Consider the following 142,921-nt stretch of genomic DNA (forward strand, 5'->3'; position numbering starts at 1 on the left):
TATATTTCCCCTTTTCCTAACCAGCTGTAGCCCAGACTGAGCTGCGATTGGGTGTGTGTTCTGATTTAATAGCTCTATCACATTGCCCCATGAGTGAGCATTGTGTTCAGTACGGCACAGCCAGAACAAAAAGAAGATCCTTAACCCAAAGAGCTCAATTCAGGGGTGGCCAGCCTGTGGCTCCCGAGCCGCATGCAACTCTTCAGAGGTTAATATGTGGCTCCTTGTACAGGCACCGACTGGGGCTGGAGCTACAAGCCCCAACTTTCCAATGTGCCAGGAGGTACTCACTGCTCACCCCTGCTCTGCCCCAGGCCCTGCCCCCATTCCACCCCTTCCCGCCCCCTCCCCTGAGTCTGCTGTGCCTTCGCTCCTCCCCTTCTTCCCCCCCAGAACCCCCTGCATGCCACAGCTGATCGGGAGATGAGGCACTGATCGAAGGGGCTGCCAGTGAGTGGGAGGCTCTGGGAGTGGAGTTGGGGGAGCTGCTGGGGGGGCTGCTGACGTATCACTGTGGCTCTTTGGCAATGTACATTAGTAAATTCTGGCTCCTTCTCAGGCTCAGGTTGGCCACCTCAGCTTAGTTAATGTAAACAGCGCCATCTGCTGGTGCAGAGTGTTCAACATTATTCATAAATTTGTTGGCCCAATAAAGTTCTCTCAGTTTTGGAGCACTGCAAATGGTGTCCTGATCACACTGCACTGAACAGATAGTAAAGTGCTTTGAAATACGTGATGGGAAAGCTGGTCCAAGAGACACATGAAGGAACTAGTCATGGCCAGGGATATGTCAGGAGATTCAGCATTTGTTAGGCCTGAGCTGCTAACAGTGATTCCTGCAGCGGTCCTGACTTCCTGGGATGAGAGCAGTTCTTGTGTCCCAGGTACAGCCAGGGCCGGTGCAAGGATATTTTGCGCCCTAGGCAAAACTTCTATCTTGTGCCCTCCTCCCACGCGCCCCCGCCCTGAGGCGCCCCCTCCCCCATGGCAGTTCCCCACCCCCACCCTCCACCCTGAGGCACCCCCCCGCCCCAGCTCACTCCAGCTCCATGCATGAGCACGAGCACCCCGTCACTGTTTCACTTCTCCCGCCTCCCAGGCTTGTGGCACCTAAGCTGATTGGTGCCATAAGCCTGGGAGGTGAGAGAAGTGAAGCAGCCACAGAGTGCTTGGGAAGGAGGCGGAGCAGGGGTGAGCTAGGTCGGGGAGTTCCCCTGTGTGCCGCCCCCCCCCCTTACTTACTACAGGCGGCCCTCCCCGCGCTCCTCTACCCCAGCTCCCTCCACCTAAATGCTGGCAGCGACCAAGGTGGCCGAAGATCTGGCCGCCGCGGTCACTGCCGAAGAAAATGGTGCCCCCCCAAATCCTAACGCCCTAGGCAACCGCCTAGGTTGCCTGAATGGTTGCACCGGCCCTGGGTACAGCGATTCTGTTCCTTAACGTCAACAGAGAGCAATGCTGGACATGAAGAACCTGTTTCCAGAGGAAACGACCTAAAAAGGAGGTCATGAACTCTACCCACTGGGAGAGAAGTCAACACAGCCTATCTACTGGATCAACCCAACTGGGTCCCCTGCCAGTATGTCTGAGAAAAGGGTCGCCATCGACGACCCCAAATTGCATTCCACTGCCTGACATCATGCTGGAGTGATTGTCCTGCCAGCATGCACAGACACACACACCTCTCTAGTTCTGGGGCCAGAGCAGCTGAGCTGAAGAAAGAGGCTGGAGGAGTTACATTATGGCCTTAGAACAAACCAGGTGTCACCAAAGTGAAACAAATTGATTCTTACTCAAGGGAAGGGTGATGAGTTCAGAGTCTTCTTTGGAAGTAATAATTTAGATGAGATATTTGCACCTTATCCCAGCATGCAGTCCACAGATAGAGCTGTATAGACCGTAGAGAAACTGACCTTGCAGTTAGCAAAGTTACTGTTGCAGGCAGCTTCATGCAGAGTGAAAAATGATGTAGGACATTTTTAGGACAATCGTTATCCCTGTTTGGTTTGATCATTTACCCTTTGCAACTACCCATTTTGCGCACACTCTTGTGGTAATTGTGCATTTTGGATGCACTGATGCTCACCTGAAGTGTTTGAAAACCTGGTGCACAAAGTGTTACTGTTAAGCTTAAGAATTAGCACCCTAATCAAGCTGAAAGAGGAAAGTGTGTATTTCTCTAAGCTCTTGCTTCAGGCTGTCGGCCCACATCACTGTATCTGTTACACTTGGCTTCCGTTTGCATTGAAATGTAGCTGGGGGGGTTTAAGCGAAAGTGTGCATTCTGCAGAAGCTGGATGCGTCTTGGGGCTAGATCAAGACCTTAAGCCAGCCAGACCCAGTCCGTGGGAGGGGCCTCAACACCATGCCTCAAGCAAATGTGGTTCCTGGCTAGAGAGCCTGTGGAAACAGCTCGTTTTAAAAAAACAACAACAAGGAGTCCTTGTGGCATCTTAGAGACTAACAAATTTATTTGGGCATAAGCTTTTGTGGGCTAGAAGCCACTTCATCAGATGCATGGCGTGGAAAATACAGGAACAGGTATAAATACATGAAAGGATGGAAGTTGCCTTACCAAGTGCGAGGTCAGTCTAATTAGATAATTCAATTAACAGCAGGATACCAAGGGAGGAAAAATAACTTCTGTACTGGTAATGAGAATGCCCCATTTCAAACAGTTGACAAGAAGGTGTGAGTAACAGTAGGGGGAAATTACTATTGGGGAAATTAGGTTTAGGGTTTGTAATGACCCAACCACTCCCAGTCTTTATTCAGGCCTAATCTGATTGTGTCCAGTATGCAACTTAATTCCAGTTCTTCAGTTTCACGTTGGAGTCTGTTTTTGAAGGTTTTTGTTGAAGAACTGCCACTTTTAGGTCTATTATTGAGTGACCAGGGAGGTTGAAGTGTTCTACTGGTTTTTGAATGTTATGATTCCTGATGTCAGATTTGTGTCCATTTATTCTTTTGCATAGAGATGGTCCGCTTTGGCCAATGCACATGGCAGAAGGGCCTGGCTGGTCCTGGGTTGCTGTATCAGCCTTTTGCAGACATTGGCAGCTGGAGCACGGATCTGACACAGCCAGCCAGCTCAACAGCAAAGCCTCTCCTGCCACTTTGCATCCCCCTGCCAAGCTGTGTTAGGTCGCTTCTGACTGCAGCCACAGCAATAGCCATGTGTGTCTGTGCTGCACTTGGCTGGCCGCTGGAACCACCCTTTTCTCTTATCTGTAAGGGCTTTCAAGGACTTCTTTGGAATCCTGAATATTTGGTTTCTTTCTGAGCCCCTCTCCTCGCCAGGCTGAAGCGGTTTCAAGGAGGGCCCAAGGCAGTGTCCCCAGAGGGCACTGGACCACTTGCTATGAAACACGCACAAAATACCTCTTCTGTATAAACAAGTACAAACATTCCTAACCGAGCAGCACAGCACAAACACCCCCGATCCTCTGGGGTGGAGGAACTTCTCCCAGAATCACTTCTCGCTGGTCGCATACTCTCCCCTGCTGCTACCACCATCAGTCACACCTTAAGAGCCAGCACAGTTACCTGTGGCCAGAGGTTTGGGAGCAATGCTACAAGACACCTTGAGCCGGATTTTAAAAAGCATGGAGAAACCCTGGATCCAGTTGTGGTCACTGAGCACGGGGTTGCATAGTACTTCTGCAAGTCACACCCCCCGCCCCCAGAATTGATGCACCCACAAATCACTGGGCATGATTGAAACTTTGTGTGTAAACCTTTTGCAGCTGGAGCTAGGCCTGGCCTGCCCCCACTAGCCTCATTTCAGTTGGGTCTCAGGCTGGACAGTTTGCCTAGTGGTAAGAACTCTGCCTTCAGTACCCTCACCTGGCCCCTCCCACCCACCTGTGCCAAGGCAGCTGGCTCCGCCCTTGCAGTGATGGGGTCTTTCAAGTCACCCTAGCATCAGCCACCAGCAACTTCAGCCTCATAAGCACTCAGCTAGCAGATTCCTGGGGAAATCGCCCCCCAACCCACCTCTGGGGATGTTACGTGGCACTGAGGGGGGCTGGGAGGGGGATGCTGAAACCAACCCAACACTTGAGTGGCAAAGTGATGCACAGAAGTGTTGTCTAGTGGGCTAGAGATAACAATGCATCCCAGGTAGCCAGTGCTGCGTATGAGGTTAAAGATCTGTCATAGTCCCCCATAGTGGACTACTGAATGTTGCAAGTTATTGTTTAATCTGTGAAGTGCTTTGAGATCCACTGATGAAAAGCTCTTAAAGAGGGGCAAAAATGATCACTAATTAGCCCACTGTTGGGCACAGGGATCAAAAGCATTTAAAAGAAGCTGCCCAATTCATAGGATATTTATGGCAAAAACTTCTGCAACATTCAGACTGTTTGGTCCCTTCTGTGCTGAGACAGAGCTGTGGGAGCAGGACTGGGGTTGTGTTTCCCCTCCCATAGCCAGAGCACATGGGACTGAATTGTTTAGAATCTCAGACTGTCAGAAGGGATCATCATGATCATCTAATCTGACCTCTTGCACACTGCAGGCCACAGAACCTCCCACTCCTGGAATAGATCCCTAACCTCTGGCTGAGTTACCGAAGTCCTCAGATCAGGGTTTAAAGACTTCAAGTTACAGAGAATCCACCATTCACTCTAGTTTAAACCCGCAAGAGACCCCTGTCCCATGCTGCAGAGGAAAGCGAACCCCTCCCCCCATTCCAGGTCGCTGCCAAGCTGACCTGAGGGACAATTCCAAATATGGCGATCAGTTTGACCCTGAGCACGTGGGCAAGGCCCACCAGACAGCCACCTGAGAAAGAATTCTCTGTAGTAACTCAGAGCCTTCCCCATAAAATGTCCCATTCCCAGCTGTTGGAGTTCTTTGCTACTGGCAGTCACAGATGGGCTACATGCCATTGTAAGTAGTCTAGTCCTACCATCCCCTCCATAAACTTACCACACTCAGTCCTGAAGCCAGTTAGTTCAACCCCTTCCCCCCCCCCCCCCCCGCTTCTTGGCATGCTGTTCTGGACCTTCACGCCTCTGATACTTTGTTTAGCCTGTGCTCGACAGGCACAGGCCAAAGCCTGGTTTGATGGGGCTTGGCCTAACCCACATCTAAATACAGAGGGGGGCTCTTGAATTCAAAGTTCATCACATTCAGATCTAGGCTTTGAGGGTCCAGGCCTATCTCAGCTTTCAAGCTAATTCTGCCAAACTGGGTTTCATCCCCAGAGCATATGGGATGGGACATGCCTAGTGAAAACAGGTGCCCTGGACTCAGGGCTCGGCCGTAAGGAAGGGAGAGAGAAATGGATCTGCAGAGAGTGGGACTAGACGTATTGATCATTTTTAGGCTGCATATTTCTCTCCATCTGGCTTGGTTAACGGGAGAGGAGATTGGAAAACAACTGGCTCCACTTCTGTTACAATCGGTGATATCCCCTGCCCCCTTTCATAGCATAGAGGGGATATTATTCATGTCCCCACATGATGGCCTGTCTGAAGTTCAAAGACACTTTCGCCTTGCCTACTCGTAGATTCCCCCCCACCCTCCAAGTTTACCAGTGTGGCTCCTGGCAGCTCAGCACTAGCCATAGCTGGAAGGGTGAAAAGTCCCTGCGCCTCCCAGGTACCACCATAACATCAAAGCCTGCTCTGCATAGGATCAGACAGCCTGGTGTGCAAACAGCCCCAAGCCCCCTATGCCACTCTCACTGGCAGGAGCGCTGGTGAAGCTGCCTCAGCAGTAGCAGCAGGGGGACCGTTTTTCAAAATCTTGGTGTAGGCCCAGCCTGTACACTCCACCCTTGCTGGATGATGGGGCAGTGTTGGGATGGGGACAGCAGACAACCGTGCTGTGAGCAGGTCTCCAGCCCTGGCTGTAACTGTGGTGCCGACAGACCCTCAAAGCAGAGGCTAGTGGTGTCCTGGAGTCCCCAACAGCTGCAAAGAGCCAGAAGGTGCTGTAAATGCTACTTTGTCTTGACTTCCTGCAGGAATGAAGACGCTGCCAGAGTTGGTGCCCAGCCTGCCTATGGAACAGCCGTGAAGAGTAGCAAGCCCTGTGTTAGCCTGGATTGCCCTGCCATGGCGCAGCCTGCCTTACAGGGCCGGAGGAGACAGGGAAAGGCAGCGGGAGCGCATGGGGCTCCTGATACTACAGGACAGGGAGGCCCAGTCTCCACCCCAGTACCACTATAATGCCCCAGCGGGAAGGGAGGGGTGGAATTATAGGCAGTCATGTGGGATGAGAGGTGGGGATCAGACAGCTGGTAGGTCTCTGTAAAGGGTTGGAGGTTGGACTTGGCCTAGATTGTCCCCAAAGGGGATGCAGCCAAATCCCTGCGTCTCTGCTCAGGCTGCACTCTCATGGACATCCAGGGGAGTTGCAGGTGCTCAGTTCTGGAGGCTCCTCTGAATGAGCTGATAACCTAGCGTCGGCAACAGTGGGCCCAAGCATGGAGTGCCCTCAGCTTCCACTGACATTACTGGGACAAGCAGCATGAGCCACTTGGTAGAGTCTTGGCCTGGGACTCAGGAGAGCTCTGCCGCTGACCTACTGTGTGACCTTCCATGCTTTGTGCCTCAGTTTCCCTTCCTAGCCTCCACGTCTTGCCTAGTTAGCCTGTAAGCCCTTTAGAGCAGGGACTTGCTCGCCACGTGTATGTTTAGCACCTACCACGACACTCCTGAGGGGAGCCTCTAGAAAACTACTGTACAATAACTAACATGTTCAGTACGTCTCAGGATCAAGGCCTGAAGCCAGAAAGGCATTTGGAAATGAAATTCCTGCCCTCTGTGGAAAATGAAGCCATCAGCAACCTGACTGGGGTGGGGATATTCCCACAGCCTTTGAAACTATCAAAGGGGCAGCCAGTCCCAGGGCCTCTTTCCCAGGGTTTGTGCAGTGCCCAGGGCATGCTCAGACAGGACTTTGGGAGCTTAGTCCATGCTGGGAGGATACTCAGGCAGCACAGGTGTGATCGATGTGCCCCTAACTTTGGAGTCCCAGTACTTCTATAGAAGTAGATCCCAGCAGCTGGGGATATGAGAGCTAAGATCCCATTGGAAGGAAAAATAAAAGGACATTCCCAAGTTTAAAATACCATTTTATTAATAAAAAAAAAAACAGTACAACAATCAAACTGGATAAGATCACTCAATACACAGGGTCACAACAACCGTCCCATCCAAACCACTTCATCTTCTCTGGGCTGTAGGAGTGCAAGGCCCCAAAAGAGGGTTGAGGGCAGGGGAAAGAGCAATTGCTTGGTCATGCGAACCTACTGCAGGCTTTTGCTTTTCCAATCAGTCTTTCTGTAGGGCTAGGATCTGGCTTGGAGCCACCACTGAACTTACCGTTTGCAGGGTGGGGTTGCGTCCGTATGACGCATCACTAAAATAATGGACCCAGGGAAAGATAAGGAGCAGCAGCAGAAAGGATGCAGAGATACAGATCAGCTAAAACAAATCCACAGTGAGCAGGGAAAGAACGAGCCATGAACAGAAAACTCAACCGGAGTCGCGACAACACAGAGCCAGCCAAATCTCCATTCCCAGCACGTTCCACTGGTGCCATTAACTCTCTGACCGTCAGTTAGTAACACTGCACCAGTAGGGCCAAGAGGATCTCCCAGGCAGAGCTGGGAACACAACCCAGTTAGAGGTAGGGGAAGAGCAGTTTCGGTTTGATCCAAAAATAAGAGCAAAACCCGAGAATTTGGGGAGCTGATTTATATCCCCCCCTCCCCATATGCCAACAACTAGGGCAAAAGGGTCCTGGACAGAGAACAGCGAGGGGCCAGATTTACAGTAAGCACCCCCCAGCTGACGGCAAGCTCAGTGAGGTGCTTCTCTCAGGGCAGATGATGCCAGAAGCAGCTAGTGGGGCAGGGCTGGGGAAGCAGGTCTGAGCTGCTGAGGGCGGCAGTCCCATCACAGCATCTCAGCTGTCTGGGAAGCACCAGACCCAGGAAGCCGGTATGATGCACAGCTGGAAAGGCGAGGGTTTCAAATGGCATCACACGCCACTTGCACTAAGTGTCTGTCATTGCAGCCTTCACATCGCCTGCAGCCCACACAAGCCCACGGCACGCGCGCACTTCGTTATAAGTTATTTAATATTTTAAAATAAAATAATAATACTTTGCACTTCATAGCACCTTTCATCCGAGGATTTCAAAGCACTTTGCAAACATCGAAGGAAGCCTCACAACACCCCTGTGAGGTAGGTTAAGTATTATTATCCCCATTTGACAGATGGGGGAAACTGAGGCAGAGAAAAATGACTTGCCCAAGGTCACACCGCACATCTGTGGCAGAGCTGGGAATAGAACCCAGGAGACCTGAGCCCTGCGGTTCTGCTCTAACCACTAGAGGGCACTGTCTTATCAAGTGAAAGATGGAGAAAGGCCCAGATCCTCACAGGTGTTTAGGCGCCTCCCATTGTTCCTAAATGGGAGGATGTGGGCCCAAGGAGATCTGCCCCTGTTCAAGCCATTGTCCCATCACATGCAATTCACATTTGGACCATGACATATGAAGAGTGCGATCCCCCAAAGCTCCAGCCCTCACCCAATTTTTGTGGTGGGACAGGGTAGGATGGGAATAGTGAGGGCTTTGCTCAGCCTGCACCCACAAGCCCACTGTGGCTGGATGTTCCTGCAGCTCAGGTAACCAGCACTGACATTGTTCACAGATGCTGACACTGAATGAGTCATCACTTCAGAGTTAACAGCCCATGGATGGGCGAGGCAGTTCACACCTCGGCGAGCTCTACTTTCCTGGTTGTGTATCCAATGAGTCAGTGACAATAGTGGACCAAAAGATGCAGGAGACCTGCTCAACCCTAGCTCACTCAGCCACCGAGCAAGCGCCAGGTTTGCTTCATCCCTCTACATAGCATTTTCCCTTCTGAGCCGTGTGCAAGCGGAAGCAGAAGTTAAGTGCCCCAGTTGGGCTTCAGATTGAGAGGAAGCATGGTCTGATTGTTCAGGCGTGCCAACAGACAGTGCCCTAAACTGCACCCATCTACACTGCTTTGGAGCAGACGGGCTCCTGAATATACCCTGTCTACAAACATAACCAAGTTTCAAAACACTGCTGGGAAGCCTGGTTTGGGCCAGTGTGTGCTGGAAACAGGGTGATTTGGGTGGGGCTCCAACGTGAGACAGCTTAAAGGGGTTTGGAAGTGTTCAAAACCTGCCCTCCAGAAACCAGGCCCCTTTAAAAGGAGTCTGAAGCTGGTCACCTAACAATTGAGGCACCAAAAGTGACTTTTGAAAATCTTGACTCGGGTATTTTTGTCCCCACATGGCACAGAAAAAAACCCTCATTATAATCAGGGCAAGGATCTTAGTTCTAACCGTTGTAAATATCTATAGACAAGAACCTGGGGCCTTAACTTTTCCTCCCTCACCTCAGAGGTAAAAAACCAATCCGCACTGAAACAAACTATATTTCGCAACAGTTTAAACACAGCCCGTCTGTCTACACTGCAGTAAAAGGCCCATGGCACAGCTGCAGATGGCCTGGGTAGCTGACTCGGCTCATGGAGGTCGGGCTGCAGAGCTATACAATTACGGTGTAGACATTAGGGCTGAAGCCTGGGCTCTGAGACCCCACGAGGGGGGTGGGCTCTGAGACTCGATGCCGCAGATTTTTAATCACAGTGTAGACATACCGAAAGGGCCAAATCCTCTGCTGGTGTAAAACTGTCAGCGGTCCATTGACTTCCATGGAACTACGATCATTGACACCAGCTGAGGATCTGGGCCCAGACTGTCCAAGGTATTTAGGGGCCTAACGCCCATGGATTTCATAAGAGTAAAGCACCTAAAGACTTTGGAGGATCTGGGCCCCGGCCCGTAGGGCTCAATTGTCTGAGATTCTGAGCACTCACAACTCAGCTGAAATCCATGCGAGCAGTGGGAGGGCTTGGGGACTACTTTGAAAAATCAGGCTTCTGGTTATTTTATTTTTCATAGTGTAGATGAGGCAGTGAAGTCTCCAGCAGTTTGTCCTTGCATGCTCCTAGCTACTGAATCCAGCAGGCAGATAGTTTAGTAGTGTAAGGAGAGGAGGGTGAAACAGAGCAACTGAGCAAGGCTAAGATCAATAACACCATCTTTCATGTTTGTGTATTAGAGCTGGTTGCAAGTTTTTTGCATCTCAAAAACTTGTGCATGTCCAAAAATTGTTCTGGAAAGTTTTCATGAATGTTTTCTTTGAAATGTATTGTTTTTCTACTTTTATTTTTCTCCTTTTCTTCTGTCCCCCTTTTCCTCACCCCCTGCCATTTTCAATAGGAATGGAAAGAAATGAGTTTGTTGAAAAAAGGCAAATTAAGGGGTAGGGGAGAGGAATAGTAAAAATAAATGGGTTCATTTTGAGCCTTGCAAAAAAGAAAACAATTTCAAAACTTCTTCACAAAACCAGCTCTATTAATAATATAGCCTTGGCCACTAACACCATCTCAGATTATGGTATCCGAAGGCAATTTGAAGCATCCCATTCTTTCTTATATTGTTTGAGTCTGTAGGCAGTCTACAGTTCTCTGTCTCAACACTGCCAACCCAGGAAGTCCATTTCACTTCTGCTTGCATCCTGTTTCACTTCTGGGTTCCCAGCACTGCAGTGTTTGGGCTGCAAACACTTCAAGGGAGGGTCTTATTTGTTTAAAGAAATTTTCAAATGGCTACTTCCAAATTCCAAATGTAAATGCTATTTTCTTTAGAATTATATTGTTAAAACTCCATAGAAATAGGTCTATTGCTCTTATGTTTTGTAAAAGCCCTTTTTCATTCATTTATTTGGGGGTGGGGGGGTGAAATCTAAATTTTGGAACCCAAAATTGTGGTTGACAACTTCTTCCCTTTCACAGAATCATAGATTATTAGGTTTGGAAGGGAGCTCAGAAGATCATCTAGTCCAACCCCCTCCTCAAAGCAGGGCCAGTTCCCAATTAAATCCCTAAATGGCCCCCTCAAGGATTGAACTCAAAACCCTGGGTTTAGCAGGCCAATGCTCAAACCACTAAGCTATCCCTCCTTCCCAATCATAGAGATCATGCCAAAAACCAAGAAAGGGAGATTTGTTTTTATGTAGGATTGAAACTACAGCCTTTTCCCTCCCACCAACCAAAAGATAAAAAAACCCCTTTTTAAAAGCAAGACACACACCAATAAAACGCATCTACTTTCCATATTATTCCCATGTAGAAAAACGCCAAACAGTTTTGTACAAATATCTCACAGCTCAAGATTTTAAAATTTCATGGTAAAAATCCCAAAGCAAAGCCTGCCCTGCTCAGCAGAGGGGAGCTAACATTCCGTTTGACATCTCTTGCCCTCCTCGCTTTCTTGTTGTGCTCTGTTGTGTGTGCATGTGTGCTTTGCACTGACGCTCGGGAAACAGCAGATTGAAGAAATTAAATCAAAATACATGGCCTGTCAGCTTCCCAGATCTCATCTCAATATTGTCAACCCTGAGCGTTCAAAAATCATGAGTCAAATCCCCTTCCCCATAAAAATTCATGAGATTGATTTAAAAATCATGAGATTTTTATAAAACAGGGTTTTTTGGGGGAGGGGGGGAAGGGGCAGGGCTTTTTTCTCTCTGAGCCTTTAGAGGTCATGTATTCAAAGTTTGCTCCACAATCGGGAAGGTAGGAAAAACTTTGCTTTTCAATGAAAGCTGAGATTGTCACTTGAGTCCAGGACCTGCAGCTTTAAGAAAAACAACAAAAACAGCCAGAGTTGGCAACACTGAGGCCACCCAGGTAACAGGAGTGTGGGGGATGGGAAAAGTCCAGGCAGATTTGTGTTCCTGGTAGGCTGATTGAAGTTTGGATGAAATAAATTTACTTCCTCATGGAGCTGCAAGCTGCAAAGTGACCCAAATGGAATTTCAAATACCAGCCCATCTGGAACCTCACCCAAAACAATCGTCCTGCAGCTTCAAGCTGTGGAAAGGGCAGCAGGCCCTGTGGGATTTGCCCTCATGCAGGAGGACTTGTTCACGCCCTTGGAGGAAGGGGCAATGCCTAGGGAGATCATTTCATAGGGGGCTGGCCTGCGTCAGAGGCAGGGCTTGGGATCTCGCTGCACAACCCACAGGCAGATAGTGGTCACATGCCTCTTCCTCACCTGCTATGGACTGGCTCCAGGTTCCACTGAGGCGTGAAGGAGCTGCAGTGGGTGGCGAGTCGATCAAAACACAAGCACTGACTTTTGTTTTTGTGGGTGGGTGAGAAGCCAAACGAGGGCGGGGCCTCAGGGTGGAGCAGGGGCGGAGCACAGGCGGGGCCATGGTCCAGGCACCAGGGCCCACAAAAGATTAATCAGGACCTGCAGCTAGTGGCCATCCCCTATTTTTTTCAGTGGGTGCTTGAGCCCTGGAGCACCCACAGAGTCAGCATGTATGGATCTAGAGCCTTCTTAAATAAAGGGATGCAAGAAAGAAAGAGAATCTGCTCAGCGAAATGCAGTTGGGGGGGTGGGCCACATGAACTCAGTGCTGAGCTGGACTGGGGAGCAATGGGGAAACAATGTGATAAGCAGAGCCAGGGACAGCAAACATTTAACGGGACTCCCCAGTCTCTCTCCTTCAGCATACACATCGTGTCAATACCAGGATTGCTGGCAGCCTCTTGGCTTTAGCTGGAACACCACAGCCCTAGCCCAGGCTGGTAGCAGAACGAGGATCCAGTTTGCCTCATCTTGACGATCTTCTCCTTCCCGGCTCCCTCCCCTCACCAATTCTAGCCACTGCACTTGCCCCCTCTCCCGAGGGCAGCACAGATGCTGTCTGGCAGGCTCACTCCATCCCTGTATTTGCCAAACTCAAATCCATCAGAGAGAAAGATGCAGACACAAAAAGGAGCATCTGGAAAGGCATCAGGTTCTTAGCTCCGCCCCTGCAGAAGGGAATGGGAAAAGCAATTCTTTTAAAAAAAAAAAAAAATCAACTGTGCATGGACGTATTGCCAGCCCCACAGCCACCCCGTCAGCCCCCCAAGATCAAGTCCAAAAACAATCCAGTACAGTGCCCCAGGAGTCCACCAAGAGCACAGGGCAGCGCCGGCTCAGCCTCTGCAGGCCAGAAGAGCAATAGAAAAATGCAACAGTCCGTGTCCAGGCTGCTAGGTTTAAGTTAGAAACGCATCTACTGTCCTATTCCTTGGTCCTGCAGCGTGGGCAGAATTCAGGGTCCCCAACCCACCCCTAAAATCAGATAAAATCATCACAGTTCTGTGTTCCGCAAAGTTTTCCCTTTTCTTTGTTCCTCGGGCCCTCCCTCCTCAGGTAACACCACGAACCCCTTGTCCTCACATAATGAGGCCTCTTCGTTAACGGCCAGTTACCCAAGTGTTGATAAAAGAGAGAGCAAGCCAAGGCCAGGCAGGTTCTCCAATGCCAGCAGTGCCTCGGGAGCTCAGGGAGTCTAACGGACCAGCTAGGACAAGCCATGTTTGACGTGCCAAACGAACAGGAGAGGCAGCAGTGCCAGCTTCACCGGAATGGAGTCCTATTGCATCAGCCCATTGGTAGGAGACAGCCAGCCCCTAGCCGTGAGCCAAACCCCCAATCCAACCCCCAGCAGCAGCCTTCTGCCAGCAGCGACGCCGTCCGGCCAGTCTGATTCGCTCGCCAAGGCCAGAGTCGCGCTGGGACAAGCTGGCGCTGTGCTCACACGAGCCGGACGTCCTCTGTGTTTCCTGATCCAGGAGGAGGAGGCAATGTGCAAAAAAATCGAAGCCAGATGAGGAGCTGGGTGCCATTTAAAGGAATCCCGGGGCTTTCCAGCCACTGAAGAAAGGGGAGGAGAACAGAAGAGAGGGAGCAGGCTTCTCTCCAGAGCCTCGTTCTAGCCCTCATGTGCATGGTAGGAGGTCTGCTTTCTCAGGTGTGGGCAGCCACAGGTGCCAAGCTGGCATCCAGCCTGCTGCCAGGCTGAATCAAGCTGGGGACGGTGCCTCCCGTCTCGCAGTCTCTTCGCTGTGGCCGGTGAAGCGGGGGTGGGCGGGGTGATGGAGGAGCCGGAGCCCACCCCTCACATCATGATGTGCCGCCGGCGGTGCAGGGCCAGGTGGTCCGAGCGTGAGAAGCTGCGGTCACAGTCCGAGCAGCGGAACGGCTTGATGCCCGTGTGCTTGCGGAAATGCCGGGTGAGCTCATCGGAACGGGCAAACTTCCAGGTGCAGCCTTCCCAGGTGCATTTGTACGGCTTCTCTCCTGCACAGGGAGCAGAGGGGACAGCTCAGTGCTTGGGCACACATCAAACTTCTACCTATTATGGCAGCACCCACCGGCCTCAGTCCAAATCAGGCAATATTTATTAGGTGCATTATGGTATCACCTATGGCCCTCAGCAGAGATGAGGCATTATTACTTACTAGGGGCATCACAGCAGCACATACAAGCCTTAACCAAGATCAGATATTAAGGCCCGTAGGCTCTTAATTAGTAATAATTCCTGATCTCAGTTATTTATTAGGTGCATTACAGTAGCAGCCATAGGCATTTATCTAGATCAGGGCCTCATCCTTGCTGCACAGTCACATGGTAAGGACACAGACCCTGCCTCTTTTTCTCTGGAGAAGCACCAGAAATGTCTGCTCTCTCCTGGGTCTCTTGGAAGACCTCAGAGAGGTACCAGCAAACAGAGCACACTGTGGCTTGGTGGAAGGGTGGAGGTTTTTGAACCTTTAACAGAAACTTCCTTCTCCAAAATGTTATTTAGTCATTGACATTAATCAGGTGTAATAATAACAATAAAAATCAATCCACAACAAAAACTGCTATAACTATCTTGGAATACCTCTGGACTGGCATTTCTGTCATCTCATGCTATAAGTTTGCCAGCTGCAGTCTAAACCTAAAGAGGAATCTGAGACACCAGGAGGCTCTGTCAAGACCTAGGCTTGGCTTGAAGGAGCCATGAACCCCTGCAGACCGTTGTTATTACTGCTGGCGTAAGAGAGAGGAGGATGAACTTCCGTGAGACAGGGGGCTGGAGGAGTTGTTAGGATACTGGAGGGGCTGCTAGGATACCGGCCTGGGTTGCTAGGATACCTATGTGGGTGGGTAAGAGGATGAGTTGCTAGGATGCTGTTATGAGTGTTGTTAGACTACCAGGGCAGAAATGGGAGCAATAGGACATGGGAGTTAAATGCCCCTCAGCTGCAGGGGTTATGCACATACCACGCAGGCATTTCAGAATATCCGAGTGCTGTTCACAGCCCCTCTCCCATGGTACGAAACAGGGATGGGCTAGAGAGCAGAGCGACATCCTTTTGTATAGAAATGGGTATTTTCCATTATTTAGGAGATTTAGAACTGTATTTGTTTTCTCTCTCTCCAGCTGGGCTCATGATACTTAGACAAAGCAGCTTTCAGGCAGGGGGATATGAAAGAAACAATGCTAAGGAACACTTTCAGAATTCCACATGAAGTTCAAAATACACTGTGTGCTAAAACACATGGCTTGATCAATAGATGTAATTGCATCCAAGGGGCTATGGCTGTATGGACAGAGACCTAGAACTGGACTTAGTTCACTAGGAACATAATGCATGAGCGACTGGGATGGCAGGTTTTGCTCGTTAGGGCCAGGACAGAAGAGGCCTGTTGATTAGCCATCCCTTGGCCAGTGCAGGAAGGTTCTCTACTCCACGCCCCCCATAGCACTGTCTATTCAGGTTAAACTCCGTCCCTTCCCTCTATCCCACAGTTCTCCCTGTTGCTTTTAAGAGCTACTCACATTCTGCCTGCCTTCGCTCAAGTGGGTTCAGTCGAAGAGCAGCTACTTCTAGATGCTTGCAGAGAGTCTCATTAGAAGTTGGAGAGGAAGGCTGGCACTAGCCTGGGCTGTGGCCCAGCCCACTTCAATTCCCTGCTCTGCCACTGATTTCCTGTGTGACTGTGGGCAAGTCACTTAGCCACTCTGTGCCTCAATTTCCCCCTCTGTACAATGGGGATAACAGCACTGCCCTACAGCACTCGGGTGCTGTAAAGACTGTGATCTGGTCAGGTGCTGAAGTGCTGTGGACCAGAGAAATACCTAAGACAGAAAGGATCAAGCAGTGCAATCCCTGTCTCAGTCTGACTGGGAGCAGGCAGGCTTTCTAAGTCTTGGCACAAACGGCCTTGTCAGCGTCAGCTGCATTTGCGTGGAGTAATGGCGCCATCTTGTGGTCAGATGGATTATTATAATACAGTGTTCCTGATGGCTCTCTAAAGGAATGGATCTTTCATCCGTGCGCCTCAGGGATTACAGGATAGTGGTCCCAATCCTGCCTTCAGTTACACCCATAAAACGCCATTCAGAGTCTGGGGATCCCTTGATCCTACTGAACGACTAATTCGGAGTTGGGGGAATCCATCCCCCTTCAGAGAGTACACAGGCTTTCCAGTATACAGCGATCAACTGCTGGACTGTGGGGGGCACTGCCCTGAGATTGGGACAAGGCGAGGAGAAGGATGGATGGCTGAACATCCCCCTGATTTCTGCAGCCCAGGGAGAAGTGTATTTAACACCCTCCATCCCAAGCTGATCCACCAAGGGGAGGGGATGGAGAGGGTGTGACTCCTCTTGCTGCACTGTATACAGCCCTATACATTACAGCCTCGCCAGACAGGACCAGACGCAGCAGCCGGGAGGGACAGCACTGCATTCTCAGTCATACGTGTGCGTGCGCACAGGGGCAGCTCTAGCTTTTTTTGCCCCCCCAAGCATGGCAGGCAGGCTGCCTTCGGCGATACGCCTGCAGGAGGTCCGCCGGTCCCGTAGATTCAGCGGTGCGCTTGCAGGAGATCTGCCCGTTCCGCTGCTTTGGCGTACCCGCTGCTGAATTGCTGCCAAAACTGCGGGACTGGCAGACCTCCCGCAGGCGCACCGCCGAAGGCAGCCTGACTGCCACCCTCACGGCAACCAGCAGGGAGTCCCCCGTGGCTTCATGCCCCAGGTATGCACTTGGTGCGCTGGTGCCTGGAACCGCCACTAGGGGTGTGTGTGTGTGTGTTAGAGGAGGACAAAAGCCCTCCCCCATGAAGCAGAGCAGGTATCAGCCTAGGGGGACCATGATCAGCAAAAATAAATCCTCTTCTGAGTGCCAAAGGGCTAATGGCCATGATCCTCAAAGACATTGATTCCGATAGGAGTTAGGTGCCTAAATGCCTAGAGGATCCAGGACAATATCCCCTTCAGTATGACATGCCATATGTCCCAGTTAGCCTGCTCCAGCAGCTCATCTGGAAGCCCATGGCACCCAGTCACAAAGCTCCTCTAGCCCCCAGGGCATATGAATCTCCTCCCCCTCATCCCTCAGCTTTCAAGGCCATGCATTCAAATCGAATCGTAAAGGCTTTCACAGCCGACCCAGCATCTGGAAGCTGTGTCCAGAAGAGAGACGTCTGCCCCCTGGTGGTCATCGGAGAACTACACACCCATGCAAGCAGAGCAAGGACAGAACCATACACAGATTGTGGGTGGGTTGTGAGCCCGGAGCAGCATGGCTCCCTTAGCAATTAACCGTGAGGGCTGGCAGTTGGAATTTCCCTCTAATTAAAAAGCTCTCCCCCTTCCCAATGAAGCCTGGAGAAGGTTGCACATGGCTAACAGTTTCCCAAACTGAAAACTCTGGACTGGAGTCACTGGGCATTCGGGCTCTTCCGGCTACAGGGCATGGCCCTGCACCCACTGGGCTGGGCACACAGAGAGGCATGAAGCCAAGATGGAGATGAAGGGCATGATCACAAAGGAGTCTCACGAGTGCTGAACTAGCATATCTGGTTTCACAGGAGGAGTTGGTGGAGGTCTCACCCGTGCTGTCTCTGAGGCTGGAGAGCTCACAGAAGGAGCAGGGCTGCTGGCCTTTTAAGAGAAGTCCTTTCTCCAAAGAGTGCACTAGCCATTGAAGTTAAGCCAAGGTGAGCAAAAATAAGAAACTGGGGTGTGAGTTCTCTGTTACCCCACAGCACTGCCCGCCCTCTGCCTCCTCTGGGGATCCCAGCCCAAGTGCACTGTGTAGGAAGGCTCCCAGTGCAGCTACCTTTGTGCTGGTACCCAACTAGCCCTGCCCTGGTGGGGCAGGGAATCTTAATCCATCAGACACTGCCACTCAAGGATTGTACTGGAGCCAATTCAGCGCTGCAGCAGCCCCTCCATAGAGCAGGGTCAGCACAGGCTCTGGCAGGGCAACATTCTGCCCTGCTGCCCTTATCCTGTCTCTAGCGGTAAGGGGACCTCAGGAGGCCCAGCCACACCTTGGTCTCTGCTATGGTGAGAAGAAAGGCCCTGGGGAGCGATGCGCCCGTGTAGGAGTCCCCCCCGCAGCACCGAGGTCCCCCGGCTGGGCGGTGGGACGGCTCTGGGGTGTGCCACAGGCTGACTCGCCCAGCCCTACCTGTATGTATCCTCCTGTGTGCTTTGAGGTGGGAGCTTTTCGTGTACACCTTGTTGCAGCCCTCAAAGTCACATTGATGAATCCGCCTCTTCTTCAAGTCGGGGGACTCGACCCGCTGCATCCGGGCCACAGGCGACCGCGACCTGGCCAGAGGGAGACAGCAGTGTCACCCAGCGCTGGGTTCCTGGGGTCCCCACCCTCTCCCTCTGGGCTGGCACAGCCCCTGGCAGCAGACTAGGCCTGACTCGCGGAAACCAGGGAACCATCCCCCTACCCCAGGGCTGGCCTTACCTACCAGATTCCACCCTCACAATTCGTATCACCATGCCAGTGCCCTGCGCAGTCATTTATGAAGCAGTTTTGAGCAGCCTCATCAACATGGGGGAGGGGAAGCTGATATTCCTTCCTCTGCTGGGAGGTGCCCAGCGTCATCATGGGCGATGTAGCGTTGGAATGCTGAGACCCAAGGGCAGTGATGCTGCCAGGGCACCCCCATCATTGCTGCTGCAGGGTCCTGGCAGAGGAAGGACAGATCCAATAGGCAAGCTCTGCTTCCTCCGCCCCCCAGCCCTGTGCTACACAGGTGCCAACCCCAGCGCTAGCATCAAGAAGCACCCTAGCTATAGTCCAGGGCAGTGTGTGGCTGCAACTCACTCTCTCTGCAGGTCCTGGAAGGGGGCTGAGCTGCTCTCTGTGACGCTGTCCTCGCTGTCGCTGTTCATCTCCAGGGGGTACATGGAGCTGGGGTCAATTTTCACTGGGGAGGAAAGAGACCCACTGAAACCAGAGACAGAACCAGACCCACGTCCCTTTTCTCTGTCCCCAGCTCTGCCCAGGGACCAAAGCCACTGCACCATGGGATAACGCTCCCTTCCCTGACCCAGAACGCACAGGGTCCTTCCCCTGGGCTGCAGGGATTGGTCATCTCACCCCTGCCAAGAGCTGTCAGTGACATTGGCCCCCCCCCAGCACCAGAGCCCTGAGCCCCCTCTGAACCCACATCTCCTGCCCCTTGCCCAGTCACAGGGACATGAGCCAGCAGCACAAGGGAGCTGCCTGGCATGGCAGGGGGATGGCACTGGATGGGGTGCTGGGGACTGGACAGACAGGGCAATTGGGGCAGCGGGGAAGGTTCCTAGCCTGAGCCTGGCTCACCCCAGCTCTGGAGAAAAACCTGATCGGTCCAGTGGGAGGCAGCACCCCAAGCCAGCAGTGGGTTGGCAGCACCTCAGCCCCCACCAGACACTCATAGTGGGCTGAGACAGGCCTACTCTTGCTCTGAAGGGACAGTGGGGCCTTTGACATGCCCAGCACAGGAGGAGATCACAGAGCTGGACAGGAACCGGCTCGCACCCGAGAGCAGGATACTTGGCACAGCTGATGGGGTTGGGGGTTGGCAGCCTGGGTAGGGATGGGGCCCAACAGGTCCCCCACCATCCCTGAGATCCAGATCAAACCCCATGACCCAGGCCCAGCCCCACTCCCCTGGGCAAAGCATTGGAGCGTAGGTGCAGCCATCATAAAGAGCTCCCCCTCCCCCTTCTCCTGGTTCATTTCAGCTACTCCCGCCCCTCAACTTCAACACGTGTCCCTGGCCAGAGGGGAACCAGCCAGGGCCTCCGACAGGAAGCGCCTGGGAGTTCTTTGCTTGCCGGATGGGAGGCAGGAAGTGCTAGGAGTGGGGGGAGCCAGTCTAACTGAAACCAGAGCAGCCTTGGAGCCCACCGCAGGGGGGGCCTGGGAGGGGAGGTCAAGACCCCACCCTGCGGCGAGGGAGAAGACAGCCTGCCAAACCGCCCCCTTCCCCCACTCCTCAGGATGGAGGGCAGACAGACAGCCTCCTCCCACGGCTGACTGACTCATGGCCACTCGACCGCTGAGCCAGGCAGCTCCCTGGCACTGGAGGGCCTGCCTCCACACAGTCCCCCCGGGGAAGAAATCCCAGCTCTGCCATGCAGCTCCGGGCAGTGTGGGAAGAGACAGGCGCTGAGCCCAAGGTGATGGGTGCAGCATGAGAACTGCAACAGATGGGGGGGAGTGGGGCCTGACAGGCAGTTGTGAAGGGTGGCTGATAGTCTCCCCCAAGCTGGGAACCACCCAACGCCTACCAGTGCTGATCAGCCAGCTGGGAATCAAACCCACCCCAACACAGAGCTGGGACCCATCCCAATCCCACCCCCTCCCCAGCCTCTGATAGGAATCACACCCATCCCCCAAACACAGAGCTGGGATCCTGTGTGTGTGTGTGTGTGTGTGTGTGTGTGTGTGTGTGTGTGTGTGTGTGTGTGTGTGTGTGTGTGTGTGTGTGTGTGTGTGTAAAACCCTCCCCAGCCTCTGATAGGAATCACACCCATCCCCCAAACACAGAGCTGGGATCCTGTGTGTGTGTGTGTAAAACCCTCCCCAGCCTCTGATAGGAATCACACCCATCCCCCAAACACAGAGCTGGGATCCTCTGTGTGTGTGTGTGTGTGTGTGTGTGTGTGTGTGTGTGTGTGTGTGTGTGTGTGTGTGTGTGTGTGTGTGTGTGTGTGTGTGTGTGTAAAACAGGGAAACTCCCTTACTGGGAAAACTCCCCTCCCTCCCCCAAACAGGAACACTGCCCTGCCCCCAACACACTTAGCCAGGAAATAGCCCATTCAGCACCTCCCCTCCATCCTCCCCAGGTGGTCCTGAAATCCGGGTATTCGGTTTCACAGGGCCCTGTTGGACATGCTAAGGGGCCTCAAGCCAGGCTCCCAAGCACTGAGCCAACCAGAGTCAGGGACCACCTGTGAAAATGTCGCTGCAAACCCACCTCTCCTGCAACTGGGGAGCACTCCCTGCCCCTCCCAACCAGTCTCGGGCATGCTGAACTGCTCCCGCCGGGAGCTGAGTGCCACCCCATATCCCCAGAGGGCAGCTCCAGGGCAGCCAGGGCTCTCAAAGAACAGGGAAGAAGTCAGCTGAGCCAGGCTTTTAGGGAGAACCTCCCCTGCACACTTCCCCCCACCCCCATCAGCTGGCAGGGGAGGCCAGAGATGGGACTCACACAGACACCCAGGGCTCTGGCCAGAGAGGAGCCAACGGCACAGATCCCGACTACACTAGTGCAGCCGGGACACCCAACAGCTTCTCTGATCGCCAGGCTGGGCTGCACCTTCCCAAGCACATGCTACATTTACTGGGAAGTGACTGAGCACTCAGCACGGCTGACATAAGCACAAGCCCAGCTGGAACATGGAGTTAGACACCCAGCCCTGCTCCCAGGGAGTGGCTTCCTCTTGCCTGGTTTGAACTCAGAGCCCGTGGAGAAGGGACAGCCCACCTGCCACTACCACAACTGGCCACTTGGGGTCAGGGGAGCATCATGCACCTACAGGCGAAGCAAGGAGGCAAGGTGTTTGCCCACTCGGCACCACATGATGCCTGCCCATTGCAGCAGTGCCGGCACGCCAGGCTTCCTCCCACACCCAGCCAGATGGGCTTCATCACGCTCTGGGAGCGGAGCCAACAGGACCTTATGAAGCCCTGGCTTGGCTGCTGCCTTATTACGCTAGCCCTTGTGAAAGGTACCAGATGGACAGCTCTGCCATGGAACTGGGTCAGCGGCAGGGCAATCTTCCGCCATGGTGCCTCCAGCTGATGTGCTTCAGCCCTGCCCAAGAAAGATCCCACCTCCAGGGGTCCAGTCTCCATGGTCCAATCTGTTCATGGTTGGGCCAGTTCTGGGATCCCTCCACAGCTCTGCTAATACCCCTCAAATCCCAAACTGTTGCTTCACCCTGATAGTCCAGTCCTGGGCTCCCCAAGCCTGACCCAACCCTCCTCTCCCCCATCTCCTGGTGGTTCCTGCTTTGGGCTCCCCCACTCACCGATCTCTGCTGATGCTCCTCAAATCCTGACCCACAGCTCTGCACACACAGCTCTGCCAACACTCCTCAATCCCAACCCACAGCCCCAAGGAAGGGAAGCGAGCCCTTACCGGATCCGGCATTCTTGCCATCGCCGCCGATGAGGGGCACGGTGATAGCGGCGGTGACCCCGTCTGTGGGCATCGTGGTGTAGACCACGGGCAGGGACTGCACCACCACTGGGATGGTCTGCAAGTTGCCCATCTTGCTGGGCAAGTTGACCGAGGGGATTGTGTGGATGACGTGCAGAATCTGCTGGCCCCCGCTGCCCTGCGTAGAGGCCAGGATGGAGCCAGGGGACAGCACAGCGGGGATGGCGGACGAAGAGCCCAGCCCCGTGGGTGACATGGAGACCACGGGGGCCTGGATGGGCGGCGCCACAAGCATGGGTGAGGACCTGATGGAAGAGGGCAGCAGGGTGGAGGACTGCAGCGACACCTTGGGCTTGTTGAGTGACAGGTCCACTGGCTCGGCCTGGGGCTGGTTGCAGTCACTGGCCAGCAGCTCTTCGGGGGGCTCTGTCTTGATGTCAGTCAGCAGCACCGGGGGCTCTATGGAGTTGTCCTCCAGCAGTGACGAGGAGCTCATCTTGGGCAGCACCTTACTCTGGACTGATCCTGCAGCCTGGGAAAGACAAGAGATCAACAATGAGGGCACTGGGGCGTGGACTGAGTGAGGCCAGCACATGGCACTTCCCAAGCCCTCCACTGGGAGGCTCTGCAGCAACCGTGAAGGGGGAAACTGAACCCAAGTCTCCAGATTCCCAAGCTAGTTCCCCACCCACTTGGCCGCACTGCCCAGCATGACATAAGCTCCACCCAGCAGGGCCAAGGGGCTCTCGGGAAATGCATCCCAGCACTATAGATAGTCATGGACAGAGACACCCAGGGCGCTGGCTCTGCGCGGGGGAGGGGATGGTGAGGTAGCTGCAGCCAACTACTTCTTCCAGGTCATTTTGCTGGTAGATCGCTAGCGTCTCCCCTTGGTGCTGACTCACTGCACAGGGGACAGGAGGAAGCTGGACTGCAGCCATCAGACACACAGCAGAGCTCAACATCTCAACACCCATCTGTCCAGGTACTGCCATGGCCCTCTCTGCAGCATCGGAGCACCTGGGGAGGCAGAGGCCATCACCTCCGTCTTAGAGATAGGGAAATTGAGGCACAAAGAGGCAGTGAAGGTTTCCTGTTGGTCACAATGAATCACTGGCAAAGCTGGGAGGGAAGCCCTGACTCCCAGTCCTGTGCTCAGACCACACTCTGGGCATGGGCATCACACTGCCATGTGCCACGCTGCATTAGAAGGGGGAGCAGATGCCGGAGACATTCACCCTGCCGTGTTACGACGCAGCCCAAGACATGCCTTGGCGCGGGCAGAAGAACCCTTACATTAACCCTTGCGCTTCCGGAAGGCTAGCATTATCCCCACGCCCACCAACATACTCGACCTCCCTCAGGAACATGGCATGGGAAACAGCAGCGTTCAAGGGTAAACTTGAGAAATTCCTATTCTGGCTTTTTCTGCATTTCATTTTTAAAAGGAAAGAACCTCCGCCCCGCCAGTTCCAGTGGAACGATCCTTCCAATGCACCCAGCCAGTCTGGCGTCCCTTCAGCCAGGGGATGGGATGCAACCCCGCAAGAGTCATTCACTGCATGTGTGCCCGTGTGCATGCAGGGAAGGGATCCCAGATTGAGGGGGAGGGGGGACAAGGAGTGAATCTGGGTCATGGAATGAGCCATTTGGAACTTGAGCATTGGGACCCGGAGCCAGCCGGGTGGAGCAGCCACACAGAGCTGGCGGAGGGCCAATAGGCTTTAGGCTCCCGGTGTGAGTCAATGATTCTCTCTTGCTCTCACTGCTTCAAAGTGGGGCACTTGCTAAAACACTGGACAAACACTCCATGGATGCTGCCCCAGGTGCCACTTTACCGAGCTTCCTGGTGTGGGGAGAAAAGGGGTGAGGGGAGAGGGATGACTTCAATCTGCAGCCAGACCCTCCCTCCCCTGCCATTCTAGAGCAGATGAGGGGGCAGGGGGAGGATGCACAGCACCAGGCAGCTCCAAAGCCCTGGCCTTTGAAATCAATGTGCTGGACACGCTGACCAAAGTCAATCAGAAAACGAGACTCCCTGCCCACCCGCCAGTGCAGCCTGGTTCCCCGGCTAGGCCTGCTGCAGGGTGTGGGGATGGCTTCACAACTATCTCAAGCAGGGAGACTGCCACATGCTGCAACATGCAACCAGTTCATCTTACACAATGTCTCTGTCACAATCCAGGGCAACTGCACCTGTAGCCAGGCCCCCCGTTGGGTGCAGACCCGCATCTCGCTCCCTCCTGGACAAGGTTTTCCAGGCTGCACAGCTCCCTGCCTGCACTGGGATATTCTGAGCAAGCCAGACTGCCTGAAGAAGGCCAGCATCTGCTCTCTGCTTGCTCTCCAAAGAGCTGGAATTACCAGCAATCACAAGCTACCAGGCAGCTCTAAGCAAGCACATTTATTCTTAAGGTGAAAGCATCACAGAGACCATGTCTTAAAAACAGTACAAGAACCTATATACACGCTTACCAGAGCTCACCCCAACTCCAAGAAGGATTCTGGTAGGAATTAGCCACCACAAGGTTTTTCCTGTGGTTACAAAGGGTACAATAGTCCTCAATCAGAACCTGAACAGTTCAGTCTGTCCTTTGATCTTAGCCTCATGTAACAGGTGATCAGCAGACAGAGGTCCACCCACTGCAAAAGACGGGTTGTGCATAACTGGGAGTACGGAATTTGCATTCATCTCCCCCTAGAAATTTCCCAGCAAAACCACTTCATTCGTGTCTGCCACATTGTTCAGTATAGTCCTTGGACCACTCAGGCCCATAATAATACTTAACCTTTGCAACTACTAGAAGAGACTCCAATGGTACTTGAACTTAATCCAATAAGGTTTTTCCAAGGATACCACAGGAAACTGCCATGTGTGTCACAGCCTCTCATCCCAAAGGGCCCCCACTATACACAGGCAGCAAATGCAGCTACTTCTGGGGTTCAGAGTAGTGGCCAATGAAAATGCAGCACAAAGAGATGGGAAGAGAGAACAGAAGCGTGTTACCAAGGATATAGGGGCAACCACAGGGGGCCAGGTAATTCTGAATATCATGCAGAGCAGAAAGGACCCAGGTGATGAAGGTCTCATCTGAAAAAAATCCACTCAACCCAGCAAAACACGGTGGAATGCCGCTGAGGCACCTGGGAAGTTTAGTTTGGGTGACTTGACTCTGCCAGGATCTGAACCAACCACTGAAGGGAAACAAAGCAGTTCACACTTGATGCTTCAATCAGTAAGTCATCCCTTCAGTGCTGATTTAGCCCCTGAAGTGACTGATACTGATGAGCTATATTCGGGATGGGTGCTGCACTGCACACCTCTACATAGCGGCATCTTATGCCGTAAGCATCCAGAAGAGGCTGCCTAGCCTAGTGCTTAGCTATTTGATGAGTAGGACAAGAAAAGGGTGATTTTTCAAGTTTCCCCACAAGCTTCTCTCTGGAACGCTCTAGGTGTGATTGCCGAGTGCTGTTGGACACCTTCCACTCCCCATGACCTTCAGCCATCAGCCTGTGGGTGAAGGCTAGCACGAGTGTGGATTTTGTTTAAAGGGCAGCTAGCGTCAGAGAGTCATTCGCTCCTTGAGTCAGATCTGCTTCTGACACAAACAAGTTGCTATTCCTGTTCACTCGGCAAAGCCAAGACAGCAGCCTGCATTCTAGTCAACCTCATGTATCATCAACACCATTGCAGCCTCCTGCAGCTCCTGGCTCGCCGTACAGCAGAGAAGCTGAGTGGATTTTCTGGTCCCAGGCCTGGTGGTTAGAAATGTCATCTCCTGCCACGCCAAGCTGATGGGGAACCCCTTGGGAGGCCAGGGAGCGACAGAGAGACCCGTGGAGCAGAGACAATGAGTAACAACATGTCACTTCTGACTGGAGTATTCATTGACACCAGCTTGGGACCAATGTGCAACGTCAACATGCCACGTGTGGGCTAAGCATCGCACCTGGTCATCACAGTGCTGGCTGCCCATGGGTGAGAGTAGCCTGGGAACTGGACTCCAGATACCCTCTTCATTGGTGGGGGTGGAGGATCTTGTGCTATAGGGCTCTCCTGAGCCCCACTGGCACGGTGCCCAGGTCTGCCTGCTTCTGCCCAAGATAGAAAACAGGGTGCAAAATCGTAGGCACCTCATTACTGGTCTCTCAAGGGCTGAGCACATTCATCTCACACTGACTTGAATGGCAGCTGTTCAGGACCAGGCCGCAGAGCCCTAAGGCTCCAGGGAGTCTGTAAAGAATGCAGGAACATACTGAGAGCATCCAGGAACGAGCTGTAACACCATGGACAAGGGCTCCCAGGCCCAGCCACCGCATCCATGGAGTCACACCACACCCATTTCAAGCCAGCAGGGGAGAGGGAGGTAGTGTTACTTTCTGGTTGGTGCAGATGGGCTTGGAGTCAGGACTCCTGGGTTCTATCCCTGCCTCAGTCAGTCACTGTGTGAACCACTCTGTGCCTCAGTTTCCCCACCTGTAAAATGGGTCAGGTGACACTCAGCTGCCTATCAGGAGGTGGTGTGAGCTTTAATTAACATTTGGGAAATGCTTTGAGGCCCTCGCTGGAAATGCAGGTATGTCTGTTTCCATAGAGCAATCTAATCCCTCTGCAGTGACACAGAAATACCTGGCACTTCTATTGGAGGAGAGCCCTCTTCATAAACATTCATTGACCCGCCCCTCTCCACACCCCTGACATACATTGACACGCCCCGTCCACCTTTTACACACATGGTAACCAAGGCACAGAGAAGTGACTGACAAGCCAAGGTCACACAGCAACTCTAGGGCAGATCTGGGAATACAGCCTTCCTGCTCCCAGTCTGGGCCCTAACCACAGTCATGCCCTGCCACGCCCAAAACAGCAGACAACCCAGAAGCACAGTCCTCAGGACACTTGCCTCTTGATTTCTGATGTGCCATCTGGTCCTGTTCAGCGAGAGTGGGTCGGCGGAGGGGAAGCTTGGCAGAGGGATTATGCTCAGTAAATCCTCTGTATGGACGGACGCACTCCCTCCTAAAGCATGGACAGATTCGGGACAGCAGGAGTAATGCAGGGCACAGATCGAGGCTCCTCCATCCTGCTTGCTGGCTTTTCCAGCAGCAGCAACTCACTCCCAGCCCTTTGGCAGAGGCTGAACTGCAGAGGAAGAACCAGAGGAAGGTGGTAAAGGGTAACGCTGGGAGAGGGAGGGAGATGGAGACAACCCCTGCTCAGCTGGGAGGTGGCACAGAATGGCTTGACACAAGGGAGAAGGGAGTCCTGGGGGCTTGGAGGAGGTGACTCAAGAAGGAGGCGCTGGGATTTTATGCCAAAGGGAACATAAATAATGGGCACGAACCTGCCTCCCTCTGAACACCACAAGCTATTGGCAGCCTCAGCAGAGACATGCTGATGTCCTGGAGATGGAGCTCCCTTCTAGATCAGGGTGGGCAGGGAGGAGCCAGCATTGCCCAGCCTGTCCCCATTCTGGGGATACAGAGGCCTCCAGCGCTGGCACCCAAGGGCCTTTTCACCAGCACTGCTGCATTCGCTTTTGAAAGAACAGCCCGTCCCCCTCCCTTTGCCCAGCAATGCCCCTCAGCCAAGTGCAGTCTGGAAACAGCCCTGACAGTAGCCAGGGGAATGTATTCTCTGCCTGATCCAGGAGTCCAAGTGCTGAGAGCATGCCAGAAGAGCTAGGTGCCCTGGCTCCAACCCACAGAACCCAGCTGCCCCCACTTGAGGCAGGGCCAGGCTACTGAAGTCCAGGGCCTGCTAGTAGATCTCCATGGCTAACATGGCATGATGCTAGCAGGGCCCCAGATTCTGTGCCATGATTGCAGCTTGTGTGGTTCATCTCATGGCAGGCTGGTACCTGCATTGCTGGGCTTTAGGAATGTAAAAGATCTCCTAATGAACCTCAGTCCTAACCCGCATCACCCCTTACTATTCCAGTCCTGTGCTTCTTTGCCTCACACTGCTGTCCGCTGCCCCTCAATCCCAACCCACAGCCCCCACTCCCATCTCACCGTAGCCCTGGTGGTCCTGGGCTCCCCACACAGAGCTCTCTGCTGCCCATCAACCAACCCACAGCCCCACTCCTAGGGGTCCTGGGCTCCCCACACCTCGCTCTTTGCCACCACTTGATCTACACTAGCTGGTTGTGAGTGCAGGTCCAGTTCTGACCCCTACGCAGCTCACTCCAGACGAGACCCTCCTGCCATTCCACACCCGAGCCTCTGGATCAGAACTGGGGAACTGGGCCAGCCTGCAGAGTGGCTTTGCAGGGACTGTGACGAGGCTGCCATGGTGGATTTCATGCAGGACCTCAGCTAGGATGTGAGCCTTGATCTCTGAAGGCAGAAAGCCAAGGAACTGACCCACCACCTCAGACTGTAGTGCAGGCCCCGAGCAAGGGGCAGATGGCTGTGTGTTCACCTTCAGAGCAATGCGGGGATCTGCATCATACAAACACCAGCCCCACTCCTATGCAGCCAGATTCCTGCCCCACTGGCTCTGGATGCCAGCCCACCCTGGGCATTGTGCACCATTGCAGGGCCTGGGCTCGGGAGAGGCAGCAGATGGAGCTCATGCAGCTGAGCCTCCACTGGGGGATGGGGGGGAGTGGGAGGGAGAGAAGGAACAAAAAGCCCCCCTAGCACACCCCCAAGGCATGGAATAGGCCTGCAGGTTGCCATGAGAACTAGATAACGGCTGAGCCCAGGGAGCAGCTCACATGTCCACACTCCACCCCCTGCAGAATGGCCAGAGGTCACTGGGACAGATCCAACCCCTCCCTCCCAGCCCCGCCAAGCCACCTTAGGACTGCAGGGGGATCCCGTCCCCAGCCCGAAGGGTTAAAGGACATGGCCAATCAAAGCCCAGAGCAGCAAGGGTGAGCTAGTGGGGTGCTCAGCTGCCCCCTGGCAGCAATCAGGGGGTCCCTGGGTGGACCAAGGTGGAGCTGGGCTCAGAACCCTGGGCTCTGTTCTGAGGCTCCCATAAACATTTACTTGGCTGCTTCCAAAGTAACCTCAGCCATGCGGCGTGGGGGCCCCCCAACCGACCAGGGTTGCCACCCTCTTCTGATAGTCAGCGAGGCAGCCACAGCCACAGCATCCCAAGGCTGGGCACACTGGCTTTGAGTACAAGACGAACCAGCTGAGGCCTGCAGCCTGCGCGTGGACCAAGCCCCAGAGAGGCAGATGGGGAGAGCGCTGAGTCGGTTTATCATCCTGCAGGCCCAAGAGATGGGCCAGCGGGGTTGGCCTGCAAGGAGACGACTCTCATGGAGCTTGTGGGACGTTTGCCGGTCGCTGGCTGTGGGGGGGTGCTGCGATGAGAGAGGACAAGGGCTCCCATCAAGACCAATTTGACTCCTAGGAGAGGGGCACCCAGCTGCCCCTCCCACAGGAGATACAAGAGCAGGGGGTGAGTAGTGATATCCCCTCCCTGCTCACTGGGGGTGCCTATACGTCTCCCCCACAAGATTCAGTGGGGCAGTCAGCGCTGTGAGCCTCTGGAGCTGCCAGGGAGCCCCACAGCCCTGCTACATGACACAGAGAAGCCCTCCACAGTGGGCAGGTCTGGCAGGCAAGAGGGGAGTGGGGAGAGGTGGGAGTTCACTATCTAGGCCAGGGGTAGGCAACCTATGGCACACGTGCTGAAGTCGGCATGTGAGCTGATTTTCAGTGGCACTCGCACTACCTGGGTCCTGGCCACCGGTCTGGGGGGCTCTGCATTTTAATTTAATTTTAAATGAAGCTTCTTAAACATTTTAAAAACCTTATTTACTTTACATACAACAATAGTTTAGTTTTATATTATAGACTTATAGAAAGAGAACTTCTAAAAACATTAAAATGTATTACTGGCACGTGAAACCTTAAATTAGAGTGAATAAATGAAGACTCGGCACATCACTTCTGAAAGGTTGCCGACCCCTGATCTAGGCAAAGCTGTGCTGAGCATCGCCCTGGTGGCGCATCCCCGATGGCTTACCAGTCTGCTGAGGAACACAAGAGAGACACACCCAGGCCCTGGTCAGCAGGATGGGGACTGCCCACAGGACGTCAGGGATCTGTAGGGGGATTAACCTCAGGCACAACATTAACCCTTCAGGCACAGGGGTGAGTTGCACCAGAAGGTGGCTGGGTTGTGAGGGGAGGTCACCGTCCCAGGGAAGAAGGGGTCTGCGGCCAGGAGGCTGGACTGGGAGCCTGGGGTGGAGCTAGTTTTACCCCCGGCTTGGCTGAGAACCAGGAAGCAGCAGGGACTCAGTGGTGGCAGAAGTTGTCACCACCTAGCATAGAGCCCAGGAGCACTGGCAGCTAATGCCCGGGTGGGGGGAGGAGCAGGATGCGTGCCAGCCGCCCAAATATTTGCAAGGGCTGTAGGCGTGGCTGGGAGGGGAGGCATGTCCAGGGGAGCCAGAGGCTCAGATGCAGCCCTCTCTTCAGATCCCAAAGGGAGGGAGGGAGGGGGAACGCTAGGATGAGATGGTCAGACTCACACCCTAGCCCAGCCCTGAACCACCCTCCCGCAGTCCCTGTCACTGTCACCTCCACGCACCAAGGACCCTGGCCATACAGGCCACTGCTCTGGATAGATGCAGTGTCCTGGCCAGTTCTGATGTGCTGCCTGGCCGCGACCCAAGCCCTTGCAGGGCCTGATGACAAAACAAATCCTTCCTTTGGCAGGCAAGCTGAGGCGGGCCCAACCCACGGCTGTCACTCCCTGAGCGGAGCCACCCACACAGAGATCCTGTTGAGAGCCTGCCTGGCTGCTTGCCTCTCCCCTCCCCCTCCCTCTGGCAGCCAGGTTAGCCCCATTGGCTATGTGCAGCCCCAGGCTCCACTCAGGGCGTCAGCCAGGCTAGGGATTAGCTGCACTCTGCAGGCTGTGCCTCCCCCCAGCAGTTACAGACAGAGCTGGGCTTGAATCCCAGGGGGGTTAGAAGCCCCCTGGTTCAAGCCACCCACCCCCTAGTCTACAGACTGGCTGATCCACCCCACAGAGTCCTTCCCTGCCACAGCCCATCCAACGCGCCTGGAGATTTATGGCCTCATTCAGCTATCCCTCCGTTTCCCTTCCCATCTGCTTTCCACACCCAGGCTCCTCCAGCCAGGCGGAGCACAGATTTCCCTTTGATCCAGGCCCCCCAGCTCCCCCAAGCCTTTTATCTCCCAGCCAGCCCTGCCTCTCCTGTCAGTCCCGCTCTGTGCAGTGCAGGTGTCTCTGACAAAACCATCCACAACAGTTGCTGTCAGGCCTTTCGCTTCACATCCTTCTCCAAAACCAGACACCAGGATGGGATTCCACAGAGCACCCCCCGTCCCCTCCCTGTTAATGCCTCCCTGCACACGCCACTCTGCACATCACTGAGCAAGCTGCCCCATGCTGCTCTCCGCCCCCTCTACTGCCAGGGGCTGAGTGCATCACCCCCACCAGCCTCCAAGCTCGAGAGAACAGAGGCTGGGTCCAAGAGTGGAAGCAAGCTGTTGTAGTCAATCAGGCACTACCGCTCTGGGCCACCAGGGACAGCACATGGCCAATGCAGGCCAACTCTCATTGCAACAACAAGGGGCCACCATTGAAAGGATCCAGAGATGCCCCTAATGATATACCATTCTGAACTCACAGTGTCTTTTGGGCCTGCAGAGCCAGGCTGGAAGTCTCACAAGCTCAGCCTCTCTTGGGGTATTTCTGCATATTCAGGAGCTGGGAGGAAGCAGCATGAAATATACAAAGAGCAGTGGTGACAAGGGATGTGTGTGTGAGGAGTTACGGATTGAGTCTGGGGCGAAGGGGCAGTCAGGCTGGTTCTGTTCGACCCAGGCAGAATCCAAACACAGAGCAGACCTACCTACGCAAAGGGAAGTTGGCAGGAGCAGAGCCTTTCAAGACCCAGTGGTACGAGCTGTTAACGCTTAGGAAGCTTACTTAACACAAACATATGTGGATAGGATTTTGTGAGTTAAAGTTCTAAGGATATTTCTTTCCCCTTGAGCAGTGAGTGAATTTAAATATTCCCTGGCTGGGATTCCAAATACTGAAGCTTTGGGCTACGGTCAGAGAAAAACAGACTGGAGACGGAACGTGAAACTGACCAGCCCTGTTCCAAAGTGCCTGATGGGTTGAATTTGATGCCAGCTGCCTCAGCCATTAAAAAGAAATCCATGGTTAAAGCTATTTTGTTGCATATCATCTAACCTGTTAGCAGGAATACCAGGAGCATAGGAAATGCCAGACTAGACCAGACCAATGAGTCCACCCAGCCTGGTATCCTGTCTCTTCAGAGAGATGCGCAAGACACCCCGCAAGAGACAGTTATGGGAGAACATGCCCCTACATGATATTTCCTCCCAGCCCCCGCGGCTATGCGCTGAAGCAGGAGGGTTTAGACCCCACTCTGCAGTTTATTGAAGGAAGATTTTTTTTTTTAAACCACGTCCCTTAAGGAAAAAAAAGGAGTGATGGCTCCAACTGGCTATCACTGGAGTCAACGGGATATTGGGCACGGATGTCAAAGGAAGCTGAATTGAGCCCCCAAAAGAGCATGAGCTCTCCACATAAGGCAGAGCTGTTCGCTGCCTCGTGGTGCACAGATCCCTGTGCAGATTAGGTGATGTGCGAGAACCAAGATATGCTGGTTTGACATTTCCTTGCAATCACCTGGAAATCCGCCCAGAATGGTTGTGCATGCTGCGGAACAGCAGCCTAGGTCAGCTAGCTCTGAAATCATCAGCCACGAGCACCATTTCCCACCCCATCTGCGGCTCAGCACAGCAGGAGAGGGGTTAGACAGGAAGTTGCCATGGGCTACAAGGAGCTGTAGCTTTCAACCAGCAAGTGGGATGCATGTGCCAGAGACCATCAGTCATTAACCACTAGGGGACTCCAAAGCAGCATAGGAATCCTGTAGCTCTCCCCTGGGGGCCTCTGATTCAGGGGTACCATTCCCTGGTTATTGACCTAAATGGCCAGTCTGTGTTTGAGCACCACTACCGGATGTAGTCAGAACTGTCCAAGTTCTGTCATAGTCCCTAGACATTAATCAGCAAAAGGAGATTCTCCTTGAGCTCACCTGGTAGTGGTCTATGTTGTTGGAGTATCACAGTTGCTACCAATTAGTCACAGCATGTGGCCCTGGGAGCTGTGGAACGGGACTATGAATTCCAAGACAACACAGGCTTATAACAACAGGCTTAAACTGCAGCAAGGGAGATTTAGGTTGGACATTAGGAAAAAGTTCCTAACTGTCAGGGTAGTTAAACACTGGAATAGATTGCCTAGGGAAGTTGTGGAATCTCCATCTCTGGAGATATTTAAGAGTAGGTTAGATAAATGTCTATTAGGGATGGTCTAGACAGTATTTGGTCCTGCCATGAGGGCAGGGGACTGGACTCGATGACCTCTCGAGGTCCCTTCCAGTCCTAGAGTCTATGAGTCTATGAGTCCTCAACCTGCCACTGAGCAAGCTGTGTTCCCACAGCCCCAGAAATGGAGGACTGGGATCCTCAAGCCCCAGGTCAGGAACCCAGCAGGCTCCTTTGAAGGAGGTGACCTCCAGGAGCACCTACAAACCTGCCTCAACCTCCCTGGGAAAGTGTGAATGGGGAGCCCAATGCCCCTCAAACGAGCGAGATGGGGAGCTGCTTTTAACATTTAATCAGTTGCAAATGAACAGCAACAGACCCCAGACCAACTCTTGATGCAGAGGCCGGGAGGCATGGAGGGGGGCAACGCAAAGGGCTGCCAGCTAGGCTTCTATCCAGCAAGCAGCAGCTCATCTGGCATGAAGAAGGTCTGGAAATCACTGTGCGGTGAACACCACATTATCCTGCTGTTGTGCTGCCTCACTGCATTGCCATGTGGTCCTGTGACTCCACAGGACCAGGGTGACTGAGATCCAGCTGTCCCCTTCGGCAGTGAGCCACTATGCACTATGCCAGCAAACAGCTCAAGGGCTCTGTCTGGACAAGCAGCCAGGAAGATGCTAGTGCCTAAGCTATACTAGGGCTCCTATCATCGCTACATCTGGGGGATCTGACCCAGGTGTTAGCAACCATGGGGAATTTGGAGCACAGATGCTTAGTGTGGACAAAGCCAACAGAGCACATTGATCCCACGGGCAAGATACAGAGACCCCACAGAAAACCCATCTAGAAGGACCCCCACAAGATGTCCTACAACAGCTGGTAGCAAACTAGCAGCCCAGTCCAGCCTTCCAACCAGCACCAGCTTCAGTGACCTTACCATGGGGCTAATGGTCACCCCAGATTCCAAGAAGGGCAAGGAGGCCTCACAGCAGGGAGATCCCAGGCTCCCAGCACCAAGGGTCAAAGGTCATGGGAACCAAGGGAAGGGTTGCATTCAGAAGTGGCTCCAAAGCAGGAAACATCACGAGCCTCTCAGATCCCAGGGATCAGCAGATATAGAGATGCCAGGAAACTACAAGCCAAGATGCAGCAAAGCCCTTTATACTGGAGGCTAACAGCACTGGGAGACCAGCAATTTCCACCACAGCATTCCACAGGCCCGGCACAAACACACCACAGGTCCTAAGCATCAATGCGGGGCTTGAAATCCAGTCTGCAGAATCCTAGCAGTGTATTTATAACATGCTCATTGCTGGGGTATCCAAGCTCAGCTGAGATGAGAGTTTCCTAGCTCACTCTCGCTATTTCCTTGGGGATGCAGGAGGCGGATCCATGCACAGCAGAGAAAAGCATACCAGACCTGACACAGAGCCAAACCTACTGTCCCACACCCATGCACTTCAAAGCCCTAGCTCCTTCCTAAAGCAAGAGATGAGGCCCATGGAATGGAATTGCCTCTCCAGTCTGCTTCAGCGGCCCCCTTCTCCTTCCCCCACCCCCCCACACAAACAGCACCAAGGGGGAAAAAACAAACACAGGAGCTGTATTAACATACTGCACCCCAGAACTCCCTATCAGACACAGGATTAGCACCACTTGCAACAGCAGCCTCATTCCCCATGTTTCCTCTCACTGGCATCCAGCAGAGATTCAGGTATCACACTCAAAGCCACAGAAACTTACATTTCTATAGTGCTCATCCCCAAGGGCCATTCCACACGCACAATGCAGCCACCTCTGGAGTGAAATGTGGCCACTGTTCAACAGCAACATTCCGCAAGAGTTCAGGACAGGAAGTGCCGGAACAGAAAGTGTCAGAGCATCCAGTCTGACTCGCTGTATATCACATCAAGCACAAATCCCAGAATTCAACCGAAGTACTGCAGCCCATGGGCAGAAAACAGGAGGGACCAATGTGCACCAATGCCGAGACCCCTGCAATGGCAGGTAGTTAAGTAAGATCTACCCAGATGATCCTAGCAATTGCCCAACAATCCCATATCCAGCTGAAACTGCTGGGGAAATGTAGGGAGATACTATATAGCTGTGGTTAGCAAAACTGGAATAAACCCCTGAGTTAGGGTTAGTATGATGGGATTTGTAACTCTGGGGTTGGACTGACAATCCCAGTATCTCTGCCAAGTTGTCATCTGATGCTCCAGAATTTCAGTTTGCACTAAAGTAAGTAAGACCATATGTAGACAGAAAAGGCTGCACTGATTAATCAATTGTAGCCTAACCACTGCATCCGCCTAATGTGCGCACACTTCAATCAGTTTACACCTGGTTTGAGTCAAGTTAGCACAGGTCTGGTCTACACTAGAAAATTGGGTTGGCATAACTACATCGATCAGGAATGTGTAAAATCCACACCATAGTTACCCGAGTGTAGACAACACTAGGCTACTGCCATCTCTCCTGATGGGAGTGTCTACAGACGCGCAGTGCTTTAAGTGTGGACATGCCCTATGTCTGCAGAGAGCCTGAGACAATAGCTCTGAGAGCTGTGAATTGCCTCATTCCCCTCAATGGCGTTGGAACTGTGATGGCCCAGGAATGATCATTTAAAGGGCAGCATTGTTAGCTAGAGGAAGCTTCCTGCTAGTTGTTAGTAGTCCAGCCAAAGACACTTGGGGGGATCCTGAAACAGCAGAACTTGGGGCCCCGAGGTCCCTATGGATTTCTTTGTCTGGTTTTCCTTGACTCAGCAGTAACCAGATTTGCAGAGGACACCAACGTGGAGGGGGAAGTGCATATGGGAACCTGAAGAGACTGGAGCAGCAGGGGTTGCAGGCAACATGTGGAGATTTGGTTACTCATGAATGCAAAGCTCCTGGTCCCCAGAGAAGAGATAAACACAAGGGGGGAGGGGGAAGAAATGTATCCAAACAGCTGCACCCACTGCTTTAAGGGGAGTTTATTTTCATCCCGTCCTCTAAGCACTGTCCTGACATTACCTTTCCATGTAATCAGGTGCTGGTCGAGCTCTGGTGGAGAAGCCGTGGAGGCCACAATGGGATGACATTCAGCATTAGAAGTAGCTCATAAAACAAAGGGCTCAGGATTCTGCCTTGGGAAACAGCTTTGCATACACCCAGCATTCGGCTCCACAGCAGGCTCAGCATACCTGGTGATCGCCAGGCCATACCACGGGGGAGAGGGCATGGGAAAGGCCTGATAGGCTTTCAGTGACAACGCTGGAGCCTCAAGTCCTCCGTGTCTCCAAGGCACAGGGACAGCTCAGGCTTCCCATATACCAGTCCCGGCTGAAGTTCTGACCTAGAGAGAGAGAGCACTGCCCCAGGGGCGGGCAGAGTTCCACCTGCACCCACCTGGGGTCCACCACTGCTGCCAGCTGGGAACACCTGGCCCCATTTGCCACTGGGCTCAGCAGAGATCCACCAGCTGCTGATGGATCTTTGTCCCTCCTAACCAGGACAGGACAAACTCTAGTGACCATGGGGAGAGAGGCCCCAATCCCATCCCTGTCCAAACCATAGCCAAGGACACACTTTCTTTGGGACTCAAAGCAGCTGGGAATGGCTTCTGGTGGAGCTGGGGCCTCAGTGTGGAGCTCAGAAGGGCTCTCGTGGAGAAGGGAGATCTGAAGTTGGGAAACTTCACACATGGCCAGTCCCACAGGGGCACCGCAGATCCTCCCACTAGCCCCGTCCTCATCCTCAACGATCTCACAAGTGTGAATAGGCAAGGGACATAACAGCTCAGCACTGCTTGTGTATCCTCCAGGAGGGCCCTTCCCAGAGCTCCCCAGACTGGCCTGTCTGGCTGGGGGGCAGCACGGAGAAGGGCTTCTTGGGAGCAGTTGGGGGCATCACTCAGGAGAAAGAAAAACAAACATTCTTTTATCCCTCCTTCCCAAGGGCTTCAGCAGCAGGGAGGTCCCTGACTCTATCTATACCAGGGGCATCCAACATGAAGCCCGCAGGCCAGATCCAGCCTCGTGCAGTATTGGTGTGGCCCACATGACGCATGTTCAGGCTGTGCAGAATTGTGGGGTTCATTTAAAGTATGTTTCTAGCTCTCCTAGCTGCAGAAATAAAATGGGCCTGAGTGCACAGAGAAGGCACAAGATCTGCCTGAGTCTGCAGACAGCCTTAAACAATAACTCCAAGGGGTGAACAGCCCTGCCCCCTACTAATCTCACTGGGGTGTCAGCTTTAAGGCCTAATGAAAACACTTTTACGGCAATATTCGCTATTCCAGGGCTGGATGGAATGGGAAATGGGGGCGGGGGGGGAGTGGTGCCCTCCAGAGGTGGGAACTGGGACCTGCTGCAGGGGAGGAAATGTAGAGGTGGAAAAAGAGAAGAGGGTGAGGTAAAGGAAAAGAGACAAAGGGGCAGTGGCAGGGCTCTGATGGGGAGCAGATCCCCCACTACATGATGCACAATGCAATAACCACCACGTTAGCCGCGAGTCCCCCTTGGTCTCTGTGCAAACCTTCCATCCACACTGGGGGACCCCTGTGGAGGGAGGTGTGTACATATTCTGGACCACAATGAAACCTGGAATCCAGCCCAAACACCCCTTCTCCCTGCCAGGCCTCCCTCCTGCTGCTGCCACCCAGTGTCAGCTGAGGGCATCAGACTCTTAAAGAGGAGGGGAGGCGAGTGGGTGCGGCACACCTTCCTCCTCCTCCCCTCCTTAAAGGAGCAGAGCATAAGCCACAAATTGTTCTCCCGTCTGTTCCTTAAAGGTCCCCCATGTCCCAGCCCTCTCTTAAAGGGGCAGTGCACCCTGCTGCCTCTGGCCTTACAGCCCCCTGGAGGTCTTTCCGCTTTGGCTTCCCATGCACTGGCTTTTGGGGAGGAGAGAGGCACACACCCATCCCCCTCTCTGCACACACCCGCCCGCCCTCAGAGTCCAAAGGAGACTGAGAATCAGAGCCCTCCAGGGCTGAGCAAGGCAAAGCTGCCCCACCCCCACCCCATGGCTTTAAGGCCCAGTGGGTGCCCCCCCTCCTCTCCAGGGCTGCTATGGCAGAGTTGGGGGAGGGATAACTGGGGCCATGCCCAGGACTGGTGCATGTGTGAATGGTGGGGAGATAAAGCCTGTTAAAAAGGAGAAGGGTGGGCCTGGGGATGTACCTGGCGAGGGCCTGGATGAAATGGGGGGCTTGGGGAGATATCCTGACCCCCCAGGAAGTAGCTTGCCTACACCATGCAGCCCTGGAGCACAAGAGTGGAAAATGCCACCCCAGCATTGCTGCCTGCCCCGAGGGGAGCATCCCGGCCCCCTGCCAGAGAACCAGCCAGCCACTTACCGCCCAGCCGGCACGCGGTGGGCTCCTCCGGTACTGCACGGCGCTCATGCTGTCTGCGGGGAGGATCATGCTCCTGAGCCGGGCTCCAGACGGCTGCCCCTCACCACGCGCGAGGTCCGCACAACGCTCCCGTTCCTGGCAGCTGGGAGCAGGCAAAGGAGGTGGGATACCAGCCCGTGTGGGTGCAGTCGGGGTCCTCCTGCAAAACCCAGGGCTCTGCCGACTGGTGGTCAGGGTGGGTCCCCTGTTCTCCCTCACCTCCTCCGGCCTGTATGCCTGGCAACTTGGCACGCTGTTGAGGTCCCTAGATCCTCGGCCAAGTCTCTGCCCCACACACCTCTCCGGTGAATGGAAGAATGAGGAAGGGGAATTTTTTTTTTTTTAAAAGGGAGAGACGTGGCCCGACAGCGGCTCCTTATTATCGATACATGTTCACGTCAGGGTCTGCACAGGCCCACGCCTTCAGCCTTCCACAGAGACGCACAACCGGGAAGCAGAGCTCTGCTCCTCCACAGAGGAGTCTCTCTCTGAATAAAGAGCTGCCTGCTGCTGGCGTGTCTAGCCTGCCAGTCCTGAGCTGTGAGGTGTGAATAGTCTGACAGCTCCACCCTGGCCTGACCCTGGGTGGAGCTCCTTAAAAGGGAGGGGCTGCAGACAGGGGAGGGAAGGGAGGGGCTGATTGCCAAGCCAAGCCTGCGGCTGCCGGCTCCTCCCCTGCCGCCAAAGCATGCCAGTCCGCCTGTCCCCAGGTGAGGAGGCCTCGTGGGGCAGCGTTTGGCTTCTTCCCCCAGCCTCCATCCCTTGGCACCCAGGCAGGAGCTGCAGCAAAGTGGGTCGTTCCGCCAGCGAGCACCCGGCGCTTCGGAAGCCAGGAAGGGGCAGGCAGGGAAAGGCAGCCTGACAACTGGTTGCAATATTTAGACACAATGCTCGCCATGGCAACGGCAAGTGCGCGAGATCCAGCAAGGACGGGGAGGTCATGGTGTGCTCCCCGCAAGGGGACAGACGGGAGGGGATTGACGGGGAGTAATCAAAGGCTCCCCTTAAAAGAGAGAGATCTGCTGCACGCTGTCCTCCAGGGAAGGGAGGGAACCTGTAGTCTGCAGCCTCCCCTCTCAGCAGAAAGGCAGTCCAATGCACGTCTGGCTAGCAGATTCCCCTCAGGGCTTGTGCTAAGAGGGGATGGCCCTGTGACACCCCCAACCTTCCCTTCAAGCCATGTGCGGGGCACGCACACCAGGTGGGAGCGGGGCAACAGAGAGACTCACACATGCAAACCCTCCCCTTTAACCGCGCCCTGGGTTAAGACCTTAAAAGACAGGACCCTTCAGGGCTCCTTGTGGGATGGGGTGATGAGGGAACTCGCCCTAGTCCACCCTTCCCTGAAGCCTGGGGCAGGGGAGAGGGCCCAGGAGCAGACAGCGTTGAGCCATCACCATCTCTAATTGACTTACACCAAGGCAGGTTCTTAAGAGGCAGGACTGCAGTGTCTTAAAATCAAACAGCTGGGGCTGCCTGCTTCAGGGGAGCAGACAACCGATGCCAACCCGTTGGGCATGCAGCCTGCCTCCCAGCCGAGAGTCGGCTACCAAAGGTTACTGCCCAGCCTACCCAAATCAGCCGGATATTTGGGCCTGTCTGTGCTACAAGCACAACAGCGTTTCAGCAGCCAGCTGGCAATGCTCCTTCGACCCGACCGCGACACGCACAGCTTGAGAGAGTTGCTTCTGCCTGGCACCCATGGCTGAGCCGTGCTGGCAGCAGGGCATGCTGGGAAAGTCTGGGCAGCTCTCCCGCGGTGCCTGCAAAGCGTCCCTGGGCTGCCTAGTGCACACAACAGGGAGGGAGGAAGAGCCGAGCTGGTGGAACAGGTACCATTAGGGGGGTCTGTTCCCAGCACAAATGAACAGTGGGCCAAGCTGGAAGCCAAGGATGCACCAAGCTGAGGCAGCTGGCAAGGGCGACATGGGGTGGAAACTGTAACAGCAAATATGTGTGTGGACACAAGTTACATCTGAAGGTCATCACACCCCAAACAGATACAGGCTCGGAAGCTGTAGGGAAGACAATGCCTTCCCCCACACACACACATCCCCACACCTTCCTAGGCTGAATGCTCCTGAGACACCACTCTGCACCTAACTACAACCCCACGCACACACTGCACTGACACACCTCCTACAACACCACACTGAACCCTCAACATCCCATTCCACCTACTTGCAATGCCCTCTTTGCACTGACACCCCCCCAACAACACCACCATGCTGAACCCCTGATACCCCACAGCACCTCCCTACATTCCCCCACTGCACTGACACACACTACAACAGCACCCCACTGAAACCCCCAACACCCCACTGCACCTCCCTACAACACCCCCGCTGCAGACACGCCCTACAACAGAACCATGTTGAAACCCCCCATACCCCACTGAACCTCCCTACACCTCCCCACATTGCACTGACACCCACCACCATCACCACCACCTACCCTCACACCGATGTTCCCCCAGCACCTCACTTCACCTCTATTCCACACAATCTCACTGCACCTGCATACACTGGCCTCTCCCCAAAGCACACACCCTCATAACCCCTCCCCATTACACCCACACTCTCCCAGGCTCCAATGCCCCTGCAGCTACCTAGTCTTAACCTCCCACCATGCCTGAGGCTGGCTCAGCGACTTGGTTCCAAAGGCAGCATCTGCCCCTCCCGATGGGCTGAAAAACGCAGATGAGGGTGGTAGGCAAGGGTTAAACCAAGCGTGGTCTAACGCAGAGCAGCTGAGAGGTGTGGAGCCAGACACTGCGCTGGGGGGCCCTGGCTGCTGCTGCTGACAGGGCTATTTCTCCAGCCCAGGCTGGCTCCAGTGGAGCCCTGCCCTGGCTCTGGGGTGGGCGAGGCAGGGAAACGAAAGGCCTCCCTGACTCCACCCTCCCAGCTCCCAAGCTGAACAAACAAAACCCTCTGGAGCTCCAGCTGGGCAGGAGGGGTGGGGTGGGGGAAGGCAGAATAGAGAGGAGCCTGTGTTCCCCCAGCACCGCTATTCACCCACGTCACCAGGGCTGGCGCAGTGGCTCCGGCCTGGAACGCCAGCACAGCTCCGGCAGCTGCCTCCCGCGGAACTAGGCACCGCTGGGTTGGGCCAGGCCCACAAAGGGCACAGCACAGGGTCGGAGCTGTGCGAGTGGAGCTGCACCCAAACCAGCCCTACATCCTGGCTTCCCCAATCCAGGGCCAGGCTGCTGGAGGCGAAGGGCCAGCTGAGAAGCCTGGGGTCTTTTGAAGCAGCGGATTTGGTTCGGGGCCCATCTCTAGTGAGAAGGAGAAATAAATCCCATAGCTGCTGACATGAGAGGTCGAGGTGGGTGGGGAAGAGTGGGGGACGGGGGGCTGGAGCTCCATTCCTTTCTTATTCTGCAAGCTGGGCAAGTAGGTCTCCAATAGAGAGGCCACACACCACACTTCTGTCTGCTCCTCTTGGCAGACAGCCAGGGCCAGCCATATGGGGAGTAGAAGCTGGTGGTCTCAGGAGGCATTGAGCTGCGAGGGATAAAATCAGATCCAAAGATGCAGTGGGCATTACCTCCCACTGATAGGTCACTCTGTTCCCTTGTGATCCCTTTAACTAGAAAAAGCCTGGCCCGTGTGGCAATGCCCATTCCCAAACCAACGACCCCTCCACGTCCCCAGCCCACTGCCATATGCTCCTAGAGACGACGCTTAGCAATAGCTCCGCCCTGGAGGTGAAACTTTCTAGAGCAGTCAACCTGAACAGGCAAAGACAGTGCCGCCATGCAGACAGTGCCACCCCAGGTTATTAGGCAACCAATGACGTCACCCCACCAACGCCAAGAGCACCATTTGCCATCAAGGCCAGCACAATGACTACATTCTATCCTCAGAGGGATTTCGGATCTATTTCAATGTCTCACCAGCCTAGCTAGCAGGGAGAAATTGGTTTGGGCAGCAACCCCACCTCCTGTACCATGCTGAGGCTGGGCTAAGGGGAAATCCCAAAGCTTCCACTGGGTGTATGAAAATCCCCACTCCAAATTCTACTTCTGGCACCCTGCATTCGAGACTCAGTGGGTGCCCCTGTCCACCAGCCCTGATGGCCATGGCAGCTGAGCAGATCAGTGGTCATCATGGACCAGGGCAGTCATCGGACTGCCACGGGGGAGCTCTGAAAAGGGCGAGGAGAAATTGGTCACTTCAGGCTTTAGACACATGATCATCTCCTTGATTTTGGGGGGTATTATGAACCCAACCCAATGGCTGGAAGCTACCTCAATATGCAAGGAAAGCAGATTTGCTCTGGTTTATGTAGGATCAGGCTATCATGGATGCCTCCTTCCCCCCAGCCAGGTAAGTGGACTGATCCTAGATTTAAAGTTATTCAGTTTCCTAAAGAAAAAAGGCCTTGGCTTGGCTGAGTTTAGGTCAGGGACAACTACCATGAGCCATCTATGCCCCAGCACTTTCCCATGATTGGGCCCACTTCATTCCTGTGAGAGCCCATCAGAGTCCCTGGAGAGACATGGGGGAGAGAATTCACTCGTACCCAAATGGAGTCCTTATGAGTGTCTCCAGACTAATCATGAGGGAACTCATAGCATGCCCATGGCCCCACCCTCTTCCCCAGCAAATGGATATGGTCAGCTTCTCTGCTCAGCAGAGCTCCTATCCCCACTAGAATGGGCACTCTCTGACCCCACCCCACTTGTAAATGGGTGTGGGCACACTGAAAGCTCTAGGCATGTCCTCATCCATACCCATGACTGGGCATATTCCCCTCCCCGCCCTGCCCTGCCACACCCTCCCAGGAATGGATATGGGCACATCTCGCACACAAGCCCAAGTGGGGCTCAAGATACTTCAAACCAAAGCAGACTGTGAAGAACTTCAAAAAGATCTCACAAAACTAAGTGATTGGGCAACAAAATGGCAAATGAAATTTAATGTGGATAAATATAAAGTAATGCACATTGGAAAAAATAACTCCAACTATACATACAATATGATGGGGGCTAATTTAGCTACCATGAGTCAGGCAAAAGATCTTGGAGTCATCGTGGATAGTTCTCTGAAGATGTCCACCCAGTGCGCAGAGGCGGTCAAAAAAGCAAACAAGATGTTAGGAATTATTAAAAAGGGGATCAAGAATAAGACTGAGAATATATTATTGCCCTTATATAAATCCATGGTACGCCCACATCTCGAATACTGTGTACAGATGTGGTCTCTTCACCTCAAAAAAGATATTCTAGCACTAGAAAAGCTTCAGAAAAAGGCAACTAAAATGATTAGGGGTTTGGAGAGGATCCCATATGGGGAAAGATTAAAGAAACTAGGACTCTTCAGCTTGGAAAAGAGAACACTAAGGGGGGATATGATAGAGGTATATAAAATCATGAGTGATGTGGAGAAAGTGGATAAGGAAAAGTTTTTTACTTATTCCCATAATACAAGAACTAGGGGTCACCAAATGAAATTAATAGGCAGCAGGTTTAAAACAAATAAAAGGAAGTTCTTCTTCATGCAGCACACAGTCAACTTGTGGAACTCCTTACCTGAGGAGGTTGTGAAGGCTAGGGCTATAACAGCGTTTAAAAGAGAACTGGATAAATTCATGGGTTAAGTCCATAAATGGCTATTAGCCAGGATGGGTAAAGAATGGTGTCCCTACCCTCTGTTGGTCAGAGGATGGAGATGGATGGCAGGAGAGAGATCACTTCATCATTGCCTGTTAGGGTCACCTCCTCTGGGGCACCTGGCATTGGCCACTGTCGGTAGACAGATACTAGGCTAGATGGACCTTTGGTCTGACACGGTACGGCCGTTCTTATAGTCTTATGTTCCTACACACCCTCCTTCCCCGCCCCCAACCACAAGCAAGGGGTGCAAGAAAAGACTATGCTGAGATGAAGAGGCACTGACACCAGCTGCTGTGGACCTTAAACAACCCACACCCAGGGAAGGGCTTGGGGCCAAATCCCTGTCCTGTATTATAGTCTTGACCCATGAAGTGCTGAGATGTGTGCAGCTGGGCTTCCCTGCCAGGTCAAGGCTGCTTCATCTACGTCTGCTGCTGGAGCCCCAAATCCATCCAAGAGGGGCCTAAGGCTACAGAGAGGGATCCCCAGCAAACCCTCCCGCCATCTAAGCCCTCAGGGCCGGCTTTAGGCCGATTCGGCCAATTCCGGGGAATCGGGCCCCGCGCCTTAGGCACCTTTTTATTTTATTTTTTTTTATTTTTTTTTTTTACTTACCCTGGTCCCCAGCTGCGGTCTGCTCCGGGGTCTTCCATGGTCCCGCTCCTTTGAGCGAAGTGCCGGCTGGAGCGCGGCGTGGTCCCACTCTCCCAGCTAGAGCTCCAGCCGGGGCAGAGGGGCTTTGCCGCGCTCCAGCCGGGAGAGCAGGGCGGCGGGGCTTTGCCGTGCTCCGGCCGGGAGAGCAGGGCGGCGGGGCTTTGCCGCGCTCCGGACGGGAGAGCAGGGCGGCGGGGCTTTGCCGCGCTCCGGACGGGAGAGCAGGGCTCCGGGGGCTATTTAAAGGGCCCGGGGCTCCAGCTGCCTTTGCCACCCCGGTCCTTTAAATAGCCGCCAGAGCCCCACCTCCCCCATGCATTCCCCAGCACTCCCGCAGCTATTTAAAAGGTCCGGGGCGGGGTAGAACGGGGTTTGGGGGCTACTTAAAGGGCTGGGGTTCTAGCTGCCTCTGCTGCACCCCCTGACCTGCCCACACCAGTCCGGCCCCTCCGCCTGCAGCCAGCTCTGCACCCCGTGCCCACAGCCAGCCCCTGCCAAACCCCGTCCTGTCTCCAGCCAACCCCTGCCACACACCCCTGCAGCCCTGCCCAAAGCCAGCCAGCCCCACACATACTGCTACCCGCACCAGCCCTGCACACCCTGCCCAGCCTGCACACCCTGCCCTGTCTCCAGTCAACCCCTGCTGCACCCCACTGCCTGAAGCCAGCCAGTCCCACACTCCTGTCTGCAGCCCTGCAAACCCCTGCTGCACCCCCCTGTGGCCCTGCCTGAAGCCAGCCCACCCTACACCCCTTGCCCTGCCTGCAGCCAGACCCTACCTCCAGTCAGCCCCTGCCCTGCCTCCAGCCAGCCCCATGTCCACTGCTGCCCTGCAGTTTCCAGGGCAGTAACCCTGCACACCTGCTTCAATGAGGGGGGCAGGGAGCAGCTGGGACCAACACATGTGCACACCCCCAGGGAGTGGCGGGGACCCACACATGTGAAACAGCAGTCATTAATAGCCAATCAACAGCATATATGATGCAATGTATATAATATATAATTTTATTATTCATATAGTTATGGAAAGTAAATAATACATGAAAGAAATGAAAGGCTTTTTTTTCCACTTTTTTTTTTTTAAGTCATGCCTGCCAGGGCCCCGCCGAAAATGTTCGAATTGGGCTCTGCACTTCCTAAAGCCGGCCCTGTAAGCCCTAACCCACTGCTGACGTGGGGCCATCAGCAGAGTAACTGGCATCCTGTAGCCCCTGCTGTCCAGCACTGAGCCCTTACACAGCTCTGCCCCAGCCCTCTATCCCGACCTGCACCCTCCCTGCTATCCCAGCTCTGGGGAGCTACTGCTCGAATCACAAGCTGCAACACATCCCGCTCGGGCTGGGGAATATGCTTGGACATGCAACAAGAGCCACGGAGCGGCACATTTTAAATAAACCAGAATAAGTAAATACTCCTGTGCAGAGACTAAAATCACATTAATCAATAGGAAACACCCCCAGGGAGTCTGATCTATAACAGCTGGCCCATTAAGACATCTTCTTGATGGGCTCCATATCCCTCTTAGTAAAGAAGCAGAATCACTGGGGTTCTAATCCCAGGCACTCCCCCTCACCACGGATCTGTTTCCTCCATCTCTAAAATGGAACAGTGACACTGTGACCCTTCCGTGGCAACATGCTTTGAGACCCTCACATGGCTGGGACCCTCGGAGCACATCATCAGAGTAACTTCCCCTCCAACACATGTGCTCAGGCTGTAGTGAAGCCTTCCAGGACTGCAGCTCGCCCAGCAGGAAGCTCTAGCAGAGACAGGGCATCAGTGCTTTTACCACCATGCCACCCCTTTTTGGCAGTGGATCTAAGGGTAAAGATGCCTGGGCCCCATCTGTGCTGGGCCAAGTGCTCTCCAAGGACTCTGGCATGCAGTAGGCTTGTGTGAACATTCAAATATCTGCTCTGCCCAGAGATCCTCCCACCCCTTCTGCAGCAGCATCTCTCACTCAGAGCCAGGCACATTCCAGTTGCTCTCTTGCCCCTCCAGACAGCAAGGGAGAGGCCCTGGCAGCACAAGCTCCCCACTTAGGGTGACCTGACAGCAAATGTGGAAAATCAGGACAGGGGGTGGAGGGTAATAGGAGCCTATATAAGAAAAAAGATCCAAAAATTGGGACTGTCCCTATAAAATCAGGACATCTGGTCATCCTACCACACCCTCACCTTTGCTTGAGGTCAGTGGTCAATTCCCATCCTGCTCCCGCTGAGCCGTGGGCACACCCACTTCCTGCACCCCCCCAGCCCCAGCCAATCCAGTCTTTGCCAAACCTCATCCCTCCTAGTCTCCTGTCCCCCGGGCGGGGCGGAGGTGGGGAGAGCACTGAAAGGGATGAAAGCACATTCCTCTTTTGGGGGAGGTTCATTAGCTTCATGCTGGGCTTACTATGTATGCCCATCTATGGGGACTATAGGGATGGGGCTTGTCCACTTAATGAGGGGAGCCTATAGCATCCATACATCCCACTGGCCAGGCAAAGGGCCTTTGTGGGGAATCATCCCTGAGGCTGTGTTCATTAGTTTTACAAACAGCTTTCCAAGGCAGTCACGCCTGCGTGCACTCCCCATCTACAGCGGCATCAGGGGTCCTCTACTCACACAGATCCTCGGCTCACCTGCCGCTAGCCCAGGAGCCCAAATGGCATCAAACCCACACAAAGGGCTAAGCTACAGAAGTGGTTTTAGATCAGGGGTAGTCAATTATATTTTGTCAAGGTCCAGACTCCAGAGAAAATAATAATAATTTAAAAAATAATAAGGAAAAAAAAAAAGGATTTCAGTGTACGTTCAAAGACGTCTGACAGTTGGGATTTGACTGGCAGTCTGCTTATTGATGACCCCAGTTTTAGATCCAGGTTAGCCCCTTACTTCACGATGCATGCCGCATCCTTAGCTGGGTGGTGCCATATTTAAAACACAGCTAGCTCCCCAACTCTTGTTTTAGGCCAGTGCACACGATCCTAATCCATCCCATCACCCCCCACCCCATGCAGGGCTGCACTGGTGAAAACGTCCCCTTTCACATGCCCTTTTGCTCTGGGCCATTAGTGCTTTCCAGCCAACTAGGCCCAATAAGGCTAGTTACAGAGGAGCCTGCTGATGCACAGGCAGCGTAAGACTGGCAGTGCCAAAGGAAGCATCCCTGGCAGTGTGCAAACCAGCCGGACACACTCAACCACATCCTGCCCCCCTGGGACACTGCCCTGTACCTCCAGCACCCATGCCCCTCCTTTGGGTGGCCTACCTTTGTTTCCTTTTGTTGCCTCTGTTTTCCACCATCACCACCCACAGCACTGCTCAGCCTCCTGAGCAATTTTCAGCCAACAAGCCAGGGACATCACTGTCTACCCTTCTGCCAGCCACTCCCCACTGCCTCAGAGCAGCATCCTGTACCCAACAGAAAAAAACAGCCCACAGGAAAAACACTGCCAACCCCACCCTCTGGGATAACCTTACACAAGGGCACAGGCCCACAGAGGTTGTATCTGTCCTCAGGACCATGTTGGCTGTAGCATTACAGGGGTGACACCTGCTTTAACTCAGCATGGGCCAGCCCTACATGCTGCCTGACACAGACCCCGACCCCCTCCACCCCTAGCAGAGTGGATTTCTTGGCCATTGTTTTCCTCAATTGTCAAACCTCCATTGTTTTCCTCAATTGCCACCTAATCAATAGCTCAAAGATTATGGATCAATTAAAGGAAGGAACAAGGCAAAACAACTTGCAGTCACGTGATCCCGCCTCAGCAAATCAGAACACTTAGAATGTTAAGGGTGTGACACATAACCTACCTATCTAGATGTTAATCCAAGGGCTTTTCTGTCTGCTCAGGTGGCTGCTGTCCAACAGAAAAGGCCCTTCAGAATGGGATGGGGTTATCATCCCTCAGTGCTGAAGAGCACTACCATGTGGGTGCTATTACTGAGCACTGAGTCATGGATCTGGTCATTACAGTGACCTTAGACCTCACTCATAACTCCAGAGCACTGGGAGATGCCTGAAACTTGGTTCTGCCCTATATTTCAGGATATGTCTACACTACGGAGATTATACCAGCATAGCTATGTTAGCATACCTACACCAGCATAACCCCATGGTGCGTAGACGCTTTCAACACCAGAGAGTGTGTTTCCACTGCTGTAGGAACACCACCTCCCTGAATAACGGTAGCATTCTTCCACTGATAGGGGGTTTTAAGCATAGGCCACGCCTTAAGGTTGTGTGTGGGACTACTCCTCAACATCTACTGCCCCACCCCAAGAGAGTTCTCAGCTCCTTGAGTGCAATGTACTCCAGGATAGTTAAAACTATATAACTTGCTAGTATAAGGGTTTGTCTGCAGAGGTGTTACACCAGTCTAACTACACTGTACTAATTTACACCAGCATGACACCACCCACCCCCTTGTGGATACCGAGTGGTATCAGAGGGGCCTTTTTCCAGGTTAGCCACTGTTGCTTTGGAAGGGTTTTTGGGGGGAAGGGATAACTCAGTGGTTTGAGCATTGGCCTGCTAAACCCAGGGTTGTGAGCTCAATCCTTGAGGGGGCCACTCTAGGGATCTGAGGCAAAAATCTGGGGATTGGTCCTGCTTTGAGCAGAGAGTTGGAACAGATGATCTCCTGAGGTCCCTTCCAACCCTATGATTCTATGAAACCAGAAAAGAAAACCCTGATAATGAGAGTGTCCACCCGGGGGTTAGACTGGTGTGACTACAGGAGTTGAAATTCACACCTTACCTTACACCACTATGACAAGCCCTAAAGTACAGCCTACGTTCCGCTCCTGTTTCCAGGGCAAACTTCAGAGGCAAGAGTGAAATGCTCCTGTCACCTTAAACTGGCCTTGCAGGAAGAGGCTTTAGAGCCTGACACCAAGACACCATAAGGTGCCTTAACATGTGAACTATAAAACCAAAAGCCAGGGAGAGCACACTGCCATGGGAGCAGCAGTGCCCCACCAAGGCATCACTTAAGTGGCAGCCCCTCTCATCCCCCCCTTTGCTTATTCCCAGGAAGCCAGGCCAGACAATTCTTCATCTCCTCCACAGCACAGTCTTTTCCCATGATCTCAGACTCCCTACCCCTCCCCTTTCAGCACCTGTGGGCTCTTCCTCCAGAAGGGGAGGGTCTCAGCACAGCCTCCTTCCCCCCATGCCCAATCCAGCCTTGTCCTCTTTGACAGCCACCCGTTGAGGTGCTTTATCACTGATCTAGGATCTCTCCCCCTGCTGCTGGATTTCCAGCTGGGCCCCACCTGGCAACATCTCTGTCAGGCCTGGGGGGAGGGGTTGCTCAGGCTTTTACCCAGGGGGCTGTAAGGGGAGTCTGGCAGCTAGGGAACTGAATGGCTGTGGGGGATGGTCTGGCTAGGGGCAGTGGGAGAGAACCTACAATTGCGAGGAGGGGCGGGGCTGGGGCTATTGTCCTGAGAGAAGAGAAAGGGTTAAACAGCAGGAGGCAGGATGGGTGTAGGGGGCGGGGACCAGCAGTTGGGAGCAGGGAGGGAGAGAAGACTAGGTTAATGTGCAGCACAGCCTCTGCCTGATATTGATCTCCTGGGGGGGTTACACCTGTAGAACTGCACTGGCAAACTGTGGAGTCACTCTTGATTTACACGGGGGCCCAGGGAGGAGAGCCAGACCCTCCCACTGTATGGAAAGAAGGCTGCTCTGTTCCTTCTGTCCAGCTCGCTGGAGAGATGGAGGCTGAGGCACGCCGGTGGCAAGGGTCAGGGAACAGCTGCCTTCATGGCTGCCCTCTCCCTGACCGGAGGGAGAATGGGCAGCTCCCACTGATCCCCTCCCCAGCTGATCCAGACAGAGGCCCCAGGTGGGTTTCCCCCATGGAGCCAGAGGGCAGGCATTAGACCCCCTTTATTTGTTCAGCCTGCATCACAGAGATGCTGCTCTGTAACTTCTTACACTGACGAGCCAAGCTGAGCTCCCTGCACCTCCCAAGACAGCACTACTCTGGAGGGCCTCCAGCCACTGAGGTGCGGTGCCAGTCCTCGCTACCCCACATCCCTGCCCCTGAAGCGCAGACCTTACAAACACCATGGCACTAGGGCCACCACACAGGGCTCTGGGCGCCTCGCCGGCTGCGTTTCCGCTCCGGGATGAAATCCGGTTGAACTTCCTCTGACTCCTGCTCTAAGGCTGCGGAGTTGCTCTTGTGACTCCAGCAGAGTGGGGATCGGGTGAGTGCTCAGCGGTTACAGCAACAGCAAACAAAAGACTCATTTTCTCCAGGTTCAGTGGCAATCGAAACCAACCCCTTCCTCCCCGTCTTTGCTGGGCATCTGCGCTGCCTCTCAAAAGGCTCGGGTTCCATCAGCAACTCCCCACTGCCACCACCCACCCCTTCAGCGGGGAACCTCTCCTGCAGCCAAATGCCCAAACCCCACCCCATTATGCCCGGCTGAGCCAGCTCAGGCCCAGCCTGACTTACTGCTACCTGAAAGGTCTGTGGAGGATGGACCCCTGGCAGTTTCCACTGGCAGGTCCAGGAGGAGAGTGGGCTGGAGGGAGAGAATATAGCTGAGCAGTCACCTGGCTAACCTAGTCTGCATCCAGATCCTTTATCCCGTGGCTAATGTAGCCAGCTCCCCCACGCTCAGCTCGGCTAAGGCTGCTCAGCTGTTAGCTACCCAGGTGGCAGTGGGGCAAAGATGGTTCTTTCCATCAAGCTTCTCAAAAAGGGCATGGACATTTTTTTTTTTAATGGCTCCAGGTGGTACTGCAAACCCACCAATGGCATCCAAAAGACACAGGGCAACACTGGAGAGCAACCCCCTTCATCTTTTGCTGCTTGACGATGAAGGAGGCCTGGACGGGTCTTTGCAATGAAAAACTCTTGCTTTCCAACATCCCCATTTTCATCAGAGGATCAGTGAAATCTTCCCCACCCCCACCTCCAGCTCTTATCGCTCTGCACTGCTGGTGACAGTGTCCCTGGTTGGAAGGAGTAATCCGGACACAGAGGTGTGGGCAGGAAATAATCACACTTCATGGCAACTAAGCCAAGCACTAGGCTCTGCCCGCCTTGCTGATGCCAATCTGCCACGGTCTCCCACAGCGTTTGCATGCCCCACGAGTACAAAGAGTCTGTTCAAGGAAGCCAAAAGGCCACTTTTCATCATCAAGGACCACTTCAGCATAGGTAGATTTCAGGTAAGCCATCCTCTGCCAGGACTCCCCAGACCACGACCACCTTACAGCCAAAACCAAACTCATTATAGCCAGGCACTGGGATCCAGGACACCTGGGTCCTACTTCCTGCTCTGCAAACAACTCTCAGTGTGACCTCAGGCAAGTCACTTCCACCCTTAGTCCCAGCGTCTCCCCCATCCTCACCCCACAAATCTAGAACATCACGACAAAAAAACAATACTAACCTGCCTCGCTAAACCATGGTGAAAGCCTAGGAGGAAAGGACCGAGATTGGCGCAGGAAGGAGCCTCCTTCACACCAGAAGGCTTCGAATGTGATCTCCAGCACGGGCTGGGAGAGCCGCATCTGAGCTGCCAGACTCTATTCTACAGTGGCCTCCGAGCACAGACTGGACTTGCCCATGCTGGTGCTCCTAGAACCCTGGCAGGAACTGATGTTTCCACAGCCGTAGCCAGCAGCCACCTCCCTTGTAGCGCAGCCTGGTGGGGCTCCATCAGAGAAGACAAACGCAGCTTCTCCCCAGAAAGAGTAACCACTCCAGACAGGTGGTGAGACCTAGGACCCAGGTCTAGTCACACGCTGCCTTACCTCCATTAGCGTAGCTAGCGGGGTGCAGCAGAAGCAGCCACTTCCCCTCAGTACATTTTCAAAAAGCGACACCTGCTGGACTGGCGCTGGTGGCAACACAGCCAGAGGAGCCAATTTGGGGGGGGAGGGCTCCTCGGCCATCGCGCCCCATGCTCAGCACGACCCCAACATCGCTGCAGCCACCTCCTGCAGCGGCTCAGGGCTCGGCAGCCAAGTGCTCCCCGCCCCTTGCTAATGCGGCAGGTGGGGGGAGGTGAAAGGGCCCCTGCGCCTTTAAGGCCGCCTGGCTGGCGAGCCCCGCGTGGAGCGCACCAAGTGACAAGAGCAGGCCGGGGACAGGCGGCGGCACAGAATGGAAGGTGAGCGGCGGGGGTCTGGTGCCTTGCACTGGGGGTTCGGGTGAGGGGCCCTCCGGGGCTGGGCCCGCAGGACAGGGGTGCAGGCCGTGCTGTCTGGATGGGGGGCCCTAGCATGGCACAGGAGCCTGGAGCCCGGGGCAGGGGGGACGGGACCCCGTGAGTGGGGCCGGGTGGCGCAGCCCGGCGGGGGACACCTGCAGAGCACTCTGGGCAGGAGAGACTCTCTTGGGACCGCGGGGGGATGGGGGTATCCACACCCCCGGGAAACCCGCAGGAGTCCTGAGCCAGGCCTGAGGTTAACTGGGGGAAGGGGGGATGGGAGGAGCCAGGGGCGTGGCCAGAGGAGGAGCCAAGGGGGGATGCCTTTTTTATGTTTGCTCCCCCTATACTTAGAACCTGGCTATGCCACTGCTTACCTCCATTGCCAGGGAGGTTCCTGTCCCTTGCTGCAGGGGATCAGGATTGAGCCTGGAGCATTAGGGCACTGTATTTATTAGAGGTAAAAGGGAGCCACCCAATCGGAAGATGCCCACCCACTCTCCATTACTGGCTGTCTTTAGTACAGCAAATGGATGCTTTTCCCTTCATTCTGGCTGTAGTTTCAGCTCTGCATCCCCAAACCAAATACTTCTTTGGCGAGGCCCCTGGGTCACCCCCCACAACACCATCCGCACGGTCCTGGGCACGGGTAGGTCGTGCTGCTCGCAAACTGGATCCAGCCTATTTCCCTGTGCCTCCCACCCCAACGCACACCCTGCTGCAGGGCCCCTGCAACCTAGGAACGCAGCAGAATGTGGCTGTTCTCCCTTGGCTCCCTGCCTGGGGCAGGCCCCCCTCACCCTGTGGAAGCCAGAAACTGGCGTGACTTAAATGAAATGAGATAAAGTTGAGAAGGTAGGAAATTCACTCCCTGAAGAACAAGAAGCCCCTGGCCTTCAGAAATAGAGAGGAGACATTGCATGGGAATGGAGTGGGGTCAGGCCTCCCAGCAAAGGGGGAGCCGGGGGGAATGAGTAGCTGAGTCACAGGGACAAGGGCTAGAGATGCAGGGAAAAATGGAACAGGGACAAGAGATGCCAGTGGCAACCGGGACCCAGTGCAGTCGGGTCACAGGGCAGGGCCAGTCAAGGAGGCACCTGGAACATGAGCAACTGTAACGGGACCCCCATCTAACTGCAGCCCTTGGGAGCCAGGTCCAGATCCTCAGGTATTTAGGCACCGAACTTCTGAGTAAGATGCCCGGGCTGATGACCTGGGCCCCTGAGGCTCAGCCCAGCACCCCTCCATTAGCCTTTACATTAGAAGGAGGCTCTTGATTTCCTCCAGACCAAACACCTCCAGTAATTGGCGAAATCTAACTGGATTAGAGGGGGGCGCTGGGTAATAATGTCTGTAAATGGCTAGGAATTAATTGGATACAGTCTAGTAATCGGATTGTTGGGCTGTAACCGCCCCGCCTGCGCTGCAGAGCCGCTCCCTGGCTTCCTCCTTGCCCACCCCGGCCCATCCCCTCCCTGGGGGGAGGGGAAAAATCAGGCAACGAAGCTACTGCAATGCCTGCGGTGAGGGCCCCTCCCTCTCCCCCTAAAGACTCAAAGGCTCCCTGTGTGGAGAGGAGGGCGCCAGCCTCACGCCATTCCGGCACAGGGGACCGAGGCGTGGGAAAGCAGCCATCTGACTCCCCTCCTGGCTCCACTGGGGCCTCGCCTCTATTCCCGGGCACTGCTGGGAGCTGCAGATATCTGGGCAGCCCTCATGGATTTCATGAGAGCCGGGCTGTGCTCTGCAGAAATGAGACACACCCTGCCTCTTAAACGTCCACGCCTTCTGCAGGAATTTCCTCCCAGCTCAGCCTCTCCCTCCCTCCTCCCCAAGCAAAACCCCTTTCGCACAGCAGCAAGCGATGCCCTTTACATCTTCAATTTTAGTTAGTGCCAGGGAGGGCAGAAGATGGGTGCAAGAGGCAACCTTGGCACAGCTACCACCCCCCAGCACACCCCAACGCAGCCTCCATTTGGCCAGATCCTCAGCTGGGGTAAAGGAGTATTGTTCCCTTGAAGTCAGCCAGCACCAATTTATAGCAGCTGGGTCACAATAACAAAAATAACATCATCATCCAACAAAACAAAGAGAGACTGTCCTCGATCCTGCCAGAACCAGGCCGCTAAAAAGTAAGAGGGCAGAATTTGGTGATATATTTTATGAAGACATCTCTTTATGTGTGGAATTAATGCCACTTTAGATTACAGCAAACTAAGGAGTCTACTCTGCAGCATTGGTGTAGCCATGTTGGTCCCAGGATATTAGCAAGACAAGGGGGGAGAGGTAATATCCTATCTTTGACTGGACCAACGTCTGTCTCTCTCACCAACAGAAATTGGTCCATTCAAAGATATTGCCTTCCCCACCTTGTGGCTCCAATATTCAGGGCCGGCGCTTCCATTAGGCGACCCTAGGCGGTCGCCTAGGACACCAGGATTCGGGGGTGCGGCATTTTGCGTGCTCCTCACGGGGTGCATGGGAGCTTCTGGTTCTGCTCACGTCACACCGCCAAAGAAGGACCTTCTGCCGATGTGCTGCGGAAAACAGTGGCAGGCAATTGAGCAGCTCAATGACTGCCGCTGTCGCCTGCAGCATTTCGGCAGAGGGTCCTTCTTTGGTGGCGCAATGGGAGTAGAACCGGAAGCTCCTGCACACAAAATGCCACCCCCCAAATTGTGCCTAGGGCTCCAAAAACCCTGGCGCTGGTCCTGCCAATATTTAGACAGTTTGTTTACATCTTGCAGTTCAGGCAGCCCAGGCAATGAAAATAAGCTTGGCAGTTTCACGTTGTTACACACTAGACTGCTGCAAGACCCCCATTTTTATTGTTTTCAATAAGTGGCCATTTGAATGTTGAGAAACTAAGTCACAGAGACATTTTTAGTGATGGTCAGTATTGAAACAACTTGTTTTTACAAGACCTAACACTGGGGTTACATTTGGGCTGTTAACATGTGCTGGCTAACCCCCCATCCAAATCCTGCCCCAGACACCTGAGGGCTTGTGTATGTGGGGGAATTGACCTTAAGAGTTATTGTGGAATAGTTCTCAAGGGAGTCACTTTATTCCAGAATATAGTTAGTACACTTCCAAAGCAGAGTAATTATTCTGGATACAGTCATTTATTCCAGAACAGACTGTCCCTATGTGGAGCTATTGTAGAAGAGGTATTCTGGTCAAATTCCTCCCATAGATAAACCCTTAGAAATCACTGATGTCTGGGGAAGGTTTGCTCAAAGATCAAGAGTAGTAACCAAACCTTGAGTTCCTTTTCTTCCCCCATCCCCATACTCCTTTCTCTGTTTCTCTCCCTCTTCCCCATCTTTTGATCACCTTGGTTTTTCCCTCTTCATTTCCCTCCGTGAAGCAACTCCCAGTTTCATCTCCACCCCTATTCCATTCCAGGCTTCACTCCCACTCCTGTCCACTGCTAAAATGATCAGCAATTAATGCTTGTGTCAAACTGACATAATTAGGTTCCAGAGTTAACATTCCAACTACAATTACTGAAGGCAGGGGAATTCTCCCCTCTGGGTCACTGCTTCAGGCTGTCTGCAGATTCAGGCAGACATCACTGCCATCAGTTTACACTTGGTTTCACGTTTAGAAGATTCTGTTTGTACCCTCAATGTTTAGAAACCTACTTTAAAAAAAAAAAAAGAGGGCTTAGATTTCAAGAAGCTGAATGTGCCATGTGGGCCACATAAATACATCAAGCAAGACAGGTGGTCACCCCTGCTATAAATAAATCAGTTAACCCAGAAGTGGGCAAACTATAGCCTGTGGGCCTGTCCTGCCTGGCCCTTGAGCTCCCGGACAGGGAGGCTAGCCCCCAGACTCTCCCTCGCTGTCCCACCTTCCCTCCCAGCCAAGCCTTCCCACTCCACCCAAGTGCTTTGGGCAGCGGGGCTGCGCGCTCCGGTGGCATGGCTGCCAGACATGCTGCTCTGTCCCGGAAGGCAATCAGGGGACAGGGAGGTTGGATGGGGCAGAGGTTCTCGGGGCAAGGCGGGCAGTCAGGGGATGGGGAATGGGGGCGGGGTTTGGATAAGCGTGGGAGTCCCGAGGGGCCTGTCGGGACGGGTGTGTGGATAGGGGCAATCAGGGGACAGGAAGCCGGGGGAGGGAGAAAATGCAGCCACCTCTAGGGTGGAGGAATATAGCAGCTGTTTAATAGCCACAGAAACTGCACAACAAGTTAGAACAGGAAGTGAACAGTGATCCTGCAATGTTGATTGAAAAGGACCAAGCAGAACATAGTTCAACCAGTGGAACACAGCTAACCTCTCTGAGATTATGTGTATGCACCCCCACCCACTAGTCATCACACACAGTTTATCATTCATGGCTATGGAGTAACTCAGAGCACAGGCAAAGCTTAGGGCCCACAGCTGTGCTGGACAGAGAATCCAAGCATCACTTTGGGCCACTCATTTCGTTGGTCCAGTGGTGCACAAACAAGGGCCACACTGGGAGCTTGCCAGGAGCCTCTGGGAGGTACCTAATTTGCATTGTCACTTACACAGACTTAATCATGGCGGCAGAGAGCAAACCCACTTCGGAGGCTGCTGGAGAAGGGACATCCATGGGCAGAATGCCAACGCTACTCTGAAACCAGTAGATATATGAAGGGGAAAGGAGTGTGGGCCAGCAGCTAGGACACTGGATGGATGTGCAGTACCCAGCACAGTGGGGCCTCTAGGCCCTACTAGAATACAAATAATAATCATGAGGCATGTTAATTAGTGAGATTTAGTAATACTCTTCTCCCCGTTCCCACCACTCCCCAGAGTTGGCCACAACCAGCTACCACTTTTATTTCCTGTGACTTGTCCTGTCTGAACCAAGTCCCATGTAAAATCACATTGGTTAAAGCACATTAGATAATCTATTTGAAAACACAATGGTTTTCCCTAGCCCATACATGCCCTTGAACTGTGTGTCTGTGCTGTGCACTCAGTTATCTGAGAATGTAAGGCCAAATCTCAACAATGGCAGGCACCCACTGGCAGCCCCCCAACCAGGTCCTCCTCCAGTGCCTCCCACCCACTGTGATCAGCTGATCCACGGCATGCAGGAGGCACTGGGGAGAAAGGGGGAGGAGCAAGGGTTGGGCATGCTTGGGGGAGGGCAGGAATGGGGCAGGGCTGGGGTGGGGAGTTGGGGGAAGAGATGGAGCAGGGGGAGGGGCTGCAGTGGTGCGGGGGTCAAGCACCCCGGCAACTTAGAAAGACAGTGCCTCTGATGGCAGGGGCCCAGCCTTCTCAGGGGGCCAGATGCCTTCCTTGGTTCTAGTGACTGCTGCTCCACCCTCTGTTAGAGACTGTCTGCAGGCTCAGGCAGAGATCATTGCGTCAGTTACACTCTTCCCTCTCCCCCCTCAAGAGTAATTGTGCCAGGCTCTCCTCAGATTCAGGCAGACAGCACTATGTCAATTACACCAGGGTCAGGTTTTAAAGATCCACTTTGCAAATAGGAGAGCTAGAAAACAATTAAAAAAAAAAGAAAGCCAGGATTCTGACCGGACTGTCTGATAGACCCATTCCCAGGTCTATAGAGTCTCAATCTGGCCCCAAGGTTTCCCTTCCCAAGGCTGACATCAGAGCAGCATTAAGTCAGTCAATTCCAGCTGAACTCTGGCCTTAGCTACTTTGGATCCAGCTGGGAAGGAGGGCTGCAGCCAATCTGAACAGGCATGCTTTGTCCTTTTGGACTGCTGACCAAGTGAATCTGGTACTCAGACAAAATCCTACAGGGTGCTGGGAAAGTCTGATCCTCAGTACACAAGGGTTAACGGAGGCTGCGGGGAGCCAGGAATTGTTGACAAAGAATGTGCCTGAATAAAAGGGGGAGCTCAATACCCGGATGGCAAACCAGAGTGAGAAAGAGCGTGCCGCCTGCCCCGCATGCCAGTGCAGTGCAGTACCACTAGATGGGTTGTTGGCAGCCTGACACCTCTGCATCTTACAGCACCTCAACTGCCTGAGGTAAGAGACCCCGCTCTGCCACCCACACTGTAGTTAGCTCATCACCCTCTGTATGTGGCCCAGCTACCACCGGAGAGGGACAGAGGGTTGCAGTGAGCGGGCAGGGGCTGTGCCTCATCAAACCCTTCCCAGCCTCTCCTCCCTCCACCTGCCCTGGCACCACACCATGCTGCAATGCACCCCCCAACATCCCGCTATGAGGCACCACACTACCCAGCCACCTGGCTGACCTCGCTATTAGGAACCCCCATCTTCAGGGGGCCCATGCCCACCCCATCCACGCCTCACTTCCCCATCGGGGGGGTTTCATAACCCCCTCAGCTGAGACGGCAACTCTAGAGCAAGCACCTTCTATGCCCAGGTTGGGAGCTGGAGCCGGGCCAGACCTCAGGGGCAGGCAGGGAATGAGGGAGGAGTTTTACCTCCCTGTGGTTGGAAGCTGCCATGGATCATGTTGCCCTGCCCCCCTCTAGTCCCAGGGACAGCAGCATGGGGTGTTCCAGAGAGAGAGACTGGGGCCAAGCACAGCCTAGCCCTGGGAGGACGGAAATCCCAAACAGGGGAGGGGGACCTGTATGCGGTAGGACAGTGCTCCCACTAGTCCCACAGTGACTATCCCCAGACTCCCTGGCTTTCTGGGACACCGAGACAACCTTGCAGCCATGAGAATTCAAACTGGAAGGGGGTGGGGGAAGATCTACGTCCTTTGGGGGAATGGGGGAGAAACCCCTACAATGCTGGCAACCTATATACAACCAAATCACCTACAGACCAGGGAGCAGAGAGTGAAACTGACCAGCCTGGCTTCTGAGTCCCACCTCAGCAAAGAGCAAGTTGGGGACCCGCACACAAGCAGGCCAGCCTGCCCTGTGCTCCTGCCGACGGAGGGAAACAGCATGGAGGTTCTAAAATCCCTCTCTCCAATTTTTATCACAATGGTGTCACTTTAAATACGTTCTTTTTATAGCTTTTTCCGCAGGCAGTGGCGGGGAGGGAGGCAGGGAAGGGTGTTGGTGTCATGGCAGCAGAGCTTAACCCATCTACATACAGGCCACTCCACCCAGCCACCACCCACCCCCACCAGCCGCGCCTGCCCTTCCCATTAGATTAGAGGAGGGATGGGTAATTTGGCTTGAAACTCCTGTCATTTCCCCCTACAGTTTAAGGCTTGATAAGTGCCGGCATCTCACCCACACCCACACTCCTTTCTGGATGAGCCTGGGGCCTACACAGTAGGCAGCTCAGGGGTCAATCCCCAAGCCCTGAGAGGAGCTATCTCCACTCCTAGGGCAGCGACCCCCAAGGAGATAAAGAATCCCTGGCCTTGAAGATCCCTCCACCAGGCAATGCATGTTAGGTGGGCTGAGAGGGCCCGCGGGAGGGGAATAAAGGTGGGGGGAGCAGTGTGAATTAAAGTGGGCAGGGTTCTTGAGGCAAGGCTGAAAACCCATCACCACTCGCCCACGCCGTGGGAGGCAAACAGCAGCCACAATCCTAGCCCAGCTGGTAGCTCAGCTACTGTCACAAGAGCCCCGCCAATCCCTGGGGCACAAGAGACTTCAAGGGCAAGGTAATGATTCACACAGCAAGGTCCCCAAGAGCATGTTGGGAGAGGAGAGTCAGAGAATGGGACCCAGCCACCAGAGACAGTCTATGCCTCATTTCCCCCAAGCCTGCTCTCCAACACAGCCCACGCCAGGCGTGGAGTCCACACTGCCCCCTGCTTGGCTTGGCTTTGTCAAAGCAACATGAAGATACCAGCATGTGGCTCTAGCCTGCTCCCCAGACACAGCTGTAAGGCTTCCTCTCTCAGGGCTGCTCAGCCCACCCCTAAATTTTCTCTCCCCTAGTAATCCAGAGTGGGAGGGGGGTTCATGAGGTATTTCCCTCAGAATTCGCCCCTGCTAACAAAGTGGGGGGCTGTCAGCCTGCCAGAACCAGCTGGATAGCAGAGGAAGTGTTGGGATTTCAGATTACCCTCCCCTAGAAGGTACAAGACTGGCCAGCCCCACCCCCCCAAATTAGCACGAGTGTCTGTTTAAACACTGCCCTCCAGGGCCCAGTCAGCATCACGATGCTGTGTTAGCACATGGAAACCCGAACATCAGGACGCTCACCAGCTCTGGAGCACCTCGCCAGGGCAGTTTCCCATTCCCCTGGGTCTGGCTGCAGTAACACCCTGCCTTTCCCTCAGCCACTCCCATCCAAGCACTTCAAGGTGCTGCACAAACTCCTGCACTATAGGCAAGCACCACTGTTCCAGTTCCCCTGAGGGGGAAACTGAGGCACAGAGACGGGACAGTCACACACCGGAGCCAGAAATTGAACCCAGACACAGACTCCCAACCCTGCCCTCAGACATTCAGACCACCCATCCAGCAACTGCCCTGTCACTGGCCCAGTGGGGTGCACTTGCTCCGGGGGCGGCGGGGTGGTCAGGAATGCAAGCAGAGGCAGATTAAGCTAAATCGGGCAAGAGGTAAGTGTAGGGTGTGGAGCCACCCCGCCTTACAGACACACCCGCCTCACAACCTCTCCATAACCCTGGACACAACGCTGCCAGTAGTGGAAAAACAAACCGAGTTGCTGCTTCCCAACCCAACCCGGCCGCTCCAGGCTGCAAGCACTACCCAGGGCTGCCTCTGCATGCCAGGCCTTGCAAAGGAGTCGTGCCTGCACATGGTTGCCTACGGGGGCAGAGCCTTCCAGCTGATGCTTGCAATCAATAGGGGAAAAGGCAAGGGAAATGGGAACAGAGATGGGGGGCCTGGGGAAGCAGGGAGGAAAGAGATCTCTGAACTATCAGAGGCATTCCAGTCTCTGGATCAGTCATCTTAAAGAGGACCTGCTCTTTTCTACTCCTTTTTGATGGGCGCTGGGGGAAGGGCATTAAAAAAGTTCCCATTTGAAATTCTGGTTCCGCCTACCCTGAGACTCTGTGGAGTCTGGAGATCTAGTGAAGCGATGACATCACAAGAGCCATCACCAATAGAGAAGATGGGATTGTTGGCCGGACTTTTTCTAAAGCCATGCATTGGCTTCTATTTAATTCCAATGCCTAATAAACTCAGTGGAGAAAGGAAGTCTTTGTTAAAGATCTAACGTCTCTGCCCCTTCAAAGGGAAAGGTGGAAGGAAGCGATCTAACAATAAACATCCCTGAGGCCACTTCAACACATTAGCCAAGACCATAACTGATATTCTGAATTGTTCTGAAGGGGGGGGAGCAAGAAAGAAAAAAAATTGACATCCCAAATTGTGAGGCCTTCTTTCAACACTAAGGAAAAGGAAAAACTGGGCTTGTGCTCCCTGCCCCACAAAATGCTATGCAGGTTCCCTTTAAGTTTCTCTCTTCCCTCCCCCATCCAATGATCCACTATTATGTGGCCTGCACACGGACACTGGACAACCCAGGGAGATCAGAGCCCCTGCCACTACAGATCTGTTCAAGATAAAGCCGCTCAGGCACAAAACAAGTGATATTAAGAAGCACAAAGAGTGGATGCTGCATGCTTTACTCCCCACAAAACAATGGGCTCATCAAAGCAAGCCCACGTCTTACCATGCTCTGCCATTGAGGGGACGGGGATACCCTGGGCGGGTCAGGTGATCCTCCCCAGCCAAGTAAGGAGGGGCACCAGAGCTGGCTTAGTGTAAATATCCTACAGCCCAGGGAGAGGGGTTACAGCTACCCCTGCCACATGACATGCCACCTCTAGTGTTTCTGGTGCTGCACCCTTTGCAAACAGACCCCCATGCACTCTCTAGATCTCCCACAGCACGGCTGCTTCTTTGTCTCTCCCAAACCCTCAACAGTAGATATGTCAGCGGGAGAGCATCAGGGGGGTGTTTTTTCACATCCCTAACTGACAAAAGTTTTATCGACAAAAGTGCTAGCCACAAACACTTTCTGTTCCAGCGTCCCCAATACGAGACAGCAATTCCCTCAAACTACCAGGGATCAGCCAGAGACAGCTCACCAAAGTGCAGCAAGCCATCCTGAGACAGACGTGGCATCGGTCTAGAGCCACCTGCCAGTAGGTCAGGAATGCCAGACAGGCATGGGCTCAAGCCTAAACTCAGCATAACCCCCTCTCAGGAAGGGGGTGGGAGGCGCTTGTACCTGCCGAAGACAGATACCCACTGTCTTTTTCCTGCACTACGGTCCATTCTTCCCCCGAGGTCCTAGTTGCGCTGCATCTCATTCCATTACCAGCCCCGTGGCCTGATCCAGAGGTGCGAGGCACCCGTGTCCCTGGGCTTAAGAAGCTGAGGGCACTCAGATGGAGCAGCACCCTACACAGGTTCTCCTTTGTGGGCAACCTCTAATGATCAGCTGGTGCATTATCCACGGGTGGCATCACAGGGCGGTGATGGGATGTCGCCAGGTAGCAGGACGAGGGGCACCTCTTTGGGGCTTCACCACAACACAGTGGCATTTGTCACCATGGGCATTGGGGCGGTGGTCGCACAATAGGCAGCTGTAAGTGCCTGAGCAGGGGGTGGGGATCGAGGGATCAGCCAGCGGGCGTGCCTGTTTCAGGTTGCCAGCTGCACCCTGGCTCCCTCACAGCCCAGGCGTGGCTGAGCCGAGCGGCAGTGCAAGCTCCCAGCCACACAGAGCAGCTGGCATGGGGCTCCTTTTATCCCACCCTCCTGGTCCCTTGCAAACAAACAGCTGGTAACCCAGATCAAATTATATCCCTGGGATACAGATGGAGCAACTGAGGCACGGATCGGGGCAGTGTTTTGCCTAAAGTCACCTAGCAAGTCAGCAACAGAGCTGGGAATAGAATGCAGGGGTCCCAGCTCCTAGTCCTCTCCTCCAGCTAACACACATGCTCCCTCCCAGGAAAGCGAACCGTTGCCAGGTCTCCTGGCTCTACCACTAGCTGATATTCCCTCCCAGAGCCAATTACAGAACCTAGGGCTCTGAATCCTTGCTCTACGCTGCTAGCTAACATTCTCCCCCCAGAACTAATGCACAGGATCTCCCCATGAGACCCCACTCCTTCCACTGGGCTCTCACTCTGAAATATCCTGGGAAAAGGGGGCAGGAGGGCTACCTGCCATTCATTTTACAGCTCCCCTCCCCCATTTAAAAAAAAAAATTGGATGACTACAACTGGACTCAACATAACAGTAGCCAGGGGGAAGAGGGTGGACAGTGTGAGGGAAGCACGTCTGTCTTTCTGGAAGGGAAGAGATGGGGTCCCCTGTGTGCATGACTATGGGCACAGATGGGGGGGGGGGGGGGAAGTGTGTGACATGGGGGAGGGGGACGTCACCAGGACAACAGGAGTGGAAGGAAAGCCAGAGTCACATGGCTCAGGCCTTATCACTTTGGGGTCAGCAAGAGGTGCAGGCTGGAGACAAAATGCCCAAGGTGCCTTGGAGAGGGCGGGAAGGAGGGGAAGGGGCTGTGGCTGAGGCAGGGGTTTCCGGACGGCCACACTAGCGGTGCAGGACTCCCACATTCCGGCTGCCCCTGGGGACAGACTAGTACCAGGGCTGAGATCCTCAGGACCCACCGTGCCCCTGCACCCCTTGATCCAGCAGCCACCTGCAGCCTGGGCTGGCCTCCCTCCAGCTCTCCATGGGGGAGGCTGCTCTGGCCTCACTCACCTCCCCCAGGACTGGCTCCCTGGAGGCAGCCTCCCCCCTCCCACCACACAGGCTCCTGGGTAAAAGCTCAGCTCCCAGAGGCCAGGATCCCCGGGACCCACACCCACAGTGGGATCTGGGCAGGAGCCAGGACAGCTCAGGTGACTGCAGCTGCCTCTCTGATTTGAAAACTGCGGGAGCTGGATGGACATGGAGCCGAGGGGCTGAGCAGAGGCCAGCAGCAGGACTAGCTTCCCCTTTGCACTGCCCTTCACCCCCAACCTGCAGCCCCCCTGCATCCCACCCAGAGGTACCCCAGGGTTATCTTGTGATGCAGTCTGCTAAAAGAAACAAAAATGCAGCCAACAAAACTTGCACCATCTGCAATCTGATCTGAATTTAAACCCAGGGTCTCCAAAGCCCCGCCCCCCCATACCACCCCGCCCCCTAAGGTCCCCGGAGACCAGGGCACAGGCAGTGCAGTCGACAGGAGGATGAGAGGATATGTCCTGTGATGGATTTCAACCATACATTTCTACAGCCCTGCACAGACTTCTGAGGCCCCCTCTGTCCCCCTCCTCCTCCTCCTCCCTGTAGCCAGGGCCAACTCCAAGCCCTGGGGCTCCAGCTTCCAGGAGCACTCATGGCAGATGGCCCCTTCCCCCCAGTTTTATTTCTGGGAGGCCCTGATTACTCCAGCATCCCTTCCTTCCCTGCAGCGGACATCTGTGCTGGGCTGCTGCCTTAACCCCCAGATGCCCAGACTGCCCAAGGCTAGAACCATGCAGTGCGGCCATGCACAAGGTGGCAGGAGAATCTACCCAGGCCAGACCTGGGGCTGGCTCCCTGGGCCAGCTGGGGATGGGTTCTCTGGAATGCTCAGCAAGGGGGCAGGGGTAGAGGAAAAGCTCAGCCTTGCTTGATTGTAACCACATGGCAGCCTGTTTCTGGAGAAGTGCTCAATGGACTGGTCCTGGGCTCTGAGAGGCTGATGAAGGGGAGGATGTGAAGGTGAGGCCTAGAGACCTCTGCATCCCTGGGGCTGCACTCAGGGCAGGGGGAGCAACTCGGACTACTCAACAGCAGGCCCTTGAATCCTGGCCCCAGAGGGAAATCCCAGCTGCCCTTGACCAAGGTGCCAGCTGAGGCGTAACAGCAATGAATGGGGGCCCCAGGGATGCACATGACCCCAGAACTCAAAAGGGGAGGAGCCAAGAGATCATCTGCTCCCCACGGGGCAATCATAGATTCATAGATTCTAGGGTCAGAAGGGACCAATGTGATCATCTAGTCCGACCCCCTGCACAAAGCAGGCCACAGAACCCTACCCACCCACTTCTATAACAAACCCCTAACCTATGCCTGAGTTCTTGAAGTTTTCAAATTGTGGTTTGAAGACCTCAAGCTGCAGAGAATCCACCAGCAAGTGACCCATGCCCCACGCTGCAGGGGAAGGCGAAAAACCTCCAGGGCCTCTGCCAATCTGCCCTGGAGGAAAATTCCCTCCCGACCCCAGATCAGCTAAACCCTGAGCATGTGGGCAAGACTCACCAGCCAGCACTCAGAAAAGAATTCTCTGCAGTAACTCAGATCCCATCCCATCCAACATCCCATCACCAACCACTGGGCATACTTATCTGGCGATAATCAAAGATCAATTGCCAAAATTAGGCTCTCCCATCATATCATCCCTTCCATAAACTTAGCAAGCTTAATCTTAAAGCCAGATATGTCTTTTGCCCCCACTATTCCCCTTGGAAGGCTATTCCAGAACTTCACTCCTCTAATGGTTAGAAACCTTCGTCTAATTTCAAGTCTAAACTTCCTAGTGTCCAGTTTATACCCATTTGTTCTTGTATCTACATTGGTACTAAGCTTAAATAATTCCTCTCTGTAAGGAGGCGCCCTGGCTCCCCGCCGCACCTGAGGGGGACGAGCCAGAGCAGGCACCTCAGTGGGCGGAGTCAGCACGGCCTGTCCCCGCCCCCCAGAAGTCAAGGGGCGGGACAGGAAGTATAAAAGCCCGGCCCCAGCACTCAGTTGGAAGCAGGCTGCCGGAGAGGACAGATGCTGGTGCCCGGGCTCCCGCTGGTGCCCGGGCTCCCGCCGGGCCGGACCTGCCCCGCCCCGCGCCCACTACCCCAAGGAGCGCTGGCTGGACCTGCCCCGCGCCCACTACCCAGAGGAACGCTGGCTGGACTTGCCTCAGACCCGGTACCCGGAGGAACATCGGCCTGACCTGCCGTGTGCCCGATACCCCGAGGAGTGGCCTGAGCTTCCCCACGACCGGTACCCGGAGGAACCCATGGTCTGGGACCCACCAGACGACGCTGGCAAGGACCAGGTACCCAGAGAGGGGGAGGTTGGAAGTAGCCCGGGGATAGCCGACCCTGGTTTGGCTCCGGAAGAGCCCGAACCCATGTCAGTGTGTTGCGGCCAGGATCCCCACTGACCACAGCGGGTCTTGACCGCTGCTAGGGCCCCAGGCTGGAACGCAGTGGAGTGGGAGGGCCTGCGTTCCCCCTGCCACCCGTAACCGGGTGGCAGACTCCCCCTCTTCCCGCCTATTGCCACTGCTCTGCCCTGACCCAAAGGGCCAGAGCTAATTAGACTTGTGTTTGGTGCCCCGCCCGAGCCAAGGGCCCGGGCTGATACTGTGTTTGCTCAGCCACTGCTAGGGGCCTGAGCCTGAACTATTACTGCCCGGCCTGTCCAAGGGCCTGGGCTGATACTGTGTTTGCTCAGCCCCGCTGGAGGCCTGAGCCTGAACTATTGCTGCCCGCCCTGTCCAAGGGCCGGGGCTTATTGACTTTGAGAGCCCCGACCCCGGCTAGAGGGCCGGGGCTCTACCCTGTTTATAGACCTTATACCCCGCTCAACACCTGCCGAGGGGCTAAGCCGACCCGGACTGCAGTGCGTAAGGAGGGGCCCTGGCTCCCCGCCGCGCCTGAGGGGGACGAGCCCTGACATAACCGGCTTACACTCTCCCTCCCTAATATTAATCCCTCTGATATATTTATAAAGAGCAAGCATATCCCCCCTCAGCCTTCTTTTGGCTAGACTAAACAAGCCAAGCTCTTTGAGTCTCCTTTCATATGACAGGTTTTCCATTCCTTGGATCATCCTAGTAGCCCGTCTCTGAACCTGTTCCAGTTTGAATTCATCCTCTTAAAACATGGGAGACCAGAACTGCACACAGTATTCCAGGGGGGTCTCACTAGCGCCTTATATAACGGTACTAACACCTCCTTATCTTTGCTGGAAATACCTCGCCTGATGCATCCTAAAACCGCATTAGCTTTTTTCACGGCCATATCACATTGGCGGCTCATAGTCATCCTGTGATCTACCAATACCCCAAGGTCCTTCTCCTCCTCTGTTGCTTCCAACTGATGCATCCCCAATCTATATCTAAAGTTCTTATTATTAATCCCTAAGTGCATGACCTTGCACTTTTCACTATTAAATTTCATCCTATTACTATTACTCCAGTTTACAAGGTCATCCAGATCTTCCTGTATGATATCCCGGTCCTTCTCCGTGTTAGCAATACCCCCCAGCTTTGTGTCATCCGCAAACTTTATTAGCACATTCCCGCTTTTTGTGCCAAGGTCGGTAATATAAAGGTTAAATAAGATTGGTCCCAGAACCGATCCTTGAGGAACTCCACTAGTAACCTCCTTCCAGCCTGACAGTTCACCCTTCAGTACGACCCGTTGTAGTCTCCCCTTTAACCAATTCCTTATCCACCTTTCAATTCTCATACTGATCCCCATCTTTTCCAATTTGACTAATAATTCCGCATGTGGAACCGTGTCAAATGCCTTACTGAAATCGAGGTAAATTAGGTCTACCACATTTCCTTTGTCTAAATAGTCTGTCTCCTTCTCAAAGAAGGAGATCAGATTGGTTTGGCACGATCTACCTTTAGTAAAACCATGTTGTACTTTGTCCCAATTACCATTGACCTCAATGTCCTTAACTACTTTCTCCTTCAAAATTTTTTCCAAGACCTTACATACTACAGGATGTCAAACTAACAGGCCTATAGTTACTCGGATCACTCTCTCCCTTTCTTAAAGATAGGAACTACGTTAGCAATTCTCCAGTCGTACGGTACAACCCCTGAGTTTACTGATTAATTAAAAATTCTCGCTAACGGGCTTGCAATTTCATGCACCAGTTCCTTTAATATTCTCAGATGAAGATTGTCCGGGCCCTCTGATTTTGTCTCATTAAGCTGTTCAAGTATGGCTTCTACCTCAGATGTGGTAATATCCGCCTCCATATCCTCATTCCTGTTTGTCATCCTTCCATTACCCCTAAGCTCCCATTAGCCTTATTAAAGACTGAGGCAAAGTACTTATTTAGATATTGGGCCATGCCTAGGTTATCCTTAACCTCCTTTCCATCCTCAGTGTGTAGCGGTCCCACTTCTTATTTCTTTGTTTTCTTCTTATTTATATGGCTATATAATCTTTTACTATTGGTTTTAATTCCCTTTGCAAGGTTCAACTTGGCTTTTAGCCTTTCTCACTTTATCCATACATGTTCTGATCTCACTAAGATAGCTTTCCTTGCTAATCCCACCCTTCTTCCACTCCTTGTAGGCTTTCTGCTTTTTCTTAATCACCTCTCTGAGATGCTTGCTCATCCAGCTTGGTCTACAACTCCTGCCTATGTTTTTTTTTTCCCTTTCTTGGGATGCAGGCTTCCGATAGTTTCTGCAGCTGCGACTTAAAGTAATTCCAGACCTCTTCCGCATTTAGATCCACAAGTTCTTCAGTCCAATCCACTTCCCTAACTAATTTCCTTAATTCTTTAAAGTTAGCCCTTTTGAAATCAAAAACCCTAGTCCCAGATCTATTTTTGTTTATCTTTCCATCTAGTTTGAACTGAATTAGCTCATGATCACTCAAACCAAGGTTGTCCCCTATAACCATTTCTTCTACGAGGTCCTCACTGCTCACCAAAACCAAATCTAAAATGGCATCTCCTCTTGTCGGTTCTTCAACTACTTGGTGAAGGAATCCATCAGCTATCACATCCAGAAAAATCTGATCCCTACTATTCTTGGTAGCACTTGTCCTCCAGTCTATATCTGGGAAGTTAAAGTCTCCCATGATCACACATTTCCCATTAGTTTTACTTCCTTAAAAACATTAAAGAGGTCTCTATCCATATCCAAATCAGATCCCGGCGGTCTGTAGAACACCCCAAGCACTATCTCAGGGGAGGCTCTAGTAGCTTTCTTTCCCAGTGTGATTTTTGCCCAGACAAACTCTGTCTTGTCCATTCCATCACTTCTTATTTCTTTACAGTTAACCTCCTCATTGATGTACAATGCTACTCCACCACCTTTGCCTTTATTTCTATCTTTCCTAAACAGCACATAGCCTTCAATACCTGTACTCCAGTCATGACTACTATTCCACCACGTTTGTTATCCCTATAATAACTGGTTTCACTTCCTGCACCAGTTGCCCCTTGTGGCTCCCATGCCTGATGCCAAGTGTCCTTCCAGCTTGATCTCAGCCACTAATGCACTAGCCCAAAGGGTTAAGGGAAGACACAGGGGGGACTGTGGGAAGCAGAAGTGTGCACACCTTGCCCAGTGCTGCTCCCTCCATGCCAACACTGCCTGGAGCGAAGTTCAAGGATTCCCCATCCTTCAGGTGGCTCCAGGGCTGAGCAGGGCAGATGGTGCCCAATCCAGGGCAGGGGGCATGGCCTCCAAAGCTGGCACCTTGGCATGGTGAAGACTCTTGGCCCCAAGGCATCTGCCAGCCCCTCTGGATGGCACAACCATAGCCAATGGGAGGCCTGGTTTGGGCCCTGGACAGTAGAAGCCAGCTCAGTCCTGCACCAGTGACCCATCGACATTCCAACAGCACCCTTCACCCCAGAGCTCCTCCCCCAGGGCTAGCTCCAGGCACCAGCATCCCAAGCAGGTGCTTGGGGCAGGAATCTGCAAGGGGCAGCAGTCAGTGTGTTTTTGCCCCCAAGCAGCGCACCAAATTGCCACCGCAGATGGCAGGGGCAGTCCATGTGCTGTTAGGGCGGCACGCACGCTTCTGCAGCGGCAGCAATTCGGCGGCAGCTTCTATGTTCAGCTGTCCATGGTGGCGCAGCTTCTGTCTTCCGGCTGAAGACAGAAGCTGCCGCTGAACTGCTGCCACCGCAAAAATGCATGTGCCGCCCTAACAGCACATGGACTACCCCCGCCGTCCAAGGTACCAATTCAGCGCACTGCTTGGGGAGGCAAAAACAGTAGAGCCGGCCCTGTCCTCCCCACAGAGCACAAGTGAGGGGATGCCTCCAACATGGAGCAGCTCCAGGTGCCACATCAGCCTGTCAGGGCTCAGGGAGGAGAGAGGACAAGGGTCAGTTTGGATGGAAGGACAGAGATCTCTCACAGGGCGTGACAGCCTCCCACAGGAGGGGCTCCAGTGAGTTGCTGACGCTGGCCAGGAGAACAGGCTGTAGGGCACAACCCTTCCCAGCTCTGCTCTCCATGGTGTCTACAGCAGGGTTCAGTACCATCTCAGAGCGCCACGTTCTCCCACTGCAGCCCACAGGGCAGGTGGCCTGCTGCAACCCCCCAGCAAAGACAGGCAAAGGCCTAATTGTCTCTTCCAGCGCAGGTCTTAGCCCACCTTCAAGCAGGGGTACAGAGAACAGACACACAACAACGGGACGCTCAGGCTCCAAGAATGATTGCTCGACACATCGGCTTATGGAGAGGTTGAGGGTCTTTCCAAGGAATCCAGGAACACAATTCTCTGGCTTAAAGCGGGGTCTACACCGTCGGCCCCAGCCCCTGCACGGAGGGGTTAAGGACACAGCACTCCACACAACAGCACCATCTCCAAGTTCACCCATGGGACATCTCAGCCAGGAAGGCTCCACTCAATGGAGCAGGGGGGTGAACATGGGGGATGGGAGAAGCACCCCTGAGAATTTGCCCACATGCCACCCGTGGTATTTCAGATCCAAGTGTTGGGAGCCAAGAACCCCTGATTTAGGGGGGTAGGGAGCTGCATGCACCTTAACAGCCCATCTGATTGAGGAGATGAAAAGCAGTTCAGAAAGCCATACCTCTCCCTGAGGCCTGGCACCACCACCAAGTTTCAGTGACTCGGGGGGATGCTCCCCATCTAGGGGGTGGGAAAAGGCAAGTGACCTCCAGATGGAATTTTCCAGGTGGGCTCTAAACAGAAAGGGACAAGCCACCCTTTCCCTCCATCCTCCTGCCACTGGCAGCTCCCAGCCCCAGCAGCTCAATCTGCCAGGGCCTGAGGCTCCAGGCAGCACCTGCTTCTCCTCATTACATGTAGAGGAGAGTCCCCTGAGAGCGGCAGGCCTGCCCAGACCTGGGGCTTTCAGACGTCAGGCTGGGTGGGGCAGAATAACAACTCCACTGACCCGAACCCAGGGACACCTGCTCCTCCCTCGGCATCTCTGGGTCAGGACTCCGGTATCCGTCTGTCCAGCCATCCCACAAGAACTCCCTCCACGTATGGGAATATTCCCTCCCCTGCCTCTGTGGCAAAACAACGTTGTCATCTCCCTTCATGCACGTGGGGGGGGGGCTGATTCCCAGTGACATTCAGGCCCCTCTATGGCCACATCCAGACTAGGGTATTAAAATCGATTTTAGATACGCAACTTCAGCTACGAGAATAACGTAGCTGAAGTCGAATTTCTAAAATCGAGGTACTCACCCGTCTGGACGGCGCGGCATCGATGTCCGCGGCTCTCCGTGTCGATTCCGGAACTCCGTTCGGGTTGATGGAGTTCCAGAATCTATGTAAGCGCGCTCGGGGATCGATACATCGCGTCCAGACTAGACGCGATATATCGATCCCCGAGCAATCGATTTTAACCCGCCGATGCCGTGGGTTAGTCTGGACGTGGGCTATGTCACTCTGGCAAAAGAAGGGGGTGGAAACAGCCTGCTGAGATACCCCTGCCCGTCCAGTGTGTGGAGCCTCCCCAAATAGTGTGGTTCTGGCAAAATGGCCCAGCTCCCAGGCCCTGGTGTGGCTAGAGTCAGCCCCCAATACAGGGAGCAGCAAGGTGGCTTAAAGCCACTGTAACTCCTCACTGTTACCGTCCCATTCACAGGAATGGGGAAGCAGAGAATCAGGCCCAGCAGTATCTCTCTTCTCCTTCTCTCGTTCATTTCGCCCCTATGACTGAGGAGCACTGGGGTCGCCCTCTGACCCGCACTGACCCTCAAAGGTGACCTGTTCTAGGTTCTAAGGCCGTAGCAGCCAAGCCAGGTCCATGCAGCCCCTCTGGCATTGGGGATGGGGTGGATGTGTGGCTCGATGGCAGCGTGACCAGAACTACCCCAGGATTCACTGGCTTGGACCCCATCCCTGATTAGAGGGAGGAGTGAGGCCTGACTGGCTGGATTTCCTTTCCCAGCACCACAAGAACTGCTGGACTGAGCCACCTCCGTGCTGGCTGACATGCCAGGAAGATGGTGCCATAGAGACCACGTGACAGTCCCTGGAAGACTGCGCCAGGACACTGCACAGGGAACGGACTGAGCCAAGTACCTGGGGTTCAGGCAGAAAGATTCCTCCTGGGGGCAAACCTGGTGCTACAGCAGGATGGCCCTTGACACGGGGCCCCACAGCTGCAGGGTCTCCAAAAAGACCCTATGGCAGGCGGATGGGTGCTGAAAACACCCAGTTCAGGTCAGTTATACAGAACAGGAGGCGGTTGGCCCTGCCAGGGTGCCGAGATCCAGGGCTAATGGACGCGAGGGCTAAAGCAGGGGGGAGCTGGTCACTCCAATGCAGTGACCAACAGGCCAAGGGGCCTGACCGGTGATGGAGGGAGGTTTTGGAGAAATCGGTGTTTCAGCATGTGCTCATAGAAGGTCCCTTCTTAAGTGCCATGTCTGCTTCCCCCTGAGCTCTGCTAATGCCTCTTAATCCCAACCCGAAACCCTCCTGTAATCCCAGCCCTGGGCTCTCCCAACACCCACAGCTCTGCTGATGCCCCTCACTCCTGACCTACAGCGCCCCCCAATCCTTCACTATTCCAGCTCCCCCCAGGCCCACGGACACTTTATTTTCTACTCTGGTTGGCTCAGCCCTTGCATATTTGATACCAGATGTCACTGCAGAATGCAAGTCAGGAAACATTAGACCTCATTAAAACTCAACCTGCCCTGCTGCTGGGTGTGGTGAGAGTTCTGTAGGGCATTCTGCCCATGCACCTCCATCCTGACCTGAAACCTCCTCCGCTACTCCAGTCCTGGGCTCCCCCGCAGAGCTACCGATGCCTCTCAATCCTGACCCACATCTCCTCTGCTGTTCTACTCCTGGGCTCCTTTCCTCCCCAGACACACAGCTCTGCCAACAACCCACAGCAGCTGGGCCTGCTAGCCCAGCCTTGAGCTCCCCCCAGCTCTACCAATGCTCCTCAATCCTAGCCTGCAGCCACTCCTGCTATTTCAGCCCTGGCGCTTCTCAAGCCTGCCAACTATGCCCAACTCTCCGCCTGCCCATACATGCCCCTCCAGTACTATGCCAATCACAGCAGACGCCCTGCACGTGACACTCCCTGCATCCTGACTCCCGAGGCCCCAGAGCACAAGCTGGAGAGGAGCATGTCACGAAGTCCCTGGGCGATGCTCTGGAACTGCTCCCCACCAAGCCAGTCAGGACGTTGGGGAATCTCCTCTCCCTTGGAGCAGACTGTTTCCAGGGCAAGAAGCTCACACGGCTTCACCTCCTGGGTCTCTCCTTTGAGTATTCAGCATATACCCCTCCGTGCGCTTCCCACAGCGAGTCTGCCCAGCCTGGGTCCTGGGGAAGCCACAGGGTCCTGCACCCCCACTTTGCAGTTAGACATGACTCTTAGGGTATGGCTACATTTGGAATTTCAGAGCGCTACCGTGGCAGCGCTTTGAAGTGTGAGTGTAGTCAGAGCGGCAGCGCTGGGAGAGAGCTCTCCCAGCGCTGCATGTAAACCACATCCCTTACAGGTGTAGCGTGCAGCGCTGGGAGCCGTGCTCCCAGCGCTGCTGCCCTGATTACACTGACGCTTTACAGCGCTGTATCTTGCAGTGCTCAGGGGGGTGTTTTTTCACACCCCAGTTGCAGCGGTGTAAAGTGTGAGTGTAGCCAAGCCCTTAGCCAGCAAAGCAGCAGGTTTATTTAGACGACAGGAACACAGTCCAAGACAGGTCTTGCAGGTACAGACAACAGGACCCCACCCCAGTTAGGTCCATCTTGGTGTCCCAGGGGCACCACAGCCCCATTGGGGGATCAGAGCCCCGTCTGGGCTCCCCTCCTTTACATCACCCAGCTCCTGAAACTCTAACTCCCTCCAGCATCTCTCCCCTGCCCCCCCCGGCTCCTCCCCCAGCCTTTGTCCAGTTTCCCAAGCAGAGGTGTCACCTGGCCTCCAACCCCCTTCCTGGTTTCTCGTGTTACATGCTCAGGTATCCTCCCTCAAGGCCAATCTCCCATCCCCCAATGCAGACAGTCCCAGCCAAACTTCCCTGCAACCTTCCCGGGCCAACATTCCCCACTCAGCATTCAAAGACCATATTAAGAACAGTCCCAGTTCATCATAGAGCACAACTCAGGAGATGCCAGCTTTGCCAACATCTTGCTCCCAGAGAACTGTCCTGCCTTTCCCACCAGGCCCACCTTCCCCTGCCCCAGAGCATGGGAGGCAAGGCCCAGCTAGAGCACTTGGTGCCAAATCATCCCTACTACCACAGTGCCAGCAGGGAAACTGAGGCACCGAGAGGCTATGGGACTCTACCCAAGGTCACAGTGCAAGTCAGTGGCAGCAACAAACCCAGCTCTCCCAACTTGTAATCCGCTGATCCAACAGGGACAGACTGGGGTCCCCCGAGCCCTGGTCTCCTGCTTGAATCACTAGCCCAGGCCTGCACAACATGCGGCCTGCGGAGGCTCACTGTGCGGCCCGCGATGGGGAAGCAAAGGGCTCTGAACTGCCCACAGCGGCGGGGAGCCCAGAGCCCTTTAAATCCCAGCCGTGGCCAGGATTCAAAAGACTCTGAGCTGCCCGCAGCAGCGGGGAGACCAGAGCTCTTTAAATCTCAGCCGCGGCTGGGATTCAAAGGGCTCTGGGCTGCCGGCTGCGGCGGGGAGCCCAGAGCCCTTTAAATCCCAGCCGCAGCAGGGATTCATAGGGCTCTGGGCTGCCCGCAACCACAGGGAGCCCAGAGCCCTTTAAATCTCAGCCACAGCCGGGATTCAAAAGGTTCTGAGCTGCCTGCAGCGGCGGGGAGCCCTGAGCCCTTTAAATCTCAGTCGCGGCCAAGATTCAAAGGGCTCTGGGCTGCCAGCAGGCGCGGGGAGCCCAGAGCTCTTTAAATCTCAGCTGTGGCAGGGATTCAAAAGGCTCTAAGCTGCCTGCAGCCGCGGGGAGCCCAGAGCCCTTTCAATCCCAGTCGCGACCGGGATTCAAAAGGCTCTGAGCTGCCCACACCGGCGGGGAGCCCAGAGCCCTTTCAATCCCAGCCGCGACCGGGATGCAAAAGGCTCTGAGCTGCCCACAGCCGCGGGGAGACCAGAGCTCTTTAAATCTCAGCCGCGGCCGGGAATCAAAGGGCTCCGCGATGCCTGCAGCGGCGAGCCCAGAGCTCTTTAAATCCCAGCCGCGGCCAGGAATCAAAGGGCTCTGGGCTGCCCACAGAGATTCCCAGCCGAGGCTGAGATTTAAAGGGCTCAGGGCTCCCCAGCAGCTGCAGGCAGCCCAGAGCCCTTTGAATCCCGGCCGCGGCTCCAGTGGATGGGCTAGGTGTCATAAACAGATAGCTAAGGGTTAATGTCTCTTTCACGTGAAGCACCTGACCAGAGGACCAATCAGGAAACCAGATTTCTTCAACTTTGGGTGGAGGGAATTTTGTGTCTGAGTCTTGTTTTCTGTCTGCCTGCTTTCTCTGAGCTTTGGAGAAGTAGACTCTGCTTTCTAATCTTCTGTTTCTAAGTGTAAGGACAAAGAGATCAGATAGTAAGTTATATGGTTTCTTTTCTTTGGTATTTGCATGAATATAAGTGCTGGAGTGCTAAGGGCTCGGGCTCCGGCTCCCCTCAGGGGCAGGAGCTCTGGGTCTTTTAAATCCCTACCCCAGCCCCACAAAGCTCTGGTTTCCCCCAGCCGCCGGAGCCCCGGGCCCTTTAATTTGCCCCCGACAGCTCCCAGCCACCTCTTCAGCTGGGAGCCCCTGATTGATTTAAAATCAAGTATCACCTCCCCACCTCCAACCTTCCTTTTTGGCCCACAACTGTTTTGGTGGGGCGGTGCTGGGGAAGGAGGGTTTGTTTCTGCAGAGCTGGGCGGTGCTGGGGTGGAGTGTTTCCGTGGGCCGGGAGGTCCTGCGGGGGGAGGGGTGTTTCCGCGGGGCTGCGGGGTTTCGGCCCTCAGCTGTTTTCTTTGGAGTAATGTGGCCCTTGCCGCTTTGAGTTGTGCAGGCCTGCACAAGCCCATGCTCATTGGGAGTGCCACCTCACAGAAGTACCCTGCACTTCACCTCATAGTCAGTCCCTCTCCACTCCCAGCTCCATCAGCACGTAGCACTTCCCAGCTATACCACAAACGACCAATTGGGTAATTACAGGGCTCAGAGACACACAGCTATTTAATGGGGTTTCCATCTGCCAGCAGTGGTGCACGCAGAAATGGCCACAGAACACCTGGAGCAAGTGCCGGCTGCATGCAGCAGGAGGCCAGCAGGTACCCGAGCTCCCTGCTGCTCCCTGCAGGGACAAGCCCAGGAACAGATCAGCTTTAGAAACATAGGACTTCACGCACATAGCTAGAACAGCCACTCATCTTACTGCAACACGTGTCCCTACCCCCACCCCCACCCCAAGGAACAGGCAGGGCCGTGAACACAGCACCCCGCCCTCCTGAAATATTCATGGCTGAAAGTGATCTGTTGGCTATTATATACCAGCTTTAGGGGGACAGAGCTCCTGCAGGCCACAGTGCTGGAGTAGAACAGTCGGGCTTTTGAAGGATTGTGCTGTGCAGGGTGTCAGGCCTAGGATAGAAGAGGGGCTACAGATCAGAGGCGCACAGGCCAAGTTCCCTGCCTAAAGGTGACTGCACCCAGCACTATGTGTTCAAGGGCTGATATCGCTGCAGACTGCCCTGATTCTGCAGGTATCAAATATGCAAGAGCTGAGCCAAGTGTCCCGCAGATCTGAGGGGAGCCGGCACTGCCCGTCTTGCCAAAACCCCTCACAGGTTTCTTCATCCCCAATCCACGTGCCCGAAGAGCCCGAATGCTCCCAGGGGTCAAAGCAAAAGGCTCTGGGGGGGGGGGGCGCTCTGCCATCGCCAAGCACAGAACCTGCATCCCTCCCTAAAACAAGCCCCGACTACAAGGCAGCAACAGAACTGCAGAGACTTCAGCTCAGATCCAGAGATGGGTACTGTTCTGCTGGTCATAAACCATGTGCTAGATTCGCAGTTGGTGTAAACTAGTGTAGCTCCATCAACTGCAATGCAGCGCTGCTGCCTGGCATTGGCCCATAGGTCTAGAGGCACCACGGGCAACCCTGGAAGTCTTACCCGTTTTAAGGCAGAGGTAGGAAATTCACCAAAAACCAAACCCTGCTGGGTGATCTGCCCTTCAAATTAACCTAATGCTGTGCCCCATTCTCTAGCCCCCCAAAGCGCTTTACGCACATGAATTAAGTCCTTACCACACCTTCCCTGCCCTGTACATAGTGTCAGCAATTTTTGTTATTGAGATGGGGGAACTGAGGCATGGAGGTCAAGGTCGACATTTTTGTGCCTACCCATTCAGTGTCCCCGTTCTTTGGGGGAAGGCACCAGGGATCAATTCTCAGGGGTACTAAGCCCCTGAACATCCATCCAACGTCAGGTGCTCAGCACTGCAGAAGAATCAGGCTGCTGGGAGCTTAGGGTGGGGTACCCCAAGCCAGCGTCTGCTCAGAATTAGCAGCCACTTTTGAAAGTTTTGGCCTAAATGATCCAGTGGCAGAGCTAGGAACAGAACCCAAGTGCCGTAGCTCAGACACCTGCTCCAAGCAAGGAACAGAACTCAGGTATCCTATTAACCTCCCATCCCCCGCAGCTGCCCCCACCCTATACTGTAAGACTGGCCCTGGGATTCCAACCGCCCCTGCTGCAGCCCTACACACAAGAGGGGAACTCCCCACATTTCCTGCATGTCTCACATAAACAAACGTATGGCCCTGGGTTGAGATGCAAGCAGTAAGGTACGGTGTCCGGCTGTTCACAATGGATACACAGCCCTTTGGAAGGGAAGAGAGGGGCACTGCACTTGCGATTTAAATCTCCAAAGTGATGGCTGGCATAGAGAACAGAATAATGGTCCCCAGGAAGACAAAAACAAGCATTTGCCAAAAGCCTCCACCTCTAACCCGAGGCTCAGGGGGATGACACTGTGGTGTGAGCAAAGGGCACCTCTTCAAGGCCAGACTTTAAAGGTATGGGGGGCAGGGAAACGGGGAGGGTAATCTGGTGATTGGAACTGGGGGTGGGGTCAGGATTCCTGGCTTTGATTCCCAGCTCTGGCACTGACTCTCTGGGCAGCCTTGGGCAAGTCATGGCATGGCTCTGTGCCTCAGTTTCCCCATACAGCGGAGACAATGAACTGGCCAGCCAATAGGTATGAATCTATTTTTAGCAAGGCGTTTGGGAGGGGATGCTGGGCTGGAGGCTGCCTGGGAAGTGCCCATGATCTCCTGTCCATTTTCAGGCAAATGAGCTTGACAGCATCTTTTCGGTAAGCAGCATCACCAGGACATGCAGCTCCCACTTGCTGCACTCTCCTGCACCAGGTCCTGGATGGGTCTGGCTATGGAGAGTGCCTCTCTCCCCTTCCACCCCACCCCACCCCTGCTTAGATAGAGGCTCTATAGAAACTCAAGGCATGAGCTTCCAAGTGACAGAGCTGTTCACCAGCAGGAGGAGGGTTTTAAAGGGCCAGCAGCAACTGTCGCCTCCGCAGGCCTGGCCCCTGTAAGACTGCTTCCCCCTGCCACGCCTGGTGCTTTAAGAGATGGATTTGTGCCCACCCTGAGAATGTGTCAGGGAGGAGAGTTCCCAGCCCTGCACTGGGCAGGATGGGCATCAGGCAGAAGCACAGCAACACTGCAGTCGGGATCCCCCCTAGTTCCCCCCCACCCTCCCACCCAGCTCACAGCTGTGACCTTCCCAGACTGTCACAAGAGCCTGCCTCCTGCTCCATGGGAAACTAACCCTATTCTTAAAGGCACAGGGACCCCACTTCCTTCACCCAGGTTAGCTGGCCGAGTGGGAAGGGGGCTGGGGGGCACAGGAGGCTGTCACCGAGCAAAAGGAGGCTGTCCCCACGATTGTAATGCACCTGCATGCTGTGATGTGCTGCAATGAATCAAGAACGTGCTATCTGTGCTGATGATGTGTCTGTACAGCGCCTAGCACAATGGGGTCTTGGTCCATGCACTGGGGCTCCTACGCAGGATGGCAATACAAATAAGTATGGGCAAGTTCCTGTGTCCAACTCACTAGCAGCAGGATAATGGGGTTTGGTTAAAGCCACAACAGATGAGGGGGAGGGATCAGAAGGCTCAGAGCTCTGCACCAGCAGGTCGTGCTTTGAAGGCAGCCTAAGCCAAGAACTGTCACCATCTGTGCCTTATTGAGGGCCTGAAACCCAGACAGAGGTGTGGGAGGGATCTCAGTCCAGTTTTTAGAGGGCAGGTATCTATAACCCACTGTCCCCTCCTATGGCAGCCTTGGTGTGAACGCCCCAGGGAGACCGAGCACCCCGAGAGAAGGGCTGAGGCACATCAGCAACTGCCTTTGGGGTCGGGCACCTCACGTCAGTTAACAGCCATGAAAAGAAGTCGAGTGATGGGTTAAGCAGCTCAGCCTTCATGCCCATCAGCCCCACGTGGGCTGGGATGAGAGTGCCAGGCCTGGCTGCTCCTTGCTGGTGCATGGCCCATCTCAGACTCCAGAGACAGCAAGAATTTCTGCAGAGTCAGGGTGCAAGGTGGCCCCTGGCAGAAGTGGCTGACGGGGCCACGTTCCCCAGAGCAGCAGTCATAGGGCTAACCCTGGGCTGGGGATGTAAACAGTTGAAAACAAACAGATCTTTCAAGCAGGAAAAGACCAGGGTGCTCAGTCTCAATACCAGAGAGGAACCGGCCAGACGGCTTGCGGGGAGTGGGAAGGAGAAGAATGGGATTTCTCACCATTGGCACAGAATGGCCCTTTGCCCCAGCAGCTGGTGGGTGCTGGGATTCACCAGGAGAGGCCTGTCCACGACCCACGTTAACATCCCACGGCCCCAGGGCAAGGACATTGCAGCTTAGCAACCCAATGAGCACCCAGTGGCTGTGCTGTCCCAGGCAGGAATCCCACAGAGGACAGTGCCCAGCGAGGCACATGATCCTTCCGCAGCACAAGCTGGGAGGGCCAGAGGGAGACGCACATGGGGAGAGTCGCTCCCTTGTCATCGCTAGGGAAACGCCCTATGCCAAGGGGCTGATCACCTTCAGGGAAGGGGGGAGGGCAAAGCAAAGGCAGATCAGGTGGGCCAGCAGGGACCATTTGGCACTTAGACACTCTAGAGAGCAGCGAAGGAGCAGCTACTATGGAAGAAACCAGCCCAGCCCATGTTTGGGACTCCAGAGAGGAGGCAGGGAAGGAGAAAGAGAGCTGCTGAGATGCCCAGAGCAGGTGGGCAGTGGGGGACAGACCCAGCCCAAGAGGAATTTCAGGGACAGAAGAGATAGGAGTTTGCATAGTTCAGTGGTGGCTGAAATACCACCCCACTCTGGTGTTATGTTCCCCTCCCGGAGTTGACAGCAGGTGCTTTGTGCATGGGCGGGGCAAAGAGAAAATTCGTGGATAGACAGTTTCTTGGAACTGCCAGGGCTGTAGGTAGATTCCTCCTCCATGAGCTAGGAACGCCCCGGCCAACACGCCACCTGCAGAGGAGTAGGCAGCTGGCAGCGTCTAGAGCAAGAGACAGGGCAACTTTCCATTCCTGACATACACAGCCAGGCTCTGGAGGCTGAGTGGCAGCTCCCCTCAGCTGCCAACTCAATGCCGGAGTTCAGATGCAAGAGGGAAATGACCCCTTAGAAGGATTGGACAGATCTCCACCTCTCTTGTCCAACCCCCAGCTGGAGCACGTGGGAGGGAACTGTCCAAGCACAGCCATAGGAGCCAGAACTCCTGAGTACTAGTTCCAGCCTTGCAACTGACCCCTGCAGCCTTGGGCAAGTCACCTAATCCCGGTCACTTGCCCCATCTGTAAAGTGGGCACAACAATCTTCGTCTTCCTGACAACTGGGGGCTAGCAGGCTGGATGTGCTCCTAATTTTGGCTGGGAATGCCATGGTCACGGCCAATGGTAGCTGCAGAGCCTGCCTGGCTGCCCCTCCGCCTAGGAGTGGAGCGACATGCCACTGCTTCCTGGGAGTCACGTGGACTTCTGTCCCCAGGAAATGCTGGGGCCACTGGAGGTCAGCACCGCCCAAAGCCCACACCCGTTTCCGTGCCCCAACCCCCTGCCCCTGCCTCCCTCCCAGAGCCTACACCCCACACCCGCTTCCACACCACAACCCTTTGCCCCAGCCCTGAGCCCCCTCCTGCATCCCAAACCCCTCATCCTCAGACCCACCCCAGAGCCCACACCCCCAGCTGGAGCCTCACCCCCTCCTGCACCCCAACCCCCCTGCCCCAGCCCAGAGCCCCCTCCCACACTCCAAACCCCTTGGCCCCAGCCCCCTGCTGCACCCAAACCCCTCATTTCTGGCCCCACCCTGGAGCCTGCACTCCCAGCCAGAGCTCTCACTCTTCCCATACTCCAACCCCTTGTCCCAGCCCAGTGAAAATGAGCGAGGGTGGTGGAAAGCAAGCAATGGAGGGAGGGCGGATGGAGTGAGCAGGAGGCGGCCTTGGAGAAAGGGGGAGGCAGGGGGTGCAGCAAGGTGTTGAGTTTTCTTGTTAGAAAGTTGGCTGCCCTAGACAGCGAGAGCATGCTGCACTGCCATTATAGGAGTGAGATGGGCAAGATGGAGGGAGACCTCATGTGCCCCAAAATAATACTTGGGGAACAAATGTCTGGCTGATGGTTCCCAAAAGTGACGTAATCTGGGGGGTCTCAGTGTTAGGAGACACCTAAAAGAGGCCAGATTTCCAGAGGGCAGGTGCTCAGCACGGTCTGAAAATCAATTCCCTCACCCCCGGTATCTCAAGCTGGGCCCCCAAAATCATCAGCCAGCCACACCAATCTCAACCTTTCGGTGTCCAGGCTGATGCGGAGAGACCCAGTGTGGAATCCTCTCTGTAAGCAGCACTGAGTGGTCGCAATAGCAACAGCATCAGCACAGCTTCCCGGCTCAGGTCCCTCTTGGGCAGCTGTTCATGGGGGAGGGGGGGCTTTTTTTTTCTGGGTGCTGGGGGAGGGGGGCGGGAGAGAGGGAGGCTGAAACAAGAGTTGGCGATGACAAGGTACCAGAGGAAAGAGACCAAAGATTATGATGAGGGGAGCGGCAAAAGCTTCTAGAGCAGATATCCCTGTTAGGGCTCCCTAAACAGGGTCATTAATAGCTTAGGGATGGGTGCTTCTCAAATACCCCTCAGGATGGATGGCTAGAATAGGAGCATCACTGAAATAGATGTTCTCCTCAAGTCTCGGGGTAGGGCCATTGACTGACACTGGTCAATTGGTTAATTGTTATTTTGTTAGTGAATCACCATGAATTAATCTTGGTCTATGGATCCATGGTGCACACTTTAGAAACTGAAAGCAGCTCTGTTTACTACCCTCCCCCCATCACCTAATATAATACAATCCAGACACCAGCAGATGTCCCAGGCACAAAATCACAGCGCTCCTGCCCAGTGAGCTCCCCTGGCACCTCAACAGCTACATCAGCCCATGTCCCACCAGCCACCTCTGCAGGAGAACCCATGAACGCCCTTGGGGCTGACAGCCCAGCACCTGCCCAAAGGCCGGCTCCAGGGCCATAGAGCATTGTGTCAGTCACACCACTACAGGACCTGCTGTCCCACAGGCTCTAGGGAGCAGTGATGCACTCATGAGACGCAAGCCATTGCAGGGAGACTTCACTGGACACATTATAAAGCTTAAACGCTCAGATGAAACTGGATTGATCTGGACCGAGGCTCCAGCAGATGTGCCACATGTATCGCCCAGCAGCAGGTTCCCACTACCCCGATTTAATGCATCCTGGGCTTTTCAGGCTGGCTCATCATGGCACTTTCTCTAGCTGTCTAGACTCCTGGTCAGCACCCCCAATTTATATCCTTGCACTGGGTCTGAGAAATGAGCAGCTGCCAGGAGGAATGGGGGCACCATTTTATCACACTCCATACTGCATTAGTACACCAGGAAGGGCAGTGTTCAGGGCAACTATTCCATTTGTCGACAGCAACTAGTTTGGGGTTAAAGTCAATGTACAGACTGTACCTATGGCCCCTGCTGCTCCCGCGATGCAAGACCACTTAACCTGTGTCCTCCCATGTCTTCTGGGGCAAGGGAGAGAATGAAGGTGGGCATCTCAGGACCCCAGAGGTAAAACAGCGGGTGTCTCGGTGTCCCAGTAACCCCAAACACCATGTGGCAATAATGATTCCACTTATAAATTCCAAAGGCCTCAGCTCACTTCCCAGCTATACACAATGGCACTAGTGAAATGCAGCCACCTTTGGAGTAAGAGGTCACACAGCACCTATGGGGATGGGGAGGGAAGCTTTGGAGAAAGACCCCCCAGGGCAAACCTTCTTAGGTTTAGTCGACTCACAGCGCCAAACCAGTTTAACTAACAGGTCTGATTCTAAACTGGTGCAGATCCTTGTATGGACACCTATATTGCTTTAAATCTGGCTTCTAAACTAAATTGATCTGAAAGATAAATTGCATAAGAGACAAGGAGGGTGAGGTAATATCTTTTATTGGACCAACTTTGGCTGATGAGAGAGACAAGCTTTTGAGCTTCCACAGAGCTCTTCTTTAGGACGGGGTTTATTGACATAAGCAAAGAGTGTCCACAGAAAAGTTTGCAGCATGGGAATTAAAAAGGTTTTAGAACCAGTTTCTGGTTCTCTTATGTATGCAGACATGGCCCTTGGAAGTGTGTCCAGGGAGCTTAAATATCCGCCCAGGGACTTCTGTTTATCAGGAATCACTAAAGACTCAGAGTCAACCACATGGGGTCCAGTTTATCAGTCCGAAAAGGAAGAGGCAGCCTGGCCAGGCTCAGAAAACTTGACACCAGCCAATTCCAAACCCACTGCTTAGACCACTATGCTGTCCCCCAGGGCCAGGAATGGAGAAGGGTCTGCCAGAGTTGAGGCGCTGTGTTTGCAGAACACATAGCCTGGAACCTCCCTATCCTCACACACCCTAAAGATGTGTACATGGTGTTGCACATGCCCCACACATCATCCATCCAACGTGGGGCAGGAATGCCCAACATCCCCCTCCCAGCAGGGCTGGCCAGGCTTTGGCTGGCACCCACAGGAAGTTTGTGGAGACAGGCCACATACTGTATGCATACACTGCAAAGAACACCCAGAGCAATGAGGCTCCGAGCCTGGGTTAACTGACTCAGGCTCATGCTACAGGGCTAAAAATAGCAGTGTAGATCTTCCGGCTCAGGCTGGAGCCGAGGCCCTGAGACCCTCCCCATCGCCAGGTTTCAGAGCCCGGGCTCCAACTGGAGTGGGAACACATACACTTGTGTTTTTAGTCCCATCGTGTGAGCCCTATGAACCAAAGTGAGTCGACCTGGACTCAGATTTGCTGCCATAGTGCTTTTTTTTTTTTTTTTTTTGCAGTGTAGACATACCGATAGAGTCATTTCAGGGGCTTCCATGACACCAACAGGAGCAAGGTCTAGTAAGGACACTGCGCCCTGCTATAGCCCCTCCCATTAGAGCAGATACAGGTGTGACGCTGGCACAGTAAGTAATGCTGGAGAGTATGCAGGTCAGTTCACATGTGTATTAGTATAGATCCAAATGAGTGTAAACGTAAAAGTGTATTCAGATGTTCAAACTTCAGGAAAACTAGTGGAATGTTACTTGCAATGTTTTCGTTCACCTGTTCCTGTTATAATATAGTAGCAAACATTTACATTGTGTTAAGTATCGGAGGGGTAGCCGTGTTAGTCTGGATCTGTAAAAGCAGCAAAGAGTCCTGTGGCACTTACAGACTACGGATATGGCTACATTTGGAATTTCGGAGCACTGCCGCGGCAGCGCTTTGAAGTGTGAGTGTAGTCAGAGCAGCAGCGCTGGGAGAGAGCTCTCCCAGCGCTGCATGTAAACCACATCCTTTACGGATGTAGCGTGCAGCGCTGGGAGCCGCGCTCCCAAGTGCTGCCGCCCTGATTACACTGACGCTTTACAGTGCTGTATCTTGCAGTGCTCAGGGGGGTGTTTTTTCACACCCCTGAGCGCGAAAGTTGCAGCGCTGTAAAGTGTGAGTGTAGCCATGGCCTAACAGACGAATTGGAGCACGAGCTTTCGTGGGTGCATCCGACGAAGTGGGTATTCACCCACAAAAGCTCATGCTCCAAAACATCCGTTAGTCTATAAGATGCCACAGGACTCTTTGCTGCATTTACATTGTGTATACACTCGTAACTAAATAACCCATCACAGAAATCTTGAGAATTGCTAATGAAGGACTTAAGGACTTTAATAGAAAATGCTAATTTCAAAGCAAGGGGCCATTATGTATGATGGTTGGATGTCAAAAGACTAAATGCATTCCTCACTCACCCTTGTCAATGGAAAAGCCCAGGTGGGCAGAGATACTGTCAGCTTGCTTTGTGTGTGAAGAAACTCTAAATATGGATTCAAAGAAAGACCCTTTATCTCTGAACTGCTTGGACTCTTACAGGGAAGGGTACCAGATGCAAAGTGGAGCTCCCCAGAGACAATCTGGGTACCCTGAAAAATTTTGGGGAAACTGGCAGTTTATTACATCACTGCCACCATTTGGAGTTACAAACTGTGACTTACCTGTGCATATATTTTACCTATTTTAATGTCTCAATAACTCACCTCCTTTTCTTAGCTAATGAATCTTTAGTTAGTTTACTACAGAATTGGCTGCCAGCACTGTCTTTGGTGTAAGATCCAGAGTACCGACTGATCTGGGGTAAACGACTGGTCTCTTGGAACTGGGAGCAACTTGATGTGCTGTGATTTTTGGTTTAAGTGACCATTATCACAAAGTTCAGTTTGTCTAGGTGGCAAGACAGACTGGAGAGTCTGAGGAGACTGTTTGTGACTCCATAGTATGACTGATCCAGGAGTTCACATTTGTTACTGGCTTGGCAAAATCTAAATTATAGAACATACCATCAGTTTGGGGTGTTTGCCCCATTTCTGACAGTCTGCCACGAGGTAGGCACTCACGGTCGTGAGCCACTCCAGACAGCGTGACAACAGGCACCCACAAATCCTCACAACTGCCCAGTGGCATGGGTATCACCTCTTTGTAAATGGGGAAACCGAGGCACAGAGCTTAAATGACTTGCCCAAGATCACATTGAGCACGTGACAAAAGCTGGGAACAGGTCTTGTGACCCTCCTCTCTGATTTACACACAGTCCCCACACCCTAGCTCAAGTTGGAATTTCCCTAGAGGAAATGTATCCTGTTTGCACTAAAGCATTAGCCCATCTAAAAGCTGTCCCCCTGCTGTGATGTATCCTTCCCCCAAACAAAGCTCCAGCTGGGATCCAATGCTATTTCGCCATAACAGATTCCTTCACTGGATTAGCCCCCCCACACTGCTGTACCAAAAAACCATGAGTCGCTATCGTAAAATCACCTGTGCTGGCAGAGAGGGCTTAGGGCTGTGGGAGAGGGGAGGAAGAGAGTTTAGGCTCAGAAGGAGGTTGTTTGCTTCACAGTCATTCCCAAGATCCACTCTTAATATTTACAGCTCTTCCCACAACTGCAGAGAAAGTTTCCTAGCTAGGTGGCTACGACCAGCGATGCAAAGGCACCAACAAGGTCTGCGGCTGCACTGTACTAAGGGATGCAAGTCACGGCAAAAACTGGGGCAGATTCTACTGGAGTAAAATCAGATGCCCTAGGACTTGAATCTGAAGGCCTCTGAATGTCTCAGCACCTCTGTTCTCTACTCTGTGGCCATGTGATCTCAGGGCTCGTCCCGCGAAGGGGGCAAAGTGATCAGTAACAAGCCATGGCTTGCAGCTGCTCCATGCGAGTCTCCTCCTACATTCCAGTAGCCAGGCTGCGTGGTGTTTTCGTGCCTTTAATTCCACCTCTCTGGGCCCCAGGAGAGTCCTTATTTCTCACTCCTGTGTACTGGTGGTGAGAAAGACGGGATGGGGGGCAGCAGAGAACACCACTCCATCCACAGGATCTGCCATCACCGACGGCTGTGCTAAGGAAAGGTGGGCCGACGTGAGTTTTGTGAAATAAACTCACTGCCGGCCCAGTCAGAAACCCACATGACCTCTCCTCTCACTCATGGCAACAGGTCATCAATTGTAAGACAGGGAAAACCAAAGCCTCTATGAATAGATCATTAGCTTGCAACTGGTGTCTGACAGGACCAGATATAGGCCATAAGGATTTCTGATGGGCAACCCGGTGGGCTGGAGTTTTATGAGGGGGATATCACCCAGTGACTGAGACAGAATTTGCGCAAGAGATGCTATAAAATATAAAAGGTCCATTGTAACAGTCCTGTGCATTCACACAGAGCTTTTCACTCGAGGATCTCAAAGCACTTCGTAACACAGGGATGACCTGTAGATGGGGAAACTAAGGCACAGAGAAGGGAAATGACTTGCCCAAGACCACATGCATTGAATCAGCAGCAAAGGTGGTTTAAATTAGAACCCAGGTCTCCTGACGCCTGCTCTAACCACTATGTATCACAGCCTTTTCTGTAGCAGGGAAGTTCAAATTCCAGTGTCTCTTTAATCTCCCTTCCTATTAGTTATCTTGAAAGATCACCTGTGTCTAGACCAGGGCTGTGAAAAAGCATGAGGAATGTTTGGTTACTTCTCTGCAGACCTACAGCCTGACTGGATGCACTCAACAGATGCTAGTTCTTTCCCCCAGTGCCGAGCAAGGTCCTGAGATACATGATCCCCAAGTGCATCGGGTTCCAAATATCTCAGCTCCCAGGACCCACAGGTTCAGATTTGGATGGGGAGACTCCATCTCTGCTCCTCCCCAGACAGAAGTTCCCCACAATCCAGGCTATTTACATGGGGCTGGGTGGGGTGAGATGAGATTGAGGAGGTGAGAGCTTTTAAACCAAAGTTCTCACCACTGCAAGGGCATTAGCAACTTGACAGCCTTTTCACAGCAGGGTGGATTTGCCCTGGTTTCCTTAACCAAAATGTGGGCATGGCTGAAGAGCCACCCCAGCAGCAGGTGCCTGTGGGGCAGGGGGCGCGGCATCTTGGAGATGAGAGGCACCGGAACAGCTGATTATCCAAAACAGAAAGCAAGACCGCTCTCCCCCACGAGCATATATGTGTTACACAGCCGTACACGCCTGCCAACCGCAGGACGCTGTGTCTCACCCCGTGCGCTCCCACCCCCACCTCACACACTCAAGGGAGGATGCGTTTGAGGGGACTTCCTCACCCCATGCAGGAAGTGAAACCTGAACACCCAGGAGCAGCGTCAAAAACCACCTCCGGACCCGGAGGGAGGCAGACTTAGAGGCGCTTGGATCGCTACAGCCTTAGGACAACTGCTCCCCATGACCTCAGCAGTGAGGACAAGGGACCTGTCCACTGCGTGGAATGGCTCAGCCCAGTGCATGCTAGGTCTGGAGAACCAAACCCCCTCAGCATCAACGTAGTTGGAGACCTGGGAGATGAGGAACACCCCAGCCCCACCAGGAATCAGAGGTGAAGCTGGAGAATACCTGTCCCACTAGCGAAGGAGGAGCAAGCATTCCTGCTCCTCTGACAATGGGAGAGGCCAGTGGGGAAGCTGCCTGGCTCACCCAGCAGTAGTTTGCTGTGAGGGATGGCTCTTTACTGATCCAGATTCAGGGCAGCAGTGGTGCAGAAGTTTAAACAAGGGCCAGGCACTGAAGAGGCCTGAGCCCTGGATCCTGGAGAAGATCAAATCCCAGGCACAGCAGTGTCTTTGGGTGGGGAAGTTACAGACTGGAAGAAACTAGAGGTGAAATGCATGGAGTGCCCGGCAGGGCTGGCACCAGTGTGGTTACTACAAGGCGGGACCTGCTGCAGTTGATGTGTCTGGTCACATCATAAGAACGGCCACACCGGGTCAGACCAGAGGTCTCTCTGGCCCAGTATCCTGTCTTCCAACAGTGGCCAATGCCTGGTGCCCCAGAGGAAATGAACAGAACAGGTAATCATCAGGTGATCCATCCCCTGTTGCCCACTCCCAGCCCCCAGCAAACAGAGGTTAGGGACACCATCCCTACCCATCCTGGCTAATAGCCATTGATGGACCTATCATCCATGAATTTATCTAGTTCTTTTTTAACCCTGTTACAGCCTTGGCCTTCACAACATCCTCTGGCAAAGAGTTCCACTGGTTGACAGTGTGTTATGTGAAAAAATACTTCCTTTGGTTTGTTTTAAACCTGCTGCCTATTAATTTTATGTGGTGACCCCTAGTTCTTGTGTTATGAGAAGTTAATAACACTTCCTTATTTACTTTCTCCACACCTGTCATGATTTTATAGACCTCCACCATATCCCCCCTTAGTCGTCTCTTTTCTAAGGTGAAAAAGTCCCAGTCTTATTCATCTCTCCTCACATGGCAGCAGTTCCATACCCCTCATCGTTTTGGTTGCCCTTTTCCGAACCTTTTCCAATTCCAATATACTTTTTTAGAGATGGGGTGACCACATCTGCACACAGCATTCAAATTATGGGTCTACCATGGATTTATATAGAGGCAATATGATATTTTCTGTCTTATTATCTATGACTTTCTTAATGATTCCCAACATTCTGTTCACTTTTTTGACTGCAGCTGCACATTGAGTGGATGTTTGCAGAGAACTACCTGCAATGACTCCAAGATCTCTCTCGAGTGGTAACAGCTAATTCAGACCCCATCATTTTGTATGCATAGCTGGGATTATGTTTTCCCAATGTGCATTATTTTGCATTTATCAACACTGAATTTAGTCTGCCATCTTTGATGCCCAGTCACGCAGTTTTGTGAGATCCTTTTGTAGCTCTTCACAGCCTGCTTTGGATTTAACTATCTTGAGTAGTTTTGTATCATTGGCAAATTTTGCCACCTCACTGTTTACTCCTTTTTCCAGATCATTTATGACTACATTGAACAGCACAGGCCTAGACCCCTGGAAGACACCACTATTTACCTCTCTCCATTCTGAAAACTGAGCATTTATTCCTATCTTTAAACTAGCTACTGATCCATGAGAACATCTTCCCTCTTATCCCATGACAGTTTATTTTGCTTAAGAGCCTTTGGTGAGGGACCTTGTCAAAAGCTTTTTGAAAGTCTAAGTTCACTCTATCCACTGGATCACCCTTGTCCACATGCTTGTTGCCTCACCAATCTACTAGAATTCTTTGAGGGGGTCATGATTTCCCTTTACAAAAGCCATGATGACTTCTCCAAGAAATAGTGTTCATCTATGTATCTGATAATTTTGTTCTTTACTTTAGTTTCAACCAATCTGCCTGGTACTGAAGTTAGGTTTACCAGCCTCTAATTCTTGGAATCTCTGGAGCCTTTTTAAAAAATTGGCATCCCATTAGCTATCCTCCGGTCATTGTCACTGAAGAGCGAGGCCTGGGGTTCAAACTTCCAGTTGACACGCTCCGGTCTCTGGAAGAGGGGTGGCAGATGTCAGAAGGACAGGTGCAGAGAGGAGGCAGGGAAGGTTTGGGATGTGGTTTACAGAGGCGGCTGCTGCCCAACGGAAGCGCTAGAGATGGTGTCAGATGCAAAGCAGCAAGGGAGGACCCTGGGGAGAAGCCTCAGGAAGAGGGACACGAGAACCAGATTTCCTCGCAGGCAGAGCTATGAAGGCCAAAGTGCAGGCTGTACTGGGGATAGTGAGCAGCAGCAGGGGCTCAGGGATGGCTGAGGTGGCGGCAGAGGCGGCCAGCTGGAAGGAGCAGCAGGTGTGGATGGGGAGACAGCACACAGATGGTTTGGGCCAGTGATGGGGACAGACACATACAATATGGCCAAAGCGGAAGAGAGAGTGGGAGCACTGGAGTAAGGAGGAGTGGACATGATGGGGTGGCTAAGGGAACTGAAGGAGGAGGGGGATCAGCAAAGACTACCATGGGCTCAGCACTTGTAGTTTGGTGCCAGGATTCCTTTCCAAGGGAAGCTGTAGCGGCACTGAAAGGAGGGAGGGGATAGGCAGGTTCCAAGGAGACGAAGAGGTCACAGAATATTGGCTCATGGCCCAGGGTGGCAAAGCAGAAGGGAAGGTTACAGGCTCCGCAGAAGGAGGAGACCTCAGTCATTCAGCTCCCAGGACAGGACCCAATACTCATGTGCTCAGAGTGTATGGTCCACACAGGCCAAAGGTGAGGGATAGTTGCTGTGACTGGAGGGCTATGCACTCAGGAGAGGTTACACCCTAGGATCAGCAATTAAGAACATGATCAACTGAGCAGAGAGGCATTAAGGACAAAGGAGTGCTAAAGAGGCCGGATTAATATAGGGATGAGGGCTGATCTGGGGCAGAGATAAGGGGAGTGGAGGCGTGTCCTGGTAAGACCACATGCAGAACAAAGGCAGAGCTGGGAGGTGATCCCAGGGAATGCGCTCCTGGTTGGAGTTAAAATCGGAGTTAAGATTATGGGCTACTGAGGTATGGACGATTTTAGTGTAATGGATTGTGTGATTATACTACACCACAACATGGCTAATGCCGGGCTCTGAAGAACTGCTTACAGAAAACAAATTAGCAACATATTGAACCTTTCTTTCCCTAAAATCTGACTAGACTAATTTAACATGTTAATGTCACATCTGCAAATCCTAGTCTAGACACTGCTTATATTACCCTGGTAAAAAGGCCTAGGTTACAAATTAAATCATTCATTGCATCACAGAAGTCCCCAGTTCAGATCAGGGCCCCATTATATGAGAGAGTCCCCACCCCAGAGACCTTACAATATAAACAAGCCAAAGGAAGTATTATCCCCATTTTACAGATGGGTAGACTAAGGCACAGATATTAAGTGACTTGTCCTGGGTCACTCAAGGAATCTGAAATTAGAACTTGCATGTGCCAGTCCAGTGGTTAAACCATCACACAACCCTTCCTTCTTCCACTGTTGGTTTTCTATTAGAGTCCTACTTGGGACCAGACCAATCGGTTGTATTCTCAGGTAGTCACACACTCTATGGTATCTCTCGTCCAGCACTTTGCAATTCCAGGCCAGCATCACCATCCCCATTTTACTTGTAGGTAAACTGAGGTGCAGGGAGGGGAAGTGACTCACACAGCAAGCTTTCAGCAGAATCCAGCTGGCAAGCACTTTGGCGAAGTGTGGGGCACAGAGAGGCCAGCAGGAGTTACGTGTGAGCAGAGCAGATCTGATCAGGATTTGTACAGTGTCAGTAAACACAGTGTCTCACCACTGCCAGGTGACTTTGTAGAAGGAAACTACACACTAAAAACGCTCTGGGTCAGCTGGCTGGGGTGCACTGGCCCAGCAATGGTGAACCAGGAAGGGACACTTTTAGCTATGAAACAGCATTAGGTACTTTGACACAAGGCCACACACAGAAGGAAAGCACAGCTGCCCCACAGCCCTGCATGACTTCTGAGACTGTGGCTTGGAGGGGATGAGGGGGAAAGGGGGAGAGAGAACAAGACCATGAGTTGCTCCCCCATTCCCAGAATTTGGGCGGAGCAGGGAGGAGGGGGAAGGGAGGAAGCCAGGCTGCCAGTTGCGGAAGCTGAGCGGTTGTTGTGCCCAGAGCAGGGCCCACAGGCAAGAGGAAGGCAAACATGCTGCAGGGCTGTGCAATGAGCAGCTGCTGTTTGGGGGGTGTGCGTGTGGGGGGGGGGTTGGATTTTGTATTTGTTTGGCCTAATCCTCTGACCCGTCGGCAGCTCCACCTCCTGAACCTGGGACCATTGTGCAATGCTGGCTGGGGGGACTGCACTGGGCTGCGGCAGAGAGAAGCAGCTGGGTGTGGTTAGCAGGTTACCACACCCCTGCCCAGCGGCAGGGCCCCTCAGCAGCCCAGCCCTGCTAATCCCCAGCTGGGAGGAGAGGACAGGAACACGGGGCCCAGACAGGTGCTCTCCTGGGCGGTTTCTTTTGGCTCCAGAGCCACAGAAAATCTGCCCTTTTTTTGGACAGCAGGGGAGGAGGTGGAGGGGAGAGAGCAGCCCTGGCTCAGTGCTGACAGCTGGGGAAGGGGTGGGGAGGATGGCACAGCGGAAACAGACCCAGGGCTGGCAGGATAAGCAGCAGCTCACTTGTGTCTGCTTGACAGACCCCAAGGCCTAACCTAGAGTGGCTGCAGAAGCAGGACCTGGGGTTGAATGGGAAACAACAGCAGCACAAGGGAGAGAGGAAGCCCCCAGTTTTTACCCATCTCTGGGGCGGTAAGGAGAAAGAGGCTTAGCCCACTTGGCCCAACCAGATCAGAGCAACTGCCCCCCTCCCCCCCCCAGCCTCTGACCACAGGAAGGGGCAGCCTCCAGCCCACCATGTGTCAAATCCCTCTCTGAGTCAGCAGCATGTGCCCTAAAGCACAAGGGCTGGGAAGAGGCCAGGTTGAAGTGGGCGGAGCCTTAGCGAGAGGTCCTCAATGAAGAGCCCAGGAGACTGCACATCAGGGGTTCTCAAACTGGGGGTTGGGACCCCTCAGGGGATCGTGAGGTGATTACATGGGGGTCGCGAGCTGTCAACCTCCACCTCAAACCCTGCTTTGCCTCCAGCATTTATAATGGTGTTAAATATATTAAAAAGGTGTTTTTAATTTATAAGGGGGGGGTCACACTCAGAGGCTTGCTATGTGAAAAGGGTCACCAGTAAAAAAGTTTGAGAGCCACTGCCCTATATCATCATGTATCAGCACGGCTGGCAGGATACACTTCCCCAGGCGAGACCCAGCTCCTTAGCCCCTCTGCCAAGACAGCCAGCAAGGGGTTAACCACAAGGCAGACACCTCTTCACAGCAGACTGGGCAAAGGCCACCAAATCATCCCCACGCCCCCAGCCACAGCAACTTGGTGGGCTCAGGCTGGCATGATCTAGACTTGAATGACCCTCTGTCCCTTTTCTCATCCCCTGGGTCCTTCGCTCCTAGGTCGAACAACTCCAGAAACCGTGCTGAGGCCAGTACGTTCGGCTGGGATCTCACGCCAACATGGGTGGATTTTGGAGGTGACCCGAACTGCAAGGCTGGGATCTAGGCCACACACACACACACACACACACACACACTCTCTCCCCCCCCCCCCCAAAAGGGTCAGATCCTCCGAGAGTCTCGCCCCAATATTCCACAGAGGCAACGAACCCAGGTAGACTGGTACACCCAGCCCTGCCCCAGAGTGGAACTGGGAGTTCTAGCACCCCCTTCTGGCCAGCAGGAAGCACCTCTTCACCCCATGCCAAAGCTCCTGCAGCATGAAGTGCTTTGCTGTAAAGGGGCGGGCACGGTGGCAAGAGCCAGAGCACAGTGAAGCAGCCTCCCCGCTGGGGTTCCCCTTCGCCAAGGACATCTGCAAGCCCCATGGGGGCCTGCTGCAAGTTCTCAATGTCACATAGGCTGTGTATGCCTATAAACAGCTCAGGCAGAGGCTGGCAAAGGCCCTGGAGTAGCCTGCTACAGACAGGCCCACAGACAATCATGGGTGTGCAGCATAGGAATCATGTACACTTGGTACCGGGGACAGAGTTTGGCCTCCTTTCAGGGAGGCGTCACAGGGTTGGGACATTAATCACTGTTATTTACTCGCGCTGCAGACACACCTAGATGCTTCCAGCTAAGATCATGGCCCCATTGTGCAGAACACTGTACCTGCTCGCAGCATAAGACATCCCCACCCCATAGAGCTTACAGTCCATACAGACAGGGCATGGGAGGAGAAACCGAGGCACAGAGAGGTGACATTACTTGCCTAAAGTCACCCAGCAAGCAGAGCTGGGATAAGAACCCATGTCTCCTGAATCTCCGCCATATCCTCTAGTCCAGGGGGTCTCAAGCTGGGGGACGGGATCTCTGAGGCAGTTGTGAGGTTATTACATGGGGGGGAGGTCATGAGCTGTCAGCCTCCACCTCAAACCCTACTTTGCCTCCAGCATTTATAATAGTGTCAAATATATTAAAAAGTGCTTTTAATTCATAGGGGGAGGGGGTTGCACTCAGAGGCTTCTTATGTGAAAGGGATCACCAGTACAAAAGTTTGAGAACCATTGCCCTAGCCACTGGGCCACACCAGCTCTTGATTCAGTGAGGAAAATTTGCTTAGGAAAGCAAATATTTCATGCTACTTCCACTGCTTCCTGCATCTGACCTGCCTGCAAGAGCTGCTGTCTTGGGAGCAGAAGCATTTCCAAGCCCAGCACCAGAGACGAACTCTGTGGGACCCTCTCACCTAGTGGGTTTGGAAGTTTGCAGGCCTGGTTCTGCCAAGTACTCACTCTGCAGCCTGGGAGAAGTTTCTTCCCCTCGTTATGCCTTGGTTTCCTCATCTGTAACACAGGGATAGTTATGTTTTGGAACGTGCTTTGTGATCCCAAAATGAAGGCGGGCAAAGTTCATGAACAGAGAAGTTCATGGAGTTTATTTATCCCCCCTTCCTAGGTTTGAACTGGGTTCAGTCTGGGTGTGATGCGATGGGGCAGAGGGGTAGGGATATTTGGAATCCAATCAATCCACCCCACCTTTCCCCATTCTGGAGCCAGGTGGCCTTTGCCCAGTGCCTCAGTACAGAGGGCACGGACACAGTCATGCTGTCCTGTGCTGGACAGTTACCAAGTCCTATGGGTTTCATTTGATAGCAGGAGGAAAAATACGTCAGGCCAAGCCTGGGGTTAACACTCACTTCTCTGCAAAGCACCTTCCCACGAGCATTCCCGCTTCCAGCCACTCAGGGGGAAACCGTTCTGCCCAGGAACATCCACCTACGCCTCAAACACAGACAGAGCAGAGGTTACCCAGTCATCTTTGAATGTGACAGCTTATCCATGTCCTGCACAGCAAGGCCTTGCTGAGACTAAGGTTTGGGAGGCATTATATGTGTTCATCTGACCAACATGTGTGTTAAAAGGCACATTGCCTTGTCTACACATGTTGGCTAACACCTTCCCAATCCTAACCTAAAAGCAGGTCTTCGCTGCACATGTAATCCAGCTGATCCACAGCCAGGTTAGCCCAGAGTGGTGCAAGCCCCTCCACAGCAAAGGCTCACCCATCTACCACATCCTCCCTGTTTCTGCACTCACCCACGTGAGTCATGGCCCATGGTGCTCTGTGCTGAGACACTCCAGGATTCTTTCCCAAGCAATTGTGGGAGACTTTGTCCATCCTCCAGGGAGAACTGTACCAGCACCCAAGTGATTTTTGCCTGTGTCCTCATTGCAAAGAGGGCAGAGTCCAGCCCAAGTTAAACTGAAGCCAGGTTCTGTCCCCCAGCTAGGTCAGCAAACCGGGGCTTAAAGCACTGCCACACCCAGGTCAGAGGTTTTCTATGTGGACTGTAGTGGAGGGAAAGGGTTTGAACTAAAATCCAGGTAAGAGTCCAGGTTAACTATGTAATGAAGACATCCCTAAGAGACCAGCCAGAACCTTTGCTGAAGCTTAAGCTCAACCTAATTTTTTTCCAGAGTGCCAGCCTACTGGAGAGTGGGAATGTGGGCGGAGACCAACTGTCCTGCAGAGCGATGTCCTACAGCCACAGCTCAGGGACAGAGCAGCAGCGGCAAGGCAGGCTACCCACAAATGTGCCTCGATTAGAGCTGGGTCCAGCTTTGCCACGGAACATTGACAAAGAAACGGGAAGGTTTTCATTTCGTTCAGGGGATTTTCCAACTAATCAAAACGTTAACAACATGTCTAAGTTTCCCTTTCAGTTTGGGGCCTTTCTTCCCCTCCTCCTCAGAGGAAACCCCCCCATGCTGCTAAGAATGAAAGAGAGGACAATCCAGCAGTAACATCCCCAAAAGCCACTCTACTCTCCAGGACCCCAAGAGCTTCTTCTCACATCTAAGGAGACAGAATATCTCCAGCAGGACCTGCCAGCTCCTTCATCTGATTTGCCTTCAAATGGTTACACCTCCCTAACCTGAGCATTCTGCATTAAAGTGTTGGTACTACTTAGTTTTTTGGGGGAACAAAAGACAGTCCCTTCCATGTCCATGACTGGGGCTCCTAGGCACTACAGAAAACCAAAATAAATATTAGTCTAGTAAACCCAAGAAACATCAGTGCCTCATTGTGCTATGTGCTGTACAAACCTAGTGACAGGCAGTCCCTGCCTCAAAGAGCTGACAATCCAGATGCTCAGATGCTACAGTGATGAATGCAGTATAAGAACCTATACAGAACAGAATCTAAGACGACAAGGCAGAACAGGAGAGAATGAGATACAACCACAAGCAGAAAATGGGGACCTGAGGCACGACAATATTAAGTGATTTACCCAAGGTCACACCGGATCTGTGTATTTATATACGAGTCTGTCTCCAAAACAGAAGATTTTAAAAAAGAAGGCACCATTTTGGAGTGACAGAGCAAAAAAGCATATGCAACCACTGCTGGGTTGCAGCAAACTAATGGCCAGGACCCAGGTCCTGCAGACACGACTGATGCACAGGGATGGTGGAGTTCAGCTACATTTGACTCCATTTAAAACAAAATGGGAGCATGAACCAGCTAGGAATGGCTGAAAGGGGCAGGGAATCCCCGAGGATGAGACAAGGCAGCATAGAGAGAAAAGCCAGTCACAGAGCGCTGTTCTCCTCTGGATACCTCTGGCAAAGCCAAGGTGCTCCCTTCACTCCAGCCCCAGTCAGCACACACTGAGCCCTATGGACACACACTGGTATGTCTCAACAAGAGCCCTTTTGTTGAGGGGCAGAGGCTAATTCCATTCAGCTCCCTTTAAAAAAAAAAAAAGACCCAGAGCAAACAGGGCAGCAGGCTTAGAGCAGAGATCCGATTTCCCAGGACGGCATGTTCTATGTTACCCTGCATGCCAGCAAGGAATCCCGGGGTCGTGAACTCCAGCCCACTCCAACGAGGACACACTGCGGGGAGCCAGAGGGCAGGGTCCGAGGTGGGCTGCTCCAGCCGGTGAAGAGCAATGCTGCAAAGAGAATCGGGGCTCATGCGGGGAGCCCGATGGGTGGAGGGGAGGGAAGGAGCAACAAGCTTAGAAGAAACAGCTGGAAATCTCTGTCTCTCCCATGGAGGCTGCACTGGCCAAGATCAGCCGTCACTGGCCAACGACAGTCACATAGAACATAGCATCACATGGGTCAGACACAGCTTCCTGTTTGTTCACTTTGGCCATGGCCTGGGACCCATGCCAGATTGTTCCCTCCAGGAGGAGGTAGTTTGGATTTGGCCTGCACTGGGGAGTTTCACACCTGTTTTAAACCTGCATAAGCCACACCAGAGCAAGACCTATATATCACCAATGCAGTGTTTCCACTAAGGGTTTGACCTGCAGCAAAAATCCATAGCACAGGCAAGTCCTAAGTGACCCAAGCTTAAGGCATGGCATGCAGAGACTCCGAGGAGCCACAGGTTCTAGTCCCCACAAGGTCAGTTCAGCTCTTAGTCCTTCTGAAACCTGTATGCACATTACACAAGTGAGACCTCAAAACGCTTGGGATGCCCTGAACAGGAGGCCAGCATATCCAAGATCAACAGCTGTGTAAGAGTATTTGCCCTTAGGCCTTTGGCCACACATTTTCCGCTGCCATAATATTTACACATTTCCAGTGTGCCCATCCCCATGGCGCTTGGGCACCAGACTCCATCCCAGAAGTGGCTGAACTACAGTGAGGTACAAAGCAATTCTCAGACATAATGAGCATGAAATGCTTTAGGAGGAAGTGGCTACATTTCTAGTGCCATGGTACATAGCAGGTATAGCTCAACATCCACAGACTGCAAAGGAGCCATGCAGAGAAGAGGTTAAAAAAATGCAAGCTCAGGAACTCCGTTCCTAAAGCCTACAGAGGCTGGGCGTGTCCCAGAAGGCATACCTCAGAGGAAGAATTATAGCCCAGATGTTGTAGCAAACATCAGCTCCAGTTCATGCAGCCACAGATCCAGATGGCTAGGAGGTACCTGCCTTGGGAGGAGTAGCCAGCAGTTCAGCAAAGGTTCTCATACCAGCTTCCCTCTCCTGCCTACATGAGGCTAGGCAAGACTGCATCTAGCAATCTAATTCTTAAACAAGTAGCTCAGCCTTGAGAGTGGTCCCATTTGGGATGATCTCCTTCATTTAAATCCATTCAAGCCAGTGATGACTTCCACGTGCATTTACACTCGCCAGGAATGAATCCATAGGTATGGTGCTACGAGCACAGGGTATTTCAAAAGGTTTATCTGTTGCAAAGGTGCCAGTTTTACAATGCAGCCCCTGGCAGCACAGATCAAGATGGAGCATTGCTTGTTGGAACGTGTAGTCTCCAGGATTTGCAATGCTATTGAAGAGACCCGGGAAAATTGGGCTTATGCCCTTGTTTTGCTTCTTTAGAACAGAGAAGGGTAGATATTAGACAGTCAGGTCTTGTCTAACCCAGAAAGCCTCTGTGATAGAGGAGTACAAAACCAGTCCTATCCACAAAGTGAAAGTTGAGCAACAGAGAGGAAGAGACAGCAATGTTTAAATCTCTGGATTATTATTATTTTTTTTTTAAACTACCTGTTTAATTCTAATGCCTAACACATATGTGGAAGAAAAGATTCAGCTCCTCTGAACTCAAAATAGATATCTCCAAGCAACCCACGAGTCCTCCAGAAAAACTAAGAATCTAGATCTGACAGTCTCAATATTCCAAACATTTAAAAAACACACACACATTATATATATATACACACACACACACACACACACACACGGTCACAATTCAGAGTGACTGCACCTGTGCTCCCCCTCCATGGTCCCTTGAGGGCACCCAGTCTAGGTTCCTGGCCCCTCAGGCATCACCTCTCTTAGGCAGAGAAGAATGTCTCTCCTCTCCTGACTGGGGTTTTTCCAGGTTGCACAGTTCCCTGCCTAAACTGTGTTATTCCCAGCAAGCCAATCTGCCTAATCAGGCCAGCGTCTGCACTTTGCTTTCTCTGCAGAGGCTATGAACAGTGTAATTGCCCTTGGTTATGTGCTACTCCACAGCTCTTTCTAACAGAGCACGTTTATTCTTAAGGTGAAAGCATTACAGAGACAACGTATTAAAAACAGTAAAAACCTACACGCATGTTAATCATCCCCAACTCTAACACGGGTCCTTCAAACCCCACCAAGGAGTTTTCCCCGTGGTTACATCAAAATGGTTTTAGCTCAGAACTAGCACCCCATGAATCTTTCCTTCATACAGCTTTGGCCTTCGATCTTCAGATTCCAGGGCCAGGTACTCAGCAGGTAGTGGACCCCTCCTCAGGAAGTAGCTTCAAAAGGTTGGGCATTTGCCTAACCAGAGGTGAAAATTCACATTCGCTTCCCCTCCCACTAGAGATTCCCAGGCAAACCACTTGACACTGTCCAAAAGTCCATTCTTGTCTGGCCCATAGCTCAGTATAGTCCCTTGACATTCCTAACAATTCCCAGGGCTCACATCCCCCTCAAGAGGTTACATAGAATCCCAGCCCACATTCATACATCAACTTTGTATTTAATATACTGGACTCCACAGATACTTTAATTTAATTCAGTAAGGTTTTTCAAGGACATTTCGCTCTCTGTCACGGTACCTTTTAGGACTTCTTCAGAGAGATTAAAAAAGGGCACCCAATCGATCTTTGAAGAAAACCTCTGAAAAACCAAGGGAGCTGGAATTGGCTCTACTTCTATTAACTGAGAGGCTTTCCTTGGGTTTCTGTCACTGGAGGAAATGACTGGGCAGCCCTGCTAAATGAGACCCATTACTTGTATCTGAGCAGCACCCAACTGCCCCCCAGCCACTGAACAGACAGAGTGAGTGACAGTTTTGCCCCAAAAGCACAGAGAGGGACAGTGACTTGCCCAAGGTCACACCGCAGGTCAGTGGCAGATCTGGGAATAGAACCCAGGTCAAATTCTAGTCCGCTGTCCCAACCACTAGACCATACTATCTCCCGAATGAGCCATTTCATAGAGAGACATTGACCAGGTAAATAAAATCGGGCACTCATTTGAAGGCTAACCTAGCTTCTCCAAAGACCAACTTAAAAGCCTCAGTTCTGCCCTTTTTGCTAATGGCATTCCGGGAATTAGAATCAAATTCCTATGGAGGGGATTTCATTAAGCAAGCCTCATCCTCTTGCAACCACGCTTCACAACGCTTAGAAGTCAGAAAGCAAGACTTTGGGCTTGTCTACATCAGAAAGTTGCAGCGCTGGTGAGGGAGTTACAGCGCTGCAACTTTGAAGGTGTACACACCTGCAGGGCATCACCAGCGCTGCAACTCCGTTTGCAGCGCTGGCCGTACTCCCGTTTTGTCTCGGGTGTAGAGGATCCAGCGCTGGTGATCCAGTGCTGGTAATCCAATGTAAACACTTACCAGCGCTTTTCTTGACCTCCGTGGAAGGAGGAAGCCTCTGGTAATCAAGCTGGTCTCCTTCCCTGCGGTTTGCTGGGTGGCTCCGGGAACGCGAGAGCAAACCGCGGCGAAGCTGGTCTCCTTCCCCGATTTGCTCTCTCGTTCCCGGAACCCCGAGCAAGCAGGTCTCCTTCCCTGCGGTTTGCTGGGTGGCTCCGGGAACGCGAGAGCAAACCGCGGCGAAGCGGGTCTCCTTTCCCGGTTTGCTCTCTCGTTCCCGGAACCCCGAGCAAGCAGGTCTCCTTCCCTGCGGTTTGCTGGGTGGCTCCGGGAACGCGAGAGCAAACCGCGGCGAAGCTGGTCTCCTTTCCCGGTTTGCTCTCTCGTTCCCGGAGCCCTGAGCAAGCAGGTCTCCTTCCCTGCGGTTTGCTGGGTGGCTCCGGGAACGCGAGAGCAAACCGCGGCGAAGCTGGTCTCCTTTCCCGATTTGCTCTCTCGTTCCCGGAACCCCGAGCAAGCAGGTCTCCTTCCCTGCGGTTTGCTGGGTGGCTCCGGGAACGCGAGAGCAAACCGCGGCGAAGCTGGTCTCCTTTCCCGGTTTGCTCTCGCGTTCCCGGAACCCCCCTTGAAGCTGCCCAACAGCGCTGCAGTGTGGCCACATCTAACACCACTTGCAGCGCTGGTTGCTGTAAGTGTGGCCACTCTGCAGCGCTGGCCCTATACAGCTGTACTAATACAGCTGTAACAACCAGCGCTGCAAAATTTTAGATGTAGACATGGCCTGAGTCTCTGCATCTGACAATGAAGACTAACAAATGTGTATTCAGAGAGTGGGATTCAGAATGCAGGAGGCCAGTACCAAACAACCAGACTGGGAGAGACACATCCACCCCAGCATAGCAGCTGGAAGGATGCTTGACAGTCATGGTGGGGGAAACAGACAAGTTAAAACATGGAAGGATTAGAGTAGAAAAAGAATGGATAAGACACCTGACCAGATTGGCATGACCAAGGAAAGGAGGATTAAAACCAGCGGAGGTTACAGGAGACTGTGCCACTGGGAAATGTCCAGGCAGATAACATGACTGGAGAGCAGTTCGTCTGTGATCATCCTAGCACAGCTCCACTGACAGTAGCAACTGTGGAATACTAGTATAGACCAGCCTCCTCCTTGCTACCACCACAGCACCTATCACTGCCTAGAGCAGATTTGTTAAGGATTGGAGAGAACCAGGGCAATGACAACCTCACATGAGTATGAAAGGCAAGTAACTGAGGGGAGGGGATCAGCAGAGGTTTCACAATCTTGTTTTTTGTTGACTCCCATTAAAAACTTCTATGCTCAATTAACGTTCTAGAGAAAGAAAGTATTTGTGAAAGATTAAAACATCCATTATCTGTTCCATGAAGATGGAATAGAGCCATCTCTGAGATCTCCCAACAAGTCCTCCAGAAAACCCAGGGAAGCTGTACAGGCAAAAATAAAATGAACAGGATTTAAAACACATACAGCTTGCTGACCTCCTTCTTCCATCAAAAAAGCTGCAAACAAAAGAAGGCACAAGCCCAATATTTTCTTTCATAATCTTTTACAAGTCACCTTTTAATTAACCCAACAAATACAGTGCTATACACCAAGAGCCAACTATGCACAGAAATGTACCTGGTCCAGTCAAACCAGGGAATCTGGGTCACTGAAACCAACTCTGGTAACACCCATTCTAAACCCTAGTAGCAAGTCCATCATTCAGATCCCAGGATGCTACAGTGGAATGTCTTCAGAGGTGTATATGTGAATTACAAAGGGTGGGATGACAGGTGTGACTGAGCTAGGACATCTGGTGCAAGCAAGACACGCATCCATAAGGATCACAAAAGACGTCATCAAGTATCCGACATGCTGGCAAGCAGGCTCAGCAGTCCGGATTCCAGGTTTGTGCTCTCCAGCGATTAAGACTGCTCTGGATATAGATTTCTTTGGTTCCTGTTTACACTAGTTCCACCTGTCCCTAACTGGGAGCTGAAGCACTGTGGACCAAAAGGACTGCAGAAGTCGGAGTTCCTGTGCCTACTTATACAGTTGTGGTGAAACACTCAGACCCAAATAGTACCAAAAGGTGATCCTCAGCACCCCCTGAAGTGTTACCATCCACAGGGACCTGAGGCATATGGAGACTGACTTGCTCAAGGTCAAACAGAAAGTCTGTGGCAGAGCTGGGAATGGACCTGAGATCTCCTGAATCCCAGTGCAGGGCTCTTCTCCTCTGTGAAATGGAGATAATGATACTTGCCCGTGAGATCATAAAGGCTGCATCAGGAGTTTAGACTTCTCTTTCAACACGCTGTTAGAACTGAGATGGAACACCAGTGATCATCTTCAGATGCAAGAATCGAGAACAGGCACCATGCTCTTCTTCTAAGGAGGAAGGCTTCCCACCTCGGATCCCATTCAAATCTTCTGTGTACAAACTCCCTCTCTCCATCCAGGTGATGGAAGAATTCCAAGAAGTTAACCCTAAAACTAAAGTTTCAGCACAGTCTATAATGTGCTTACACACACCTTCATCATCTAATACTCTAATTAAATTAAGTTGCCCAATCAGCCCCCTGGCAAGGAGATAATGATTATCCCTATTTTATGGATAGAGAAATTGTGGTACAGAGAGGATGTGTGACTTGCTCCTAGCTCTTGGTCCAGCCACTAGACCACACTTCTAATTAAGAAGGTCTGAACTCATGTTGACCTCCAACTGTAGAACTATACAACATTGCAAGTCCTGGCACACACATCGCTGTATGAGTCTCCAGTTTTCTGAACACATTCCAGGATTTGGAACAAAGACTGTAAACCAAGGCTTCCAAAAGTGACTAGTGATTTTGGAAGCCCAGCTAAAGAGGACTGATTTTCAGAGGGCAGGTGGCTCAGCATTTTCCAAGAGTCAAGTTGGTGACACAAAAACCACTAGTCACTTATGAAAATCTGGACCTAAGCTCTTCAGAACATGGACCAACCACTGATTGGCAGCATGTAGACATAAAATGTTCTCTACGAATATGTCTCAGTAGTTTTCTCATCAGTGTTTAGCCAAGAGAGATGTGCCTAGAGTCCACATTTATTCACACATGTACGTTAGCTTTTTCCCCCTCCATCTTTCAACTGACATCCTTTAAATTGCTATCCCCAGGGCAGGCCTCAATTCAGAGGACGCAGAGAGTGGGCTCTCTGAAAGATATACCATTGAGATGCACCTGTTTCATATGCACCACTCTCCCTCACTTCAGTTTGGCTCCATCTCCAAGACCAGGGCACCTGGCTTTGCCAGCATCACTGCTACACTCTGCAACGACTCAGTCTGAAACCTAACTCGTGCAATAGCCATCTACACCGAGAGGACAAGTGGCAACCACCCTGTGCTCCTGAAATTCTGTGCCCAGACACCCTAGCCAGCCTGACTCATGCCCCCAGGGTGCCAGGTCAGGCCACTGCCCAAATCAATAAGCGACCCACACACATACTTTACTGCACTGCACTTCAAAAGCAAACAAGAGGCAGACACATAGGTGCCTAGCTGTCACTGCTGCACACTCAGGAAGCAGTTAAACCACGCGACGCACGGTTAATCTGTCTCCTAAATCTGCAGCTCAGACGGTGGGAGGGCAGGGAACGTGGCAGGGTGCACCCCCTACTTCACAGTGAACCTCAGATCACCCCTCGGGCAGTGGGAGACTGCCGTGCAGGGCAGGCACAGCAATGTCACTGACTGCAAGGAAAGATCTCACTCCGCACCAGCGGAGCTTCCACTCCCTCTCCCGTGCTTCTGGAATGACTTTCCAACCAGCGCAACCTACTTCTCCCTCCTTCCCTCCCAAGCGGTGCACTGTCCCTTTAAGAGGCCAGGCAAGATGGAGCCCTTGACTTGTCCACTGCATTAAAAAAAAATCCCCAAAGCAAACCCCCTTCGCAGCGCCCTGATCCGCAGGGCTGAGAGCGCGGGACAGCAGAGGCTCCCGTGCTCTGGCTGGGTGTGCACAGCCCTCCCCAGGGGACACTGAGGCTTCCCGCTGATCTGCAAGAAAGAGGCTGTTTCCTAAGGTGGATCCTCCCCCTCCACCCTGTGACCACATGGGGGGGGAACCACAGACAAAATGAAAAGGACTTACTTTCTCTTTCTGCTCCTCGGAGTGCATCTCCTCCTGCTCCCCGTGGGCTTGCTCCGGGGGGGGTCCTCCCTCTGCCTCCCCCTAGGCTCGGGCAGGCACGGGGCGAGCTCTGGGTGTTTAGCTGTGCTGGAGGGAGGGGAGGGTGGAGTAGGTGGGTGGAGGAGGGCTCTGGGCTTCTTGGAAAGGCTCTGCTCCCACTCAACCTTCCTCCTCTTCCCCCTCTCCTCTTCCCCGCCTTGTGTTTGCTGATGACAGGGGCAGGGGTGGGGGGGCAATGTTGTTTTTCTCCCCCCCCCTCTCTCTTTTCGTTTTCACCAGCTGCCTGTCCCTGACCCCACCCAGCGGCTCCACCCCATCCACTGCTACATGCCCTGTCAATCACCAGCCCATTTAAAGCTGCAATGCACAACTTGGGCTCCCCCCTGGGCTTATTTGGCCGCCCCCAAGGCCAATGCCCAGCGCTGTCCGCATAGGCTGCAGGACCCTCCCGAGGCGGGTGGAAGGAGCCCCCACCCCTTCTCCTGATCGCCTCTGTAGGGGGTGATTCCTTGGGGTGGGGGAGCTGCATAGATGGAGCTGCTACTCCCTCCCTGACTCCACCTACCTCCTGTACACGAGTCGGACTGAGCGGCTCTGCAACACCCTAGCAGCTAGTTCTCCTTGCTCGGCCCCTTTCAGTTTCATCGGGCTGGTGAACGCGTCTCCCACTGAATTTGGGGGGCGGGTGGGGCCCAAGGCTACACTGTCCTGCTCCTCCCACGCCCACTTCTGAGCCTAGAGACTTTCCACCGCTGAGCCTAGATCAGGACAATGAACTCTGCTCCCACGCCCTTTGGGGAACTGGGTGTCCAAGGAGAGCTCCCCCACCCCGGGGTCGTTAACAGAGCGCACTTCTCAAGGGGGGATGGGGCATGTGCGACGGAGCAGAAGCCAGGGCTGGGTGTGGGAGGAGCAGGAAGCTGGTCTGTGCCCAGCTCAGGGGTGGTGTCTCCAAGCTCCGGGGAGGGGGCGGGGGGCGTTGTTTTCTAGCCCTTTAGCTCCATCTGCTTCTCCTGCGTTCGAGCAGCCCGGCTGCCCGCTCACACCTTGCTAGCTTGGGAGCTGCTCTCTGCAGAGCGGCTGGATGGCAGCGATTCCCCGTGGCTCCCCCGAGCCCGGTGACTTGGTGCGGTATGGCCCATGCAACCTTGTGTCCTCACGCTAGCTAAACTGCCTAGATCAGATGGGTTTTTACCCTCCCTGCAAAAATTGCTTTGCCTCCCCTGAGTGCTCTTGTGCCCTTATATATGCTACTGTTCTTGACCAAGCTAGACATATATGGTCTTTTATTAGTCTTTCCGCTGGAGCAGACAGTTAAATTGAGACATCCTGGCACATGATTCACTTGCCCAAGAGAATTAATGCCCGGTGGGCTAAAAGCTGGACTTCTAGTTAAAGCTGTACTAAGACTAAGGCTTCTCGTGCAGGTCTTTGATTTCCATGGTAGCCCCTTTCAGCAGAGGGCACTTTGCAGGTGTTCAGAAGGGGTATCTCTTTCACCTGCCTCTGGGGTGCATCCTAGTGGCTATTTGAAAGCAAGCTCCATGCAAAACCGTGCTCTCAGGCAGGTGACACTTGACTCAAGTGGCATGTAACTGCCAAAACTGAAATCCATCCAGCACACAATGGAGGATCCGGTGCTAATTGCCCAGGAATCATTATTAGCCACTGAGGACACCTCAATTCTACATCTCAGAAAGGTGGCAGCAGCACCACCCCCCTGACACTGACATCATCCTCATAACAGTCAATGGATTTGATCCTCCCAAGCCCCCGGGAGGTGGATTAACCTCCTTTCACAGATGGGAGCTGAACTACAGAAAGAGGAAGGCCAGCACCCTTGTGACTCCTAACTTCTAGGATCTGGACTGGAATGACTTAGTCCTGAGGTCACATAGTGAGATGATGGCAGAGGCGGGACAAGAACCCAGGGTTCCTGGATCCCAGTCTAGGGCTCTGGCCAGGATACTAGTGCACACTATCTCCTCTTGAGGGACAGTTTAGGGAACCACCTGGTAAGGGGTAATAGACCAGGGGAGTTTCCCTCAGAAGACCTCTTGGGTGGGATAGTCCTTCCTCCGCATGGCCACCCCTGCAAGTTATCCGGTGACCTCTTCACATCTCCCTCTGGATCTGACCCCTCCACCATCCATCACTCCTGATGTCACAGCTTCCCAGGGCTCTGAAGGCTGCTCTCCTTCCCCAGCCAGCTGGCTTGTCTGAATGGAAAGATAGCTGGCAATAGCTCTGAGGAGGAGGCTGCCCACAGGAAGTGGTAGGAGAGGGGACTCATCTGCCCCATTGCTCTGTGACCACCTCTGTCCTTTTGAGGAGGTGTCCAGGGATGAAACTGCAGGGCTCAGGAATGTCCAACTGGTCCACAGCCTCTGCTTTCTGCCCAACTCCCCTGACCCACTGGTATCTGGATACTAGATAGAAAGGTGGAGTGTTCTCTGTCTCTCTCAATTGGTGTCTGGATCCTGGGTAAACAGGTGCAGGCTTGGCTGGGTTGCTTCCCCTGTCCTTCTGGCATCTGGTTCCTGAGTAGAGGAGGGAAGATGTTCTCACCCTGTCCCACTGGGGCAACAGATGTGGCTGCTGACAGTGCAGTATCTGGCTCCTGAGGCTGGGAGGGGAAGCTGGCCTCACCCCTGGGAACAGTTCTTTCTCATGGCTGGGAGGGGACGCAGCTGGGGCCCTGGGGGCCCTGGGTAGGGTGTGGGGGGGCTCATTGTTGCCATGGATACATTTCTCAAGTCACATTTCATTACAAAGGGTGTTTCCAGCATCTGAAACTCGCACTAAGAGAAGCCGGGAAAGCTCGGGGAACCGGCCAGGCGAGCAAACACCCTGGGCCTTTGGAGATGTGCTTGTTCAGTCGCTTTTCTAAGGAAGTTTGCAAGAGCGGTGAGGGCTTAAAAGTGCCCTGTCGGGCTGAACAGCACATAGATCTGTCCATGCTCTGCACTGCTGTCAATCAGGGTGCTGTGTGCAAAGCACTCAGAAGTAGGAGCGGGCTATGTCTGGACCAGCCACTGTTAGTAATTAAGCCTAACACACTTTAAACTCCTCTAGCTTGCTGTCCTCCCTCCTGCCATGAGTTTACTCTTTGTAGCTGCTTTGCTGGGATGTGGAAGCCAGACAGGGCTGTATGGTCAGTTTCACTTCCAGTTTCACCCTCTGGTGAACTCAGAACATGTTACAGACCTGTGGGACCTCAGCTCCCCCTTTCTCTTGGTGTGGTCAGTGGGAAAACAGGCTCAGAGGAGCAGGCAAGCAATTCTCCCCAGGTCATGCCGGGAGTTCATCTCGCCTTATGGTGACCAAGCTCTAACAGGCTGTGTTGTCTGGGTTTATGACACACAGGAGAAAATGTTTTTAACCCCACAAAGTGTTGTAATTTTCCTTGTAATTTCATAGCCTCAGAGAATTTCAGATGGGAAGGAACCATGCTGATCATCTAGTCTGACCTCCTGCATAAAACAGGCCAGAGAACTTGACACAGTCATTGCTCTATCAAGCCTTTCATATAAAGATTTGCATTCAGTAGCTGTGTACTATGGAGTCAGTCATTGGCTATAGGACACAGAACCTTTCACCTCCAGATCACTGGTTCAGCTGCTGCCCTGGGCAATAGAAAGTGGAGACCTAAAAATGTGACTGTCTAGCAGCAGCTTGGAGTTTATATGAAATTATCTGAGACAGGTGACTCCATAACAGAACTGCTGGCACTAAGGAGTTCTCTTGGTACAGTAGCGAGGCCAAGGAGTGAATGGGCCATGGAGACTGGGTGGAATCATTGGCACCAACACTGCACTATTGTTAAGGGAACCGCCCGCTTAATGTAGCTTATTGCCCTTGGACTCCATTGAAACTTTGGTTGCATTTAACATCCAAATCCTGCTGCCTGGGGTAATTAACAGGCCATTCCTTCACCCAGATCTCCACTGATGTGGACTTTGTCTGCCAGGACAATAAGGCAGAGCAGTAACTGGCCAGAAGACCTCCCTTTCAGCATGCAAAAGGGAGTCATTTGATCCATGAACAACTGAACTGCAGCCACTTCTGGGGGTGGGGGAGAGCACAGCAATGACACGCCATGATTTTCAGGAGGGGAAGTAAATAAAAACTCTTTCAGGTCAAACTGAAGGGAGAATCTCAGCTCAATAGAAGTGTAACAGGGTCCCCTGCCCACACCTCTTCCTGGGGGCCTCTGCTGCCCCAATAAAGCACAAAGAGGCTTCTCTTTCTGCCCCACCCATGGCTTTATTTACACATTTCTCCCACCACCAGTGATACTATTTTTCAGAGCTTGCAGGCCTGACAATCTCCTCTCCCACCCAGAGTCCTCCCTCAGCCTGGAGACTGACCTTCCCCTGGCCATCTCCCTCTCTTCTGGCTGCCAGCCGGCCTTTATAGCCCTTGAAGCCTCAGGCCCACAGGTGCAGCCAGTTCTAAAGGCCGGGCACCACACTTCTCTCCAGCCTCAATCAATTTCCCTTGACTGGGGCTGGCTGAGCAGGGGCTAATTAGGTGCCTTGCACCAGCACCCTGCTACAAGAAGTAATAATCATACAGAGAATCCAGGCAAGACAATGGGATTAGCTACACCACAGGTTTATGAAAAGTGCCCTGGGGTCTCTTGAGATCACAGTCACAGGAAGCATGGTTGAAGGCCTTAGTTGGCAGGTTCCATTTAGCACACTCCCTGATTGTGGGGTACCCTGTGTTCATCTGTTGCCTGCTCATCTGATGGCTCCCCTCTTTGAGCATGCATGTCTGACAAAGGCAGGCCAGCTCAGGATGGGCCTACAGAGACCTGCAACGAGCAGAGTAACAAGTGGACTGAAATAGCTTTGAAGGAGGAAAGTCCCTCTACTGCTCTTGGGTGGGTCTCTGTAATCTGTGCTACCTTCCAAATCCCCCCATGCAGCCATAACAGTAAGTAGAGTGTGTGATATTTACAGGTTGATCGAACATGGGTCTGGAGTGAGAGACTTCCATTTCCTTCCAGCCTGTCCCCTCAGACCTCAGCTATCTTGTGTTCTTGGCTTGCTGATCCAGCCGTGTTTGTGAGGGCAGTATCCTCGCAGCAGCAGTGGAATGAGCCAGACTTGGAGATGTCACATCCAGATTCCTGACTGGGAACAACCAAAGAAGATCTTGGCCCTTTGTGAAGCCATCCAGGTTTTACACTGAGCCTGGTGTAGGATGAGATGGGATTTGAGTGAGGGTCCATGATGTGCGGATAGCCATGATTAATAAAGCTCATGACTCAAGTCACAGATTTGTGTAGTTCTCACAAAGCCTAGGACACCGTATCTTCAACATCATGGCCTGTGAAAGTCCCCAGTAACTGTGCAGCTGTGTGCTCAGCACCACTTTGCAGGGGACCTGCGCTTCACTCCAGGTTTTTCCATGTCCCAACAACAGGGGCTGCGGACATTGGGGAGGGGTTGTTCAGTGAGAATGTGAAAAGACCCACACCCATTCTGGTGGGCAGAGTCAGCTCCCTGGGACACGTTCAGGAGCACAGCATTCACCTGGGGCACTTCCTGCTGCTACCAATAGCTTGGGCTGATTCCAGAAAGGACCTGTCACTCTCAAGAGCAACATCTGCATTCATGGTCAGCTGAGCTCAGAGACCCACTCCTCGTGCTCTAGGGCAAGTGCCAATGGTAGCGATCTCAGCTGTGGGTCAGGAGGGAGGCACCCCAGGGAAAGCATTGCACTCAGGTGCAGTGGGAAGGGGGTTACGTGCACTCAACGCTCACCTCTGGTGGGCCCATGATGGCAGCCTCCATTGCCCACTTGTTAAATATCCAGACAGGCCTCTTTGTGTGTGGGAGAAGCACCCCATACACTTCTGCAAAGCTGCCTTAGCATCCCTTCAAACCCCTCCTTAGAACTCGCCTATGCCGTGACAGCTAGAGAAAACTTGACGACAGCGAGGCTGCAGGCATGCTGAGCTCACTGCCCATCAAGCTGACCAAGAGTGTCTCAGGGTTGTCTTGTACTCTCCAGTTGGTCTATCTGGATCCATCTCTTGTCACTTATCTTATACGCAGCTTGCAAGCGCTTTGGGGGTGGGGGCAGTCTTTTTATTCTATGTCTGTGCAGCGCCTAACACAAGGGAAAGTTGCCCCATGACTAGGGCTGCTCAGCACTGTGGAAATACAAATAATAAACCTGACCATGAACCCTCCAGTGCTGCTCAGTGGCAGAGCCAGGAAACCTGGCGAATTGGACCATCGATCTGCTGTGGAATGTTGTAAGATTGGTCCTTACCTCACCCTATTGGAATGTACCACCTAGCATAGGCATCGACTCTGTGGGTACTTTGGGGCTCATGCACACACCGAAAAAAAATAGGGGGTGCTCAGCACCTGCAGGGCCAGCTTAATCTTTTGTGAGCCTTGTTGCATGGACCGTGGCCCTGCCCCCCCTCTGCAATGAGGACCCAGCCCTGCTCAGCCTCCTCCTTCCCGAGGCCCCGCCTGCACTCTGTCCTGAACCTACATCCACAGTGCCTTTCCCCCAAGGCCCCACTCGCGCTCCACCCTGCACCTGTTCAGCCTCTTCCTCCCGAGTCCCTGCCCGCACTCTGCCCCTGCTCAGCGTCTTCCCCCTAAGGCCCTATTCATGCTCTGCCCTGCCCGTACTCAGCCTCTTCCCCCAAGTAGGGTTGTCAACTTTCTATTTGCAGAAAACTGAACACCCTTGCCTCACCCCCTGCACCACCCCTTCTTGCAGGCCACACCCCCCGCTCACTCCATCCCCCCTCCCTCCATTGCTCACTCTGCCCAACCCTCATTCACTCGCTCATTTTCACCAGGCTGGGACAAGGGGTTGGGGTGCAGGAGGGGGTGAGGGCTCTGGCTGGGGGTGTAGGCTCTTCAGTAGGGCTGGAGATGAGAGGTTCAGGTTGTGGGAGGGGATTCCAGCTGGGGCAGGGGTGTGGGAGTGGGCTCCAGGCTGAGGCAGGGGGTGGGGGTGCAGGAGGGAGTATAGGGTGTGGGCTCAGGGGTGGGGTTAGAAATGCGGGGTTCACGGCACTGGAGTTGGATCAAGGCTGGGGCAGGGGGTTGGGGTGCAGGAGGGGGTGAGGGGTACAGGCTCCAGGCAGCATTTACCTCATGCAGCTCCTGGGAAGCAGTGACATCTCCCACTGGCTACTAGGCAGAGGTGCAACCGCATAGCTGTGTGCACTGCCCGCACCTGCAGGCACTGCCCCCTCAGCCCCCATTGGCCGCCTAGGAGCCAGAGCGTGATGCCGGCAGCTTCCCAGCAGTCATGCGGAGTTAGGTAGGGAGCCTGCCTGTGCCACCAACTGGACTTTTAATGGCCGAGCTGCCAGGGTCCCTTTTCAACCAGGTGTTCCGGTCGAAAACCGGACACCTGGCAACCTTACACCCGAGGCCCCAGCTGCACTCCACCCCTCCCCATTCCTCCTCTTCCCCCGAGGCCCTGCCCATGCTCTGCCCCGCCTCCCAGTCAGCCTCTTCCCCCCAACTCACATGGGGGCAGAGAAAAGAGCAGAGTGGAGCACCCACCAGCAAAAAAAAATGTCAGTGCCTGTGCCACCTAGGCTAGGCAAAAGTATTCTGACTGTTGTCCCCTCCCTATACCACTTGATTTACCATTTGTTCTTGAAGTGAAAGCTTCTCACTCTAGCCTCATGCCCTGGCAGCTGTGGCAGTGCCATGCCTAGCCTGTTGTAGCCACTTAGCCTTGGGCCCGGTGCAGCTGCTCTGGGATCTGGTGCTATCTAGCAAGCTCGCCACACCCTGGGTGAGGGTGAGATTAGTCGGTACTGTGGAGTTGGAGGAAGGGCACGGGTGGGGCAGGGAGGGGCAGAGAGAGCACCTGGCTTTGCTCAGTTGCTATAAATTCTTTTCGCTAATGATCAGATAGTGCAAGAGAAACACAGGCGTGTGCAAATGCACTGGGGCTGGATGGGGGAGGAGAGTTTAAAGGTAAAAGGCACAAATCTACTGGCGATCTGAATATATGGGGAATGGGGAGGAGAGTTGGAACTAAAAGACAGAGTCTTCCCCTGCAGAGGGGCTCTTACTCTACCATTTACACCAACGGGAGTCACTCCTGATTTAAACCAGGGCCAGAGAGTTCAGGGGCTGTTGAGCTTTGGGTTGAAGGCAGAGAGTGGGACAGCAAGAAGGTAAAGGAGGAGGAGTGGCAGGGGCAGGATCCAAAATGGAGGAGAGAGACAAACAAGGAGAATGAACCCCGGTGTTCAGGCCAGGTGAAGAGGCTTCATCTCTTTTCTTAAGAAGCCTCACCAGTAGGGAAAACCCTGATCTGGTGGCTCCCCGGGGTTCTCTGCGTTCTTGTAGTTTGTGATGGGCTACAGCAGAGCTGGATGGGCATCATCTCCACCCAGGACCCTGATGGAATTGGAGATGACTCAGTTGTCCTAGCTGACAGGGTTGATGGGATCTGGAGGCCTGAGTGAGGAAGCTTTAACACAAATGACCAAGCCTCCATGCCCTCAGGGAACCCCCATGGAGAATCCCAGCCTCTGCCTTCTGCAGGGAGGGCACTGGGTGGGAAATCCAACCAGCTCAACAGATGAGGAAAACAGATCTAGAGAGAAACCACAGATAGTGCTGTTGAATTCCACTCATGTAGGCCCATGGAGCTACTCTGACTCTCAGCAACCGAGGAGCCAGCCTTTGCTCTCCCTCAGAAAGCCCAAAGTACCCATCTCCATGCCATCATGTCAGTGTGCAATTCATTACTGCTAAAGAGGGCTGATCAGAAAATGGTGGGCTTCCCCGGGGGAAACTGTCAGCTTTTTGTTGGAAAAACCTTATTTCCACGAAAGGCCAAAGGTTTCCAGGCAAGCAAATGCCTTCTGCCAAAATCCACACTTGGCCAGAAACCCAATTTTCCATCCACCAGCGGTTTGGATGCATAGCTGAATGCAAAGTATTTGTAAGCTGTTTCTGTGGCACACCGGCCCAGGCAGTTCAGAATACCTCCATGGCTAGTCAGAGCTGAGTCACATGACTTCGGTCAAGGTGATAGTCCTGTGACATCAGCTCCTGAGTCAATTTTAAAGTCAATAGTCTTGCCAGGAATATCCAGTTTCAGCAATTGTGCCTTCCTCACTCTAAGGGCATCACAGATATATAGGACGAGCTGGTCCCTGTGCCCTCTTAATATCCCCAGGGGAAGGGCTGAGGGAAGAGAGGCGGAAGCACTCTAAAAGCAGGGGAGTCACAGATGCCTGAACTGGGGCCCTGCCCTGCCTCCACACCACCCCTTCCCCCAAGACTCCGCCCCTACACTGCCTCTTCACCCAAGATTCCGTCCCCACACCGCCTCTTCTCCAAAGGACCCACTCCCTCACTGCCTTTTCCCCCAAGACCCCACCTCTGCTCACTCCTCTCCACCCCTTTCCGCTCATCACTCACTCTTCCACCCATAAAAAGTGGGAGGGCATGCCCCCCTAGCTCCCCGTTCTGGCACCCCTGGGCTGAGGTCCCATTTCCCCACTTTATTCTAGGGAAACAGACTCTGTATATTGCCTGCAGGAATTTCAGGCTCTCTGCCTTTCTGCACCCTGCAGCTGTGGGCTCTGCATGGATATAGCACCATGCTCATCTCGCCTGGCACAGGGAGGTAGAGAGGAAGGATGGCCTAGTGGTTTGGGTGCTGACCTGGGTTCAATTCCCTACTCTGCCCTTGGGCGAGTCTCTTAGTCTGTCTGTTACCCGTCTGTAAGATGGGGATAATAGTGCAGCATGGGGCAGGAGTGTTGCAAGGATAAATCCATTGGTGACTATGAAGTGATGCTATTGTGATGGGGACCAGACAGGCACCTCAGCTTCCCTGATGCTCAGCCCTGTAGGTAACTAGTCCTGAATGTGAGAATGCATCTGTGATTATTAGCCAGGAGAGAATAAAGGTAACCATGGCCCAGGGCTAACAAACCCCCGGAAACCCCCTATGTAATTCTTAGGCCACATGTTCCCCTCCCTGTATTTGCAGGCTCTGGCATCTGGAAGGGGCATGCACTATTTCACCCATCCCTACCTGTCACAGTGCATGAGCTGGGCTCAGAGCATGGAGGTTTTGTCAAGAGCCCAGGTACCCACTTCAGCAGTCTCAGAAACCAGAGACAAGACAGAGCTCCCACTTCACATGCAGATCTGAATTTCCTTGACGTTCCAGTGGGTTTGGATCCAGGTGCAGGTTCATGCCCATCTCTATACAGAGGTCTGTGGCCTCCTCCTGACACACCGTCTTTATTCCCACTTCCTAATGCCCTCCTCTTCTCAGTGCATCCCAGACACAGAGCCACGCACTGGGCTGGCAGATCAGCGCGTGCCATGCAGAAGCCAGGCATGTTGCGCCAACTTGGGAAAACCTCCCTCTAAATGTGGAGATTCATGCACTGCACATAAGTGATATCACCGACAGCCAGTCAGAGAGCTCCAATTGTATCTGGTGTTGCCATGGAAATGGTTGTGCTGTTACAAGTTCAGCGTTGCCACCTCACTGCAGGATCCTGGGGGCGGAGGGCCATGGACTAGGAAACAGCAAAAGCTGCGGTTCACACACAGCTCACAAGCACATGAAAGGCTCCATCTTGCAGCTTGATGGCCTGCGGAGCAGACTGAGGCCCAGATCCTCAAAGGTTTAAATTAAAGGGAATTAGGCACCTCAATACCTTTGAGGATTTGGGCCCGAGTCCTTATGCATTCTCTGTGGAGACAAGACCTGAACTAGAGTCCAAACTCATCCCGCTTCCTAGGGTAACTCTGGCTTCCTCCCTTAGGCTTCCCTTTAAGACCTTCTGTCCTACTAGCCTCCCCCTGGAAGGCCACACCATCCCCATACATCCCAGGTGCTGTTCAGAAGCTGCATGTGCCACAGTGAGCCACCCCAGCACTTCCCTGTACTCCCCTCTCACTCCTTCTCAGCTTCCTGCCTGCTCCAGCTCTGCACAGGGCCACCCAGAGCGGGGGGGGGGGGGCAAGAGGGGCAATTTGCCCCAGGCCCCCACAAGAGTTTTTCGGGGCCCCTGGAATGGGGTCCTTCACTCGCCCTGGGGGCCCTGGAAAACTCTTGCGGGGCCCAGGCCCTCGGAGCTTCTTCCGCTCTGGGTCGTCATTGGCAATTTGGTGGCGGGAGGTCCTTCCACTCTGGGACCCACTGCCGAAGTGCCCCGAAGACTCATGGCACGGGATCCTTCCGGCACTTCGGCGGCAGGTCCCGGGGCAGGTCTTCGGCAGCAAATTGGCGGCGGGGGGTTCTTCTGCCCCAGGACCCGCCACCTAAGTGCCGGCGTGGTCCCCTGCCACCGAAGACCCCAGGCCCCCTGAACCCTCTTGGCGGCCCTGGATCTGCAGCTGGATGGCTGTGGGAGCCTCTATCCTGCCCTTCCAGGCCAGGCCTTCTGCCCAGCTGCCCCAGCAAACCTGTCCAAAGCACAGAACAGCAGCCGTGATAAACTAGAGGGTAGTTTTGTGAGGATAAAGGAAGATACTGAGAGCCACATGTGATCAATGGCACACCTGAGCCCAAGCACCTAGCCATGAAAGTTTATAACCTGTCACCCGGGCCCCTTTGCATTCTGCAGTACAATGAGCGGGGAGTGGGTGTTATTCCTCAAAAACAGCACAACCATTCAGCACGGGTGTCAGGATTTCTGCCCTTCATCGCCAGAGCTCACCCCAGGTTCTACTGGGCCACCTGCCAGCTCCAGGAGAGGGCAGAAGTATTCTACCTCCTTAGCTAGAAAAGGCCTTGCACACACCTCTGTGTAATAGCTCCTGAAGATGTGCCTGCTAGGACCAATGGGCCCTTAGTCAAGGAGTGCAGATCTGGAGCCAGTGGAGCTCAGATAGCCAGAAATGCAAAGGCCAGATCTAGTTCCGGATCCAAGTCTAGATTTCCCCAACATTCAGGGGAGGGGAAATCTGATCTGCTGTTTGGACCCTTCTCTACACCACACATGGTGATGGATCAGGATGGGCAAGCTCTGCTGCTAGACATGGCAGCGCCCTGTGCCTCCTGGGAATGACTGACCAAGGCACATCGCCTTAGCTTCTTTCCTTCTTGTCCTTAACCACGCCTTCTCCACACAGGGTAGGTCTCCTGCTGTCATTAATGCTCATGGCCACTAGAGAGCAGCACAGCTTCAAGAACAGAGCGAGCCTGGGGTAGCTTTTCAGCAACCTCGATCACTAGTAGAGCTGAGGTCTGGGCCAGGCAGGGTAATACCATGTGTTTGGGTTTCTGTTTACCTTTAGAAGTGCATGAAACTATATCCCAGACATCGTATCCCAGGAGAGTAACCTCAGGCCTAGCAGACAATGACATAGGCTATCCCAGTCCTCAGCTACTGACTTACCTCCTTGGCTTTAGAATCTGAACCACATAGATTTACCTAGGATGGGCATAGGCACACAGCTGTTTTGGAGCAGGACAGTGGTTCTTCTAGTCTGGTCTCCTGTCTCCAACAGTGGATGTTTCTGAGGCATTGCCAATGCCCATGATACACTTGATATGTGCCATATGCTGGCCTGGAATAAGTGGTAACAGAGCATTCCACAAGGGCATCCCCCACCACCCCAACAATGCCCTTCCATTCTCAGGGGGGCACCAGAGTCGTTCAGAACATAAGGGAGTCCAGGATGCTTCTGGGCTAGTGAGGAGATCCCACTGTCTATGAGGCTGAAAAGCGACTGTGGACATTTAAATTCCCTCTGCAGTGTTAGCATTACTGTAATGAGTGTGTCCAATTGCTACAATGCTAGGTCTAAATGAATGTAGAAATTCTGCCAACAAGCTCACTAAGGTACAGAGAGGTGCCCAAAATCACATGATGAGTCAGGGGAATGGAACCCAGAAGTCTTGACAGCTGCCCACCTGGCTGTCACCACTAGACAACATGGCCTCTCAAACAGGGCAGGTACCTGAGGTTCATTTTGTGACAAGAATTCAGAATTGCACCCCCCACCCTCACCTCCCCCAAGGGTCTGCATCAGAGCTGGAGCTGGGCAGATGCTATTTCTTTTCCTGAGGCAAATAATTAACCAGAGAGCTTGGCGGGGATATATTTCCCGAGAAAGGAGCACCCAGAGCAAGTCGTTTCCTTGGCAACGGATGTTTCAGCTGGAGCAGAAATAGTTTCCCTGCAGCCCTGCGATATGGATTGGCAGTAAGGGTGGCAACCACTACCTTAAGGAGAGGTGACAGTGCTAGAGCAAATGGGTAGGGAGGATGCAGCAACCACACCTCTACAGGCGTCATTGGCCAAAATCAAAGGTGCAAGGGTGAGGGAAGCAGAGACCGGAGAAGAGTACCAGATCAGAACCTCGTTACGACGACACAGGCAGAGCCAAGTGTCACTGTCTCAGTGCCCAGAATACCCCGAATGTACCCACAGGGACGCATATATCTAAGTTTACAAGGGCACTGAAAGTGTTAAGATCAGCTCAGAATGTGTTTTGCTTTTATTTCATTTGACCAAATCTGACTTGTTATTCGTTGACTTATAATCACTTAAAATCTATCTTTTGTAGTTAATAAATCTATTTGTTTATTTTACCTGAAGCAGTTGTGATAAAGGTCCTCCTCTATCTTGGTGGGTCCTACGCTTATTGGTGGATTGTGCTAGCCTCAGAGATCTTTCTGTGTTGGATCAGAGTTGGGAGGTTTTGGGGAGAACCCAGGCCCGCCCTCTAACCCGGGTTCCAGCCCAGGGCCCTGTGAACTGCAGCTGTCTAGAGTGCTTTCTGGAACAGCTACACAACAGCTACAATTCCTTGGGCTACTTCCCCATGGCCTCCTCCCAACATCTTCTTTGTCCTCACCACAGGACCTTCCTCCTGATGTCTGTTAATGCTTGTACTCCTCAGTCCTCCAGCAGCACGTCCTCTCACTCCCAGCTCCTTACGCACACATCACTAACTTGAGTGAGTGCCTTTTTATACCAGGTGTCCTGATTAGCCTTAAATTAATTCTAGTAACTTCCCAATTGGCTACAGGTGTCCTAATTAGCCTGCCTGCCTTAATTAGTTCTAGAAAGTTTCTGAGTGTTCTGGAATAGTCCCTCTTATCTTACCCAGGGAAAAGGGAACTGCTTAACCTGGAGCTAATGTATCTACCTTTGACCACTCTCTTGTAGCCATCTGACCTGACCCTGTCACACAGTGCATTGGGTTTGAAGTGTTTCAGAGACTTCCCTTCAGATAACAAGCCTGGTGCATATCAATTTCTCTTAAATTGATGAACTCATATAAGGTTGCAGCATCCAGTGGGCATAACTGGACACTGCAAGACAGAAGTTCCTAGGGTTGTGTCTAGGTCCGGAGATATTGGCTAGTGTCATTCGGTTGCACAATCCAAGCAGTTTACATGCTAGAGGCTGTGTGTGAACAACCCAGGAGTCGGGGTTCTCACAGCAGAGAAGTGTAAGGCTGGCTCCCAGAGTCAAGGATTGGAGTGACCTAACAGATCACTAGTCCAGATAACAATCAGGGGAATGTCACACCCCCCAAACTATGACAGGCATTTCCTCTGTTCTGTGAATTGTGATTTTAATTAGGATGGTGGAGGAAGGCGTGACATCGGGAGTACAGGTATTGAAGGCTATGTGCTGTTTAGGAAAGGTAGAAATAAAGGCAAAGGTGGTGGAGTAGCATTGTATATCAATGATGAGGTAAACTGTAAAGAAATAAGAAGTGATGGAATGGATAAGACAGAGTCTGTCTAGGCAAAAATCACATTGGGAAAGAAAGCAACTAGAGCCTCCCCTGAGATAGTGTTTGGGGTGTGCTACAAACCGCCGGGATCTGATTTGGATATAGATAGGAACCTCTTTAATGTTTTTAATGAAATAAACACTAATGGGAATTGTGTGATCATGGGATATAGACTGGAGAACAAGTGCTAGTAATAATAATAGGGCTCAGATTTTTTTGGATGCAATAGCTGATGGATTCCTTCGCCACGTAGTTGCTGAACCAACAAGAGGGGATGCCATTTTAGATTTGGTTTGGTGAGTAGTGAGCACCTCATAGAAGACATGGTTGCAGGGGACAACCTTGGTTCAAGTGATCATGAGCTAATTCAGTTCAAACTAGATGGAAGGATAAACAAAAATAGATCTGGGACTAGGGTTTTTTATTTCAAAAGGGCTAACTTTAAAGAATTAAATAAATTAGTTAGATTGGACTGAAGAACTTGAGGATCTGAAGGTGGAGGAGGCTTGGAATTACTTCAAGTCAAAGTTGCAGAAACTATCAGAAGTCTGCATCCCAAGAAAGGGGAAAAAATTCATAGGCAGATGTTGTAGACCGAGCTGGATGAGCAAGCATCTCAAGAGAGGTGATTAAGAAAAAAGCAGAAAGCCTACAAGGAGTGGAAGATGGGAGTGATCAGCAAGGAAAGTTACCTTATTGAGGTCAGAACATGTAGGGATAAAGTGAGAAAGGCCAAAAGCCATATAGAGTTGGACCTTGCAAAGGGAATTAAAACCAATAGTAAAAGGTTCTATAGTCATATAAATAAGAAGAAAACAAAGAAAGAAGAAGTGGGACCGCTAAACACTGAGGATGGAGTGGAGATTAAGGATAATCTAGGCATGGCCCAATATCTAAACAAATACTTTGCCTCAATCTTTAATGAGGCTAATGAGGAGCCTAGCGATAATGGTAGGATGACAAATGGGAATGAGGATATGGAGGTAGATATTACCACATCCGAGGTAGAAGCCAAACTCGAACAGCTTAATGGGACGAAACCGGAGGGCCCAGATAATCTTCATCCAAGCATATTATAGGAACTGGCACATGAAATTGCAAGCCCATTAGCAAGCATTTTTAATGAATCAGTAAACTCAGGGATTGTACCGTATGACTGGAGAATTGCTAACATAGTTCCTATTTTTAAGAAAGGGGAAAAAGGTGATCTGAGTAACTATAGGCCTCTTAGTTTGACATCTGTAGTATGCAAGGTCTTGGAAAAAAATCTGAAGGAGAAAGTAATTAAGGACATTGAGGTCAATGGTAATTGGGACAAAATACAACATGGTTTTGCAAAAGGTACATTGTGCCAAACTAACCTATCTCCTTCTTTGAGAAGGTAACAGATTTTTTAGACAAAGGAAACACAGTGGATCTAATTGATCTCGATTTCAGTAAGGCATTTGATACAGTTCCACATGGGGAATTATTAGTTAAATTGGAAAAGATAGGGATCAATATGAAAATTGAAAGGTGGATAAGGAACTGGTTAAAGGGGAGACTACAACAGGTCATACTGAAAGGTGAACTGTCAGGCTGGAAGGAGGTTACTAGTGGAGTTCCTCAAGGATCAGTTTTGGGATCAATCTTAATCTTTTTATTACTGGCCTTGGCACGAAAAGTGGGAATGTGCTAATAAAGTTTGCAGATGACACAAAGGTGGGAGGTATTGCTAACATAGAGAAGGACTGGGATATCATACAGGAAGATCTGGATGACCTTGTAAACTGGAGTAATAGTAATAGGATGAGATTTAATAGTGAAAAGTGCAAGGTCATGCATTTAGTTATTAATAACAAGAATTTTAGTTATAAATTGGGGACACATCAGTTGGAAGTAACAGAGGAGAAGGACCTTGGAGTATTGGTTGATCATAGGATGACTATGAGCTGCCAATGTGATATGGCCGTTAAAAAAGCTAATGTGGTTTTAGGATGCACCAGACGAGGCATTTCCAGTAAAGATAAGGAGGTGTTAGTACCGTTATACGAGGCGCTGGTGAGACCTCATCTGGAATACTGTGTGCAGTTCTGGTCTCCCATGTTTAAGAAGGATGAATTCAAACTGGAACAGGTACAGAGAAGGGCTGCTAGGATGACCCATGGAATGAAAAACCTGTTTTATGAAAGAAGACTGAAAGAGCTTGTCTTGTTTAGCCTAACCAAAAGAAGGTTGAGGGGGGATATGATTGCTCTTTATAAATATATCAGAGGGATAAATATCTGGGAGGGAGAGGAATTATTTAAGTTTAGCACCAATGTGGACACAAGAACAAATGGATACAAACTGGACACTAGGAAGTTTAGACTTGAAATTAGACGAAGGTTTCTAACCACTAGAGGAGTAAAGTTCTGGAACAGCCTTCCAAGGGGAGTAGTGGAGGCAAAAGACATATCTGGCTTCAAGACTGAGCTTAATAAGTTTATGGAGGGGATGGTATGATGGGATAGCCTAATTTTGGCAATTAATTCATCTTTGATTATTAGCAGGTAAATATGACCAATGGTCTGTGATGGGATGTTAGATGGGGTGGGATCTGAGTTACTACAGAGAATTCTTTCCTGGGTGCTGGCTGGTGAGTCTTGCCCACATGCTCAGGCCTTAACTGATCGCCATATTTGGGGTCAGGAAGAAATTTTCCTCCAGGGCAGATTGACAGAGGCCCTGGAGGTTTTTCACCTTCCTCTGCAGCATGGGGCACGGGTCACTTGCTGGAGGATTCTCTGAACCTTGAGGTCTTTAAACCACAATTTGAGGACTTCAATAACTCAGACATAGGTTAGGGGTTTGTTTCAGGAGTGGGTGGGTGAGATTCTGTGCCCTGCATTGTGCAGGAGGTCAGACTAGACGACCACAATGGTCCCTTCTGACCTTAAGTTTATGAATCTATGAATCATCCAACATGTGGTATGAGCTGGACCTCCAATGGCAAGCCCAGAGACTGAGAGTAACTGGGGAATTCTGCTGAGCTCGGACAACATAGATTTGTGGTCATCACCGACAACCACTCAGAATTAGAGATTTCAAAAAGAAAAAGTTGGTGTTTGAGATGGGGGTGGAGGTGGGGGGTTGAGGGGTGGTCAGGAAGGCTACTTGGATGGATGGATGGATCTGACACAACTCATCTACAGCCTGTTGGAGTGTGCTGGATAAACAAGGGTACATCTGATCATCTCAACAGGGTGTAAGTTACACCGAGAGTGATGCTACCACGTTGTCTCAAGGGAGCAAAGAGGGAGACATTTGCTGGCTCACCTTTCAGGGGCACAATTCAAGAAATAAGAGTGGGTTCCCAGGAAGGAGAAATGGTCAGAACTAAACAACTTACTTGGCAGATCACTTCCAAGAGCTGTGTGAAAAAGGAATCAGCTAAAGCTGCTCATGGGAGCTTTGAGATGCATACTTGTTCCTCCATGCATAGACAACAGCAGTTATGGGTGTTGGGGTGGGGTCTTTGGGAGACTGCGTTCCAATATCTGACCTCTGTTACCCAATGTGGGTCTTTGTTCCCCTTTAGTGGCTGGACTTTATAAAGAGGTTTATAAGGACTGTCTACATAGAGACATTCAGGAAAATTAATCCAAATTAACTAAAGGTGTAAATTTAAGTGGATTAGTTAAACCTTATTACACCCATGTGGACACTCTTTTTCAGAATTAAAGTGGCCTTTTCTCAGTTAAGTTTATTTCAGTGAATACAGTTAAACTGAATCATGGCCATTTAAATTCTAAATAAGAATGTCCACATAGTGGTTTAATACAGTTTAACTAATCCACTTTAAAATTTAATTCAGATTAATTTTCCTGTCCTATTTAGACAAGCCTCAAGTCTGCCTCCAAGCTAATGAATCTGGGTTTTCAGCACAAGAAATAGACATAGGTGGCGAGTTATATTCTTTTGTGGCGCCCGGGCTACCGGAATATTCAGGGCTAAGGGCCTTGCTTCACCAATATTTGGAGCTGGGTCTCTCCCACGGCCCTGCTTGGAGCAGGCCCCAGCCCCGGCCTGCCACCCTTCCCTCCACGCGTCTCCCCCGCCCCACCGCGTCCCTGCCTGAAAGAAAGTGGCGTGCGCCTCTCTCATGCCTGCTTGTGCTGCCAGTGTAGCACATTCCTACGCAGAGCAGCGTCCTACGCTACACCAGCTCACGGCATCAACTGCTGTCTGCTGCCCCAGGGTCCTAGTGACCCCATCTGCTAATGGCAGGGCAGGCTGCCCTTACCCTGCCCTTCTGTCCTAGCCCTGAGCCTCTCCAATGCCCCAAACCCCTCATCCCCAGACCCAGCCAGAACCCTCATCCCCCTGCACCCTAATCCTCTGCCCCAGCCCTGAGCCCCCTCCTTCATCATGAACCTCTCATCCTCAGCCCCACAGCCCTCACCCCACACCCCAACCCTCTTCCCTAGCCCTGAGCCCCCTCCCACATCCCAAACCCCTCATCCTCAGCCCCATAGCTCTCCCCCCTGCACACGCTCCTATGCTCAAACTCCCTCCCAGAGCATGCACCCCTCCCCTTCCCACACACCCCCTCCTGCCCCCAAACTCCCTCCCAGAGCCTGCACCCCCTCTGACCCCAAACTCCCTTCCAGAGCCAGCACCCTCACCCCCCTCCTGCACACCCACCACCTGCCCCAGCCCAGAGCCTGCACCCAGCACCCAGCACCCAGCACCCAAACTCCATCCCAGAGCCTGCACCCTGCACTCCTCCTGCACCCTAATCCCCAGGGCCGGCGCTTCCATTTAGGCAACCTAGGTGGTCGCCGAGGGCACCAGGATTTGGGAAGGCGCCATTTTGCGGCCCTCGGTGGCAATTCGGTGGTAGGGGGTCCTTCCGCGATCTGGGTCGTCGTCGGCAATTCGGCGGTGAGGGGCGTCCTTCCATGCTCCGGGTCTGCGGTGGCAATTCTGTGGCGGGTCCTTCACTCACTCCGGGACCCGCCGCTGAAGTGCCCTGAAGACCCAGAGCGCGGAAGATGCCCCCCCCGCCGCCGAATTGCCGCTGACCGGGAACGTGGAAGGATCCCTGCCTAGGGCGCCAAAAACCCTGGCGCCGCTCCTGCTAATCCCCAGGCCAGAACCTGCACCCCAGACTTCCACCCCCCACCCACACTCCCTTCCAGAACCTTAGGCAGGTGGGGGGCAGAGTTTTTTGGGGGGCAGAGTTGGGGGACGGTGAGTTCTGGGCACCACCAAAATTTCTACAAACCTGCCACCCATGGAAATAGAATCATGCTTTTAGATCCAGAGGTCCCTACTTCTGTCCCTATAAACAAACACACTCATAGGTGTCTTCTTTCAAGTGATTATTCCAAGACAAGACTTGTTTGTCATCTAGCTGTCATGCTGATCTAATGCCAATAGACATGCAGTTGGGCCCATCTGTACTGAGTTGTGCAGACTCCACTTGTACATCACCAAGGTCAAGGGGTACTGTCTCCATAACAGACTCCTCAGCAGGGCCAGTGCAACCATTTAGGCGACCTAGGCGGTCGCCTAAAGCAGTAGGATTTAGGGGGTGGCATTTTCTTCAGCAGCAACTGCGGCGGCCGGATCTTCAGCTGCCCTGGTCGCTGCTGGCATTTAGACGGAGGGAGCTGGGGCAAGGGAGCGCGGGGAGGGCTGCCTGCAGCAAATAAGGTGGAGGGGGCAGCACACAGGGGAACTCCTTGCCCCAGCTCACCCCTGCCCCGCCTCCTCCCCGAGCACACCATGGCTGCTTCACTTCTCCTGCCTCCCAGGCTTGTGGCGCCAATCAGCTTAGGCGCCGCAAGCCTGGGAGGCGGGAGAAGTGAAGCAGCCATGGTGTGCTCAGGGTGCTCGTGCTCGGAGCAGGGGTGAGCTGGGGCAGAGGGAGGTGCCTCAGGGCAGAGGGTTGGGGGTAGGGAGCTGCTGCAGGGGCTTAGGGATGGGGGAGGGTGCAAGGTGGAAGTTTCTTCTAGGGCGCAAAACATCCTTGCACCAGCCCTGCTTCTCAGTGAGTGTTATGGGCATTACTGTTTACTCAGTTTGGCATCAGGACCATCTACTGCCTCAGTTTACCTTCTGTCCCAGTCAAACATATGCTCCACAAGTGAGGTTTTTGTTTTAACCCTCCCCTGTGGAGTCTGTTTTTTTAACATGTAACCATTTAATCCAGAACTAATTTTCCAGTCTTTCCTTTGGCTTAATAGTCTGTTCAGTCCTTACCAAGAACAAGCCATTCTCAGGGCCCTCTCTCTGCTGCATCCTTGGTCAAGCTGCCTGGTGGGGGGAGAGGAGGGGGAAGGTTTCCCAAGATAAAATCCGCCACCAGTAAGAAGAAATCCAAGGACATGCCCCTACAGGCAGCACATACTCAGCAGGTGCCTTGTCTACTCTGGGAATGTGCTCTGAGTCTAGCAATCAGTGACTGGCAACTGACATAGCTGCATCAGTGCATCCTCCTTTTATTAACTGACATTAGGGCTGCATTGCACTAGGCTCTCTACAGACACATAGTGAGACACTGTTTCTGCTCCAAGCAGGAGGGAACTCCACCAGTTCAAATCACAGTTTTCTTTGTGCTTGGAGAGACACAGGTGTAAATATATCAGTGCTGACCATTGACGGCTGGTAATTCCCAATACAGACAAGGCCCGAGGCCTGAAGAGCGTCTGCTCATTTGGAGGAAGTGATAGAGCCATATACTGTGTCTGGATTTTTTTTCTAAAAAGAACATTATAGATATTCATGTTAAGAATGGGATGAACAAGTCTGATGCTTCAGGGCACCATCAGCTGATCACCTCCAGGGTGGAGGTTAGGAAGGAATGTCCAACCCCTTGCCAGTCCTCCCAGCACAGCAGTACACAGCATCCCAGAGGCCTGGTTGAGAAATTGGGAGGTTCTGTGCCAAAGATATCAGCGCCACTGTGAGAGGCGGAATTCCAGATTGGATGGCCCCCTGGTCAGACTAGATACCAGACCAGATTGGTCTGATGAGGTTCTGTCCCTATGATTTCTGTCTAATCTAATTCAGTATTTTTCATGCATCTGGAAGAGGCTTTAAAAATGATGTCATTGCCAGAGCCAATGCTGCTGGGATGGAAAATCCCCTAGTTTGGGGGAATCCCCAGGAGAAATTGACTTGATCTCCCAGAAAGTTACTTCTGTCTCCCAGTCCAATTTAACCACAGCCACACAGTTGAAGCCTGTTATGTAATTAGGGGTATTTTTAAATCCAATGATATTGATTGCACATTCCACGACCAACTGTATTGGTCATCTCCTCCTGCAGAAGAACCCGTGTGGCTTTACCTGCTGCGTTGCTCCAGGGTCGTTGTCAGAGGGACTGGGAGTGCTGTTAGGTAGGGCTTGGAGTTAGTATACTCTGCTTTCTCTTCAGTTCGTATACATCTTTAGCCTCTGTAACCAGTCCTACCCATTTGGGATGTGGTCACAGCTGGTTAGCATTACAATGGCTATCTCCCTAGGTTCCTAGTGTGACACTGCACTCCATATATTTTGTGGAAAGATGCTTACAAGTGTGAATATGATGTAACTGGAATATGCTTTATGCAAAAGATCTCTTGTAAAGCATCATTACAAAGCTTATAGTCTACTGAATATATTCCTCCTATTTGTATAGCACACACCCAGGAAGGTTTGCAAGTAAACAGACCATTTACAACCAATTGTCCTAGTCAATGAGAGCCATCAGGCTTCCAAACCACCATTAATGGCCCACACTTTGCATAATTACAATAGGACCTCAGAGTTATACTTCATATTTCTAGCTCCAGATACAAGAAAGATATATACATACAAATAGGAGGAATATATTCAGTAGACTATAAGCTCCTAACAAATCGGAAGCTGATCAAAGGATGGATGTTTAAACATGGTGCATAATTAGCCAATGGAGCTCATTGCCACAAGATTTCCTGGAGGCCAAAAGCTTAGCAGAATCCTCCCTGAAAAGGAATGGGTTTTTATATGGCTAATAGGAACATCCAGAGTTATAACAGGAAGGATTAACAAAGTAATTGTTTTGGAAGGGATATAAACTTGCCTGCTTCAAGGCATAAGCCCCAACCTCTGACTAATGGGGGTTGGCAAGAAACTTTCCCTGGGGACAGGTTATCCCATAACTCCCTTCAGGGGCTTTCTTGCACCTTCCTCTGAAACAGCTGGGCCTGTCTGCTGTCAAAGCCAGGCCCCTGGGCAAGATGAACTATTGGTCTAATCCAGGATGCCAGTTCCTAGCAGGTCTCAGTGCCTTCATTTAAGGTTCTCCCTGTACACAGCCAGATTTTGGATGGGTATGGGAGACCTCCAGGGGAAATTCTATGCCAGATGATGGCTGGCAGGTGATCCAGAAAATGAGGCTCTCTCTTCTGAGTTAGCACTGACTATACGCCAAAGTAATAACCCACTGAGGAATGCCTCCCTTCCCCTGCTGAACCAGACTAAGATGAATAGGAACAAAGCACCATTATTCTGGAATAAGAGCGTCCACACATGGAGTTAATCAGGAGTTGCTATTCTGGAATAATTGCATGCATAGACAAGCCTTAGTGGCAGGGGAGGAACGCAGAGTCCTTGGCGCGGGGAGGAAGAGGAAATGGGGGGCACACAGCATCCCTCACAGGGGAGGAGAATGGGAGAAGGGTACATGGAGAAAACAGAGTCCCTGGCATGTGGTGGAGGGGCACACAGAAGGGGAGATGGGGGACACACAAAGCCCCTGGTATGGGGGATAGGGTAGGGCAGTTGCAGGGAGTCCCTGAAATAGAGGGGGACAGCAGGATGGCACACAGGGAGTGTGTGCAGGTGGAACAGAGGGATAGAAAGAGTGTGTGCCACTAGCTTGGCTTATACAGGCTATGAAGTGTAGGACCCCTCATCAATTACTCGTTAACATCTCGACACCAGCTAACAATCACCCCTCTGTGTCACTGCCTTTGGAAATACTCCAGAGAAGCCTGCCCGGTTTCTGTTCAGATTGAGGCTGGATCACATGCCGTGGGGGAAACTTGGCAACAGTTTGCTTTGGCAAAGCATGGCTTCTACTGAGCTCTGGCATGCAAGAGACATTTAGTATCAGCTCCAAGGTGAGCTACCCACTTCCCTGTCTGAGGGCTTGGCTACACTCAAAACTCCAAAGCGCTGCCATGAGAGCACTCCCGCGGCAACGCTTTGAAGTGCGAGTGTGGTCGCAGCGGCAGCACTAGGAGAGAGCTCTCCCAGCGCTGCAGGTACTCCACCTCCCCCTGGGGATTAGCTTGCAGCGCTGGGAGCGGGCACTGTTTACACTGGTGCTTTGCAGCGCTGTAACTTGCTGCACTCAGGGTGTGTTTTTTCACACCCCTGAGCGAGAAAGTTGCAGCACTGTAAAGCACCAGCGTAGCCAAGGCCTGAAACTGTGTGAGGAGCTGTGGTTTGGCCTTCAGCACAGAGCTAGATCTCCCTGGGAAATTCCCACTTCCAGGAGGTCTTCACATCACTTCGCTGCAGTCCAGGATCCCATCAGCTGCTTTTTGCTTTGGGGTTCTTATTCCGAAGGCAGGTGGGATGAGGCTAATCCAGAGTGGAAGATAGGAGGAGAGAGCAGTAGGGAGGATTGGGCTGCAGGATGCAGTGGGGAACCGACAGCTGCCATTAGTCAAGGACCTCATTGTCAGGAGTGCTGCACTCTCTAGCTCCCACTGAAATCCACTGGAGCTTCAGCTGCTCAGCACCTCTGAGGCCACATCTACACTGCCGACTGTGACACAATTAAGGTCGATGTACAGCCACTGCAGTTAGCATATCGTGCACTTGGTACTGCATGCACTCACCAGGAGTGCTCGTGACAATGCAAAGTGTGGTGCACCGTGAGTAGGTATCTCAGTGTGCTATGTACAACCATCTAGTGCAATGCCTTCTGAGAATGTTTCACAATGTGTTGTGGGACAGAAAGACTTGCCTAGAGATCTCTGGGACTTAGGGATCAAGTTCCAACCATGAAGCTTATGAATCAGGTCTTGCTGCTTCTGTGCCTTGGATTGCAGAGAGGTAATTCTCCCACAGTGGACAAAATAACTGCATTGGCACAAAGTGTTAGCACTGCATGGAGCTGGGTGCAGCGCTTGAAGTGTAGGAACCGAATGCCATGCTGCAGGAACTGTGGCAATTGGGACAAGCAATCATCTGAGAGCCTCCTTCCCACAACCAATGAAATGTGTTGCATCCAAATTAGCTCTAGACTCAGTGTGGTGCCTGGTGGAGTCACCTGTGATATCACAATGCTCTAGGACTCTGAGCAGACATAGACTCATGCTGTACTGTAGCTGAAAGCCCAGACTGTGATCCCAGTGATAACTGAACCTGGGGATATTCAGAACAAAAATTGCTCTCAGCCATTCTGCTAGCTGTTTCCATCGCTTCACACTGACTCAACAGACATTCTAGGCCTCAGAGTGACACACACAGCAACACCCCTGGAATCTTATGATACGGACTATGTCTGGTCGCCTATGGGCATGCCACCCTCATATGATCACTGTCACAATACAGCCTCGCAATACCCACTTGGGATTATGAGATGCTCAGATTCCAGCAGGGGGGACAGATAAATAGAGATTTGAACTGTGCTCTGAATAGCAGCTGAGATGGTCCTAGGGGCATTGTGCTAAGGAGCACGGCTCAGATACTCAAGTGATATTTAGGCACCTAACTCCCACTGAAATCAAAGGGTGTTAGGTCCCAAATACATTTGCAGTTCTGGGCCCACAAGCCTAGGGACTGATTCTCAGTTATATGAGGCTCCTTTATGCCACTCCAGAAGTGTAAAGGGAATGTAAGGTAGGCAGAGATGGCTCCCTAAAGATCCCCTGGTGCAGGTCCCCATCCAGCACAGAGTTGGCATGAAGGCTCTGCACCAGCCCCTGGCATAATGGGGTGGGGGGATTGCAGACGTGGCCAGGATGCACTGGACTATTGCTTTTCCCAGCTCTCCAGGGCTTATAGGGACCATGAAAGGGTGGGTAAGTTAGCACGGCCTTGAGGCTGCTCTAATTTGCACCAGGGCCTGAGTAGGCTCCTGCACAGCCCAGAATACAGGGTGGCTTCCCTGCCCCAAGCAGTACTGGAGTAATTGATAATCAGCTCTACAGAATGCAGTGCCCTGAATGTCCGCCCCGTCCCAAGAAGAAATGATGGCATTCCCCTTTAAGAGGCGGGGCCCAAACAGAGCTGGAGGAACAGGACAGAAAGGGTTAAATGTGAATACAAAGTGTCTGTATTTATATATATCTACACACAGATAAAAAACAAGGCCAAGACTCTTCCAGCCCCTCGCTCCCTTTGCGGCATTGCTAGAAGACAGGGAAGAGGGTGACTCCCCAGCTCAGCGGAACAAGCCACACTGATCTATTTATAAGCTGCACATGTGTGGGTGGGTGGTCTGGTGGGAATTGCCTCATTCACCTTGATACTCTACCAAAGCCTGGAGGGTTTGTGGGTGGTGGAGACCTTGTTTCCCTTCCCTCCCCCGTTGATTCCACAGACGCTCCAGCGTGAAGAGTTATTTACCAATAAGGGCCATCACAGAGCGCAGGGCTCCAGGAAATGGTGCGGGTGCTTCTGCATTTCGGCTGCGTGCGCACTCTCACCTTGGAGGCTGCTGAGTTGGAAATTCCCAGCCGCGGCCACTCATCAGATGCAAAACCCCTGGGTTGCTCCTGTGTGACTTGGACAGGGGAGGAAAGCAGAACCCAAAAGCAGAAACTGGTGGCTGTCCGGCTATCATGTGCTGGGAGTGGAACAAAAGGCAGCAAAGCCAGCAGCCACTGACCCACATCATGGATGGCCTGGCTAGTTGCTGCCTAGATAGTGCTGGTAGTATTCATGCTCCAGTAGCACTTAAAGGCTTGACCCAGATCTGGTCCCATTGTGCCAGGTGCTGTACAGTCACACAGTGAGTGATTGGTAGCTCCTGTCCTGAAGTAGAATAATCCAGTGGTTAGGGTAGTTGGGTGAGAATTAGAGAACCTGGGTTCAGTTTTCTGCTCTACTACCAGCAAGTCGCTTAGCCATCCTGTGCCTCAGTTTCCCACCTGTACAATAGGGACCATGGAGCCTCAGGGAGCCCTACCTCACACAGGCGTTGGGGGCAGGGGCAAAGCTGTAAAGATTGGGGGCAGGATCCGGTATTATGGTGAGGGGGAAGAGAGGAGCAAGCAGCGGGTGGGGTCATGGGCAGAACAGGCAGTGTGAGAGCAGGGCCTTGGAGGAAGAGACGGTGTGGGGACAGGGCCTCAGGGGAAGGAGCAGCCTGGGAGGTGGAGCCATATTTCAGATCCTGGAGGATCCCAGTTGTAGGGGTTTCCGCTGTTCCTGGTGCACACTGCAAAATGTCAGGGCTTGGACCCAAGTCACAGCAAGATTTATGCTCTGCTCCCCGCCCTGCTTCCAGTGGGGCTGTAGGGGTTCTGAGTGCTTGCTGACCCGAGTCAGACCGATCTGTGTGTGGACCAAATGGGGGCTTGAGCTGAAACTTGGGTCATAGCCTGGGCTTAGTGTACAGTGTGGATGTACCCTCAGCGTTTAAGCAGTTCCAGGTTTTTGTTAAAGGAAGCATTATTGGCACCAGGCGCTCATGACATGGAAGGTCCCTCACAGGGTCTCAGGGGAGCAATGTCTCTGCAAATGCTATAAGCAGCAGCAGATAAATTGGGTGGGAGTGGGGGAGCAGAACGGGCACAGTTTCCCTCTCCACCTGCCCCACCTAGTGGAGTGAGCACAAGGATACCCCTCCCCAGTGAGTGTACCCCTACTCCTTCTGTTAACCTCTTCTAGGCAGTGCTGGAAAATGCCCACACTTGGGGTGGGGTGGGGAGTCCCTAGGGAGGGCCTGAGCCACAGCCCCAGAACCAGATGCCCCTGAACGTAAAGACAATTGGGATCCAGGATCAGCTGCTAGAACCCATCTCTAGATTTTACCAGCGTACTTGTTAGCTTTCAGCTGTCCTTGGACTGGACCCACCCTGGCCTCACAGTGTGATGGTCCTGGGTGCTGCTTACACTAAGTGGCCTCTGCTGTGGAGGAGGGAGAGTGCTATACAAATGGTACTGGGGATGGCCTGGATCACACGGATTGCCCTGTGCGTGGAGCAGCCAAACTTACTGAAAATGCGTCATTTACTGGAGTTTCTTCTCATACCAAAATCCTGAGCAGTTGTATCACTTGGGGTTGGTATGATTGTCCTTTGTGGCAGCCGAACCTTTATGCCTTGTCAATATACACTCTTCGGCCACCCACTGACGCCCCTTTCTGCTTTGTGGTTAATTTCACTCTTACCCACATCGAGATTATTATCACTGGGTAACTGGGCTGCTTTCTTCACTCAGAACTCTTTGCATCATCATTGGTTTCAGTTGTTTGCTTGCTTGTTACAGTATGTGGCGGATGAACTGTGTGAGAAAAGCAGAGGGTCTAGCACACCTCAGCTGAAATCAGTTTTCATGTGGTTGGTATGTCAGGGCTTACAGTGCACCCTTCAGTGACTCGGCTTGACTGGGTTTTTTTCAGGCCTTGGACCCCTTGCAACTCTGTCCACTTTAAGCACCGATTGTGTCCACATCTATGATAGGAATTGCATGTGCTCTTCTGCGTCTGTGACTGGAGCTGGGCAACTAACTGATTTTTCAGTTCACTGGGCAATTTCAAAATGTCAAAAAAAATTGTTTCAGGCTGGATTGAAAATAAATGGTGTTTTTGTTTTTTAAATTTCAGCCAATTAAAAAGAAAAAAAATAATTTCAAGTTGAATGAAGCATTTCACTTCAACTGTGACCAATTTTCAATATTTTTGACTTAAAAATAAAATTAAAGAATTTGAAACGAAAATTAGTTCCAAATGAAAAATTGAAAAATGAAAGCTTCATTTTGAAGATGCCCGCATGAAACTCTTCAATTATTTCAGATTTTGGGAAGCATTTATTTTCAGAAATGAACTGTTTGGTAGAATCAACAAAAATTCTTGACGTTTTGGTGTAATCAAATCTGCATTTTTTTTGCAGATTGGTGTCAGCTAAAAAATGTTGCTCAGCTATGAAATTAGGATGAGTTGTGTGTCTGCACCTGGTGTATGAATTGTGTGGAGTCTATAGTGTGCAAGTATAATTTGTGTTATCAACTATGTGCACTTGTGCCATTGCACCTCTGCATGAATTCTGTCTGTGCGTGTGTGTGGGCATTGTGTGTCCCTCTTGGGTGTTGTAGGTGCTACTGTATGTGTGTATGAATTGTGTCAGAGTTTGCATGTGGGTATGCATTGTATGTGTGTGTGACTTGTGTGCATGAATGTGTGTGTTAGCACACATGTGTACATCTGCATTGGGCGAATGTGGCTGCATCCTGTGTGAACTGTTATGTCGGGAAATACTCAATGAAAATATTGAGGGTACAAATATAGCCCAGAAATGACGTCCCTGGAAAATGTAACAAGGGTCTCCTCTCGCAGACCCCTGGAAAGGCCAAAGGTGGGATGTGAGCGCATCTTGGGGACCTTGAGTTTCTTTGCAAACTTCCCACTGTTGCGACACTGACTGCGTGGGCAGACACCCTCTGCCCTTTTTGCGGAGGTATGTGGGGAGGGGGAATGGAACAGGCTCCCTGCCACTGAGAAATTCACCGGCGCTGCGGGCGTGAGTAACTTTCTCTGCTCACCCAACAGCTGACGATGACTCCTCTTCCTCGGTGAAACTCCCACAGCGCCCCCGAGCGAGGAGCGACGCTTCCTGGTTACGATCCGCAGCGGGACCCACGTGCGACACCACCGACCCGGAGAGAGCGAGGCGCTAGGGGCGTGACATTAGGGGCGTGCCCCGCGGCGGCTCCTTGCCTGGCAGTCGGCTTCGCCCCTCCAGCGCGCCGGACGGCTCAGCCCCAGCATGGAGACGGGCCCCCTCGTTGCCCTGCTGCACGACAAAGCAGAGCTCCTGCCTGAGCTGCAAAGAGGGGCCCCCCAGCTGGATTTCTGCCTAGAGCAGGGCCCCGGGCTGCCCAGACCCCAAGACGCTCTGGCTCTCAACAGGTAGGTAAAGCTCCGGCGGGGCTGGGGGCTATTGGAAGGGGGCGTGTGGCGGGGGGGTCTTAGGTCCCATCAGAGCTTTAGCCGGGAGGGAGCGATAGGCATCAGCTGTGACCCCCTCCCCCCTGTTGTTGGAGGGAGGAGTTGGAAGCCGGCAAGGGAACTAGGAAGTGAAACAACCCCCAGGGGCTGCCTTTACCACCTCTTAACGCCCTGCCCTGTTCTTCGGTGCGGGGGGCCAGAGACCCCCTCCAGGGGAGCTTTTAAAGGGGGTGCTTCGTGGTGCCTTGAGAGCAGCAGGAAGTTTGAGAGAAGGGCTGAGGCTGGTGGCTGTGCGGGAAGGGGAGACACAGGGAGTTAGGCTTGAAGGTTATGACATATATGCAGAGCAGAAGGGGTGTGCGTGTGTGTACACATATACATAGATACACACAGGCATGTAACCATGCCAACAAGCACTGGTTGGTGGTTGTGGCCAAAGCTGTGACATCAGTGCTGCTGTGAAACAGGTGTGGACTGGGAGTTTTGTTCTGTGGGAGCCAGAATCCAATTCTGGATGATTTGGCAGCTTCCCTGCTCACTGCTGAACCCCAGTGGCTGCTAACATGGTTCCTGTGCTCGCTGGCCCCCAACATACACGCCTCCTCAAGTATCACAATATAAACCCACCGTTGCTGGGGTAGCTGGAGACCAGCTCTTTGAAGGAAAAAACAGTCCTATGAATCTGTCAGGAAGACTGTGCTAGATCCGTGTTTCCAGCAACCAATTTTAAAGGGCAGCCCGTCTCTGAGAAGTAACTGAACCAGTGGTTCTGTGCACATCCCTGTTTGTCTTAGTTGGCTTGGTTTCCCAGTCAAGAGATGAGTTTCTGTCTGACAGTCTTACAAACCTGGGAATCACCCTGGGCTCTTTCTAAATTGTGCATCATCATCACCCGTAATAAGGATTCTTGGAGCGAAACTTAGTTATTAATAACAATAGCGACAGATGAGCCAGACTAGAACCTCACTCAGCTTCCCATCGCTGTGGTGGCTTGGCTGAGCTGACAGGAGCAGAGCATTGTCATTTGCAGGAAAGGCATCTATCTAGGTATTTATTACTGTTCTCAGATCTGATTCTCAGTATACCCAGAGGACAGTGCTGTGGGATTAGAGGGTAATTTTTCTCTGTAGTTATGTTCCTGCTCTTAAACACCCGTCAAACACTTCTACCTAGCATAGCTTCAAATGCAGCATGGACAGAAGCTTGCTGGAAGTTGGGATAACATTTCAGGGAAGTAAATTGTTTTTGATCAACAGCTTCACTCTGAGCAGAATGACCCAGATCCCCAAAGGAATGTAGGTACCCAGTGATTTACATGGGAATGAGACACCTAAATATTTTTGAGAATCTGGGTCAAAATCACTATAGCTGGAATTTTAGGGACACAGTTAGGACCAGATTTTTAAAGAGCTAAGCATGTTGGGTGGATGTTGAGTTCTGAAAATCTCAGTCTGAAAATCTGGCCTTAGAGTCACACTGGGAGTTCCTGGCTGCTGAACTGATCCTTATTTAGGAGCCAGAATGGGAACTGACGGCTTGAGAATCTGGCCCCATAACAAACATGGCATCACAATGCATTGGAAATACCTGGGGCGGCCATTATACTGCACTAGATACACCAAGATTCACATTTTAGTTTACTTTACAATGGGCGCCACTAGATAGATTGATAGAGCCAGTTCCTAAGCTGCTATATATCGATGTAATTCCAATTACTTCAATGGAGCTGTGTCAATTTACAGCAGCTAAGGATTTGGCCCATAAAATTGTATTCTTTCTCTCTCTCTCTCTCTCTCTCACACACACACACACACACACACACACACACACACACACACACACACACACACACACACACACACACACACGCTTTTGTTCAGGTATTTGAAGATAGTAAATAGCAGCTTTCTGCCACATGCAATGTTTGTTATTGACCTGAAAGTCAAACAAAAATGACCATCTACATGCCTCTGGGCAGATGGAGCCTGTACATTCTTCATATCAATGAGAAGTGATTTGCATAAACCTTCTGTGAAATATACACAGAGCCAATGATTGGTGAGTGTGGTAACCTCCAGGACCTACAAGCATTGTTTAGGAGGCCCATTGTTCTCATAGACTCAAGCAGGCCCCGTATTCACACATCACCCTGTTTTCTTTCACACACAAAATACCACACAATCACCAGAGATTTACATTATCATTATTTCGATTGCAGTGGCACGTAAGGCTCCCACGCAGGGACCAGGGCCCCAGTGGGCAGGGACCATCTGTCTATGCGGGAGACTGAGTTTTCTCAGAGGCTGGTCTAACTAAGGGCCATCACAAGCTACCTTCCACTCTGAGTGCCAGGTGGAGTTGGGATTTGGACTACTCCTACCTGCCCTCTCTGACACACACAGAGCAGCATGAGCATTTAAAAACAAAACCCAAACCAAACTCCTCCCAAAACCAATCATTCCACTGTGCCCACAGTTCTCCTGGGGAGAGGATGCGAGAGAGAACAAACCACATGCTTAATGCATGACTGGAAGGTCAGATACTGCGGTGATGAAGGCAGGACAAGGGTCCCAATAGAACTGTGTGTATACAGCACCTGACATGATGGGGTCCTGGGGCATGCTTGGGACTCCTTGGCAATATCGCAATACAAATGACAATTGCACTGGACAGACAACACAAAAGCAGCCTCTGCCCTAGGCAGCTCACAATCTGAAATTTAGACAGAAGGTGGTAGGTGAATGGGCAGTCATGGAGTACAGGTTGGGAGAATAAGATTCCACTAGAGACAAGTGAGTATGTATTAGTTAGTAGTCAGGGAGTAATCACAAGTGACCATTTGCCTAAGCAGTGCCAGCTGGGCATGATTTGTAGGGATCAGCAAAGGCAGGTGTTAAGAGGCTGAGGTCATGGGAGAAAGAAAAAGAAAACATGGTGTAAAATCCTGGCTCCATTGACTTCAATGGGAGTTTTCCCATTGATTCCACCATCACCAGGATTTCTCCCACAACCCCTCCAGTCTGGGATGGCAGTGGGAGCTGCTACTGCAGGGGAGAGGAAATCGAGTGGCCAGCTCCTCACCCCCCTAGTTTCAAGGAGGCCCTGGGAAGGAAGGTTAGTTCTTGTCTCAGGCCAGTGTGGTGACACATTCCCAGTTCCAAGATGCCCAGTCTCCAGCCAGCCTGCCTGCCAAGTTTTGTTCTGCTCCACCTGTGACATTTCATGCAAATGGTTTAACAATATCATGTGTGTGGTTGAAAGGAATTTGACTATGCATAAGCTTTTATGGTCAACACACCCTGCCCTGAGCAGTGGTTGGGGTGGGGGCTTGACGATGTAGGGGAGTGGAAATCCGAGTGAGAAGCTGGCTGGGTTGCTGGTGGGGCTAGGGAGGCATGGGGGGCAGCAAAGCTGAAAGTGAAGGAGGAGTGGGGGGCTGACTGCTCAGTGAGTGCTACAGCAGCCTATAGTGGCCAAAAGATGCAACTGCAGAAAAATCCAGAAGAATGTGAGAGGTGTCAGCTGAGAGGCAGGAATGTGTGACAGGGCTGCCTAATGCATAGCTGCCATGTGAGCTGTGCAATATTCGACAACCCTATTTGTATTTATTGTTACTGCCTGTGCTGCAGCCACAGCTGGAGTCCCCTGCGCCATTGTACTAGGTGCTGTGCAAACATGTAACAAAAAATGGCCCCTTGCCTGGAAGAGATGACACAGGAGAGACTGCAGTGCTTGTAAAAGGTGCTGCACGGTTGGGCAGCCCTGGAGACTATTGATCCCAAGAACAGGGGCAGAAAACGCAGGCAGTGTCTAAGATTCCCCACTAGTGTGCATCATCCCTGCCCTAATGGCACCATTAGGCCTCTCCATGGTAGGTGTGTGTGTAAAACCTGATAGCTAACCCATCATAAAATCCTAGTGCAGCCACGGCATGTGGTAGTTGGTTCCTAGGCGAGGCAAACCCTAGCAGGGATTTTAGGGGACACCCACATTGCAATCCCAGTAAACTGCTACTTTATCCTGTCTACACTAGGATTTGAACACATGAGCTAGTATTAGTGTAAGCCACTCCCACTCAAGGCTTCACTGTGTGTGTCACCCCCTAGTGGTGGCTGTGTCACATACAGGGTGATCTTAGGCTACACCCTGACTTGCCCAACAAGGCCTTTTAGCTCAGGCAAGTAGAGGCTCATGCCTGTATATCCAGAGATGCTAGGTTCTTTCCCTATTGCCAACAGCCCAGTCATTTTAAAAACACCTTTTATCCTGGTGTGGACAGACCCTTTGAGAATGACAGGGGAATTCTGTCTTCATAGCTAGTTTGATCTTTGTCCTCCTTGCTGGGACTGCCTATAAGGCATGTATGCGGTGTGTGTGTGGAGGAAGAGTCAGTGCTAATTGTGGTGAGAACCCCCTTTCCCCCAAAAAAACCCCAACCCACATCTAGGCCTCTCCTGTGACAGTGCATAATCATAGGGCTCACTGGACATGCACTCACTGATCTGTTTAATATGCATTGACATTTCTTACCTTCCAGCTTTTCGCTGAACCCTGTGGACAGGGGAGTCATTGTCTAAGCCTTCTGCCCATAGCAGAGACTGAACCTCACAGCCCAATCCAAAAATTGAAGGCCCTCACATGGGTCCTACTTCTCAGTTTGGACTGGTTTATGCCTGGGCAAATAACCCACAGCGATGCTAATCTAGCTAGAGATGTAGTCCATGCTACTCTCATGCAGGGTGTGCTGGGGGGAAGCTAGCTAGAGTGCCTCTGAGAATATGCCGAATTACAAACAGACACTATGACACGATTGCAGTTAAAGCTCTGGCACCTGTCGGGGGATTTCCCAGCTGTGGTCTCCAAGACTATTTGAACAACAACAGAGATTCTTTTGCACAGGTGAAATCTTACCTGCAACCAGCAATTATTTAGTTCTTTCCAATCACAGGTTCCAGGGCTGATACTTGAAGGACTTGACTGTTCCTGAAATCATAGGTAGTATTAACACTGCTCAGCACTGACTCCATGCTTTACTGCACATCTTCAAAGCACCAAGGTGGCTCTGAGCCTAGTAGATCACAAGATGCCAGATGAGAAAATCACATCATTCTGATTAGAATCCTGTTTCACTTACACAGAAAGAGAGAGAGCCAGATCCTGCAAGCTCTTATACATATGAGTTGGCTTTATTTTAGTGCGTCTATTTGTGTGAGTGAGGGTTACCCACAAGAGTCAGGGTGTGCAGGACTGGTCTCATTACATCATGGTAGTAGTAGCTGATATTTAAGGAACTGATGGGGTGAATGTTATATGCTCTTTCCAAGCAGAGACCCAGGCTGCTTTTACAGGGCAGACAGAATTAAGCCCACATTAAAAAAAAAAACCTGACCCTGTGATTTTGGGTGCTCAACATGAGACACTGTGGCCTGATCCAAAGAAGTGCTGAGCACTCGTAACTCTACCTAAAGTGAGCGGGGGATGAAGATGCTCCGCACTGTTGAACATTAAGCCTGAAGTGTCTCAAACTACAAGCCTGAGTTGAAGCCCAGTTTAAATACAGTTGTGGTTCAATGGGGCTTGATCACAGGTTGGCAGCGTAGTGTGTGAAGGGCTAACCCTATGTGAGTATCATTCAAGAATCCTAAACCCTCCCTCAGGTTGAAGCCTGGTGTGTCTAATACACATAAGAACCCCATCACCATGGATCATCCTCCGGGATCTTCATTGACAAAAGCACAAACTTCTACCACTTGTGCTAAAGGAATAACTCCACTAGTTAGTAATAGTAGTAGGCCACTATCCTCTATTCAGCCAGCCACTAGAAGGGAACATACAGTTGTGTCAGACAGCGTGGATAGTACTAACCGTACCTACCCCTCGTTTCCTCTGGTTATCTCATCCCAGCCTGCAGATGGTGCCTCTCTGGGTGTAATACACTGGCCAAATTGTCATTAGAGTGGGAGATGGGCCGAAGTGGCACCCAGATTCCATTTTACCCCTACGTTTGGGCATGTTGGGGTGTGGATTTGGCTCAGGCCCA

The 142,921-nt window shown here is 52.7% G+C and overlaps 2 protein-coding genes across 13 annotated transcripts in view; one reads left to right on the plus strand and one right to left on the minus strand.

Moving 5' to 3' along the window:
- Positions 1-11,161: 11,161 nt before the first annotated feature.
- Positions 11,162-107,828, minus strand: KLF8 (Kruppel like factor 8). 11 transcript variants are annotated; one of them, XM_030576569.1, is made up of 7 exons: positions 106,988-107,825; positions 97,180-97,258; positions 96,776-96,826; positions 22,349-22,901; positions 19,039-19,141; positions 18,385-18,527; positions 11,162-14,212 (listed from the first exon to the last, which is right to left on the minus strand). In XM_030576569.1, the coding sequence occupies exons 3-7, from the start codon at positions 96,824-96,826 to the stop codon at positions 14,031-14,033; spliced, it is 1,032 nt and encodes a 343-aa protein (XP_030432429.1). In that variant the 5' UTR covers positions 97,180-97,258; positions 106,988-107,825; the 3' UTR covers positions 11,162-14,030. The 11 variants fall into 11 exon arrangements, with proteins under 11 accessions (XP_030432429.1, XP_030432428.1, XP_030432430.1 ...); XM_030576568.1 differs by having other exon boundaries at positions 97,180-97,264; XM_030576570.1 differs by lacking the exon at positions 106,988-107,825 and adding an exon at positions 97,580-98,512.
- A 28,788-nt stretch (positions 107,829-136,616) lies between these two features.
- Positions 136,617-142,921, plus strand: part of LOC115657116 (TNFAIP3-interacting protein 3-like) — a 25,459-nt gene continuing 19,154 nt past the window's right edge. Inside the window, exon 1 of one of the 2 annotated variants that reach the window (XM_030574436.1) lies at positions 136,617-136,842. In XM_030574436.1, the coding sequence (XP_030430296.1) occupies positions 136,700-136,842 (143 nt within the window). In that variant the 5' untranslated portion in view covers positions 136,617-136,699. The remainder of the gene's footprint in view (positions 136,843-142,921) is intronic. The other variant, XM_030574435.1, reaches the window with a different exon arrangement.

This window comes from Gopherus evgoodei, chromosome 9 (assembly GCF_007399415.2).
Source record: "Gopherus evgoodei ecotype Sinaloan lineage chromosome 9, rGopEvg1_v1.p, whole genome shotgun sequence".
Lineage (NCBI taxonomy): Eukaryota > Metazoa > Chordata > Testudines > Testudinidae > Gopherus > Gopherus evgoodei.

Coding starts and splice junctions, on each gene's coding strand:
- KLF8 (XM_030576565.1), bottom strand. CDS start 35,512: ATGTTGCTGTTGAACAGTGGCCACATTTCACTCCAGAGGTGGCTGCAT. Junction 22,902..35,422: donor GGGATGAGCACTATAGAAAT/GTAAGTTTCTGT, acceptor TGTCTTTCCCAG/GCTGCAGGATCAGTCCAGAG. Junction 18,528..19,038: donor TTCCAGGACCTGCAGAGAGA/GTGAGTTGCAGC, acceptor CCCTCTGGCCAG/GTCGCGGTCGCCTGTGGCCC.